Source organism: Seriola dumerili, unplaced genomic scaffold (assembly GCF_002260705.1).
Source record: "Seriola dumerili isolate Sdu_G_001 unplaced genomic scaffold, Sdu_1.0 BDQW01000149.1, whole genome shotgun sequence".
In the NCBI taxonomy this organism is placed as follows: Eukaryota; Metazoa; Chordata; class Actinopteri; order Carangiformes; family Carangidae; genus Seriola; species Seriola dumerili.
In genome coordinates, this window is record NW_019174404.1 from 18614043 (window position 1) to 18756833 (window position 142791).

General features: G+C 40.7%; 12 protein-coding genes across 15 annotated transcripts; 5 read left to right on the top strand and 7 right to left on the bottom strand.

Moving 5' to 3' along the window:
• Positions 1–560: 560 nt before the first annotated feature.
• On the bottom strand, positions 561–7551 carry LOC111225267 (calmodulin). Its single transcript, XM_022750028.1, has 6 exons — positions 7457–7551; positions 2899–2929; positions 2630–2773; positions 2409–2515; positions 2041–2176; positions 561–1765 (listed from the first exon to the last, which is right to left on the bottom strand). Exons 1-6 carry the CDS (start codon positions 7457–7459, stop codon positions 1737–1739), a joined length of 450 nt encoding a protein of 149 aa, XP_022605749.1. The 5' UTR covers positions 7460–7551; the 3' UTR covers positions 561–1736.
• Positions 7552–13638: 6087 nt separating this feature from the next.
• nrde2 (NRDE-2, necessary for RNA interference, domain containing) lies at positions 13639–22577 on the bottom strand. Its single transcript, XM_022750706.1, has 19 exons — positions 22502–22577; positions 21808–21889; positions 21314–21517; positions 21036–21176; positions 20537–20805; positions 20110–20336; positions 19210–19434; positions 18803–18992; positions 18367–18500; positions 17878–17998; positions 17578–17750; positions 17271–17442; positions 16935–17155; positions 16309–16804; positions 15301–15716; positions 14981–15120; positions 14587–14728; positions 14053–14124; positions 13639–13939 (listed from the first exon to the last, which is right to left on the bottom strand). The coding sequence occupies exons 1-19, from the start codon at positions 22575–22577 to the stop codon at positions 13814–13816; spliced, it is 3627 nt and encodes a 1208-aa protein (XP_022606427.1). The 3' UTR covers positions 13639–13813.
• Positions 22578–24345: 1768 nt separating this feature from the next.
• On the top strand, positions 24346–28018 carry LOC111225571 (tubulin beta-4B chain). The gene is made up of 7 exons (XM_022750531.1): positions 24346–24496; positions 24712–24820; positions 25582–25692; positions 25982–26226; positions 26341–26663; positions 26767–27111; positions 27250–28018. The coding sequence occupies exons 1-7, from the start codon at positions 24440–24442 to the stop codon at positions 27395–27397; spliced, it is 1338 nt and encodes a 445-aa protein (XP_022606252.1). The 5' UTR covers positions 24346–24439; the 3' UTR covers positions 27398–28018.
• Positions 28019–34031: 6013 nt separating this feature from the next.
• LOC111226058 (zinc finger MYM-type protein 4-like) lies at positions 34032–61396 on the bottom strand. Its single transcript, XM_022751143.1, is given in 29 exon segments — positions 34032–35029; positions 39159–39227; positions 39310–39427; positions 39556–39813; positions 40231–40342; positions 40447–40842; positions 41224–41300; positions 41472–41705; positions 41827–41935; positions 42048–42193; positions 46015–46497; positions 47886–48024; positions 48246–48289; positions 48608–48721; positions 49054–49231; positions 49375–49550; positions 49719–49869; positions 50277–50639; positions 50766–50881; positions 51376–51526; positions 51767–51979; positions 52123–52357; positions 53529–53653; positions 53995–54191; positions 55113–55176; positions 55997–56146; positions 56226–56278; positions 58166–58754; positions 61363–61396. Coding segments are annotated over 28 exon segments (5172 nt in total). The 5' UTR covers positions 58719–58754; positions 61363–61396; the 3' UTR covers positions 34032–34881.
• Positions 61397–62882: 1486 nt separating this feature from the next.
• Positions 62883–67041, top strand: adprhl2 (ADP-ribosylhydrolase like 2). Its single transcript, XM_022751158.1, has 6 exons — positions 62883–63207; positions 63635–63731; positions 63851–64058; positions 65770–65957; positions 66098–66198; positions 66407–67041. Exons 1-6 carry the CDS (start codon positions 63018–63020, stop codon positions 66766–66768), a joined length of 1146 nt encoding a protein of 381 aa, XP_022606879.1. The 5' UTR covers positions 62883–63017; the 3' UTR covers positions 66769–67041.
• Positions 67042–67110: 69 nt separating this feature from the next.
• On the bottom strand, positions 67111–77800 carry LOC111226069 (b(0,+)-type amino acid transporter 1-like). Its single transcript, XM_022751157.1, has 6 exons — positions 77102–77800; positions 69728–69861; positions 69360–69489; positions 69121–69245; positions 68938–69025; positions 67111–68849 (listed from the first exon to the last, which is right to left on the bottom strand). The coding sequence occupies exons 1-6, from the start codon at positions 77798–77800 to the stop codon at positions 68619–68621; spliced, it is 1407 nt and encodes a 468-aa protein (XP_022606878.1). The 3' UTR covers positions 67111–68618.
• A 150-nt stretch (positions 77801–77950) lies between these two features.
• On the bottom strand, positions 77951–86718 carry diexf (digestive organ expansion factor homolog (zebrafish)). Of its 2 annotated transcripts, none has more exons than XM_022750653.1 (12): positions 86599–86718; positions 85696–85735; positions 85300–85489; positions 84952–85221; positions 84663–84751; positions 84156–84566; positions 82907–83123; positions 82607–82809; positions 82153–82335; positions 81762–81871; positions 80687–80932; positions 77951–78985 (listed from the first exon to the last, which is right to left on the bottom strand). In XM_022750653.1, the coding sequence occupies exons 1-12, from the start codon at positions 86697–86699 to the stop codon at positions 78796–78798; spliced, it is 2250 nt and encodes a 749-aa protein (XP_022606374.1). In that variant the 5' UTR covers positions 86700–86718; the 3' UTR covers positions 77951–78795. The 2 variants fall into 2 exon arrangements, with proteins under 2 accessions (XP_022606374.1, XP_022606373.1); XM_022750652.1 differs by having other exon boundaries at positions 77951–79051.
• Positions 86719–87575: 857 nt separating this feature from the next.
• Positions 87576–89017, top strand: LOC111226015 (glutaredoxin domain-containing cysteine-rich protein 1-like). Its single transcript, XM_022751089.1, has 2 exons — positions 87576–88228; positions 88364–89017. Exons 1-2 carry the CDS (start codon positions 87587–87589, stop codon positions 88406–88408), a joined length of 687 nt encoding a protein of 228 aa, XP_022606810.1. The 5' UTR covers positions 87576–87586; the 3' UTR covers positions 88409–89017.
• A 2100-nt stretch (positions 89018–91117) lies between these two features.
• Positions 91118–93196, top strand: LOC111225850 (transmembrane protein 151B-like). Its single transcript, XM_022750888.1, has 2 exons — positions 91118–91195; positions 91787–93196. The coding sequence occupies exons 1-2, from the start codon at positions 91118–91120 to the stop codon at positions 93194–93196; spliced, it is 1488 nt and encodes a 495-aa protein (XP_022606609.1).
• Positions 93197–96637: 3441 nt separating this feature from the next.
• Positions 96638–98950, top strand: cunh6orf203 (chromosome unknown C6orf203 homolog). The gene is made up of 4 exons (XM_022751108.1): positions 96638–96707; positions 97397–97850; positions 97997–98069; positions 98187–98950. The coding sequence occupies exons 2-4, from the start codon at positions 97417–97419 to the stop codon at positions 98367–98369; spliced, it is 690 nt and encodes a 229-aa protein (XP_022606829.1). The 5' UTR covers positions 96638–96707; positions 97397–97416; the 3' UTR covers positions 98370–98950.
• A 100-nt stretch (positions 98951–99050) lies between these two features.
• On the bottom strand, positions 99051–103753 carry bend3 (BEN domain containing 3). Of its 3 annotated transcripts, none has more exons than XM_022751105.1 (4): positions 103620–103753; positions 102452–102506; positions 101935–102107; positions 99051–101808 (listed from the first exon to the last, which is right to left on the bottom strand). In XM_022751105.1, the coding sequence occupies exons 2-4, from the start codon at positions 102501–102503 to the stop codon at positions 99577–99579; spliced, it is 2457 nt and encodes an 818-aa protein (XP_022606826.1). In that variant the 5' UTR covers positions 102504–102506; positions 103620–103753; the 3' UTR covers positions 99051–99576. The 3 variants fall into 3 exon arrangements, with proteins under 3 accessions (XP_022606826.1, XP_022606825.1, XP_022606828.1); XM_022751104.1 differs by lacking the exon at positions 103620–103753 and adding an exon at positions 103424–103466; XM_022751107.1 differs by lacking the exon at positions 102452–102506.
• A 9186-nt stretch (positions 103754–112939) lies between these two features.
• Positions 112940–139636, bottom strand: pdss2 (decaprenyl diphosphate synthase subunit 2). Its single transcript, XM_022750781.1, has 8 exons — positions 139163–139636; positions 132480–132614; positions 126890–127088; positions 120273–120347; positions 118668–118841; positions 116691–116822; positions 115978–116013; positions 112940–113331 (listed from the first exon to the last, which is right to left on the bottom strand). Exons 1-8 carry the CDS (start codon positions 139408–139410, stop codon positions 113176–113178), a joined length of 1155 nt encoding a protein of 384 aa, XP_022606502.1. The 5' UTR covers positions 139411–139636; the 3' UTR covers positions 112940–113175.
• Positions 139637–142791: the final 3155 nt, after the last annotated feature.

The window sequence follows — 142791 nt, forward strand, 5'->3', positions numbered from 1 at the left end:
TGCCCTTACATTAGTGAGAACATTAATGTCTATAATCCAGTGTTTAGGACGCTGACCTGACTTGTGAACATACACCTTTGAAATAAACAACTTTTACTTGTTGCTCTGCTGGAAGCTCTTTTTTGTTAATAGCTGTATCAACAAGGGAAAAATAATTAGGGTAACCATGGTGACATGTTTGAATAGATGGAGAGGATTTGTTCAGCAATACTTTATTCCTGACCCTTAACTCAATTTCCCATCCTTCACTTGATGTCCCTCACTGTTCAGTCACTTAGTTGCTATGCAAATTATTGAAACTGTCTGATCCTCTGATCACTGCTCATCCAGGAGATCTAGGAATGTAGGAGCTGATCAATTCCCCTCCCAATTCCCCGTTTTTGAGTGGGCTTCAGTGCCTGTGCTTATACTTTCCTCTCAATAAGACATAGCAAATAAAAAGCACAGATGAATCATTTCAATCATATCAAGCACTAATTCCTCCACAGAATCAGCTTTTACTGAAAGAATCTCATTTTTATGAAATAAACACCTAACAGACACAAAGACCCGAGACAACATTTTAGTTCATGGTATTTTATTGGAAAAACAAAATGTAAAGACTAGCATGTACAACTTGGAATGCAGATCAACTGAACTGAACAGTTGGACTGGGCCGGGCCTTGCCGCACCCACACACACACACACTTACACACGCAAACTCACACACAAACACAAGATAGAAATGCCGCAAAGCACCGACCCTGCCCCCCACTAAACTGAAATTAACCCCCTCATAGACTGACACGCATGCAGTGTTTGAGGCAATATACTGTACCTGAGCAAGTTTCAGCAAGGAACACTCACAGATTTTAGTTCACTACCAACTTCATTTTCATTATTTGTAAAAATCCACTTCAGCAAAAACTGATACTCATGATATTGTAATTGCCCCAAAAATTGCTCGTGTATCATCAATTTTAAAGCCCACCCAACCCCTCCAAAAGTCTACGACACACCCACTACCCAAGGGGCTCAAATCTATGCCCCACCCAGGCTTCACCCTCAAAAAAGGTAAACACACAAAGGATAAAGCGAGTATCCTGACATGCCAGAAACACAGATCCTAAAATGAGTTCTTATTTATTCCATTTTAATATTTTTCTTAAAAATATCTCTGTCATCACTGACTCAGGTAAGTAAACTGCAAAGGTTCCGCTGGTTCACTCACTCCCATTCATCTGTCATCTAATCCCTCCCTCTTCCTCCTCTCAGTGGGTCCCAGGCCAACCTGGGGCCCAACAACAGCCTTCTGACATTGGGCTCTCAACAGTAACCCTTCTAAAGCTGCATGCATGAAGAACAGAAAAAAAAAAGAAAAGAAAACAGGAAGTTATAGAAGAAAGGCGATTGGCCAGCCCAAATAATTATCATGACATCAGGCAGATGGAACCAGAAAGCAGAAGAGCAGTGGCCAAATCAGCTGGCTGCAGAGAGGCTGCTTGGCTAACGAGTTGAGATCTGATTGGGCAGCTCAGTGCTGGGGGGCGGGGAATACAAGCCAGTACATGCAGTTTCATTTAGGTTTTTTCTTTTTGTCTTTTACCTTTTTTGAGCTTGTTTATATGGACAGATTTTCAGTTTTCCAACATTCAGTTTAAGTTGTCTATACAGAACAGTATGAATAAATGTAGATTTTTGCAGTAAGAGGTAAGTGAAACATTTGACTGATTCTTTGTCCTTAATGGGAGCCGAGTTCATTTGGCGGTCATCATCTGAACAAATTCTGTGGGAGAAAAAAACAAAACAAAGACCCATCAGGAACAGTGTTTAACATGTGTAACACAATTAAAAACTGGTAAGACTAAAATAAACAAACACACCCCCTGCTTTTGTCTATCATCAGTGTTTGTCATCTATCATCATTTACCATACACAGGAATTAATCATAATAATAGGAATTAATGATACTAATGGTGGAGCACAGGACATGTGTGTGGATTGCTATGTGTTCCTTTATGCAAAAAAACTATTTGTGTGTTCAACATTGATCTCCTGTACCTTCATAGTTGACCTGTCCGTCACCATCAATGTCGGCTTCTCTGATCATCTCATCTACTTCCTCATCTGTCAGCTTCTCTCCCAGGTTGGTCATCACATGACGCAGTTCTGCTGCACTAATGTAACCGTTGCCATCCTGAACAAGAGAAAGACAAGTGGTCAGTTAAACACACATATAAGCATTACAGTCAGTCACACAAATTCTAAAACAGTCGGCCATGTATCTAAAGATCTGGCAAGTTCAGATTAGGGAGTTTTATTCAATGGTGCTAAACTGCCAATAAGAAAACCACAGTGTAATTAAGAAACAATTATTTTATCCATTCACCTTCATAAAATGAACAAAATGCAGACACACCCAGGCCTACCTTATCAAAGACTCTGAATGCCTCCCTGATCTCCTCCTCACTGTCAGTGTCCTTCATTTTCCTTGCCATCATTGTAAGAAACTCAGGGAAGTCAATGGTCCCGTTACCTAGGAGAGAGAAGGACAGATAGGCAAGTTACACATAAAACTGATTGACTGTTGATATACCAAGTGAAGTTTAACAAATAAATCCTTCCCCATGTCAAAGGGGAACTAGCATACCATCTGCATCCACCTCATTAATCATGTCCTGGAGTTCAGCCTCAGTTGGGTTTTGACCCAGTGACCTCATGACAGTGCCCAGTTCCTTAGTGGTGATGGTGCCATCGCCATCCTTATCAAAAAGGGAGAAGGCCTCCTTGAACTCTGGAAAGTTAAAAAAAAAAAAAAAAAATACAGTGGGTGTAAAAATATTAACCAGAGCATGCATGTAAGAAAATCTGTGTTTAATGTTCAAGTTTGTAAAATTGTATTTTGTATTGCCAGCTTACCTGCAATTTGCTCCTCTGTAAGTTGGTCAGCCTAAAAAAACAAAACACAAAGACGATTCCGTTAAAACAAGCAGTTGTCAGGTGTAATGAGCATCTAAACCAAGAAGCACTTGAGATGAGATCCTGGTATGATGTACATTTTGAGCTAAACACACAATGAATGTTCATTTTTTAAACTTTGGGGCTCAAAGCAACACAATTACCACTATGAACCACAAACCATTCCAAAAACACCAACAGTAGAAGTCGTTTTTCGCCATGTTCATGCCATACATGAACACCAATATACCACCAAGTGATAATAAAAGGTTTAGTTAGCCCATTCATTCTTTGTGTAAATCTGTGTACAACCTTTATGTCATCAAAGTGGATATCTGTGAGGTCTGCTACAAGCTTCACTGCTTTTGGTTCTGCTTTTTTTGCATCTCTGCATCCACCTCCTCTTCCTCCTCCATCCAACCTTAACCCACTTCCTCCTCTGCGCTGCTTCAGATCTACAGCTCTTCCTCCTGCAGCTCCCTTAGTAACTCCTGTTTTAGTGGTAAGGCCATCCAGCGCCCCTCGCACCATCACCAAGCCTTCAGCAAGGCACTCGGCCCGCTTGCTGTTCTGGATGCCCTGTTTTTTAACCTCGGCTAGCTCGGCCTTGGCTCTCTGCAGGCAGTTCCTCAGGTCCTGCATCTCTCGGACTAGGCTGTCCATGCGGCTGGATGATGTGTCCATCAGCATCTGTAGAAAGGCTCTGTAGTTCCTCTCCTGCTGCTGGATGAGCTCCTTGTAATAGTGTTGTTGTTCATCCAAGAGGTCATAGATGGTGGACAGGCTCACCAGCTCATCCTCTGCTGGGTACAGAGCCACTTTCTTAGGCAGCATGATGAGGGAAGGATGGTAAGAAAGGTAGGAATGATGTCTTAGCATGGGAGGATTAATTGGATGAAAAAAGTGATGGCCAGACATCTATCAGTTGGTGTTGATTGGTAAAACAGATTGAAGGTGACACAGATCAACAACCGTAGATTTTTCCATCTCTCTGAATGGTTACATTACTGTATGGATGAGGAAAAAACTTCATTTGAGTAAACAGGTCCTGGACAGGTAGATAGTTGGACGAACACTTGAATGGTGATCAGATGACTGGATAATTGCAGGACTTTTCTTTCATTCCTTCCACAGTGATGAATGGCTGGATAGATGACAGACGTTTTCACAATCCTTCTGGTGTGGCAAAGGTGAGCAGATCCGCACTAACCTAGCGACGTCTCACTCTTCAGTGTAGCTGGATGACGAGCTGATGGAATAGTGCTTCTGTTGATGTTCGCCTGGTTACAAATCCATCCATCTGTCTATCTCCCAATAAATCTGTCTGCGTACCTGTCCATCTTTCTTTCTGTCCTTGTGTCTTGCAGCACTGTGAGTGTACTTGGCCAGACGCTGCCCTTCTCTGGCTCCATCTGACTCCAGCTGGGTGAAACTCTGGAGAACACCACTCCCTGTTCCTCCATGTCAGAGTTTGTGTGTGTGTGTGTGTGTGTGTGTGCCTAGCTGTGACAGTCAGAGGTTTAGCTGTCTGTCCATCCCTCCAACAGATGTAGAGGAAGATGGATGCACTGATGAAGTGTCCACCTCCTGCAGAAGTGCAACAAATGACAACTGCCTTCAACAGATTGACAGAGAAAGAACGTGTGTGTGTGCGTGTGGCCAGGAGGCCAGGCCAGAGGAGGTCATCCAAATCTGTCAGGAAAATTGATTTGAGGTGTGTGAGAGTAACAGTGTCCAAACCGGGGGGAGGTCACAGGGGTTTTGTGTGTGTCTATATGCATGTGTTAATCTGTGGCCTGTCATCTCACTGCTAAAGTTGCAGCTCCTAGGGAGGATCAGTTGGCTGGACATCTGACCTCCTAGATGGCATCACTGGTCATCTCTTTGGCAGGGCCCCTATCGACACAGTTACAACAGTTTCTGCGAGCGGCTATTTTTCCCCAGGATTTTGAAATAAAATATTTCAACTACAAGGTATTAGCATTATCAAGCAATAATTATAATGAATCTTTCAGAATTTGGCTAATGATAATGATAGTGATAATGATGTGTTTATATGTGCTCTAAGGATGGTTAACAAGCTGCTAACCCTCTAATATGCAGGCCAAATTCCTCTCAAGGCACTGCAATGCCTGGCAATACAGACCACATACCTGCTGCAAGTGTTGCATGTAAGCCCTGTGATTTATCTTAACAGCAACCATGGACAGTATTAAGGAATTTAAGGGGAAAATGGAACTCAAGTTTTATTAAAATTTACCTATTCCAACACTTCCACTAAATAAATGAAGATTAATCACTGATTAAATTAAATGGTCTTTTTTTTTTTTTTTTTAAATAAATTTTTTTTTAAATAACTCTTTAGAAATTACTATTTGAAAAAATGGGTGGTAATGCAGAGCTATTTGCAGATGTGTGAAAAATGTATGCATGTCCATTGAGTTCACACTGTGATCAAAGCTGACTGTGAGCATACAACAATGCCCATTTTGTCTCCCGTATATTGTCACTTCAAGAAGGCTGATGATAAACACATCTGATTCACACTCCAACAGCAGTAAGCTGACTCACATGACAAGTCGTTCTGCTTTAAACAAATCCCACAAATGTAAAGGAACTGTGAGAACTGCAAAAGTGATGCAACAGACTTCTTGGTACTTCCTGTATCATACTTTGCCAACCCTGTCGCTATAGCAAACACAAAACAACCATGTACCTAGGGTAACTAATCCAAGAAGTAGTTGCAGAAATTAAAACTACAGAAACCTACAAATGGCTCAGTTTTTTCAGCTAATATAGCTGACTTTATCTGAGGTAACCCAAAATTATAATCTACAATAAATCTTTGCAAAGTAATGCCTGTCATGTTACAAATACTTACATAAGAAAATTAAAATTGGATTTGCACACTACTGAGACCAACAACCATAAAACTCAGTCATTTCAGTCCACTGGTTTTTGACCCAAGCCTTCAGGAAACAGGGACCTGCTGGCTTTTAGATTATAACACATTACTGCATGTAGTGAACAGCTGGGACAGTGTTGTGTGGCACTCCAGGCCACAGAAAATATCAACTATAAACGTGAATGAAAATAACATGTTGCTGCCTGATTTGTTAAAAAAAAAAAAAAAGGTATTTGCATAGCTGATTAAGTTTACTGAAGCAGAGGGCTATGTCTGCATGATAAGTGAGCGAGGAGTCTATGATATGTTCAGCGGATCGCATCTGTCAAACAAGGTTTGTGTTCATTTAAAACTTAGATGTAGCCTGAAGAAAAGGTCCACTATACCATATAATCACATTTTTACACATGACAAATCACTGCAAGTATGTAAATGTATGCAACTGCCTTCACAAAGTCTAAACTACAGATCATAACCGGAGTATGATGATACCATGACTATTCCAGGGACAATATAAGAAGCGGACATTGTGCATTTATAGACAAACAAACCAGATTTCACATTTTTGCAGACAGTTCTCCACCCGTAATGGTAGGAAAACACCTGCTGTATAACTGTTTGAGGTTGTAGGAATAAAACACAATTGTCTTCTTGCTTGCAATGTTCAGATGTTCTTCAGTTATTCATCAATCAGTACTCAGTAAATATGACCTGAAACAAGTGAACTGTCATCTGCATGTTCAAATATCAGGTTTAACAGTATCTAACATATATCTCTACATTCCGTGTGACCACATACAGGTGTTACACCATATACTGTGACCTAATTGAAACCGTCAGTGGTAACACTGCAGTTTTCACAGTGATTATATATTACACGTCTTTGATAGCTTGTATAGATAATTATGAAGCTATGAAAAAATGTCGCCCTACATAAATACTATCAAATGGAGGACATTATTTTATAACGGTGTAACTAGTGTACATCTGCATGTTCCCCACAACACCTCACCCATCTTTTCATGTCTGGACGTCTAATGTGAATCACTCTGGTCACAAATTTCGGTGTAACACCAGCTTCAAAAATTCGGTGTTAAAATTCAACACTGACAACTGGGCTTTCAGCGTTATTCCAGAAACCGACTAACATACTCACTGGCTACAGTACTCTTGAAGAAGAAATGTATAGCTGGCTGATATTACACACGTCAGATACCGGAAAATCACTATTTGGAGGAGTAACATTAGCTGTGATGCTAACACTAGGAACCAACCGAAGCGCCATAACTACTTTCAATATGTGGACACCTGCAACAAGCAGTACAAGAAAGGCCAAAATCAACTTCCGTTATAATTTCAGCAACTGTAACGTGATTAGCTTTCGCTCGCAGCAATGAGCCGCTAGGTCTTGCCGCCAGTGTTAACAGCTAGTTACCTAGCTAACTGAAAGGTGCAAACGAGTCCATTCCACTCGCGCTCTCTGCAATGAAGGCTTCAGTTTATTAAACAAAACGACTATCCGAGAGAGACTTAAGAACCATTGCCTAGCATTCAGTCAACTCCACACAATGTCAAGTCGCACATATCACAAACTAAGGTTGATTCAATACTCACCATGTCTGTTAGAGTTAGAAACGTCGGTCTGCTATCGCTACAGGAGAGAGGAAATGGACGGTTGCCACTGAACAAGGCTGGCTGGAGGCGGGCAGGCAAGACGAAGCACCGCTGCAAGTCTCAGTGTATTCCTCCGCACAGTGGAGAAATTTGCTCAGTCAGTGAGGCGTCCTTGCGCTTTCTTCGTCCTCATACACGTGCATACGCGAATGCACACCCATGAACATGTTTTACACAGGGAAGTTACTTTGAACTTAGGTTTTCTAAGTTAAAAAGGTAGTCACTATTTAGATAGAGAGGCAAAGTACAGGTATAATTCATTGTTTTGATGTAAAAGGGTTGACATGCTGCAATACATCCTCTGTTTTAGTGCTCATACAGTCCTGCATGGATGACGAATTTTTGAGGCCATCCCGGAAGTTGGCTTCACCCTGGTTCCCTCGGCCAAAAGCCAACGGGATTTTTACATTGGTTTTTGGATTTGAGCCGAAAATACAAAGTCAGGCCTGTATTTTATGTCGTAGAATAAAACTTTACAATGTCTTGAGTTTATGTTAACTATAGACCTTATTTAAGACAATAACAAAAACCCATTCAAAAAACCCATAGACTTGGGGCAAGGGAACAGGGAGTGCTGAACTGTTAACCTATTCCATATTTTAGGACTAATTTTTGCAGCACTCTTATTAAGATGAGAGTGACAACAATACATAGTCTGTGTTCGTTTGTGATTTAATTAGATACATTTTTATTAGGAATTTGCCCAAAAATAAGTGCGCATGAAACAAGATTTTTATATGAAGTCCTGCTACAGGACATGTCCAAAAAATAACTAATACTGCAGGATCTGCCTGAGTTGATATTGTACTTCAATGTTGCACATTCCCCAACAAATTTGCATGCATGCATTAAACCTGAGGCCCAAGGGCAGTTGCCCACTATGCCCTATTGGTAATCCAGCCTTGATGTTGTGTAATCAGAGTCCTAGAAAAGTCATCTGGTGTGTAACATCAGTATCACCAAATAAAATGAAATGAAGCCTACCTCTCTGTGATTAGACATACCCAGCAATAAGTCTGAACTACCGTCAACTAAATGAAACTGTGGGCTAAATTTAGGATCTGTTTAAAATCACTAATCAAAATAACCCTGCTAATTATTATTGCTTTAAATTTAGGAAATAATAATGCTTATCTAGCTTTAAATGAGGGACAAAGAAAGATGAAACCATAGTGGAGAAACTTAAACCTCCACTCCACTGATGTTATGTTACTTTTAAATTCAATTTCACACATTGGAACTTCATGCATCAGTCAAGCAGTTGGTCTGTTAGGCTGCAAACCCATATGGCCTATGCAGGTACTACAGCAGGACATTTTCACATGGCAGTAGTGCCAGTGTCACTACAAGCCTGTTAATATTGGAGACTAGCTAAAAGAGTCCATTTTGTGGTGAACTATCAATCAATAAGTCCATCAAACAGCAGAATAAGGTAAATTTTCCCTGCATTCTCCCTAACTAAAACAGAAAGATAGGATGTGTTTTTGCTGTGTCAGAATCCACACAAATACATGTTATTTCACACCATTACGTTATATTTTATTGATGAAATTAATACATTTCTATGGTTATATTCTAGGACAGTCAAAATAGTATCATATGATCATGTGTATCTATGTCCCAGAGCCGGAAACCACAGACAGATAAAAAATTTTATTGAGTTATTAGTCAGATTTTTGTGTTTGGGAGACTTTCTCATAAATATTGATTGAAGTGTCTTGAATAACATATAGCATATGATTTCCTATGGACACTGAGTGCTGTTGCTTGTCAAACAGGCTCTAATATCTGTCTACTCTAAGACTCTTATTGTATTATCTTCTGTGTGGCCACATGTCCCATCCACTGGCACCAATCATAAAGTCTGCTGATGTCTCTTGGCCAATTGGCTGCCATTACATCTTGCATCAAAATCATATTCAGACAGTGTTTGTGTAATCTGAACCTGTTTAACTGCAACAGGCATCTAATATTACCTGTATGCAGTGACATAATATAGGCCTAAAATTGAATATGACAGCAGTATCATTTATACAAATACAACTACAAATTAATTGTATTTCAAAAACATTATCATTTTGTCTCTAGCCATACGATTCAACACTGTGATAGGCTATACACTGTATGTGTCATAAATACAGCCAAGTGAAATGTAGTGGAGGATGAACATCTTTGTGGAAAAAGACATTCATAACTTTTATTAAAATCTAGTTACATAAGTTATTGTTAAAATGTCGACAAAAGTGATTTTGAAGGGGTTACCGGGCACAGAACGCACAACTTTGTGGCAGAGCAACACTGAGAGTGGCGGACTATTTTGTGTTACACGGAGTTTTATGCAAGCGGAAGGATACGTTCTAAACATTGCGTCTGACGGCACTGTTGCGGGTTTGTTTTTGAGAGGCGGATTCTGATTGGTCAGAGCAGACCCGCAATATTCTGCACACTGTACAGAGGCCGCCGATTGGTCAGGGCGGATCTGCAATGCGTCAAACCACAGCGCGGCAACGGCGGCAGGAGGGAGCGACTCACCGATGTCACTTGCTCAGGACCCAATGAAGTGCAGTATGTGGTATGAAGTTGTCCGATGATGGTGCTCTCAAGAAAAGCTATAAACTGGTGTAACGCAAGCCAAGCGAGCAGCCCCTCCCGACCGGTACACTTCGAACGGGCACTAGTCAGTAGAACAAGCCTTTCAATCTGCAGCCATTCAAAACCATAAAAACAGTAGAAACTTGTAAAGCCTTCAATATTTTCCTTCAATATCTTTGTTTTGCTTTATGGTAACCCTATGTATATAGTTTGGTTTTGTCCTTTTGAAATACTTTAATTTTTTATTTTTGTTTCATCATCCTTCTTTATATGTTGCATTTATTCCCTTTTATTGTACTTATGTTCTTTGTATCTACATTTTCACTATAATCGTATTCCTGAAGTTTTTCATTTTCAATGTTTAATTGTTTTAAATAGATGAAATTGATAATGTTTTAAATGATAAAGCATTTTGAAAAAAAGATCTGCAGCCAATCTAAGACAATATACAATTAATAAACAAGACAATACAATTGTAATTACTTTGGTCATGGTTCGTGGTTATACATGATTTCTCAGTAATGAAGCAACCTCAAAAAAATTACTAACTATAAAGTCAACCTAAATTAAATAATATCTCATTTTTTAAACAATGTGCTTGTGGTATTGACTTAAATAAAATGTGCAGGTTCCTTCTTGAGAGTCAGATGTTTGTAGAGATGTCATTTGCACTCCATCTTTAATCAGTGGTCTGCATGTTAGAATGATTTTCTGCAGTCTGAGGCCCCAAGAGGAAGGAATGGAGTGGAAAACAAAGGGTGTTAATCCCAGGAAAGTCATGGGAACTCACATGGAATCAAAGCTGATTTCAAAGTCAAAAATAATTCTTTAACATGAATCAAAAAAGTTTTCTGACTGGAGTGGCTTTAGCATTTTTTAAAGGTCAGAGCAGAGGCCATTTACAAGTGACTTAGTTAAGTCTTTAATCAGTCATGTCACTGGGAGAAAACTATTCCCTGAAATGACACTTGTTGATGTTCTGACTGATGAGCACTCAGTATTTATTGCTACATTGTTACAGGAGTACTCAGTAGCTTACTCATGGGTTGGACCACACCCATCTTCAAACTCTTCATTTTGATCTCAACATGTGCACATAAATGTTTATGGAAATGTGACAGTGGGGTAAAACTAGGAAATAGGGCACCACTGTTCTTGCACATAAGAGCTTATGCCTAAAATATCAACATATGATTTAGGAAAATAATTGTGCATCACCACAAAGTATGTGACTTCATCTTGCCTTATACTCTGCATAGACACACACGCATATATATATACACAGGTCCCTGAATACAGTGTGTCAATGTGATCCTTAAGTTGCACTTGAGAGTGAATTATGAAATATTGAATCTTTTGAGTACCACCTGCCATTAGAAGCAGTGTCAAACATATTGAACTGTGTGTGTGTGTACGTGTGCGTGTGTCTGTGTGTTTAAACAGGCTCATCCTACACCCTCAAAGGCTTTGCAGCCTATGGAGCCCAGCTGCTTCAGGGTTTTCTTTAGCTGCAAGAAAAAAAGAAAGTGAATCTGATAATAATATTGAGTTCAGCTCTGTGAGGGTGATGAGGTTTGGGGTGAAATAAGTTAAACACAATTTTAACAATGATTTTATCACAGTGCCAGACAGGAGACAATTACAGCTGCATCCTGTGACATTTTGCACACAACCCTTTTACACCGGTCAAAACACCAGCTAACACTCGCTAACATCTCACTTTTGTCTGCATCGGTAAAGGGTACAATCAGCATTCACTCCCAGGTCAAGTGACTCTGCAGTAGTGATGGGTATATTTATTGGCTCCAGCTCCGATCAGCAGTGATGTAAACACAACACCTGCGTAGGGGGTTAGGGAGCTGTACCTCACAGGGCGTCTCCTCTGCTCCAGCTCTCAGGTGCTGCCATGGCTCAGAACAGTCAGGGCCTTGTCTCACCTAATCCCACTGAAACCATTTTCTGTTGCTACTGCCATGCCTGTCCCATTCCCTTCTCCTGCCTAACTGCCAGTCCTAAGTAGTTATGTAAATTCTTGTTACAAGTAACTACAACGAGGAATATGATTTTGTCAGGACAGTTTCTTCATCATTTCCCAAAGTAACGTTTCTCCCAATAACACATCTGAACATGCAACAGGGGAATGTGTCACAGTTGTTATGTCAGAGTCCCCGACAGACTTAACAGACATAAAAAGATGCACTCATACAGAAGCGGAGACAATGAACAACATGAAGTTACTGCCCTAACTAAACCTTTGTGCCCACAGCACAAACTGCTGAATCACCAGTGGCACACTGTCAGGATTGTGAGAGCATTTAATTTCTTCACCTAAATAGGATGTTTTGATCAACGATTCGATGGTGACCCAGCTCTTCTTCTAAAATCCCGAGCTCTGGGAAATTAGCGAGATTAGAAGAGTCATTTCTGGAGCCTCACACAAAGACAAAGATAGATCAGACAGAAAGAGCCGGGCATGGTTCAGAAACTCTGCCACAATAAGACTATAAGAAATTTACGCCATCTTATTGAACCAAATGGATTACACCACAGGTGGTGATTAAAATAAAACCTAATCAGTGGATTGATTCAATCATGCCCCATGTATAGTAAAGGATAATACAATTGCTGAAAATGTATTCCTCATTAAATGGACTCATTACACTAACACTATTTCAACCTACATTACAACTTCTGTTTAACCTGCTGGTACATTATCATAGCAATTATAACCAGATTGATATTATTTAGATTGTAGGAGAAATCAATATCAGAAAATATCGAAAGGAATCGACCTCCATTCCCTCACATTTATGAAAGCTCAGTAAAGTAGAATTTTAAGTCCTTTAAGTTGTGAATTTAATGCCAAAGCTGTTCTGTTCTATTTGCCCATATCCCATACAGAGGGAGAACATTTTATAGCCCCCAAAATCATATAAGAATATAGAGCTACTGATGTATACAGTTTGTTCTGTGATGAGAGTAATAGGATATATAAAGAAGGCAAGTGAAAATTTCCAGGTAATTCACAGGTGTGTTTTCAGATCAGGCCCGAGCCAAAGAGGGAGTGTATGGATAGAAATCTAGAAACCCCGGCTATACAGGCCAAACAACTGAGGTAGAATTACCCATGTTTAAAAAGTAATTCTTCAAAAGAACGGGATTAAAAAACATACTTCAACTCTGACAGATTTTAGTGGAAAAATTACAATTTTATAAACACTGCAAGTTCATTTTCTACTCAGCATGTCTGGGTAAAATTATCTCTCACCTATATGCATGACTACACATCTTTTCACCTCATCTTCATCAACGCCAGGAGATGATCGTCACTCTGTGGTTTTTCTGGTCTTTTTTTATGCTTCTCATTTATCTTTGTATTATTTACAGTTTTTTTTTAATCAGAATGAGAATATTGAGAATGTTGAGCTCTTTTCAATCACATAATAGAAACATGTCACAAAGTTTTATAATAAATTCAAGTATTTGCTGTAAGCTTATAGTCATAAACAAATTTACAGCACACACAACAATCAAATGAGAATCATATTTATTGACAATGTCAGGTACTAAAACACAGTTCTATTTGCTGTTAAAATAAATCATTTTTAGATATTATGTACAAACGATGGCTCTTTGTGCATCTTTAGGTAAGATTACTGCAACTTCACTGTTCAATACAGCAACTGTGTGTGTGTGTGTGTGTGTTCAGTCTTCCAGTAGTATATCCAGCTCTTCTAGAGGCAGTCTGAGACGGAGTTCTTTCTCTGTCATCAGATCTACAAACTCCTGCAGATGCTCAGGGAACAGCTGGACTGCATCCATGTACAAACCCTGACCACACACGTGCCATACACACACAAACAAAGAGAAAGAGAGAGATAATTCATTTTGTATACATACAGTTTAAAAATTAAGTAGACAGAGGTTAGAAACTGGTGACTCACCTTCACCCAGGGAATATTCTGTAAAGCCTTGTAGAAGATCCCTGTGGCTTTATCCACCTTCCCTTCTGACACCTACAAATACACACACATTACATACACACAGCACAGGCATAAGCCTTTACTGATGGTCAATATTTGTGCATCCAAATGTGCAAATTACACAAAGTAAGTCTGTATACGCTGGCCTTACTGTGTGTGTTAGTTCTCACACTTCTACCTCCAAGTCAATATTTGGAAAATGAGACAAAAACATATGTAGCACTCTGAGGTGAGAGATTAAAAAGCTAAATGACACACAGAACAAAATGGGATCTTAAAGGAACAGCAGGTGTTTTGTTTCCTTTGAAAATATTCTAAATAAATACATTAATATTAATAATTTCTTTTGTTTTATTTAGGAGGATAACTGACAGAGTGATCAGGCCTCGGCTCATTTTTGACTGGTATCAATATAAATAAGTTGAAGTCAGTGGAGCGTCCTCACAAGAACAGTCAACATGCGTAAGTGTTTGTGTGTGCTGTTTGCCATCTCACCAGGAAGTGCATGTACATCCTCCAAAGTAAAGGACAACGAGCACCCTTCTCTGTTGCTATGGCGCTTTCAAACAGTCCACGGATACGGTTGCTGAGGCCATTCTCTGGTAGGATGGGCAAGGCAGCGTCATGGGAACAAGACCTAGAGAGACAATTTTTTTTTTTTAATTGATGCAAATGGGTTTTATAATCAGTAATATGTCATGTTAATTTTGAGAGAGAATATTTGTCAAAGTTTTCTTGGATTATCACACACAAAAAGAAAGAAGAGATAAAACTATGATTATAGCATCTTGATTGCATTTCTTTTAACGCTGGTACAGTGTTTATTCTCGTGTAACATGAGAGCAGGAAAACACTACCCACAACTACCCATCATCCTTTCTCTTCTTACCTCTGAGCAGCGTCCACCAGCTGCTTCCTTTGTTGTTCAGCAACAATGGCAAAGAGGCGTGGCACCATACTGCTGTTGTCCCTGGTTACAGAGTGAAAAAAACGACGCGCCCGGCCAGCACTATGGTAACGGTTCTCCACCTGAAAACAGATCGCATGAGGGTCATGGTGTCCAAATAAACAAGTTCAGATTCTATAGAGAATAAGCTGAAAGAGCTGAAAGCACGGCTAGAGAAGGAGCACATTCTGAATGACTGAGTGGTTTGATGATTAAAATAAATGTATTTAGTTTTGGCATCTTGTGAGCAGACCACAGCTTACCTGTACATATATGCTCCAGAGAGGGGCGCTGCTGGGCCAGGTTGAAAGAGCAGAGGTCAACATTTGTCTCAGTGTGGCCAGTGGAAACACACTGATACTGTTGTGGTACCTCAGCAGGGCTGCCTGCTGCACTGCTAATATCTGACACTCAGAGGCCAGTTTACTGACATAGAGCCTGCTGGTTTGGCTGCAATCAGCTGCAGAGTTTTTAGCCTCAGTGCTCACAAGGTTAGCTTCCTCATTACTGTTGAATTGCTTGTCAAGTGTTAGTGTGCGATGCAGCTCCTCCATCTTTTCTCTGGCCTGGCTGTAGACGGCGTTGGTTGCTTGGACTCCCACTGTGAGGTACTGGAACAGAGCGTAGCAGCCCACCAGACCACTCAGCCTCAGTTTCTCACCCAGTAAGTCTTCTTGACCTAGTGGTGGAGGAATGAGATTAGAAATTAATCAAATCAATAACTGATTATGTGGGTCCTACATTTAAAGGGGGAGGACTTTTGAGACGTTTGTTTCTTAAATTTGCAGTATCTTAATGATGCCTTGTGTTTTTCCATCCATCTGATCCAGTGGTATGCAATGTAAAAGAGGCCAATCAGTTAGACAATTCTTTTTCTAATTTTCTATTCAAATAATTCTACCAATATTGTATCATTTGAGTCTAAATGACTTATCGTTGAAGGATAATACAAGTGTTGCTCCATGACCACTTACAAATAAAGTATAGGACACATTACTACTGACCATTTTCTACAGTCTGTTATAGTTGACAAAAAATAAAGGCAACTAAATACTGTACCACATGTTATGGTTAACATGGCCTACAGAGTTGATTGGAAAACATTGGTTGCATGGGAGGAGCTAAATAAGTATGGATTTCAAACAGTGGCAGGGTAGGTTTGAAAAAACACCGAATTACAGGATTTGTTGTAAATGGGCTAAAACATGCAAAGCGGCTCTACTGAACAGAAACACAGACACAGAAACACAGATGTTGTTGAGAACATGAACCTTTTCTGTTGGTCTGAGGGTTGCTGAGGACTTGGTCCAGTGCTGACAAGCTGGCTGTCAGAGCCTGTTCATAAGACCTCCTGGCCTTCAGGATAGATACTGGAGAGAGGGCCTGGGATGATGAGGAAGAGGATGAGGAGGTTCCTTCTGCTAGCCTGGTTAGCACCAACACAGCTGGGGACGCAGTTACATCAGTAAGTCCCCCTCCTCGCACGGCAGCTCCGTCCTCCACCTCTAGCTGGGACCACAGCTGGCACAGCTCACAGAGGGTGGGGCTACTCAACCCCTTGGTTCCCCCTATCGCTGCGGCTGTGGAGAAGACTTTGCGAGCTTCGTCAAGGTTGCCCAGCATCCACTCCAGGTGGGCGTACTCCCGCCACAGCACCAATGAGGAGCGGTTGTCGGGTTCTTTGAGCAGTCGCTTGGCAACCCGCTTGCTGCTCTTGCCTTGAGAACGGAGGCGCTTTTTGTTGCCGCTGCGCAGGCAGTGCAAGACCTGACACATACATAAATACAAATACAAATAAGTAAATTAATGTCAATGTCAGACACTTTTCTGACCTCAAAACAAGTTGACCTGAATTCTTTTCTTCAAGTTTGATTATAAGTTAGAATCAGATTCTCACCTTGAGTTTCTCGTACTGCATCCAGCTGAGCGACAGAACGGCTCGGTGGAGGGGAGGAAGGACAGGTTGGACCATATTGAACACATTGGTAACAAACCTCTCACCCTGCTTTCCAAGCCCCACCCATTTCCTGGTTCCCTGAAGAGTGGTCATGTGACCTACAGAGTTAACCCCGCGGTCAGGTAGATCGTGGGAGTTCAGAGGACACTGGAGCTCATTACCTAGGATGTGACATGGAACCAAATTGATCACTGCCTTCATCTCAATAATATGCTTCTAACTATTTAAAAAGAACAAACAGTTAGTTTGTATTACTCTTTCTGAGTGTGTTTTTACCCTGAGTGAGCAAAGACAGGTTCTCCAGCAGCAGGCTAGGCTGACAGGGGGCAGGAGAGAGCACAGAGTCCACAGGCAGCCCCAGGAATGACAAGAAATGGAGAAGAAGACAGAGCTGGAGCTCTGGTGAGGACAGACAAATCAGGGATGGACCGATGTCATCAAACAACACCTAGAATTGGAGAGAGAGAGAAAGAGAGCAGAAGAGAGGTGGTCTGTCTATCTAGCAACTTCAATTTAACACACAGTAAAGCCAATTCCAAAACTCCACCCATTCCTGTCTGTCTTTCCGTCCAGCAGCATGTACCTGTCTGTCTGGGTCCTCACAGTCCTCTTCTGATTGGCCCTTAGCTTTGTCAGGTCTCCAGGGCAACCAGTGAGCTGCTTCACGCAATGCCTCCACATCCAGCCACACTGTTCCTCGGGGCTGGCTCCGATCCTTCACCTCCTCCTCATCCTCTTCCTCCTCCTCTTCGTCATCTGTGGACACACACACACACAGACACAGACACAGACACACAGACAAAACATGACACTCAGTTTCAAACCTTATTATTATGCAGTAATGCAGGACCCCTGTGTGTGTGTGTGTGTGTGTGTGTTTTACCTGCACTGGGCTGTAGCCATCCCCCACGTTCTTGTTGGAGCATCCAGGCTTTCCAGCCTCTGGCCCCCAACTCCCCAACCCTCGCTTCCCCACTGTCCCAGAACGGCTCAAAGAACTCAACCTGTGCACGCACACGCACACGCACACGCACACGCACACACACACACACACACACACACACACATGCAAAGACATAGGTAAATGTCTTTTTGTATTTCTACTGTGCCTATAAAAAGTATTTACTCTTTATTTGGAATTTGTTGATACTGATTGAGAGAAATAAGACAAATCCAAGCCACACACATTTCTACCAACTGCTCTACATAAAATAATCCTCACAAGAATGCAAAGCAAAGGAAAATCTTACAAAATGAGGACACTTTGGTGGTTCTCACTTCATTAAAGGGAGAGTTCGTTTTTTTTTTTAGATGAGAATATCTCTCATATCTGTCTGTTTAAAGTTTGCTGCAAACAAACACACAAACAAACCTGCTGCTTGGTGGACAGTTCTCGTACACTGTCAGGTTTGTAGAAAGTAAAGTCGATCATGGCCTGAAACAGAGAAACCGCCTTCTCTGAGTGACCCGACTGACGCAGGAAATGACACTGTTGGGTGAAGATATCTGGACAGAAAGATACAAACAGGCAAAACGACAGTGACATTTTAACAACATTAAATAAGCATTGAGCATACAAAGAAAATGTTTAGTTTTCTCCTCAAACAAATGAGAATATGATGTATCAAAAGTTCAAATGTCCAGTGTGTACGTGTGTATATGAGGGCGGAGGTTTTTCTTGCTATGGCAGAAGGACATGATGAAACTGGGCCGACTGGTAAACTCTACTCAGGGAGACTCAGTGTGGAACTGTTATTCACTAATCAGTCCTCAGTGGAAAAGTAAAGGCTGAACAAAATCTCTGTTACCCAACATATCCTCCTCAGTCCCTGGCAGGGCTGGATGAGAGACCATGCTGCCGTCCCCCACAGAGCTCAGTGTGCTTAGACACTTCCCGTAGGCAGAGTTGACCTTTGACACAGTGAAGTTGCTGAAGTAGCTCTGGGTGAAGAGCAGATACTCTCTCCATAGGGGGGCACTGTTTGGGTGGAGAAACACCTGAGGTACAACAGATAAAACACGAGTTAACTTTGTTCAAATGACAATAAGATTTAGTCTACAGACACACTCCAACATAGGCACTCGTCATTTTTACACTCTGGTTTGGATCAAAGAAAACAAACCAGAGCCGCTCTTGCAAATTGAGTGTGCAGCACTGAACATAGTTTACATACAGTAGCACTGGGTGAATACGAAACAACAACCGCAGACTGACCAGTTTCTTCCATTCTTTGGCCAGAACTGAGGGCTCCCACAGCTCCTGGCAGATCCTGAGCCTCTCCAGCTGCAGAGTGATGCAGCTGGGGTTGGTTTCCACAGCGCGCTCTGCGATGCTCAGCTTTTTCTCCAGGACCGCTCGGTAGGAAGACTTGCGGCGCTCAGTTGAATCGTTGTCCTGTTGCTCCTCCTCACCTCCAAACTCTGCTGAACTCACCTCATCCTAGAGAGGGAGAGAGGAGATGAGAAAGATGAGCCGCAATGCTGAATATCCTGAGAAGTGACTTTGTTTTTGAAAATTAATGAACAGAGTTCAGATAAATCATTAGTTTGCTGATTATTACAGGCTGAATGACAATGAATTATATATTATATATTTATTGCTGTTTGAGAACATTTTTTGAAAATGATAGAGACCAGCTCATTTAGGAAATGACTGAGTGTTTTTTTTTTTTTAATGACTTTATACTGTATGTACATTTAGGTCTTCAGTAGAAGTTATTGGTCTGAGGGCTGGGTGTCACAAGTGTAGCAACTTTGAAACTTGCACTAACACATTTGCAGTTTTGATCTTTACCTGGAGTTTGTGATGATTAGAAAAATATAGAATAAGCCTTTCCTTTAATATCCTTATATGCAAATTCTGAAAGTTAGACTTAAGATCTTTCTTTAAACACTGAACCCTGAGGTAGTTGGCAAAGTACACGCTGAGGTGAATAGGGAAAGAAAAGGCATATTATAATGTACAAGTGTACAAATGACAAACAAGTACTGACACATATACATCCATACGAACACCAATACGCTGCTCCAGTGCATCGTGTCAGTTCATAGCTGATTGTAAGGCAAGTAAAACTGAATTAAGAAGTCGTGTTTGTAATAACAAAAGTCTTCCTACCTGGTATCGTATGAATTTTATCCATAGCTGTGTGTCTGCTGGCTGTTCTCTCAGCTGCCTGTTAAACTCCTCAGTCCTCCTGGTCATAAGCAGAGCACTCTGCCCTGTCTGTACGTCCTGTTTCTGCTGCTCTGTCTGGTCCTGCTGTCCCTTCCCCTGCAGCCAGAGGGCCGTGGAGGAGTCATACACACCGAGTGGATTTACCGATGAGGTCTGCACTCTGTCACCTGGATTGACACAGTGAAGGTTTGAAGTTAGATGTAAGGGGTAAAAGAAAAGATGAAGGTATGTTGCAGGGATGTCTGACACAGAAAAAATTTGCTCAATTGCTGATATTGTCTTAATGTGAAATTGCGGTCTGTACAGTTGAAGATAAATTCCACCCTTTAAGGCCAATCAAAGCCATTGTTGTGGCTAAATCTCTTACCTGTCTCTCCTCCTATGTTCTCGCCCTCATCATCACCCAGAGGGAGGAAGGAGGAGGAGCTGGTGACATCACTACACTCAGGATTTGTTGGTAATGTAGGAGCAGCGGACTTGGACCTCAGCAACTGGCGACTAACTCTAGAGAAATATCTGTCCTCTGCTCTCTTCTTGTCCCCGCCTTTCTGTTTCTTATTTGACTCGGACTCCTGCCAGCTGACTCCCTGTCTGCGAGGATCCAGACCCAACGACGAGCTGCCTTTCCTCCTGTACCTGGAACACACACACACACACACACACACACACACACACACACACACACACACACAGCTTCACAACTATAGTTCTAGTTCATGTAGAATTTTATGGTTTTTATTCTTAAGACCCAAAGATCCAGAGAGCCCTTCTGAACAGTAAGTGATGTTAGTAATAAACTGTAGAGGCAGGTAATAAGCATGAGCAGGGATGGTCACTAAGACAGTGTGTGTTTGTGTGTATGTTACCTTGCTACATCTCCTCTGTACAAGGACTTATATGTCCAGTTGGCTGGGTCTGGTTTGCGGTCCACACAGAACGGATGCTCTGTGGGCGACTGGAGGTCATCCAACCAGGAGAAACGACTTGCTACTGAAACAGCCTGTGACCTGGCAGACAGGCAGAGTGAATACACACACACAATCCCACACACACCAACCATAAAAACAGAGTAGACACCAGCGAATGCTATTGTGTACAAAATTAAGAGTGCAAGCTTCTGTGATGCAAACGTGTGTGTCGATACCTATTTGCCTCTTCTTCCTTTTTGAGATCACTGGGGTAGATGGTATCAGAGTCAGACCCACTGCTATCTGAACACCTCCCAGTCTTCTTCTTGTGTTTTCTCTTCTTTTTCCTCTTCTTTTCACTCTTCTTCTTCTTCTTTTTTTGGGGTGCATTGTCCTCTTTTTCCTTCTCCGCCTCCGCAGAGCTCACCTCTCTGTCTACACTTGAGGATCATAAGGTTATTTCAATGTTAAAGTGAGTGAGAACACATTTAAACTTCACAGCTGCCTCAAGCAAAAATGCATTTTACTAATTTCCAACATATTACCTTGAGTACTTTTTACTAGAAAAGTGTTAAGAGTAATGAGCTTTTTTCAGCTAATTTCTTAAGTTAGTATCCAGAGGGAAGTAAAACATGTAAATAAGAAGAATTACAAACAGAAAAACAAAACAAGAAAAACATAGAGAAAGGCATAATGACAATCAACAAAAAGAAAAAAAAATGTTTTTTACCTTGAGTCCTTCTCTAAAAACCGTCTGTGAAGGGAGAGGGCATCCCCGGTCTGAAAACTCTTATTTTTCAGCCACTCTAACTCTAAGGGGAGAGAGTGGACAACAAAAGAGTGTTACACAGTAATCAGGAAGACTGAGGGATCATGATGGTGATTATCAACCACTGAATGTGTTGATGTGCAGTGTAGTATCATGGTTGTGACTGGGTATTTTAATTCTGTGTTGAAGCAACATATCCTGGTAATGCAGGGGATACACTTATCTTCTCTTACAACAGAGAGAAACTGAATTTTCTACAGTGGTAACTACATCAACCAAACTGAGTTGACTGCATCAGAGGATCAGACACCTGGACAATATGAGAATCATGTTATTATGGAGCTGAAGAGTCTGATTTCTCTATGTTCCATGTAAAGCCCCCCAATATGATCATAACCAGGATACGACAGATGTGACACTAGCATCATATCTGAGAGGAACAAATAGTCAGACGTTTCACGTAGCGGTGTGTAAATATATTGATCAGAAAGTCAGTTAACGCTAAAGTTTGTCATTCAGCTTCAACCGTAGGCAGACGGTGGGGTAGCTAATATAAGCTAGCTCGTGGCTCAGCAGGTGTATCCTCTATGTGTAAAGACAACACAGCAAAAAAGTTATCGATATTAAAATGTGTACTACACGAAGACGCTTTCACCTTTGGACGAATCTTCAGCTTTATTAATCGCTGTTTCTGCAAACGCTGGAAACAGAGCCATGGTGGTATATCGCATATAAACAGTCGCAGGGTTGTGACGTCATTAGACAGCCGGTTTACTGACCAATTAAGTGAGATTTACACACAAAAAAAGATCTTGATAGGTACATTTTTCACTCACAAATGCCAGTGTTAACTTAAAGACTTTATATATCAGTTAAACTATACGTAACAAAACTCAAACTTATTATTATAACACATAACTAAAATTATAATTTTCCTCGAAAAACATGTGTATCTTTGTTTTTTTTCTCTCTCTTTTTGAAATTCCTATTTATACGTTATGTCCACTAACAAAGTTTTCAAGTTTTTTGGGAGAAAAATTGAGAACTCTTTTTGATCTCTCTGTTATGAATTGTGCTCTAAAATTAAAATGGCTGAATTCCTTTATTCTGCATAGGTTGGTTTTGCATCCCCAATACAATTTTTCAAAAAAAGCACAACAAACCTTTCACTATGTTATTATGATTTATACAAACCTCCTGTGAAACTCTTAAACTTTCACCAGCAAATTCTCCTTTACTCTCCGACATACCACAGAGTACACCCACGCGGAACAACAGGTAAGAGGCCTACACACCCACTAACCAAAAAATCATTGTTGGTGGGGGCCTGGTTATGAGTCAAATGGTCTGTGACAAATTAATTAATTAATGGATTTGGACCTATCCTAATCAGCTAAGAAGAAAATGCTTTGCAATAATATAAAGATGAAGAGACAGTAAAAAAAATTATATTTGTCTCATCAAGCTCCCTGAGAAGCCAAAAAAGTGAGTCTTAAAATCTTGAATGACGTCTATCAACCTAATGAATCCTTGCATAAAAGATTCAGTTGGAATAATAACTACAAATTTTCTTCCAGTATGAATTAGTTTAGGACTAATTCTGACTTCAATCAAAAAGTTTAATATTGTGTCCAATGAATGTAGGCTAATGTCAGTTAAAACCTGGAACAAGGAGAAACACTGTTGTTAAATTGTGTTAAATAATTTGATTTGGTAACCATTTTATTCATAGACTGTAATGTAATTGTAATGATAGAACACATGAACCCATTGAAGAATGAACTGAAATTACTAGTAAAATCACTTGACTGAATAAAGACACACTAGTGCGTCAGGTGAGTATTTTTATAACGCTCTCCACCGCCCTCTTGTGGCGAAGGAAGCTACAACAATTATTTATCCCATTTCCTTCGTAGAGAGTAGAGGATTAATTGGATTACTTACTTGTGACTAAATAAACATGAAATCCCACTAATTTGTGTATACATAATCGAGATTTACTGTTATAACAACACGGTGGGAAAAGTGAAGTTATAAGCTTGTGCCTCTGGCTAAATTGAGGTGTAGGGAACAAGTGTTTTGTATTATGTTCGGGATTCCGGTGCCAGCATAACAACCTATCACTTCAATGTTGGGTTAAGATTAAGAATTTTTATTATCGTTTCCATTGTTACCTTTCCTGTGCAGAGCAGCAGAGTGGCTTATAGAACAGGGATCAAGGCTAAAATTAAAATCACTGTAACATTTCCTGTTTGGATTTCCACTGTAACTTAAATGTTGCACACACACAAAAGAGAAAAGAGGGTTAAGGGTGTCTCTGCAGAAACATTGTTGTGTGTTGAATTCTATTTTTTGTTACCTAGACAACGGAGCTCCCAGAGTACTATCCAATCAGAACTCGAAACCAAGTTTTCTCGACCAATCAGATACCGGTTGTGTTTTGACTGACATTTAGTTGATCCAATTGCTTTTATCGGCCGTCTGTAGTTGGCAAAGCTCCTGCCTTCCCAGGTTAGTCCGTTGCTGGAGTGCAAGAGCGGTTACTACTCTGTCTGTTTCATTTGTTGTCTAGAAGTTTTTAACTTCGACCAAAATGAGGGAAATCGTACACCTGCAGGCGGGCCAGTGTGGAAACCAAATCGGAGCTAAGGTTCGAGAGACTTCGTTCGTTAGTTTGAAAGTGACTCACTGCAAAGGAGCGTGAATGTTAAATTTGGTTTAGGCGGGCTGCTAAATTAGCTTACTTAGCGATAGAGCTAATGATAGCCTGGATGTCCACACGACCGTTAGGGTTGACTAGGATAAGTCATGCTAGCTCACCAGCTAATGTAACCATTGCATTTAATTCTCTTTTTCCGGCTCTAGTTCTGGGAGGTGATAAGTGACGAACATGGCATCGACCCGTCCGGGACGTACCATGGGGACAGCGACCTGCAACTGGAGCGAATCAACGTGTATTACAACGAGGCAACAGGTGAACTTCACTTTGCTAAGTGTTCCGAACTACAGCGTTAGATTATCTAATTTCTAAGGGAGTCAAGGTAATTCAATACCTCCGGGTTGTTAGTACCGCATGAGTCCAGCAGGGGGTCCTTGTTCTAGAAATCAGTCTTGAATCCCATGGTACTTTCCTGACTCACCTTCCTAGTTACCGTCGCCCCGTCTCTATGGTACAAGAAATCAACAAACCACCAGCTAACGATAATATCCCAGAGAGATATGACAACCTTAGCTTTAAGATATCATGAGATTTTAAGACCCAATATAAGCGACTGATTTTAAAACGAGACACGTTGTAAGCAAATAAAAAGCAACTGAACGTTAAATATGAGGGATTATAGTAGAACATGTTTATGAACAGGTTTCTGGTCCATAAGCAAATTAGAAACAGTTCCTAAGCCACTTTTGCAATGGGTTATTAGTTTATCACTGTACTTGTGTCTTCTGTTAGCATACTGTGCTGTCTTGACTTGCCGTGCAAACTTCACAACAGAGTTTATAATTGATGTAAAACTATAAATTTAGTGTCAAACAGCTTAACCCTAACTTGGTTCAGACTTTAAGTTATCATATCACTCAGCTTGTAAAATGACCACAGTAGTTAGAAATAGAAACTGAAGCTTCTTGTGTTGGTCTAAAACATTTTTTTTTACTTTGTTCGGTGAACATTAAAAAAATTGTGTGTAAATTGTCTCCTATAAGCACTTCTTTTTGTGCCTGTGCTTCCATTGCCAGGTGGGAAGTATGTCCCTCGTGCAGTGCTGGTGGACTTGGAGCCAGGAACGATGGACTCTGTGAGGTCTGGTCCATTTGGCCAGGTCTTTAGACCTGACAACTTTGTCTTTGGTAAGAATTAAAATGTAAAAATTCATCTGAATTTTAACTGGGGCTGATTGCCATACTGCGATTAAATACTTACTTTGAAACTGGAAATGAGTAGTTTTCCACACTTCTGCAAGAGTAAAGTCATTGATGTTGAATTTATGCACTGCTCATTACCAGTTAATTGTGTTGTAATTTGCAAATATGATTAAATCATATTTTAAATAGAAAAGGATCAGGATGGTTTTGACACCACATCTGTGATACAGGTCTATATTTGCATTAATATTTATTATTTATTTGTATAACACAGGCCAGAGCGGAGCAGGTAATAACTGGGCTAAAGGCCACTACACTGAAGGAGCCGAGCTGGTGGACTCAGTCCTGGATGTGGTGAGGAAGGAGGCAGAGAGCTGCGACTGCCTTCAGGGCTTCCAGCTCACGCACTCCCTCGGGGGAGGCACCGGCTCTGGCATGGGCACACTGCTCATTAGCAAAATCCGAGAGGAGTATCCAGACCGTATCATGAACACTTTTAGTGTGGTGCCCTCACCCAAGGTACACATAATCCATTAAAATGAAATTAAATGTTTGTCCCTCCACCTGTTTCCTCTGTGCTTTAACGCTCTTCCCTCTTCCTCTCTTTGTTTCCTCTTTCCTTTCCTTCCCCAGGTGTCAGACACAGTGGTGGAGCCATACAATGCCACCCTATCTGTCCACCAGCTGGTCGAGAACACTGATGAGACCTACTGCATTGATAATGAGGCCCTGTATGACATCTGCTTCCGCACGCTGAAACTCACCACACCCACCTATGGCGACCTCAACCACCTTGTTTCTGCCACCATGAGTGGGGTGACCACCTGCCTGCGCTTCCCCGGCCAGCTCAATGCTGATCTGAGGAAACTGGCTGTCAACATGGTGCCCTTCCCGAGGCTGCACTTCTTCATGCCAGGCTTTGCTCCCCTGACCAGCCGGGGCAGCCAGCAGTACAGGTAGAGAGGCAGGAGCCTGCTGTTCAGAGTCTGTATCAGACCAGCAAGTTGTATTTTAATGCATCTGAAATAATTCCTAATTGAATTATCTCTCTTTTTCTAGGGCGTTGACAGTTCCTGAACTCACACAGCAGATGTTCGATGCAAAGAACATGATGGCTGCTTGCGATCCACGCCACGGGCGCTACCTCACAGTTGCTGCCATCTTCCGAGGCCGCATGTCCATGAAGGAGGTGGACGAGCAGATGCTGAACGTGCAGAACAAGAACAGCAGCTACTTTGTGGAGTGGATCCCCAATAATGTCAAGACAGCCGTCTGTGACATCCCTCCTCGTGGCCTCAAGATGGCCGCAACTTTCATTGGCAACAGCACAGCCATTCAGGAGCTCTTCAAACGCATCTCGGAGCAGTTCACCGCCATGTTCCGCCGCAAGGCCTTCCTCCACTGGTAAGTGAAAGAAGACTGATGACAGGACTGTGGGGAGCAGTTTGTGTACTTGTGGTTGTCTGTTCTTACCCAGAATTCATACATGAATGTATAATACTTGTAAAAAATGTAGTATTTACTTTACTTTCATTGTTTCAGGTACACGGGTGAGGGCATGGACGAGATGGAGTTCACGGAGGCTGAGAGCAACATGAACGACCTGGTGTCCGAGTACCAGCAGTATCAAGATGCCACTGCTGAGGAAGAGGGCGAGTTTGAGGAGGAGGGCGAAGAGGACATGGCCTAGACGCCTACCATGACCCTTTTCTTACTATGCAAGAGTTTGAGGCTGGGCAATATGGTTCAATTGATGCATTATTGATAATTGTTTTAAAATCAGTCATTTCTATAGCAATGCTAAAAAGAAAATGACACAATAATTCCAGAGAAAGTTGCTAAATGATGACATTGAAATATTGTCCAGCCTTAATAGGAGTGCAAATGATTTCTCCAGCCATGGTTCTTAGATGTTGTCTGTTCTGTTTTCACACTTCTTTTTTTTTCCTGTTTTCAGTTCCCTTTCAGTGCGTCTTCCTTACTGTTTTGGATATAAATGTTTTTAACCTCTCCTCTTTCCTGTCTCTTTTGAGGGTATCACCTAAATGTCACTCCCCCATGACTGGCAACATTCAGCATCAGTCATATATTCATGAAAAAACAAAAACTACATAACGACATAATGTTAAAATTGTAAGTTAACGGTTAGCGTAACCTCTCCGGTATACGTGTTAGGAAATTCCATTCCTTGTTGCATTTCAAAGTCCACACCCCATTTGCTTGTCCAGTTTGCCCTGGATCAGTTTGACTCCTACTGTTACAGCTCTGTTCATTCATAGCAGACACAGAATGAAACATTGACCAGTTCAAGGCACTTTTTTGCTGAATTTGGCACTTACTGTGTTTAATATGAAAGGTCACTTTTTAAGCAAAATTCAATCATTTCATTTACTGAAAAAAAAACTTTAAAATGCACTGAAAGCTATAAATAGTGTCAGGAACTGGTCACTGTTACGTCAGTGTCACTGTGCTTGGTCTGTAATGTTACTGACATCAAAGGTGTAGATTGATTTTAATAAAGTTTTTTGAATTGGTGCTAAACTGGAATACTGCTACTTTTGTCTTATTTAAAAATGTAATTGGATTTATCATTCCTGGTACAGATGGGTGAATTATTCATCACATAATTATAATGTTCTATGAGCTTTCATGTTTTTGTGTGTTTACAAACTTACTGTAAGATGTAGAGCTACAAGGTGTTATTCATTTTGATTGATACCAGTCAGCAGGCTGTAGAGGATACTGATGGTAAGTCTGAATTAGAAATAAAATGCAGAAACATGTCAGTGGACGTCAGTCACAGTTCTGGTATTTGACCGTCTCAGCCTGAAAAATATTAACCTTTGACTTGTGAGTAGAATGTTTTGAGTGAACGTCTTTTGCAGGACAAATGAGTACTGCTCAATGTAAGATGGTATTTGTAGAACGGCAACACTTATTTCAGAAAATGTGTTTAGAAGCTGTAAAGCTGTCTGTGTGAGGGGAGCAGGTGTTTATCTTCAACCTGTGCACCGATCTAATCAGCCAGAGAGTGAAAACAACAACAGGTGTGGCTGTGGCTCAGGAGGTAGAGTGGGTCTTCCACTAATTAGAAGGAGAAAGAAATTGCCCCTGATGACTGTTCCATCAGTGTACAACTGCGCCTATGAGTGTGATGTACGAATGTGAGTGAATGGGTGAATGTGGCAAGTACTGTAAAGCGCTTTGAGTGGTCTGTAAGACTAGAAAAGTGCTATAAAAGTGTAAGTCCATTTTCACAGAGGACGTTTTGAAAGAGGAAAGTCACCAGTACACCCTGAAAAAATTTTACTATCATGTCACACTGGGACACTTGAGTACAGCAGAGCCACTGTCAACATATGACAAGCCAAAATGTCTGCTGTGAAACAAGCCTTTTCTCTCTGCCTAATAGAGCAGTGACATGATGACTTTGTCCCAAAACAGAAATCATTTTCCCGTTAAACTAATTTTAGGTTGATGGCTGTTTGAGAATATAATTCTATGTGACAAATTTCTCCAAATGTAGGCAGCATTGGCAGCATACATCATGCATCAAGTGTCCAATTACAGTCAGTCTCAGTAAATAATTGTTTCAGGTGAACGTTGCGGCAGCAGACTCCTGTGAGACATGAAAAAACTGGTTATTTTAATGTTAACGTTAAACATATGTGCCAACCATATTCCTATCACATACTGTGTATAGATATGCATATGATGATCATATCTATTCATGCAAAATCAGTGATGGAAGCCTGTTGTATGAGGTTTTAGTCCCTCTGATCAAAGGAAGTCATCCGGCAGATCAAGCGACAGATCTGATAACGTCCAACATCCTGATCCACCAACTCTCACTTTGCTTTAACCTTTATGAAACCACACAAGCATTCAGGAGCACAACATATATAGTATGTTTTAAGGGAGCTGTATCCAACTCTTTGAAAGTAGAGTACTGAATCACAATGAGTCTTTTATTTTGTAGCTCTAATTTGTGTAGTTGTTGCATGTGTCTCTTGAAATTATGTAAAACAATTATACATTTATTTTGGCTTTTATCATAACAATAAAGATACAAGCAGAGTTGTATTTAAGTACACACATCTCACATGTAGTGATATATTCACAGCATATAGAAAAGAAAGTGTGTCATTGTGTCGCCTGTTCACTGCAGCAGCAGGAAAATGATCATGAGTATTTGAATGACAGATAACAAATGGAGCTAATCATGCTACAACGCTTTTTGTTCCTGTTTCCTTTGTTAACACGAAGACAGGAGTGAGTTCCTATCTCTTCACTGTGGTTACCTCTGAATTCTCAATTTGTTTTTTGTGTCCTGTAAGCTGCTGAATGGAGAGAATCTGACACATTAAACCTGAAGGTGAACTACATTTATGGATGGTAACTAACAGAGAAATAAGTCTGAGAAAATAGAAACTCTGTACGATCGAAATGTAATGCTTTGTGATTCTTAATCTGCATTTCAAAAGATAAATAAAATATGATAAAAGAGCCAAACATTTAAATATATTGATTAAAAATACTAAATCAGTTGCATACAAAAGCAGATGATCATCATTTAATATTTTAATAAAAACATTAAATATACATTGGTAGTGATATATAGATCAGGTCATGTGTTCAGTTCGTGCCTTTTCTTTAATGGTTCACATTTTGATATTTTTTATTTATCTATTTATTGTTTTAGTTTTGTCTGGGTCAATTTATACCATCAAATTATAGTTTTAATCAATCATTTCAGGACCGCGAATCATCCATTCATTTAACTGTTTTGTTCAATTTGTAAAACTAAAAAACAAAATAACCCTTCTTTTTTCTTTTTTTATAGGCTTTAAGAAAGAACCATCTGTCTTTTCTCACTAACATCTTGAAATACAATTAATCCATTTAACAAGAAAATCAAACCAAAAAAACAGACTTATTTCTGTTTTACCGTTATTTTCTTTGGTTCTGTCTCCCTGCAGTATGCATGCACAGCCTGGACGGCAGAGTGAAAGGAAGGGTTGATTAAGCATTTTTTAGTAATGATTCAAGTTGAAAATTAAGGCAAATTTCAAGAGACGAAAAGAACTGATTTATGGATGATAACCTGTGTCTGCTGGTGGAGCAGAGGTGTGACCTTTGTCCATAGACAGTGTGCAAGTCTGTGAATGAGGGCAGACTGGAGCTCATGAGAGCACAGCATGTTCAGTGTGTGTTTAGTGTTGGGTCCCATTGTAAGGTGAAGTAAAGTGTGTGTTCTCTTGTGTGTCCCAGCTCCAGATTTCAGGAACTTTCATGTCGTTAACACAACTCTCCACTAGGCAGAGCTGTTTCCATGGAGCGCTGGATCACAGGATCATTAGTTTTTGTCTCAGTTTCATTTTAAAATGCACCAATGCTTCAGTTTAAATCAAGATGAGAGTGACATGTTGGAGGCATTTTGTACATGATTTGTTTGGACTAAATCAGTCATGTTAGGATAGTTACTAAAAACCTTCTTGTTCTTTCAGGTGAAGAATTATATTTGTTTTTTTTAACGGCAGTCATAAGAATGATTAACATGTCATTACTATTGCCACAGACGACTTTTTTTGTGTTCATGTGTATTTCCAAACTGCTTTTAAACCTATATTTTTATTTTGCTTTTTACTCATATTTGAGTAACTGCAGCAACTTCAATGTGTAACAGATGGCAAGATGTTTGAAACCAAGATTCACCATTACTAGACCAAAACATGAATGCTTCATGTTCAGCAGGCAGTGATCGTTTAGACAGAAATCATCATGGAATATTTGCCTTAATCTTTTGCTGATTTGTGGACTCCTTTAGTTTTGTTCCTCTGAAACCACTTTTGAAGCCCCTGGCTGTATATTATATATTATAATATTTTATATATTATAATATTATATATCCAAAATAAACAGAGCAGGGGACGAAAGACGAGAATAGTACTTTAACAAGGAGAGAAATGGGGAAGCAAAGCTTAATTAATGCTGATGTTCACAGATAAACTGATATAAAACACATTTAAATACACACAAAAAAAACTTTACACATTTTATAAATCAATGTTTCAAAACTTCAGTTACACTCTCATCATCACATTTCATTTCCATCATGTTTTCAATATAAATCCTCTGACTTGAAACCAAGGAAAAGAACTTATAATACTTAATGGCAATATAACATTTTGTGCATGACAATAAAACATCCTGGTCTTGAGTTTAAGACATCAGTGATAATGTGACGGTGTGTTACAGTTTGCTGTTTAAAGAGATTCACACACATTTCCACAACTCTTTGTCAGGATAATGCTAATGGCTAATGTCTCTCAGTTGAGACTGTGAATGCTTAAATGTCATCAATGTAATTGATAGAGCACTGGAGAGATGTCGGCGTGGTGTGATTTGCAGTGCATTCAGAAAGTATCCAGACCCCTTCAGTGTTTTCATATTCTATGTTGCAGCCTGACAAAATAATTTAAATTAATCCCCCCCCCTCATCAATTTACACTCAAAACCTCATAATGACAAAGCAAAAACAGAATTTTAGAAATGTATTAAAAATGAAAAAAAAATGAAAAAGGAAAAACTGAACTATCACATTAACATTAGTATTCAGACTTTGCTATGACACTTGAAATTTAGCTCAGGTTTCCCTCATTTCTCTTAATTGAGAAATCTTTCTTTGAGACGTTTCTACACCTTGATTGGAGTCCTCCTGTGTTAATTCGGCTGATTGGACATGATTCGTAAAGGCACACACCTGTCTTAGTAAGGTCTCACAGCTGACAATGAATATCAGAGCAGAAAACAAGAGGAGGAAGGAGCTGCCTGCAGAGCTCTGACAGGCTTGTGTCAGGACACAGGATCTCTGGACATCAGCCAGAGGGACCATCGGGTTCCTGGTCACCTCTAGTATCTAACCACTTCTCCCCCGACAGCAGTTTGGCCTGGTGGCCAGCTCTAGGAAGTGTCCTGGTTGTTATAAACTTCTTCCATTTAAGAATTATGGAAGTCACAAATGCTTTTTTGTAGTCTTCCACAGATCTGTGCCTAGACATGTTTTTTATCTCTGCAGGCAGCTCCTTCCTCCTCATGATTTGGTTTCTGCTCTGATATTCATATCAGCTGTGAGACCTTATATAGACAGGTGTGTGCCTTTCTAAATCATGTCCAATCAGCTGTATTTACCACAGGTGGACTCCAATCAAGGTGTAGAAACATCTCAAAGATGATCAAAAGAAATGGGAGGAACCTGAGCTAAATTTCAAGTGTCACAGCAAAGTGTCTGCAGCACAACAACATGTGGAAAAAACTGAAGGGGTCTGAATACTTTGTGATTGCACTGTATGACTCACTGTAACTCATTTACACTGTAACATGGATTTTATATCAAATGTTAACATGAGGCAAAAGTAAAGGCACATTGGCCTCCATGACAAAATATCCAAAATGACAAATGAGAATTTATTATCACAAAAAGAGAGAAATCTCAACAGTAACATACGTCTTAGATATTTAACTTTCTGGTCAACCAGCAGAATTCTGACATGAAGATTTCTGTTTTCAAAAAATCCAAGATACAACCTCTAAACTGTAAGAGAGGGCAGTCACCAGTGTGTCATGGACATTACAGTATGTGAAGGCATGAAAGTTCAGTATGTCCAGACATTGTCTGTTGTTAGTAAAATATCTCACAATGTTTTTGGGTTTATTACACAATGTTCTGTCTATGGAGTGAGTCACCAGGACTCCCTGTGTACAAATGAAATTGGTAAATATGTTAGGCACATCGTCATAACACTTGTTTTATATTGTATATATTCCCATTGAAAAACATACTACACCATAAAACATGCAGCTATAATATAGAAAACCTTGGATTAGGGTTAGGAAAAGTACTTTGAGTTGTCTGCTGCTCTTTCAAATCTCCAGACCGGATTTCCGCAGTTTAGCGAACAAAGGCAAATGGAAGAAAAAAGCTAAACAAAAACAGGGAATAATGTCCCACAGGAGGACATAATGGCACTGAAGAATGAGACATAAAAGGGAATGAAGGAAGGCGTCCATACTCAACGGTTTAAATACATTACTGCCAGAGGGAATAAGGGGATTAGAGGAAACCATGGAGAGAAAAAACGCCGGTAAACGCCCATGAAGATGGAGAGTGAAAGACAGAGGGAGAAGGGTTGTTGTTGGGAAGGAAATAAGGCCACATAGGATGAAGAATATAAAAAGGGGAGCAACATAATAACAGACTAATAACTAACTAACTATTTAAGAATGAAACAACAAAACGTGAGGCACTGATATATACTGATTTAACAATATACTGATAAATATCTGTTTAACAACATATTAGATTATATATTGGCTTTTAATCAAATGTCAGATGTCATCCATCTTGAATGTGATGAATTTGATGCAGATTTTTCAAACTACATATTTAATCTTTAATTCATCAATACTACAGTGGCTGTGAGGACTGGTTCACCTACACTAGTTTTGTGCAGCTACGCATGAATACACCTCATGACTGAATAACAAAAGCTGCTCAGATTTCATTCTTTCAGGTTTTGGTGTTTTTTTTTTCAAATCCTTAAATACCTGTATCAGCCTTAAAAACTTTATACCAGTCAAAACTCTCCATGTGAGCAACTGCAGATGCAAAGAGGAGCAACAACTATAAAGCAGCCCTGCTCACAGCAGCTCAGACTGTTTGTTGTTCCCACTGGTCTAATATTGTGATAAACCGTACATCTGACAGGTTTGGCATTCACCATTACTGGTAGTCAATCAACCCAATACATGTGATAAATGCTGCATTAACAATGAACTCATTAACACTCCCTTTTCCATATTAAACAGTATCAGATGTTTGTAAACTCATTGTGCATTTATGTGAGGAGCAGATGGCCACTGAGGTAACTAAATACAATTATCCCACAATCCCAGTTCTGCAAAAATGTCTCTCTTTGTGTAAGAGTGTCATTTCATCATATCTCTGTTTGTTCTGTCTTTGAAAGCCTGGTGGTCCGAGTCCGAACCCGAACTCCCCGCTTCACAGACCTGTCAGCCTCAGTCTGCGATGACTGATAGGTGTATGTACAGTTGGAATTCACTGTGAGCGTTTCTGGTACAGAGAGGATCATGGGTAGGCAGACAGGCTTTATATCACTGTAAGCTGTTATTATTAGTGCTGGCTGAGGACTGACGCTGGGCTGCATCCTGTTCCTGATGAACCTCTCTGACGGCCAGGATGCGTGTGAGCATGCTCTGTAGAGTGGTTCCCTCTAGTGGCTGAGCAGTGTACCAGTGTGAACTGTTGAGGTAAACAGAATGGAAACAGAAAAAGTCAGAAAAATCTACATTTCATCCACTTTTCAGTGGCAACATTAAGACATTCTGCATGTATGCAGCTCCAAGTGACACCGAAGAAACTGTATGAATTTTCTTAATTCACCATTATGTCATGTTTCCTTCTCTGGGAAGGTTGAGATGGTGAGGAGACTAAACCACAGTATCAGCGGTAAATCCCTCTTTCTCTGTGAGGATTTTGCTGCCTTTTTCTAAAATTTGGATTCTTGTGTAACCTCACCAATACTACTTTGTTTGGGCAAATAGGGTGAATTTATGGCATCTTAGATTGTATATCTTATTTTATAATCACTTATTGCATTTTTAAATTGATCCCATTTTTGAAGACTAAAAAGTAGACCGTAGATATGCTAACAGTGCTAAATGATTATTCACTTGACATACAGCAGACAACATAACAATACACCCCTGTGCTATATTACTAAAATGATAAATGATTCAAAATTATACCATCTTACAATAAGTGTATTATTTTGAAGTTGAAATGTAAGGCATTTGATCGTATATATAATTAAAATCAAACAGGTTAGAAAGACTGCAGAGCTTCAATGCAATGAAAGTGAGTTTACCTGTGATCAATGTAACAAATTTGATGACACCTGTGATTTCCAGTCAAGACTACACAACAAGGTGATATAAATAACGTGTGGACACCACAGCTTCCACAGCTGTGGCCTCAATTGTATCTAATGCAACATGGCTCCAGGTGGTAAGAAAATACCTGAACAAGTAAGACACCAGATTGTGAGACTTGAGGTGAGGAGCTATATCACCGATAACAGAGGGCACAGTGGAGGTGTGTGAAGGTGTAAGGACTTTTGTTGGTTTTTTAAAATGGACCTTTCATTGTAGTTTAATTAGTCAAACATTTCTGTTTTTCAAAGTAAAAGCATCCAGTCTTCTTGGGATTTGGATAAAAAAAATTAAATTGTATTGCATTACATTTTTTAGGCTGTCACTATTTCCAGTGTCTTTGTTGTAAGTAATGTTAGAGTGCCAATTTTATCTATATTTTCATGTGAAGCACTCTGTGCATGAATATTCTTTTATTGTGAAGCACTCTGAGCTTCTACAATTGCTGCTATGGAAATGAATTATTTTATTATTATTATTAAAAAAACTTTTTTCCACTATCCCCCACCACTTTCTGCCTCTCTCCGAGCGTTGAGAATAGGAAGACTTGGAAGACTTTCTCTCTGTCTCTCCTCTAATTTTCTGGACAACTGCTCGTCCACTTCACTTCAAACTTGGCAGGTTTATTGCTGAGGACCTGAGGAAGTGAAGTGTGAAGTTGTTTGGATGAGCAGTTGTTGAGATCCAAACCCAAACATAATCTAACCCTCACATTAACATGTCACATGAACAGTGATGTCATCAGTGAGTCTCAGAATGTGGCTTTGAACACAGATGAACAGTGATGATGTCATCAGTGAGTCTCAGAATGTGGCTTTGAACACAGATGAAGAGTGATGTCATCAGCTTCCTTTGATTTTGGTTCTAGCAGCTACATTTAGAAGGAAACATTTCTCTTGCGTCAGTTGGTGAAGTGAAGAACGACAAAAGTTTTTTTTAAAAGTACTTCATTCTGTGTTTCCCTGGAATCCAATACCTGAGGACCATGAGAAAAGCATCCAACACCATGAGCTCAAGGAGCACACGGTACCGCTACCGTACACTGGCTCCCATCTCACAGGTGGATGACACCCTGTTTGGGAGCCTTAAACCAAGTCCACCGGAGAAACCTGAAATCTCCCTGGCCATGCCTCAAGAGGGAGAGACGGCTCGAGACAGACAGAGCCAAATGGAGAGACATCAGCTCCGAGAGAACCAGGAGAGAGTCGACCTGGAAGACCTCGACCAGAGGAGAAAGAACCAGCAGCGTCAGCAGATGAAACTCAATGCTGAGACTGTACGGGCCGAGGAGCAGAGGAGAGAGGAGCGGGAGGAAGAGCTGCTGAGATCCAGACTGAGGGCCCAGAGAGAGAAAGAGCTGGCTGTGATTAAAGAACGAGAGGAAGCTCTGCTGAGGACAATACTCAGACAGAAGGAGGAGGAAGACAAGCTACGTCAGAGAGTGCTGCGCAAGACTGTCCACCAACAGCTGTGGGAACGTGAGCAGTCAGCAATGTCCAGGCGAAGACAGAGCATCAGCGCAGCCGATCAGCTGATCATGGAGGAACAGCAACGACGTATGCGCCTCCATGAGATTGCAGAGGAGACGCTGATGGAGCTGAGGTTCATCGGGATCCCTGAAAAATACTGCCGGAGAGTGGCAGTGTTTCCAAGGCCCCGCACACAGGATTCAACCAGGATCAACACCACTGAGTCTGAGCTGAGGCCAACCTGCCTCCCACCCATCAGCAGATCAGCTAAAGCCCCCGTCTGCAAACTCCAGCCGGCCTCTGCTACGTCATCGTACACCCGCCTCCCGCCCATCAGGTCCAAACACCAGTGATCTGGACCAGCCTGATCCTCCATGTTCTGCCAGCCCCTCTCCCTTCCTTACCCTCCCCCATTTCCCTTCCTTACCCTAACCCTTACCCTCCTTCCCCCTCCTTAACCTCCCCATTTTCCCTTCCTTACCCTAACCTTTACCCTTCCACCCCTCCATTTCTCTCCTCTTTTCCTTTCATTTCTTCTAAGTTTATATATGTGGGTTTTTCTCCCACAATCCCAAAAACTTGAAAAGTGATTTGTTTCTTTGTTTTTTTTTGTTGTTGCAATTTTCAAGTTTAACTACATTCTTTCATAAATAAACTATGAAAAAAATATAGTACAATGTCTGGACTTACATATTGTTTCCATTTCTGTTGCTACAGTTCTTTGACGATATGCACTCTAAAACCCAGAATATTTACAGTGAAGATAATTTCAAATTAGGATAAACACAAGAAACATCTATATATAACTTGTTTATGTCAACATGTCAACCAAAGAAAACCTTGGGTCTGAAATCTCAGCTACTCTTCAACCAATCGATAAAGATAAAAATAGAATTTGCAACACGACATATTGAAACATGTCAACTCTCATATGTTCACACTCAAAGCCTCATGTGTTTAACATGAAAGTGGACGGATCATTCTGACACAGACGAGTTATAGTAGTTGATACAACTACCTTTTCCTTGGGGGAGAAGCATGCCTGTTGTTTACATGCTATTCAGATGTGCTAGTTACCAATGACTTCTCACTCTTCCTCCTCTATCTCTTGCCCAGTGTGTCTTATATTTAGTTATTCCTCTGCCTCCTTTAGTGATAATGGTTCATGTAATAAATGCAGTTTATTTGACCTAGTGGAGGTGAGGCTCAGTGAACTGGAAGGGCCACTCTGCTTTCCTGCAGCTTCAGGTTTATACCCGGTCTTGTTTCTAGATATTTGAGCTAACACCAGTTATATTGCTCAGAGTCCCACTGTAGTTCATTTATGCTATTTAAAGAAATTGTTTGACCTTTTGAGAATTAAGCTTATTCACTTTCTTGCCGAGAGTTACATGAAAAGACCAATATCACTCTCATATCTGTCCAAGAAATATGACACTACAGCCAGTAGCTGGTAAGCTTAGTTTAGACTAGAAATAAGGGGAAACAGTTGGCTTCACAATGGTAAGGTAACAAAATCCTCCTAGCAGCACCTCCAAAGCTCACAGGTCGACACATTATATATTATTTGTGAGGTTTTACGGAGGGTTATGACGGATTTTTTTCTTTGCAGTATGTTTTCTTAGCACAGAGCCAGGCTAGCTGTTTCCCCCTGTTTCCAGTATTTGTGCTAAGCTAAACTAACTGGCTGCTTGCTGTAGCATCATATTTAGTGTAAAAACATGAGAGCAATATCAATCATGTAAATCTCCACAACAAAGTGAATAACTTTATTTCCCAAATGTTCAAATCATCAGCTGTAACCCTTCTTATATAGAGCCAAGTCGATAATCAGCAGGTACAGACAGGCTACCTCTAACTTGTTTTGTCTCTTAGAGCTTCCAAAGCAAAGCCCTGGTAATAAGTGACACATTCAAGAAGGAAAAATCAGACATCATTGAGTCTCTTTAACGTTAGAGGACCGACTCTGACCTGTGTGTGTGCACATTCTGTTCAGGCTGGAGGTAAAACACGTCAGTTCTCTTCTTCACAGACTCCGGGCTGTTGGAGAGGACAGAGAAGATGTTTGTCACGTCTTAGCTGGAGTTAATAGTGTTAGGTTTGCAGGTAACCTGTGTCTCACCATCTAGAGAGGTAGAACTCGTAGAGTCTGACAGGACAGTGCAGAGGGTTGGTGACATTTTCTAGCATCTCCATGTCTCCCTCATTCTCTGCTCTGCTCTCTCTTTTTCTGAGTCGCTCTTGAAACAACAGTAAATAGCAAAACTTATTTAGTGAGTATTTCCAAACACATTACGTTTTTAAGGCAGGGAGTCAATTTGTAAATCTGTTTTGAGGTTCAGTAGTGTGAAGCAATTTTATTGCCCACCTGTGTCCTCCCGGCTGGGCGTGGCAGAGCTGCTTCTCTGGTGCTGGAGGTAGTGGACTTTGCCAGTTCGGTTGCAGGCTTTAGAGCGTCGAGTGAAGTTGATAAAGGAGAGACTTTGGTGCTGCGCCAGCGTAGTGAAGTGGAAGGTTTTGGTGCAGAAGAAGAGCAGTGTGTTGAGCAACACTATGGGGGAGTAGGCGCCCAACTGCTTACACTCCCACAGGTAAGACTCTTCAACACGGGAGGAAACAACACCAACTGTAGGAGGAAATAGGAAACAGGGAAAGAGTTGAGAGAAATATGTGGCTCTTCAGCTGCAAAATGCCCCACTGTGTTCATCAGCTAGTCGCTAACTTTACCTAACAGTGGATATATCAGCTTCCTGTTTCTGCTGGACATCACTAACAAGAGTGATGAGAGTGAAACAAACCAGTAAAAATGCACTATGACAACCTCTATTCTATTATAGGTCAACTCATTGTTAATACAAAAATATTGGTTAGTACACCTTTAAAGTTGCACATAATCTGAAACAAGTGCAGGAAAAGGGTCTCTGACACAACCAATTAAAACTTAAAACTATTTCATATTAAAACATTGAATGGCAATTGTAGAAAAAAGCCTACCATAAATAGCATCAAGAATGTGGTGTGACTGTGTCAATGATCATACCGCTTGGTAGTAATTTAGGCCTCCAGAGTTGCAGCATCCCAGTGATCTCAGTGGCAAATTGACTGTAGAGCTCGTCAGTGAAGATGTTCTGTATGCGGCCCTGCATGAACAGATACTGTCCAAAGAGCAGGAGACATAAAAGAATGAGTCAATAAACAGAACGCGTCAGAAAAAGTGCCGCATGTGTGTGTGTGTGTGTGTGTGTGTGTGTGTGTGGACCTGTTGTATCCCCAGACAGAGGTAGAAGATGCTGTCTGGGCTGTAGGTCTCTCCATTGGGCCGTCTCACTTCTCGGACGAAGCGAGACAGAGCAAAGCTCAGCTCAGCAGAGTCACACTGAAGGATGTCTTCTTTAATATCCACTAGATTGGCTACAGGTGGAGAGAATGTAAAATATGACTGCTATAGAATAAAAAACAATCAACAGATCCGAGTAAAAGACAAGAGGAAGTAAATCTAAAATAGTAAAGAGAACTGAGGCTCACACTCTTGTGGCTGTTTGTTGCGCTGTTGGACCCAGCTCTTCCAGGCTTTAACCCCATACAGGTGGTTCAGTTTGGAGGCGGCGGGGGTCACCACTGCAGTGCGCTCCGATGAAACAGTCCGCCTTCGACCCTGGATAAACAGAGACGCAATGACTACTGGGTGGAGAATGAAAAGTTGACTGAGAAGAAAATTGCACTTTCTGGGTAATAATTGGTGTACTTGTAAGTAGTAAGTTTTTCTGGTCCCATAAATACATGTCGAATTTAAGACTGTCATAACATAATAGGACAAGGTGGTTCTCTGTGTTAAAAAGAGAACCCAGTGCTGAAGTTCCTATAGCACTTGAACGCACCATGTCACAACATCAGGTGTCAGCCAGAGAATCACAGAGCAGCCTGCAAGAAAACTTGTCTCCATACAAATCAGAAGGTTTTTAAAGGTTAAAATCTAATGCTGATAAAATGAATCTGAGATTATCCAACGACCGCTGACCTATCAGGAGATTCATACCCGTTTCCGGCCGTAGAAACCCTCTCTGGGTCTCTTTACTCCTCTCTGTGGAGCAGGCAACTTCTGACCCAGTGATTCTGCAGAAAAACACACACAAAACACTTTTGAGTGAGTTTTGTCCTTAGTAAACTTACTTAAATGTGTTTGGGCGCTGGCATCCTAAACAATCACAAGTCAGCAACTACATGTCATCCATTTTTTCAACAGATTTGGTGTTAACTATCACTTTACATTTCATGATATCTCACCAGACGGTAAGTCAGTCTCCAAGTCCATCATGGGAGAGGAGGGCGGTTGATGCTCAGCACTGGTGGTAGGCTGGGCATTAAGCTGGGGATCAGTTGAGTCTGTGCCCCTCTCTGAACTTACAGTGAAAGGCGGGTCGGCTTGTACTTGTACTGCTTTTTGAGTGTCTTCATCTTCATGGATTATGGGAGTGACCACTTGTGACCTTGTGTCTCCACTATGAGAACCGCTCTGGTCTGTAGCAGACATACAAAAATAAAACACAGATGAGCTTCTTGCTTTGTTACTGTGGCAAAAATATCTAAGACTTAACAGAACTTAAATATGTACAAAGATCCACTTCTCTCAAACACTCGCCTGCACTGGAATCTTTCTGTTTTTCTTCTTTAACAGCAATTGGCTGTGATTGGACAGCTGCATCTTTCATGTCCTTCTTCTGTGGTGGTACCAGCACAGGTACTGGAACCTGGAGAAAAAATGTAAGAAAAGACTTCACATTTCATTTTCTGCTGCAAAGATTTAACACGCAGTCTTTTAATCATTAAACTTTTACAGAATGAGAATGTAATGGGACGTACAGGCATGGGCATAGCCATCGGAACAGGTGTGTGCTGGGAGTACATGTTCATAGGCACTGGGATGAAGACCGGCACTGGGACTGGTACCATGACCACCTTCACATTCTCCTCTCCTGCTGAGGAGAGAACTGAGGGCAGAGCCAGAGCTGGAGGAGGGAGAGAGGGAGGGAGAAATGACAGACAGGGAAAAATAGGTATCAATAGGAAAGAGATACAGTAAGACGGGAAGATAATCAAGATTGACTCCGGTATTGAATTGAAACCATAATTTTGAAAAGGACAAATAAAAAAAGTTGTATTTACCCTTAAAACTTTTAAGGACAAGGTTACTATTTTTTATTTTTTATTAAATAAATATCTCCACCCACAAAGGAGGTCATCTTTTCACCCGTGTTTGGTTGTTTGTTTGTCAGCACGATTATGCAAAAAGTACAGAACCATTTCGGACTTTACTTAGTGAGCCAGGGAAGAATCTATTAAATTATATGAGGCAGATTCTGATAATTTATTATGAATTTGAATTGTTTTCTCTGTAGTCTGGTGTATGTTGTTTGACATCAGCCTTGGCGGAGGACCCTTCTTGTTTAAAAATACATTCATAAATTCATTCATATTTAGCATGGGCAAAATATTTCGTGATTAAAGTATTTTTTATGTATATTTTTATTGTTTATGTATGCCTTATTTTTATGTATCTACATATCATATTCATCATCATCAAGCTGTAAGAGTATATCAAAAATGACTATAAAATGAGAACATAGCTCATAATCTCTACCTGGTGAGAGGTAACGTTTTACCATACACCCCTCAGCTCTTTACTAATATCTCATAATGAATGAACAGTCTTGATTTATTGAAAATAAATTTACACTACACATTTAAGGAAACAAACAGAAACATCATCTACTGATACCTGACTGCCGATGTTTATTTGAAGGAAATCAACTAGCTGTAGTTTCCTGTTTATACTAATAAGTCTACATTAAGGGATCGACCTATGCACCAGCAGTCATCACCAGTACTCAACATATTTATTTTTCTTTTACAACATTGAGATTTCCTCAGTTTCAAGTGATTCGAGTGACCAGTGTCAAACTGATATCATCATCTGCTGCTGGCTCTCCTTACAGACACTGATATGGCTATTTACATGTACAGTACAGATCAGGAGTTAGTGTTAATAAATCTGCTGAGGCTGTTTCCCTGTTGCCGTTTCCCCTTACCTTAATCTGAACCAGTCATTTATAATAATTCCTAACCTGACCGCAAACGTAACCCAACGCTATCCATCCAAACAAATGTATTACCAGGATATGGCCAGCAGATGTTGCCAGTTTTGAAACAGTGAATCATTTTCAAGACAATTGCTATATATACCGTTTATAGTGCTTCAGAAAGCGCTGCCTCCCACATCACTGGTCGCACCTGTCTGCACTTATTTCATTTAACAATGACAGATGCTTCTGTGATGTGGAGAAATCAAAAGTTAATATTTTCTAAGATCCTTGATAATTTAGTAGAGACTGATCTAAGATTGACATGTGGGTGCAGATTAGTAGTTTGTTTGTAACTTTTAAACAACACTGATATATGAACCTTATAGTCATTACTATCTATTCATTCTATGCTCGTTTTACAAGGCATTACACTTATTACTATGTCCATCCATCATCAGACTGATGGAGGTTGTCTGTATGTGAAATCTGGCAGGTAAAATCTGAGAAATAAATCGCCCCAAACACATTTTCCCTCAAATTAAATTTATTGACATATTTTTTTGCATTTAACAAACAAGAACAACCTATTCAAAGTGTTGACAATGTTCTTTGGAAAAAAAAACAAAACAAAACAATCTGATCCATGTCAGTTTAACCGAAAACAATGTAAAAAACAAAACATGCACATACAGTACAGAGGTTAAAAAAACACAAGAGACAGTAGGTTGTAAAATAAGTAAAAAGTAAACATCAAAGATGTAATACAGGGCTGCAATCAACTCATGTTCAACTCAAACTTCAACCAAGCCGGAGCGGACTTGCTTTGACAGCAGACGGATGAACTGAGGTCAGCCTTGGTTCACATGACTGCATCAGTAGTGAGGTACCTCAAAGAATTTAAGCTTAAACTTTCATACATCACACATTCATATTAAATCATATCAGCCTCTGGTAAATAAGGCAGTAATGCTGCATCCAAACTACGATTTCCATCTAAGAACGACTTTTTACAAACCCTGCAGTGGGTCCAGATGCCTCTCTCTGGGAAAATGGTCGGATTTTTTAACAACTAAGTGTTTTCTATTTTGTCATGTCAATCAGATGCGATCAAATTCAACTGCACAACATTAAATAATTAAAATTGCCACAAACATAAATTTTGAGCTTTTGATGATTATTTTTTTTATATTATTTTTTGTCATGCAAACTGCCACTGTACTGGCTATGCAAGATCAACCTAACTTACTCTAATAATAATGCTTTCTTTTGCCATGTTTGAGCTGCTATTACTGTGACCATTTACTCATCTAGCCACTTTTACCTCATCATTCACCATTTATTAAAAGTACACTTCTTTTAGTGAATCTGGAATTAGAAAAGGAACTCTAGCATGGTGCCTATGTAGACACAGAGTCTACAGATAAAATTTGCCCTGGTCTTACAATGACTTTGAATGGAACAAACAAATCATTTAATACTTATTCAGCACTCAAGTATAACACACAAAGTAAAAGGACATTATTGGCACAGTTGCTTGGATCCAGCCACATGAACCTGCATTTCCTTGTGAAACAAATCAGCTTGCTGGCATTTGCTATTGGTTTAGGAGCCATTTCCCAAACACATTAGAATTAGGTGTGGACCATAAAAACTGTTTATATATTACGTTTGGGGAAAACGAATCCTGTGGTCTGTATCTGGGGAAGCAGCTAGGCACAAGTGACCTTAATAAATATAAGAGCCAGGTTACAGACTGTATGACAGGTGTTCTTCTGCAGTGAAATAGACAATTAGTGAATAACTTTTCAGCCTGTAACCTGAAGTGACATCACATCATTGGACATGGGTGATTGCAAAACATACCTGTGTGTGCCATACAGGCAATTTCCTGAGGCAATTTACACAACATAAACAAATCACTGGGACATTAGATTTGTGAGTTTTAGGACACTTGACAAATGCACCAGGGTCGGAATCAGATTTTATGGCATTTCACGTATTTTGACATGATTTAAGAGGAATTATTTTTTCCTTACATATTACAGTACTGTCTGTTGGTCAAGGTATTTGTCTAGACAGTCTGTCGATCACTCATGGACCACTAAGGTACAACACATAAAATAAACACCTTTAATGGGAAGGTGATACAGACAGCCATGAGAATATGGTCTTCAAAACCATCATAAATACTGATATCACTTGTTCATTATAAAAACACAGAAACACCCCTTCAAGTGCATAATTTCACAGCACTACCAGTTCGCAAATACACATTCACGTAACGACTGAAAACGAACGGTCATTCTGCCTCTGCTGTCAATCAAGTTTTGGGTTAAACTTAAACAGACAATGACAACAATAATGAAAAGATAAAGTTAAGGTCACTGAAATAGTGTAGGTGTAAACATAAGCAGTTAACCCTGTAGCTTGTTAATCTTTGTCCAGGGTGAGGGTAGGAGATGAATTCTCGTGTCAGCAGATCAGGAGGCTGTGGAGAGAAAAACTTGGGTGACACACTCGACCCTCTTAAGAAGTCAGTGTAATTTACTTGAAAAACGCACATCACTTTCAACAGATCATGTCAGTAGATAACTGCTGTTACTCTGACTGTAATATCATTAACATAGTTGTAGGTATCACACTTTACACACACTATACAAACATGAAATAGGAAACCTTTAATACTCTGGTGCAAACAACAGCTTTTTTAATATCTGATGCTGAAATTTTAGAGAATAACTGAGCTTATTCAGAAGGCTCACCTTGTGCTTCCAGTTCAGGAGCTGTTTTGTAGATCAGTCTGGTGTGGTAGAGTTCAAAACAGGGCACAGGACAGAGGCTGGGCTCTCCTGAACACGTCTTACAGTAATATGAAGTTTGCCTTCTCGCTGTTGCACTACTCTTCTCACAGTCTTTTGTGTCAGAGTGCTCCTCATCTTTTCTCTTCCCATCTTTCTCATTTTGTACCTCCTCTTCCGTTTTCTTCTCTGGCTCCTCCTCCTCCATCTTCTGCTTCTTTCTCTGCTCTTCTTCCTCTTCCTCCACCTTCTTCCTTTTGTATTTTGAGCACACCTTGCAGTCAGAGTCAGTCTCCCTCTTGCCCAAGAAATGCCGTCCGGTCAGGCGTGCCGGCACACCATTACATGGCTGTGTATCTCCCTGAGGTTTGGGTGACGGTGGTGGCGATGTGGATGCTTCAGCGGATGGTTGTGAGGGGCTATCTAGCAGAGCTGGTGCAATTATTGAAACAGCTAGTTGTGAACAACAAATAAGTGAATGAACCAAAAAATGAATGAATGAATGAAATAGATGCTGCATTGGATTGTGACAAGCTACATGTAAATTGCATTTATTTATTTTTTGTCTTCATGTTCTTAACTGTCTTTTGTAAAGCACTTTGTTTTACCTTGTTGTTGAAAGGTAATATGCTAATAAAACTTGCCTGGTGACAAAAGGACACAGCAACCACGGCCTGGAGGAGCATGGCTACTTTCATGAGAGATACTTAAACTAGGTTTTATATATTATATATAGGGCTGGGTATCAAACTTTCATACTTTCGTGGACCAACTGAATTGGTTTGACCCTATCGATGTTCAAAAATGCCTCATCATTCTAATAATGCTGGTGATTGGCTGTTTATTTACACAAACACATTTCAGTGTGTAAAGAGCTTAAAAATAAAACTACAGTAAAACTAAAATTTGAACCATAATGTGATATGTAATTTTCTTTTTGTTAAAATGGATTTGATGAAATTGGTACACAAAAATGAAATTGTTAAGAATCGTCAGGTAAGTCAAGGTATCGGTGTCAGTACCAATATTGAAAATTTCTGACTGATACCCAGGCCTTATAATATACTAGTATATAATATAATAGCATAATAATATATACTAGTATATGCACTATATTGATTGATGCATGACTGATGCCAAATATTCTGCATTAAAATAGCAATTTACATTTCTAACCATTTTTCAGGATTAAAATGTTTTTCCGTCAGAGTTGTATCATTGTCTTGACAGAAAAGTCTGAGATTTTATACTAAATAGAAGATCAATATTAGACCAGTGTATCAAATAATATTAAAGTTCAACCAAGCGCAATATTATATTCTGCGATGCATTTAGGTAAACATAGCAAATGCTTCAAAGTGCAAACAGTGTGTAAACAGGAGGAGATTTCTTTTGGAGAGATTTTTCCACACTTCAAGCAGAACTGGTGATTCAGCACCATCAGAGATTGACAATATCACATTAACAGAAATGGTGGAAATAGTAGAAAATTGTATAAAACTGTTTCAATCTCTATGGAGACAGATTTAAAATACTTAATACTTCAAACATGTTTCAAATGTCTGAATGAACAATGTAGAGTGTGTTCACCTGTTATGCAGTGGCTTCAGAAAGTATTCAGATCCTTTCACTTTTTGGACACTGAAGGAAACTGAAGGAGTCTGATACTTTTTGAAGCCACTGTGTTTAAATCCTTTCGTGCAGTTTCTTTGTCAGGATGCTGCTGGTCAGTGTGTAGCTCAGCTTCTGCTCTGTTCTGTGTAAACAAGGTGTAATGAGTCTAAACTATCAGAACCTGTTCAAGTGTTTTTTTAAGTTACCTGCTGATGCAGTGGAAGGTGTGGGCAGCTGGCACATGCTTTCTTGGTCCATAGTGAAGGGTCGACACAGAACCGACTTGTTCTTCATTTGACGTCGGCGAGACACAGGCACACGCATGGCGTCGGTCTGAGTACTGGCCTGGACACAGACATCAGAAATAAACAGCAAGAATAAGCAAAGAAGATCTGATCTGGTTCTTCATCATACATACTATAAGTCGCAAGACAGTTTCTTATTTCTGATCAAATATGTAGAAAAATAACTTTTGGGTGCTGCAGCAGTTAAACATAACTGAGTCAAGATCTAGAGTTATGTGTTAGATCTACCCTGAGTCAAACAGACACACACAAAGTACATACGTGGTCGAGGTTCTTGCCGTCAACGTTGGAGGTTGGAAGTGCTCCTGCAAAAGAGGAAGAAAGATATAACAGATCTGCATGCATATCCTAAATACATAAACAATTACCTAACAATCCTATATTACATTAGATTACATTCCAATGTAAAAAAATTCTACCTCTTACTATAGGGACAGAGCTTGGTTTAGTAATCCTATCATGCTGGAAAGTTGTAAGGAACTGAAAGAAACAACTGGAGAAGGGAGCTCTGCTCTGTTTTCTCTGCTGGCATCATGACCTTGACCAGGACGAGCAGCCCAAAAACAAGAGAATCAGAGATGTACTTTGAAAACACCCACCCAGGGCTATATGTATGAACTCACCAGTCAGAGCAGTATCTGCTGACACACTGGGCTGGGTGGCAGAGCCACTTGCTAATGAGACGACATCAGCAATGACAGGATTCATCTTGGAGGAGTGGTGGGGCTGAGTTGGAGCTGAAGGGAGAGAGAAAGAAGAGGGGATCATACCTGAGATAAGATGATAAATTTAATGATTTAATTTAACATCCAAGTCCAGTTAAAAAAAAGAATGTTTAACATTTTTTAACCTGGACCTTATTTTCTTAAAATTTCAGACAAAGCCATTTCTTTTCTTTTTCATTATTATTTCAAACAGTCAAAACCAAAAAAGCTACTTAAACATGTACTTGCCGCAGAGTAGTTCCCACACTGCGATGGGAACCATGCCACATCACATTTCCACTGATTCAATGTTTTAACTAGCATGAGATTGTTACATCATGTAACACTAATGTGACACAATTTACCATACGGTGTCTGTGGGGCCGTTCCAGTACCATTACTGCTGGCGTGCTGGCTTGTCTCAAAATGCAGGCAGCAGTACTGTAGAAGGCAGGGCAAGTTGCAGAAGTTGCGGACTGAACCCAAACACTGCAGCTTCTCCGTCATGTAGCCCTGTTTCCTGCAACTGTCACATCTCCCCATCTGGACCAGAAGAAGAAGGAGGTGGACAGAGAGAAGATGGAGAAAGAAATTAAAGATAAACTACAAAAAAAACAAAAAAACATATCGAACACACACTAAGAGGCTTCTTTTGGATCAGTGTACTGGGACATCCAACTCCTCACCCCGTAGTAGAGTACAGTGTACTGAGACATGCAGTGGGGTCTACAGAACTCCTCCATCCTGCCTCCGTAATGGCTGTGCAGCATCTTCTGGCCGATGCCAGAGCAGTAGGTGCAGGGACGCCAGGGATGATCCTTGTTACGAGAGGTCAGGTCATGTTTGAAGAGGAGCTTACAGCCTGGAACACACAATGGGTGGGGTATTACATTATTTAAATTAGGGTGCTATAAAGATACATTTCTGTCCACAAGACTAATGACAGATCTTGTCCAATGAGTCACTGAAATACATGAAAATAATATAGAGGGGAGGGAAAGGGGTAACAGCCATATCTGTGTTTACTCACTTTCACTGCAGAAGACCAGGTCCTGTTGGTTGTAGCTGATGGTGTCAAAGTGGACCTTGTCCTGTTTACAGCACTCACACAGCGCCAGGATATTCTTCTGGGTTTTATACTGTTCACAGCACGTCTTACTGCAGAACATAGAAATACGACCCTGCAAGAAAATTTATCATTAATATCATCATCTTGTGTAACACGTGTGTGTGTGTGTGTGTGTGTGTGTGTGTCTGTGTGTGTGCGTGTGTGTGTGTGTGTGTGTGTGTGGACACTCTATATGTATGTGTATATATATATATATATATATATACACATACATATAGAGTGTCCACACACACACACACACACACACACGCACACACACAGACACACACACACACACACACACACACGCACACACACAGACACACACACACACACACACACACACGCACACACACAGACACACACACACACACACACACACACGCACACACACAGACACACACACACACACACACACACACGCACACACACAGACACACACACACACACACACACACACACACGACCTGTGCTCCTTACTTGGTGACTGAATAGCAGTGGCTTGGTGTTAAACTGTTTGCTGCACTGATGGCAGGTCAGTTTGGAGGTGTCACTGTGCCCACCCTCTGTTGGTTTCTGGGGCTGACCAGGGGGGGCTCTGGCCTGGGCTTGCCCTGGGACAGAGGGGGAGGACATGGCTGGGTAGGGAGGCACCAGTGGGGGCACTGAGGTATGACTGGGATGATGGCCTTGGTAGGGGACTGAAGAGGGGTAGTCCTGAGGGATGGGGGGAACTGAGCTGGCGCCGACAGAGGGCCCTGGTTTGGGGGCATCTCTGATGGAGGGGTCCCTGAGAGAGAAGGTTCCATTGGTCAGGTCTGGCTGAGGTGGGTGCCCGGACTTCTAAAAAGACATGGAGGAAAAGAGTGATGTTAAATCTACGAGAAGACAAGGTTCAAACCAACACATGCTCCATCAACAAGTTTTGCTAGATGAAAATAAAACTTCCTTTGCTACTGATGCCCTTACTCTGTATATAGAAACACAGTCATAGGAGCAGAAGTTACGAATGGTGCCGTCCACCATGGCCAGATGATACTGAGGAACAGCTGACACCTTGCACAGGCAGCACGGGAATGCAGTACCTTAGAGAGGAGAGTAACAAGACAAACAAATATATCAAAAGCAATATTCAATTAACAGAAATAAATATTGCAAATAGTATGTAAACATGCATTTATGTACACTGAAAAATAATCAAATGAGCCTTCTCTGTCTTTGGTTGTGATACAGGATGCAGTAAAAAAAACTTTTTCTAAGTCAAGTCAAGTCAAAGTCTATTTCTATAGCACATTTACAAACAACCTCAGTTGACCAAAGTGCTGTACAAGCTCTACAAATATAAGTATAGTCAACAATCCCTAGTAACATGAATCAGCAATAAATATGAGCTAAAATACACAATGATCAAAGGTCTGGGCAGCTCTTACGTGGAAAGGTAGGCTGTTCCACAGATAAGGGGCCGCCACCAAAAAGTCTCTATCGCCTCTGTATTTGAGCCTGGATCTAGGAATTTCCAGGAGCAACAACCCAGCTAACCTGGCATGTGAGTGTGTGTCTCTGCAGTGTGTCCACCTACCAGTGAGAACATGTCGGGGAGGTCGACTCAGCTCCACACAAGCAGGTGAACAGTAAAGTTGAATTTTGCCCCTTTGGTCTCGTTCCATGATGGTTGAGGACACTACTGCCATCTTGTGACAGTAGGGACACTCGGCCATCTTTCTGCAGGTCTGTATGAAAACAGAGTGTTTTAGGGGTTTTACAGTTGTTTTTTTTCTGATATTACATCATTTCTGGACACTGAGGCTGAAGTTCTGAGTTACCTCTTATTGCCATATGAAGCCACTAATATGCAAAAATGGTTAGTTGTTAGTGTTAAATTTACACATCCCCGTCATAAATCCCGAAACATCTTCATTTCAAAAGGAACCAAAGGAGATTCTAAAAAATGAGTTTTTATACACCCATACCTGTTTGTAGGTGCCAATGCAGGTTGGACCACAGAAGTTGAGCTGAGATCTTTCGATCGTGAGCGTCTGACAGGAGCCTGAGTTGCTATTACAGTAAAGTCCACAGCCCTCGCAGCAGTTCATGGCTAACTGACGCATCTTGCGCCATGTTACAAAACAAGCATCACTACAGAGTCTGTGCAGGCGACCTTGATGGGTGACCTCATGTTCAATCTGCTGTAGAAATGATCCCAGTCAAACACAAGGACAAGAAAGAGAGTAAGATGAAGAGGGGTAAAGATTCAGATGCTGACTTGGCTTATCAGGCACATTGACCAAATCTGTTTTTACTGTAGCTACCTCCTTATGTCTCTTACCCTATTGGTGACTCTACAGACACTGCAAAATGGTTTTTCAGGTAGTCGCTCCACTGGTTTCTCAGGCAGCTTCTCAGGCTTCCTCTCCACTCGCTTGTCAGCCCATTTGTCAGGAATCTTGTCAGAATGTTTCTTTTTGTGTCTAAAGACAGACAAACAGAACTGGCCACAAAAGTGCATGTAGGTGCTGTCGTCTGCTGGAATCGTGATCATGTCCCTGGGCTGAACGATCTCCCTGCAAAGCAAAAGGCACAAGGAATAAATACAGTGGTCTGGAGCCAACAAAGTGGCAAACAGGAAAAAAGTTAAATATCTAATTCCAGTTGACAGACATTATTCTTAATATGCATTCAAGCTTAAATGTTTCAAGGAAACGGTACCTCCAAGTTCATTATCTGGACAAAGAGTACGGAATTAGTGAGAAAAGATTTATTTATTCTTACGACATTATTAACAAGAGCTTTCACAAACACATGGACAACGGACCGATCTGTCATAGTTGGACCGGCCATTGGGAACACCAGGTCAAATCCTGCTGCATCGGTGGACTGTCAATAAATCCATAAAGTTTTTACTGTTCCCGTCTGTCTCTTTACCGGACCTCTGTGTGTGAGACTGTCATTGAGGGTGTGCATGAGAACATGATGCATGCATGTGCTGAGACCGCGCTCACTGCCAATCACAATATGTAATCAACCGACTCAGGTTGAGTCAGTGAAAGTCGGTGTCTTTTTTTTTTTTGACACACAGTGAAGCAACAAATATTGTTCAGTTATTTATTTGTCACAAAGTACTTGGCAATTAAAATATATGTAGTGGAGCTCCTTTTGTATGGTATTTTATAATAATTCATTTAAAAACAAATAAATAATAAAACCAAAACCAACAACCCACAGAAAACATTATTTTGAGGAAAATAGCTTTTCAAAAGTATGTTAATGTTTAAGTTAAGACTCTGATTTGATATGCCAAACAGAATATTTTTTTGTATAGGCTACAATAGAATGATCTAAAACCCAAATGTAGGTACACACATTTTGTTTTTGCTATCAATGTGATGAAAATACCTCACTGCCTTGTGACAATCTTTACAGTTCCATATTTCATGGTTGAAAAACAAACTACTGATGTATTCATCTACTTAACTTTATGGTCAGCAACAGCAAGACAGCCTTTAAACAAACATAACAAACATTTTGCTTTTAACTCAGAGCTACATGGTTACCTGTCAAGACAAGGGCAACCCTGTAGCACAAGGGAAAAGCACAACATGATTATTTTCATGTGGTAAATGAATACACCTCTTATAAGCAAAGTACGAGAATATGGTAGATACATCAAACCCATAGCTAAAGGAAACCCTGATATGAAGCTCATGCTGATTTCAAGTGAAGACAAAGATGTACCTGTTGCACTGGAAACAGGATCTGTTCTTGGTGGCTGGAGGCAGATGTCCGGTCAGACAGACTGTGGAGCAGAAGAGCTGCGTCGAACCTTTTCTTTGGAAAGCGGTTTGGCCTTTCAGCAGAACCTAGAATCATTCACAGAACCATGAAACACAAAAATGACAAGAAATACAAAAGCTGCATCATTGCCCGAAGTCCTGACACGTTTAATTTCATCATTTCTAATAACCATGTCATTAATATAGCTGGCCAGTAGATTACTTATGATGCTTCCCTGTCAACATTCTACGTTAATAACATGCATCAAACAGTGGTGGTGTTAATTATTATTATTATTATTATTATTATTATTATTATTATTATTATTATTATTATTATTATTATTAATAAATTTCAACTTTTGACATTAATGGCAGTTTTTCATCAACAATGTGCACATCTGTGTAGCAGGATTTTACAACAGTACCTTAGAGCAGCCACTGCAGCGAACACTACCAGGAACAGGGGGCTGAGGTGGGCGTGGGGGTACTGGTGCCAGAGCTGGTAGTGAACTTGGGATTGGAGCTGGTGGTCTGACCGGAACAGGACCCATAGCTTGTAAGACAGTACCTCTACCTGGAATAAAAATGGCCGCTGGAGGGGGGGCTGGGATTGCTGCTGGCACTTGAGTGGATAAGAGGAGAAAGGTTGGTAAAGACGAGAAGTCATTTTGTGTAATTCTGATGACATTTAACAATAAGAAACAGGCATAGAAAATTTGCAGTTTTGAACAACTGACGGCTGATGTTCCTGAGGCACTTTGACTCATTACAGCTGGACAAGCACAGGTATATCTGATAACATTAACAAAGGCTCTACTCTATTTAAAAGTGCACAGTGGAGTTTTCTTGAAAACAAACATAACACACACCAGCATTCTAATGTGCGAGACAAACTTTTATGGTACATTTTTTGTGTCTTGTGCTGTTTTTTGGTGTTTTCTTTCTGGGTTTCGTGCAGCTCTGTATGTATTCTATTGTTGAGTTTGATGCATTGTCTAGGGATGGGTGTTGCAAGCAATAGCTTAGGCTATAATGCTGTGGTATACAGCACTGGTTAATGTTATCCCTATACAAATAAACATTAAAATACAAATACATTATAAAAAATGGAGACCCACTCATAAAAAACAATGTCTATAGTATTGCTAAACATCAAAACTCCCCAGGTTACAATCAAGTTCCTCAAATAAACTACAAGACTGAATCAACATGCACATTACCAGTGTCCTGGAACTGGAAAATCATAATGCAGTTATTACTAAGTTAAATTCCTATTTTTCCTGCTATATGTTGGAAAAGTTCTACTCGTTAAGCTTGGCCAAACTAAGCCAATTGATGTTGTAGGCAGTAACAAACTGCCAATGCCATTTCCTGTACCCCTGCTTTTGGCCACCTTGTGGTCTTATTATGAATATTAACAGTGCCCGTAAAATCAAAGGGGCATTTCATCCCAGTGATACAATATGACCACTACAAAACAACAATTGTAGTATTAAAAGGGAGAAAAACATTACACAGTGAAAGCAGAAACTTATCAACTCACCAGCAGGGGACACAAAGGTGTTTGCTCCTCCTACAGAGTAGACAGAGCTGATCCTCAGTTCTTCCTGGAATAATCAAACATAAGAAATCAGATTTTGTTTGGTGGTTCATTGTGACTTCCTCACCTCTGCAGAGTGAAGTGTCCCAAATCATGTTTAAAAGTAAAAATTACTGATGTAATGTGCCTTAATTTTGGTTGGTGCAACAGCGGTGCCCTATATACACACAATGTCTACATGTACAGAGGTTGGGCTTTCACTCCTTAGACATGCCTCCCTATGGTGACAGCACAGCAGCTGACGTGAATGAGCTTCTACCTTTCTCTCTGAGTGGTTTATTTTACAGGTAAATACAGCCAAAATCAGAGCACATTCTTTGTCTTTGACTTAGGGTGATTTTGTCAGATTATGTTGTAGTTATAAAAATCTGGATTTTAGCAGCTGGACATGTTTTGGGAGTTAACATGTAGGCTTAATAGGCTGTGTCTCAGTCACTATTTCAACCACTGTCTGACAACAGAAACAGGAAAACATGTAAATGAGAACAACTTTACTGGGAATTTGGTTGTGTTAAAATACTATATATACATCATATATATATACACACACATACATATAGATAGGAGAGAAGCAAACAGATAAAGAGCTGAAACCGGCTGACACTAGGCAGAATACCTAGACCTACAGTCTAGCCTTACACTAGGTTCTGGCCTCGTCTTGTTTCATTGACAATCAGCACACAGTATGGGCTGTCAGCAGCTTTAGTCTAATTATATTGTTATTCACCGCATGGATCTTATCTAAAATTCAATCTAAAAAAAAAAAAAAAAAATGAAAAAAAGTAAACAAGAGATGCATACTGATGACATCCTCTCCCCACACCTACCTCCTGATGCTCCAGCTCCTCTTTGATCTGCCTGATGGAACTCTGAGGCAGTAAAGCAGCGTCGTAGCCCTCATCAATGGGCTCATCTTTAATATTGATAGTAGGAGACATTGGGGGATTACTGTCCTCCACTGGAGCTGCTTCTGACCTCTGAAATAATAAGAATATTCATGATGAATCACTGAGGATTAAAAAAGGATTTTAAAAGCAGTTATTTGACTATCCCCACCTCTCCCTGCTGGCTGTCTTCTGTCTCCTCTGCCTGGGTCAGGACGCCTCCATCTGACAGAAAAGGAGAAATCGTTCTTTTACAAACAATACACACTTAAACCAAGAGTTTACAACTACACATGCTCTGCACAGGCTACCATAAATGCCAGGAAATGATGCATACAATTTCAGGGCACACTTAAAACAGTTTTTCAAAGCATTTTACATGGCTTTTATTTGATTCCTTTGGAAAAATAGTCCTAGTACATTCAGCTGTATTCCCACCTGACCTCAAAGAAGTTAAATCTCCTGTTATATGTTGTACTTGAACAACTAAAAAAAAACGCTAATTAAATAAAGACAAAATATAAGAAAATAGAGAGAAAAACTAAACTAACAGGGCTACCACTTTTGGACAGTCTAATTATGTGCTGAGAAAACCAATTCAAAATGTGTCTAATAAAAAGTTGGTTCTGTAAAGTTTTACTTTGCATTGGTAAATTCTGTGGTCATTACCTCATGAAAAAGCAAAAAGTCAAGGTAAAAAATTCCATAAATGGGTAAAATCACCAATTATTATGCAGAGCAGCTCTTACTGAACAATTCTCTCACCTGCTGGTTCAACAAACGCTTATCATTTGGGTGCTGATAAACCCCAGCCAGAGGCAATGGTAGCACACACTGCACAAACAGATTTAACAAGACTAGACCAGAGCCTAGTATGTGACTGGACCGTGCACGGTCACTGGGCAAGATTGAGGACATAGTTGAAAACTGTTGTGGAACCGCTGCAAACAATTACTGTGCTTTTGATGGTAAGTGGTTAAAGCCTGCTGGAAAAGTCACTTAATGTTGCCAGATGACATAATACGTGTATTAGCATATTCGTGACATCATCACGTCATCATCACTGCCTAGTGCCATCTGGTTTCAGCCCTTTGTGTTTGCTTCTCTCCACCTCTCTGTGCTCACATATACAGTATTTTAATACAGAATTCCCAGTAAAGTTGTTCTCATTTACATGTTTTCCTGTTTCTGTTGTCAGACAGTCGTTGAAAATAGTGACTGAAACACGGCCCATTAAGACTGGACTTTAACCAGCAGTCACTTCCAAGCCATTTCCAACCTGCTGCTCTGCTGCTAAAATCCTGAAAATATAACCATGATGTTGACAATACACATAGTTTAAAGACAACAGCTGTGCAGTGATTTAGGCTATATTTACTAGTAAAATTATCACACTGAACAGAACAGTCACACAGGTTTGTCTCTTGCTTGCTGGGCCTTACTGTGGACGCTGCTATGGAAAGTAGCTAAAGTTTGTCCAAAACGTTGCAAGATTTGTTGCTAGGTGCTTTTTTGAAGAAAAAACAAAAACAAAAAAAGTCGCTTAAGTGGTCTGAAAATGAAAGCTGTTACAGTTACACTATAAATGCCCCCTGATGACATAACAGAAAATGTTTGTGCCAAATCATTTTGAAAGAGCAACAGCCAATGGGAAAAGCCCAACAGTTGGTTGGTGTAACTCACTCTGTGGCTCATCCTGCCAAAGAAAATGGTCAAAATTGAAGTAGCTGACTTTAAATCACAAGTATGGGTCCACTTGCTAGTTACACAGGCTTTCTGGTAAAATGTGCAGTCTCCAAACCCAAATAACGCTGATGACATCATCTGGGTTATTTTCTCAGGCTTCAACAATTTCCCCCCACAGCCACAGAGGACATTATACAACTGTTTTCATAGGCTGAATAAAACTTTCAGTGATGAAGTAACTGAACTTGATGTGTAAAATGGGTGGAGTGCCCTTTTAATAACAGCTCAAAAACCAATTGTTTTGGTAGCTCAAGGCCCTGTGAAGATACTGAGATACAATACTGTGGATAGACAATTGCTATCATGCATTGGTGATCAATCTTGTCCTCTAAAACTGTCTAAATTCTGCTGTGTATGCAGCCTTACCTCTGCTGTTGTCAGGTGTGTGGTCCTGGGAGGAGTGGGAGGTGTTGGCAGAACCAACGCTATCTTCCCTCTCTCGCTCCTCCTCCACCCCTCTGGGCTCATGAGCAAAGCGATCGGCTCGACTTGCGTTGTTCCCCTCTTCTGGTTGGCTTCTTTTTCTGTTTGCCTTACTCACATCGACATCCTCCAGGGTGCCCATTGGCAGGGCAAAGTGCCAGTCTTCATCTTCTTCTTCTGGCCCATACATTGGAAGGCCATCCAGGGCGTCATCAAATGCTGCCCCTCCGCTTCCTCCTCCGCCTCCTTCGTTGGTCCTCATGTTAAAGGAGGAGGGTCGGTCAGAGGAAGGCGAAGAAATGCGGGGGAAGGATGACTCTCCCACCCCCTCATCCATCTTTTCTTCTTGTCTGCTGCCATTGCTGTCCTCTTCTTCTACCTGTTGGTGTTCCTCTTGCCCTGAAGTTTCATCTACTCCTTTTGTCTCCTCCTGACCTCCACTCCTGGAGGAGGTGGCAGAACCCCTGGAGGACTCAGCAAAGTCTCCCAATCCCATCACTTCGTCAAACACTCTGGAGAGGCGCTCTTCGTGCTGTCAGGAAGAGAGGAGTAAGTTAAACATTTTAAGGGGCAAACTCATGTCAGCTTTCTTGGGATGATGCACTTTACACCTCAAAATGCACACCACCTGGGTATATTAACAGCCCCCAAAGTATATTTGCTGACCCATTTTTAGCATTTTCTATTATTATTTTTAATCCATCTGAGATAATGACATCCGCGATCGATTAAATGATGGACAATCTCCCCTTGTCTACTCCTCCTGTACCTGTTCGTTCTGCTATCGTGAGAAGGGTCTACTAACAATTACATATGTTCTGCACAGGGTAAGTGAATATTATCATTCTTTAAGCACTAATATGTTTTACATCTAATTTCTGTATGGTTAAATTAATGCCAAGTGTCTGTTTTTCAGACTGAAAGTGGAGCACCTGGCTGCATGTCTGTGAATGTTGATGAATGGACCTGTCTTACTCTTCCCATGTGGGTAGATGGACGGGAGGGTTGAAGGGGTTAGATCTGTGAAACATGATATTTATTGTTTGTCACATGTAGTAAAGCATTTTGGTGCTGGCCCTTTCTGCCAGCTACCACAAGTACCTGGGCAAAACACTGTTTTACCCTGAGTAAATACACATATAAACTAAACCACAATATATATTTTTTTACAAAACCTAAAGTCTTTCCTCATATTTAAAATGATCTAAAGTGATTTGCTATTGATATTCTTAGATGTATGAGGTAATACCTGACCATCATGGATTAACATTTATCCCAGTTAGGATCTGGAAGATACAGATACAGATATATCCATCTGCCCCAAGATTGTGGCACAAAAGGCATTTTTTCAGTTCTCAATATATAAACAAAGTAAATGTCACTACTATATTTATGTATGTTTAAGTTTATAATATCAATTAATGCTACTACTCCTTCATTATAAAACAGGCTTGACATTAAAACTATATTCCACATTTTATCAAATTAATTAACTATCACATTTCAATAGTCTTAAACAGTTTGTCACTAACCTGACCTGAGCTGCACACAGGGAAGGCTGTATGTTCACATTAGGCACTGAAAGACTCACACTAATGTATCAATGGTTATGGTGTTATATTTAGACCTTTGTCCAGTCATAGCAGAAAAAGCACAGGTGGAACTGATAACATTAATGATGCCTCTCTTCCATTTAAGTGTCACCTAACGTTATTATTTACACCTGTACTTTTCTTGCTATGACATGTCAAAATGCCTGTTGTGGAAACTACTGGTGTAAGTACTGCACACACTGCAGCTCTTTCTTCACCCCCAAAACGGACTTGACAGTTTTAAATTCATCTGACCAGCAGGTGCCCCTGCTGTACACAGTCTGCCTCCAGCAACAAACCTATTTTCCACACGACTGGGTAGAAAGCCAACTGTTCCCCATCACCTCGATACAGTAACATATGACAGAACAGAATAGTAACACAGTAATGACAGTACCAAGCACAACTATCAACTAAGTCTGCTGTCAGTAGTGAGATGGCAAAACCTAATTTTGGCTCTTTAAGTGTTAATAAATTCTAGGTTATCTCTTAATGCTTGGGATAGGAACATTAAGGAACAACTCCTAGCTTTACTGACTATAACCTCTACGTGTCAACGTTTTGTGGAACTAGGTATACTAGCCTTGCTGTTATTATATCTTGTAATTACATATAGTAATGACTAAAGGCCTCATTGTGGACAATCGATTGGTGGGGGGCATCCCACCAAACTCCAGTTAAATTTGGGAATATATCGCGTTCTATCATATTTGTAATTATATACAAACACGCAAAAACCAAACAATCAACTAGGACATTGTAATAGTTGCTGGAGACTGCATGTACAATAGCATTTAAGAGACTTGGATTGCAACATTCAACTTAATTAAAATCTCCACTTTTTATTGTTCGCAGCAGCCCTCTGAGATGCAAAGGGCTATGTGGGAGCAGCAATCGGCTGCAAGACCTAAGTAGCATTGCTGGATAGATACAGGCTGTTTGGATTCAAAAGACCAGCGTCACGCTGTGCTGAATGTATTAATTTGTTCATTATCAAATTGTCAGGCTGTTAAATGGAGCTTGGCGTAGTGGCATGCATCAGCGCTGGAAGCTACAGGGTTGTATGCTAGCGAGCTAACGTTAGCTTAAATATGCACATCTCGCCCGGAAGCTAGCCCACATTAACTAAATGTCATATTATGTAGCTAGATCAGCTAATCAGTTAGCTTGCCGTCTGGTTGTTGCTGTAATTACATACTGTGTGTGTATTTCTTACCTTCAAACGTTTAAGTCTAAATTCCTCAGAGTCCGCCATGTTTTAATTATGCTGCAGACACCGCGCTTCTCTACACCCACCCACCTCTGAGGGTTATGGGTTATGTATGCAAGTAGCAGGCAACAAAAAGGATGCTGCTGTAACATCAATGAAGAAACAAGCTAGACGGCTAACGCTAGTAAGTTAACTGTATCAAATTGTAAGCACAAGCTCCCCCTAATGTTTTAAGATATACCTTTTAAGATATCACACAGTTTTACATATAAACCCTCCAGTAAGTACAAAACCGACAACGACGAAGAAACATTTTGATGAGAAAGATTTAACGTTACCGTATGTTAGGAACTGCGGTCGAGTGAGCCGCAGTTTGGGTTTTCTTGCGCGTCTCCTCCTCCACTTACGGCACGGGTGCTGGTAGCGGCCAAAATAGTTTCTGCAATTTATGGAAACTTATTGAAAACAGTTTTAGGAGCTATTTACTAGTTTGTTTGTTGTTTTTTTCTGATATATTTATTTGTTCTAATTTTTGATAGTTTTTTCCTTTGTTAGTAATTTGTTTATTTATATTATTTGCTTGCTAGCACCGTTATTTTTTTTTTAACTAGTATTTTATTTATTTGGGTAACATTATGGGTTCCTGAGGTTATTTATGGAGGTAGACAGATTTACGACCAGTATGCACATGGGTGGGTCTACGGTTTTTCTTTACCAGATCAGGAGAGGTAGCAGGAAACACAAACACCATTGACAGTACAGTCTCTGACCAGCTATGGCCAAGGAAATATGGTCATGGGTGAGCCATCTACTGTACTCACTTGGTTTAAGTACCCCACTACTTAATGAAAACAATATATCATCTTTATGTCTTTGACATGTCATTTACTTAACAAAGTCTTTCATATATGGCCTGGTGGTCTCCTGTCTCTTTGAGATCACAACAAATCTTTTGTCGGCCAATCATCAGGTGCACTGCTCCCTTTAAGTTTCACAGTAGCCGCAACCTTGCCATCCACTTGTGTAGTAGGCTACTTGTGTCCTGTGGCCCTTCACTGATGGAGGTACCACAAACTCTGACACCTTTACCATTTCCCAGTGATCCATCAGTCCTGGTATCCATTTAGGCCCACATCCATAGTTTTGTATATGGACAGTTTTTCTGACTGTACACTAATGAATATCTAAACTCTTTGAGATGACTTTATAACCCTTTCCAACTTCATGCAAACGAACAATTCTTGATCGTAGATCTTCTGAGAGCTCTTTGTTGCGGGGCATGGTTCACATCAGCAGATGCTTTTAGATTAGTTCTGTGCAATTTAGACAAACAGCATTAGGACAATTAAGAGGACCACAAGGAGAGAAGACAGCGTCCTGTCATCCTCAGTCTCACTATTCTACATTAGTTATTTTTTAAGTTAGATCACAGTTAATTCAAAATCATTAGCAAGGTGTTTTCATCTTTTCAGGACTCCAGTCCAGCAGAAGGCGATCTTAACAAATCTACGACTGTACCGTAAAAACGAGGGTATCGAACAAACTACAAAAAACAACCCCAAAAAACTAAAACAAAAGCAAGCAAAAATGTGGACATACAACATACATGTATATAATGAGGTCCCATCAAAACTCTAACAACTACGCGGTGATAATGAGCGTTTTTCAGAAAGTTGGGTCGCATTTATAGTATCCACTACGGTATCCAACAGATTTCAGTGCATAGAAATACACAAACTAGAACAGAATGCACCCTGTCTGTTAGTGAAAACCCAATCTATGGATGTGTACTTTTATGTAGGACGACCCGAATCTTTCATCCGGGTTAAGCAGTCATCTAGACGTTTTCAGGAAGCAGTAGAAAGGGGCAGTTGAGTCAACATTTGTTGTTGTTGTAACTTACGCTGCGCCCACTCCCTGTCTCACAGTCTGGTCCGCGGACCAGCGGCGTGTTTGTCTCGGTGTAGGCTGAAGTCTCTTCACCGGCGGATGAATGGCAATGACTGCAGTGAGAGCGGTGGCAGCAGCGGGGGGCCCGGCGTCTTTGTCCCGGTTTAGGGGAGCGCTGGTCGCGGCTGTGCTCGGTGACTGTGTCGGCGGAGAGTTTGAAGGAGCGGAGGAGGTTCCCATGGAGAGTGTGCTGCAGCACCTGAACAGCCTGGACGATGAGACTAAAGGAAACGGTTAGTGAGAGCATGGGATTTCATAACAGTCCGGCCCCACACTGTAAGGTGCTGTTGATAACCGTGGAACAGATGCACGGTAACAGAAACACTGACCCCGGCCTCCTGCTCTCTTCACCCATGTCAAGATGTAGAGCTTGGGAAGCCTTACACAGTAGGAAAATGAATGCTATAGGCCTACAGTCCGGCCATTACTCAGATACCAGATATTAAACTAATGCATGCGTTGTAGATTATCAAAATTAGAAATGACATTCATTTTTATTTTATTGGAGAAGTAATTTAAGCACTAATTCTGGACTACAAAATTTGCAGCTGCAGTCTATATTATAGAACAGCGCTGGAATACTTGTAAAGATGATATGTATAATGCACCTTATATATATATATATATACATATACATGTATGTGTGTGTGTGTGTCATAGGCATTCTTGAATATAGTGATGACACGGCAATGGCTCGTTGTGTGGTCCAGTCCCTACTCACCCGTACCGGTTTTGATGAGCAGGACATGGCCCGCAGGTATACAAGAGCCACTGCTGACGTGTGTATGTATTGTAGTGCATCAAAGGTTTGTGAAGTAAATTGAGGACAGCATTCACAAACACGCAGACTGAAGCTCAGGTATCTCGTCCCTCTAGGTTTGCTAAGGAGTACAGTGCATCTCCTGGTCGTGGTTATGGTTCTGGGGTGATCCAGGTGCTGAAGAAGCTGTCCTCCCCCCAACTCAGTGATGTGTACCAGCCAGCCAGGGACCAGTTTAATGGTCGGGGCTCCTTTGGGAATGGGGGGGCCATGAGGGCGGCTCCCTTCGCACTGGCTTTCCCTGACCTGGATGATGTTAAAAGGGTGAGCAGAGGGTGTCTTTGTGGACTCAAAGCACGTTATAAATGACATACATGACACAAGATGTCTTAAGAATATTTTATCATTTCATTAATACTATAAGTCATGCACTCCATTGTGCTGGTTCCTAGGGAGTCATTGTCGATATATATTAATACTTTTTCTTTGCTGGTTCATGCTTTTTCTTATCTGTATTTTTATAAACAGTTAACATTATTACTGGAGTTGTTTTTTCATTATCTACAAATAGGAGGAATATATCACTGACTCCTCTTCTTCTGTAGTGTCAGTTCAGTTCAGTTCAGCTTCAGCCGCCCCACATGATACCCCTGTACATGACTCTCATGTTTTACCCTAAAAACTCTAGTTTTAATGTCTTTGTCAATTATCTGGGATGCGAATACATCAGATTTCAACACAATCAGAGGAAGTAAAAGTTGGTGTTTTTACAGCCTGGTGCTGACAGCAGTGAAACTGAGAGTGTTGGAGCAGCCAACAGAAATGAGTCGCACTGCCCTGCCTTGTGCTGTCTAGCGTTGTACTGCCCTCTGTTTCCACCATTCGTCTCTTCTCCCATCACAGTTAGTTTTATGGTTTGGTAATTCGAGTCGACTCAGGGTCTTATTGACTGATGCATCGACTTTTAGTGGACAGCTCTACAAACCTCCTGACAGCCAATCTCCAGGTGCATAAATAATGACTACTACTTAACAACCACGCTACACAAAGAGGTATCAGGAGACACCTAGTGTTGTTACAGGGGTTGGTAAGTATGTTAAATTGTTTGAGAACGTGTATTTGTTTGTTGTTACATGTCGGCTGCTGTGACACAGTAAACCAGAGGTGTGACCAAGTTTACTTTTACTGTCCTAATTGGACACTTGACTCACAAGTCTCAAGTAAATTATTAAATCTACACATAAGGTCATGTCAGAAAGCATTTATCAGCTCCAGCACCAATTCACTTCATGAAATTTAAAAAATAATGCATGAGTTTCATGTTGCTTTAATGATAGCTTTAAAGGTAAGTATACATTTCATCTCAGATCCTACCTATAATTACATAATCATATATCAAATCCTACTCAAGTCAATTTGAAAGAGGATCCAAATCAAGTAAATAGTCTGATAGTTCTTTTCATAAATCAGTTCTCAAATAAATAAAGTACAAAGCAGATCATGTTTTCTCGCTCCCAGTCAGCTCATGTACATAACAGTGTTAATATATAACGTGCAACTCTTAGAGAAAGATGAAGACTCAGACCTGTCTTTGTGGTTTGTGGTTTGTGGCTCAGCACTTATACAGAGATCAATGGTCCCCACAAAGTGAGCGCCTCGAAATGAGAACCACCCAGTCTCTTATACTATAGCAAACAAGAATGTGGGGATTACATTTCCCCATTACAGTAAGAAGACAGGATACAAATACAATTACACTAAAATCTTCCACTGCATAACACAGAGACTGTGACATGTGACACTGTGGTTACCTTACCACAGGAACAAGGGTTTTATTTTGGTTCTGCTGTGATTGACAACCTAAGCTTCACTTCTGCATAAAACAGGACAAAATAACAGTGTTTATTAAAGTATTTATCCGTAAACCACATGTTTACCTTCAGATTTCCTCTAAATTATGACTCGCAATGAAACACACCAAGTTGCCTGGAAGATGAGTTGGTCTGATTTCTCTCTCGTTTTCTTTCCTGTCCAGTTTGCTCGCCTGGGCGCCATGCTGACCCACTCCTGCTCTCTGGGTTATAACGGAGCAGTGCTGCAGGCGTTGGCTGTGCACCTCTCCCTGCAGGGGGCGCTAGACTTACCTCAGCAGTTCATTAGCAGGCTAATCACAGAGATGGAGGAAGTGGAGGACGATGAGGCGACACGCAGTGATGCCAGAATGTGAGTACTACGTGATGAAAGCCTCCGTGTGTCTGTGCTGAGGCAGACGTAGAGGCTTTAAGATGTCTGTTGGATCTGAAGTTTGGTGTTGTTTTTCAGCATCAGTCAGTGTAAGTGTTAAACATGATGTGTCTATACAGCTTGAAGGAAGCAGACAAGCCATTCTGTGAGCGCCTCCACAGAGTTAGAGACCTGATGGACAGGAGCAAGGTCAGCATAGAGGAGGTCATCTCTGAACTGGGTTAGTATCTGTTTCAGTATATTTCTGTTGAACTTCTCATCCAGCTTTTCACCTGTTGTCCATCCCTCCTTAATCATCTTTCTTATATTCTGTCACTTTGTGTGATTTAGGCTGAGAACAGAGCAGAATTTTAACATATTGTAAAAATGTTGCCTATAGCCACGTGCATTTCAATCTTTCCAGTCTGTGAACCTGTCTTCCCTTCCAGGTAATGGCATCGCTGCACTCCACTCAGTCCCCACGGCCATCTTCTGTGTCCTCCACTGCCTGCAGCCCCGGGAATGCCTTCCGGAGAACTACGGCGGCCTGGAGAGGACAATAGCGTACAGCCTGGCCCTAGGAGGGGACACGGACACCATCGCCTGCATGGCCGGGGCCATCGCCGGGGCTCACTACGGCATCGAGGCCATTCCACAGTCCTGGATGAAGTGCTGTGAGGGGGCAGAGGACGCGCACATGAACGCGGAGCGGCTTCACATGCTGTACCACCAGTCGTCACAGGGGGGCGGGAGTGGGACAGGGGAGAAGAGCTGTGCAAACGGTACAGAGAAGAAAACTGAAGCAGAGTAATGCTTCAAATGGATTTTGACAAAAGGACCCTCATACACAGAAACAGATTAAACATACACAAGAGACACTTTGTCATTTTCCATTTCAGACTTTTTTTGTCTGCAGATGCAAACACTTTACATTATACCCAATCCCCCTGTCCTTCCCTTTCCTGTTTTGTGTTGAACAATCTTTTGTCATGTGAAATTGCACTATGAATTGGCCATGTGTTGTTATCCTTTATCCTTTTGGTGGATAACAATTATTTAATAAACTTTTTTTTTTTTAAATTCACACAATTTGTATGAGTGTCTTTGTATTTAAGACTCACAGGGAGCATTTGTTTCAGGAAGGTCATCTCCATCAAGATATTATTATTATTTATCTTGTAGCCCAGTGTCCACTCACAGTGGATTAAGACAATAGCAAAATATACTGCACATAAAGTGAGTGATGCACAAGGCTGAATATGGAGAAAAATGGAGGACAGCCAGTTTTGGAAAACAAGACTAAGAATCTGCAGCCGTGCTCGGGGCTGTGAGGCTGTACTAACGAACAGCAGTACTGTGAGCTAATTGCTAACATCAGCATAGTAACATGCTCACCTGCTGATGTTTAGCAGCTGTAATGTTAATTTGTTTACCATCTTAGCTTAACGTATTAACAATAACCACAAAGTACAGCAATGGCTGATGAGAACGTTGTTAACTTTGCAGGTTTTAAGACATAAAATCACATGATAAAACATTGGACAGAAACAGTTTGACTTGATGAAGCAATGAAATGTTAAAGGATCACCAATGTTTTTACAGTTCATCCTCAGGGGGACAGGAATGTGTGTACCAAACTTTATTGCAAACCATCCAATAAAAAAATGTCAGTCTGCTGGTGGTGCAGGGGGAAAAGTCAGTGGATCACCTCCATTCATCCTCTGGGAAGCAGGGATGTCTGTACAACTTGCATGGCAATCCATCCTTGAAATATCTCAGACTGGACCAAAGTGGTGACTCAACATACCAACACTGTGGAGTCATTCCACCAGCATGTCTAAAAAATACAAACCTTGTTTTCTTTTCATGCACTGTCTCTGAAGCACAGCTGATAATGTATAACTTTATTGAAATCACAAGTCACATCTTGTTCTTTAAAACTGTAACACATGATATTTAAAACAGTAACTGTTTAACTGTTTCTTTTTTATTTGATGCTCTGTGATGAACGTTTTTCTGCTGCTTTTTCTGCTTAAAAATGCAGCAATTACCTTGTGGTGCTTTTTCTCACTTTGGCTCATTATAAGTGTTTGGAGAACAGTAGAAACTCTGTTCAGAGTTTGCATCTTGTACAAGAACACAGGAAGTCGTGATTACCGCTTCTCGCTCACTTCCAAATTAATGTATTATCATTCAAGAAAAAAAAACTTGATACTTAATTGGACATTTTCTGTACAGACCTGGGTGTTTTCTTGTAAATAAAATCTGTTCAAGATTCATTTTCATGGATCTGGAGTGTTTAACAAATGAACATTTATAATGAACTGAAATAGAAATCTGTTGCACAGGCAAACTTAAGAAACATTTTCCCACATTCTCTCTGATTTGAGTCAGAAGTCAGCAAAATAAATACTGAGTGCACTTGTGCAAAAAGGCAACACATACCAGGAAATTCAAAGAAAATTATTGATGCTTTTTGGAGATTTTTACAAGCATCTTGCGTTTACCAGCACTAGCTTATAAAAGGTTAAAGCAGAAGAGAGAAATGGGAGGTAATACTGTTATTATGTTATTGTATGAAGAATGTAACCTGCAATGTTTGAGTGTCATAACAAAAACAGGTGTAGTTAAAAAAAAAAACGCATGCATAAGAAGTGGAAATCACAGGTTTTTCTCTGCCGGGGCGACCTCTAGGAAGAGCTGCAGGAACACTGTTAACTTGGTCAACAGGCTGGGGCAGAGCTTGTAATGGATAAAGGGTATGTAGATTATGATTCCACTGAAGATAAATAAAGTCACATAGAGGTATTCAATCTGAGGATTGTCTATGATCGGTGCCAGCACGAGGAATATTGCTGCAATGAGGACCAGGATGGGGAGTATAATGGGAACCTGTGGAGAGAGGTAGAGACAAGCATGACAGCAGGCTGTGAGTCTCATGCAGTGTTAAAAAAAAGAGAGAAATGTGTGTGACACTGACCCTGTATGGCCTGGGGAGTTCTGGCTTCTTGATCTTCAGATAGAGGAGTCCAGACAGGGTGATGGCGTAGAAAAACCAGGCGGTGAAACTGACAACAGCAGTAAAGATAAATGTCAGACAAACACAAACAGACTGTTTCTTTTCCTAAAGTAACGAAGAAAAAAACCCAGACCCGGCCTTCACCTGAAGAAGTTGACGATACTCTGGAAGTCTCCAGGGATCAGCACCACCAGAGACACGATGGTGGTGAAGATCAGCGCTGGCGATGGAGTCAGTCTGCGGACGTGAGCCATGGACAGAATATCTGGCTACGGAACAAACAAACAAACAAACAAACAAACAAACACACAAACAAAACCCTGTCACAACAATCTTATACTCAACAGTCAAACATATTTTTTATAGCATGAAGAAATTCTCACCATGTGCCCTTCCCTGGCAGCAACAAAGCACACACGGCCTCCGCTGAAGAAGGTCCCGTTCAGGGAACCAAAAGCTGACAATGCTGCAGCCACAGACATGATCCACCCCCAGCTCCCTAACACCTTATTCCTGAGGGAAAACGTGGAAGTTGTAGACATCTGCTTCAAATAGAAAGTATATCATGGGGCTTGGGTACATTACTCTGATTTTATTTTCACTGTTTAAAAGGTCATTAGGGATTTCTAAACTACACTAAATCAAAAGTCTTATCAGATTAAAGCCTGTTTGATAAAAACAACAAGTCAATCTAGATGAATCTAGACCCATCTACCACAGTCTGTGACATCATCATCAGGGGCTGCCTTACCCCCAGGTAACTGCCACTGCGCTGGAAGACATGAGCTCTTTGGGGGTCATCACTGTCAGGTAGCTCACGTTCACCAGCAAGTACAAGCCGGTCACCAGAGAAATGGCGATCACCACTGCCCGAGGGAGATTGACCTGAGAATAAAAAAGACAAAATGTTTAGGTTTTGATCAGTATGCTGGAATCAGGTTAAATAAGGATTTAGGCAGAAGTTAGACTCCAATGTTGAATGAAATTATTAAAAAGTCTGAGTGCAACCAAGAGCAATAAGTGCTGTGAACATTTAGAGTTGAACCATGATTACAGAGAGGTCTGAAAACATATGGAAAAATAATCAAAACGCATCACCTGTGTATCAACCCTTCACACAGTATCTTGTATAGAAGAAATTGTGCATGAGGATGTGCAAATGATTAAAGTAGTGTGACTGAATAATGCAGCATTTACTTGAATATGACAGTGATGAATGCAAAGAATTAATCAACAACCAAGCTTAAATTATTCAGGGTCTGTCAGCTAAGAAGTAAATGTTTTAACCATAAGCATTTACCATCAGTCCTTGAGTCACCTCCTACCTTCCTATTTAAAAAAACACACTGCCCTACAAACCCTCATTGGTTGTTGTTTTTATTAGGTAAGATTAATCTAAAAGCTCTGCTAAGCAAACTGTCTCAGACACTGAGCATCAACAATTATCTTGCAACAGTTACATTAATAATAAATGTATAAGACATTTACTTTGGAAAGCAACCACAAATCATTCAAAGCTCTATAAAGCTCTTTCAGTAAGAGTCAGCAAAACCAAAAATTTTATGCATTCAGCTCAAGCTGCCATGAACAAGAAACCCTATCAAACACAAAGATTAACCACTGTCATTAACTTGAAAATGATTTACATCACATTTTTTATGAAGGCTAAAATTCCCACAATCAGGGTCACATTGATATCACATCTCATCACTGCAGAATAAAATCAGTTAATAAAACAGTTTGGCTCTTGAACCTCTACAGTCATTGTTTGTTTTTACATAATCAATTTTAATTTTCGGTCACATAAAAGTACAGCCAAGATCCATAGAAATTATGTGAATAAAGAAAAACATTAACTATAACGTCATCTGACATGGGAAACCTTCTGTGTGACCTGCTATTCTTGCCAAATAATATTATGTTATATTTCAACTGCCGCTTGTTGCTTTATTCTTGTATTTTATATAAAAGATACACTGCACACATGCACATGATAAAAACACTGGCGAATGCTCACCTTCGTCACACTTAGATAAGACTTCAACCTCATTGTGCTTTACGATCACACTCTTCGATTGCCTTTACACACACACATGCACAATCCATCTTCTCACACTCTCACCTCTGGTCTTTCCAGCTCCTCAGTGACATAGTTCAGGTTGTACCAGCCAGCATAAGACCAGAGTCCTTGATAGAAAGCCATTCCTAAAGTGCTCAAAGAGTACTGAGTCCCTTTAAATGCATTCTCAACTTTCAAATTCTCCACAATGACAGAGCTGCTCTGTATGAGCTCCACTAACCCTCCGATTACTATGAATGTCAGTGTCAGCACTTTGGCCACCAAGAAGACCACCTGGATTCTCAGAGCGATGCGGACATTCAAAATATTGGCTATGGCCACAACCAGTATAGTCACGGCAGCAGCACACTTCACTACCAGCTGTGGAGGAGGGCAGCCTGTGTAAAAAGGTGCTACAGCATACTCTGCTATGCTAATTGCCATTGCTGCAATGCTGAACGGCTTCACAACCAAGATAAAAGTGAAAGCTGCAAAAAAAGCAGGACCTGAACCATAGATCCTCAGTATGTAGATGAAGTCCCCACCAGATTCAGATATGATTGTTCCAAGCTCAGTGTAGGACAGCGCTCCAAACAAAGCTACAACTCCTGAAAGAGCCCAGATCACAAGACTCGCTCCAGGGCTTCCAACGTAGCCCAGAACAAACTGTGGGGACATGAATATACCGGAGCCGATCATTGTTCCTGAAACCAGTGCTACACCACCAATCAACCCAATTTCCCGTTTCATTTTCAGGCCGTCAGGTTCTTTGTCCGCCATGGCCACACAGATCACAGAGCACAAGGTTAAGACACCGTAGTTGTAATTCAGCCTTACAGAGCAGACACCCAGACAAAAAAGTATTCACACACACAGAGACTAAAAGCTTGACATATCATAAAATGTAGATGATCACAGGGCAGTAAAAACTCTTTATTGTAGTCTTCTTGAATTTAACATTAACTCGACTGTAGCTGTAAATCTGTCTACATCCAGGTCTTGACTCAAAGTTCCCATCTGAACTTATCATGCAATCTCTTATCTGGATATAATCATTCCTGTGTCATTCAACGGTTCTATTATTCAAGCAGCACTTTCACTCATTGTGTTATTTACTGTCAGGCCTTAAAAAAAGATCTATGTGAGAGGTGAGGTTCCTGGGCAATGTGAATTTTTTCTTGCTTTGTTGAATGAGTCAACAAGACCAATAAACAATGATGAACAATATATAAACAATAAACCAAGGTAAATCAAAATTTTTACTAGTGAGAGAAATAAAACAAAGAAATGGTTTTGAGGTAAATTAATATTAATATTTCAACAGTACAAAATAAGCATCTGTCTGTTTTTATGAACATATACATATACAAACTTTTATTTACCGTTAATAGGCTATCAGTCTCATGTGAAAGGTGATCCATTAGTTTGAAAAACAAACAAACAAAAACATTTTTTTTTGTAATATGTGAAAGTGTGAGAGTTGGATGCTGATCTAAGCATCGTTGAATTGAAGAGTCTAGCCTTGCTAATTTTAGATTTTGAGAAAAAATGTACAGCTGAGTTTATGAAAATAATATTATAGCTAACAATATTAGCTCGCTGTAACACTAGCTTGCTAGCTTTAATTCTTTGTGAGTGTGGGCTAAGCATCTGTGGTGATGTTACATCATTTTAATTATTCACTTGCTTTTGTATGTAACAGGATTTTTATGTCAGTAATTTAAACATCAATGATAATAAAGCTGAAATAATGTTTTTAACTGTCTGTGTCGTAGGCCCATCAATTTGAAATCAGTTGGCAATAATCAAACATTTCTAAAAAGAATGTGTCATATAACATTTATGTTGCAGTTAAAGTAAGACCAACATCAAAATTTGAAAATAAAGTTAATCTAATGCATGAACGCCAAGTTTGTATAGATTAAAATGAGTCATGAAGCAAGATGCCCCCCAGGGGCTTCTTTATCTTCCCCCGGTCCTGGGGGAGGATGCCCCTTCACAAGATTTTACATTTAGCTTTATAACAACACAGTGTAGTCTGTTATGATTTAATTACCTTCTACATGTGTTGACTTAAGGATTCTTGTGTACGTATTATATTGATATTCAAGATATATATAATTTAAAAGAAAATAGACATTGTTCTTATGGGGGTGTCTTACCCCAGTTTACTCTAATCTTGATCGTAGATCTGAAGTCTTAGTAGTTTGCATAGACATTTTCATAAGTATATAATCTAACAATTTGATATTTGCCAACAGTATAATTGTGTTATTTCATGAAATAGATGAAAAGTAAACTTTCTTACCTCTGGATGTTTCAGCTCTTCAGTTAAATAATTCAAAGTATTCCAACCATCATAGGACCACAAGCCCTGATAGAAAGCAATACCAATGGAGCTGACACCAACATTCGTCCCATCAAAGGAATTATCAAAGTTCTGCGTGTTGCCCTGGAAAAGCATCACAACACCTCCGAGTGCGATCACTGCCATTGCCAGCACTTTGACTACCATGGACATCACCTGGATGGAGGTGGCCAAGCGGACACTCAGACAGTTAACTATGGCCAGCATCATGATTCCTCCTGCAGCCACACACTTCACCACCAGCTGTGGAGGGATGCAGCCCTCGTAAAACGGGGCCACAACATATTCAGCAAAACTAAGGGCAATTCCTGTGGCACTGGCAGGCCTCATGACAATGATGAAGCTGAAGACAAACATGAAAGCCACCACTTTCCCTGCCGTCCGCAGCATGTAGATATACTCTCCTCCAGACTCCGGTATGACTGTGCCCAGTTCAGCATAGCAGAGCCCCCCCAGCATGGCTATGAACCCACAGCAAGCCCAGACAATAAGGCTGGCTCCAGGGCTGCCAATGGTGGACAGCACATACTGGGGGGATATGAAGATCCCAGATCCCATCATGGTTCCAGCAATGAATGACACAGCTCCTATGATCCCCACTTCTCTCTTCAGATTGAGCTTCTGGTTGTCACTCTCCATTGTTTGATAGCTGGTGTCTCCTTAGAGGCATTCACAGTGGACACTGCACATGTGTAGACCTAGCTACAGATTAACTGCTCTCTGTTGGGTAATGTCAGGGCTGTGTCCACAGTAGGAGGTGAAACATCAGCCACTAAACCAAGGTGTGGCGAGGTTGTTTGTCAGTAACAATTCTCTGGATAGACAATCACCTGAAAACTAATTTAAAATATACTGTTGCTTCGTCGTATTAGAGGTTATTGTTCTGGCTGATGGGAATATTGAGGAATATTTTTCTGCTTGTCTGTAAAGTATTATAGGGCAAAGACATACTGAAAATGTGTTTTATCCGATTTCACTTCTCATACTCCTATTAATTGGTCTGTCTATTGACCTGACATGTTCTCCAATGTTTCCTTTAAAGAAATATAATGCTCCTCCTGCCATGGGCAGTAGGGGAATAAATACATACATGTGCACTACAAATTAATAATTATGTTTTTCTAAATTGACAAAATGAAAATACATTTACTGCATATTTATTTTAAATCTATTTTTGCATGCTTCTCCTTGTGCTATTGTGGGTTAGCTCTGGGTGCTCCTGTGTTCGACCCTCAGTCCAAACACATAGAGGTAAACAATATCCAGTGGTGTGAATGTGTCCTGTAAATGTGTTTGTTTGTCTGTATGTGTTAGTCCTGGGACAGACTGGCGACCTGTCCAGGATGTCTCCTACCTCTAACTCAGCCTGAGATGAGATCGGATGTTTGTGCAAGATAAGTGTGTATAGAAAATGGATGAGATCTTATTTACTCTTATATTAATTCATTTCTGAAATTCAGCCATGTAATGCAGATGTGTTAGCTGGGAGGAAATGTGTGTTATAGCTCGAGTGAAACACCAGATTTATAATGAATTACCACATTATATCACCATGTTAAATTCTCTCCTGAGAAGTTTGTGACATCGAGAGATCCACTGATAGTCAATGCACGTATGAGTTTACTCCACAGAATGACAGCCTCACTGTTGCAGTCCCCTGGATTTACTTAAAAACCATCATCAGAGGCAGTTTGGTGTCAGGAAACCACAGCAAATATCTCATGTGTCAGCTGACTGCATCCATCAGGCTGATGATGTCACCGGCCTTGTTCTGTCTTAGCCTGTGACATCAGTCTAATTGACCCAATCAGCTGACAGACCCGGTATTTATTTGCTCCTGATGATAGCTTAAGTAAGCAAAACTTAAATCTTGAGAATGAAGCATTGCCTCTGTCATTTTTGGAGTAACCTTACTCTTATCGGTTTGGGACACTTGCTATTCAAACCCTCTCAACATGGCTCCCTCAGTGAGAAGCAGCAGTGGTTCAGCTGCAAGCTCCTTCTAGATGCCAAATTCCTCATGCTCAACAAGCAAAACTTATTTTGGCCTCTTGTGTCTTGTGTGATTCTTTAGGTCACAACTCAAAGCCCAGCTCCAAAGGTGACAATTAGGATTTAAATTGAGGGTTTCACCTTGTGGTTCAACTCCCTCATCACCACAACAGTTCACACCAGCGTCACTTCTGATGATCTCCCAGTTTTCCTGTTTATCTCTATCTTATTCTCACTCAGGTGCAAGAAAACCTATACATATCTAAACTCCATTCAGGCAGCAATTCACTCCCAACCTGCACTTTTCCAGCACAACAGCATGGCCTCCTACTCTGACTGCAAACTATCCTACTAAACTATCCTAGCGTGCACTGGAGATCATGACCCGGTGAAGCCAGGAGAACTACATCACCTGCAAAAAGGAGAGATGCAGTCCTGAGATCACTATTCCTGAGATGCCCCATGGCTGTGCCAAGAGATTCTGTCCATGTCAAAAACAAACAGAACCAGTGATAAGATGCAACTTTGCCACAGCCCAACATCCATAGGGAATATGCTTGAGCCACACACCAAGTAGCAATGACCCTGGTACTACTCCTACAGTGCACACACACGACAGCCTTGAGAACACAGCTGTAAGACAAGTCCACAAAGCACATGCGCATTGTTCTCTCCAGGTTATTTACAAGAATAAAGACTCGTCCACTGGTTTGTGACCAGGACACAATTAGCACTGGATGACAGTTTACTGTGCAGAATGTGCAGTTATGTCTCAACAACTGGAGCGTGTCCTTCAGTAACATGACTGTCATGACATATTTCCACGACTTGGTTGGTCAAACAAACACACTGGGGAAATTTAAAAAAAAAACTTTACCAGGAACACACAGTTCTTTTGTGGAACAAAGCAACAATGTGTAGGCTACTTTTGAATAAAACAGCACTTTAACTCAAGTAAAAATCTGACTGAACAACTTTCACTAGTACTGGAGAAATATTTGATCAGGTTGATCTATACTTTTACTCAATTAATGGAGCTATGAATTTTGTCAGCACCGGGTATCAGTGTGTCTACAGCAGCTGAATTGATGACACCTTTGTTGGTGTCAAGGTGGGTCACCAGCACGCTGGTTGCCTGCGTCATCTTGCTCTCTCTAAACTTCACTACCACAGTGAGTTATTGCCAAGCCAGGAACGGAGGATGATGTTGGCATGTGAATAGTTATTCTCTTTGATTTTTTCAGCTAAGCTTTCTATTGTGGAATGCAGTTTTATTTTTTTTTCTATCATCAATAAGCATTTTTATTGTATTGTATTGTGCAGTCAGACTATTTTAATCAGATATTAAACCTTTTTCAAATCCCTGAACTTAAATTTCTTACTTTATAATCATGATCAGACTGCAACATATATTTGCAATCACCTTTAGTCTTTCACTGCCACCCTACATCATGTATTCTTTATCAAGTCATGTGAGTAGACAGTACACAAGTTTAAACATTAACTGAAGTCCACAGCAATAATAATCTATAGCTCCTCTCTCGTGAAGAAAACATCTGTAACTTTGTTTTTAGTGTGATGTGTGGAGGACAGCTGGTGCTGGAGTGTCAAGGTCGGCTCGACATTGACTGCTTATGGGTCCTACTCAATATTTCCTCCAGTGCAATAACACTTTGCACTGAAACCTTGTATCCCCACTGACTTACCTCTGGACGTTTCAACTCTTCAGTCACATAATTGAGATTGTTCCAGCCGTCATAGGACCACAGGCCCTGGTAGAAAGCAATGCCAATTGGGTTGATGCCCAGATTTGTGTTGTCAAAAGAGTCTTCAAAGTTTTCAGTGTGACCTTTGATAAGCATCACCACCCCTCCTATTATAATGACAGCCAGGGCCAGAACCTTGGCCACCATAAAAAACACTTGGACTGACATTGAAAACCGCACATTAAGGCAGTTCACAACGGCCAGCGTTATAATCGCAGCTGCGGCCACGCACTTCACCAGCAGCACTGGAGGGGGGCAGTCGATGTAGAAAGGAGCCACAACATACTGAGCGAAACTCAACGCTATGCCAGCAACACCAGCGGGTCGCACAAACAACACAGAGCTAAAGATTAACATGAAGGCGACGACTGGACCCGAAGTCCTGAGGATGTAGATGTACTCTCCTCCCGATTCTCTTATGACAGTGCCCAGCTCAGCGTAGCAGAAAGAGGCCAGTATCACCAGTAAACCGCAGCAGGCCCACACCACCAGGCTGGCTCCGGGGCTGCCGATGGTAGAGAGGACCGTCTGCGGGGACATGAAGATCCCAGACCCAATCATGGTCCCTCCGATGAGGGACACGGCTCCTACCAGACCTAGTTCCCGCTTCAGGCTGAGCTTCTGTGTCTTTTCGTCCATAATCACAGCTGTTGTTTGACACCTTTACCAGAGGAGAAAACGCTATAATTCTGTGACCAAAGTCACTCTTACAGCAACTCAGGGAGTTAATAATTATATGGGTGGGCCATACAACTGAATATTTACAGGAAGCTGTTTTGCTTTTTATCTTATCTGTGATGGCCCCATATCTTTATTTGGCTTTTCTGGTTGGTTCACACTCACAAAGACATTACACAAATCACTCTCCTGCTCACAGATATACCTTGTTGGTATACTTGTATTTCATCTATTCAAATAAAACATTTTGCATAGTTAGAGTGTGACAACACAGAGAGTCTGATTATTTTTCAGAGCATTAGTGTAAGAAGTATTCCTTATATTCTTTAGCTAAAAATTTCTAACATGATTTACCAGCAAAAACAGGCAACACAGCCTGGAGTCATTTCAAACTATTCTAAATTGGGTATAAAAAGCCAATATTACATTAGTTTATCATTTGAGGATAATTTTAGCACTTTCAGGACAGGCATTGCTACAAATATGAACTATTATCAAATAATGGTAATGAAATAGATCAATATAAGAAAATATTTATACTGTGCTGAATCTGGAAACACATCCAAACAAGGAAGGGATGTTTTTACAACATCTTATCAGTGATCAGCTACAACAGAATTTACCAACCAGAACAATGCTTTATGATCTCTTGTGGCTTGATGTTTCTGGACGGTGTCCAGCTGTGAGACATCAAACAAAGACAATAAACATGTTTTGTTCCTCCGGCATGTTCTAGTTAATGTCCAAATATAATAGAGTGAATTCTTATCTTTTCCTGATTAGCACTTTTTTGAGGTGAAACCAGGTAACGTGTCAAAACAGTCCACCATCACAGACCTGCAGTCAGCAGGGTCCAGGGTCCAGGGTCATCCTCGTGTAATCACATAGATCCTGATGGGATCTTATATGTACAGTAATTATCTACCTGCGGTCCCTCTTCTATCCCTCCAGCTCCATCAGGAGGCCTTATCCTCCCCTCCTGTGATAAAGAGGTGAACAGTCTTGTTGGAGTGCAGCATCTGTCCGGCTCGCTGGGCTCCGCCGATGGCAGCCAATTTGTGGGCATCGTAGCGGGAGTAGAGGGCAGTGCAGGTCCAGCTGGCCTCTTCCCCCTGACCCCCCGCTGCCAGCATGTTACACACCTCGCTGTAGAAGTGGGGGAAGGAGGGCAATCCGTAAAATATCAGGTTCCTGATCCCTTTGATGTTGTACCTGAATAACAGAGGGCAGAGGTCAGGGTTCCTGCAGGGCTCACCAAGTTTACTTTAAGACTTAAATCCATGACAATTTAATCCCTGTTTCACAGTAGAAACGATATGGTCTAAAATTGTTTATTAATTTCATCACATTTTTTCAGTTTTCAGCTATAGCTATACACTGCTGGCTGATATACAAACATTTTACAACTATGATTTTTTTTTTTTTTTTTTACCTTCTACGGCTTTTTTTGAGGAAACTGAATTCAATGTTCAAGACTTTTAAGGACCTGCAGACACACTGAAAATCAGCAGGAGTGTTGCAGTAGCTTGTGTAATGACTCTATTAGCATATGTTCAGAGAGAAGAATTATATTCATGTTTGAGGTCACTTTCCAGATATATTCAAAGGCAAGACAGTAACAGAGTAACTAGGAGCGTGGTGAATGGCAACAGCAAGATACCACATCAAAGACCAAAATTTTGACACTCAGCTTTCTCCATAAAGGGCTGTCAACTTGTTACCAGCTGAAATCAAATTAACTCCAGACATACATTATTTTACAGCAACAGTTAAGTGTTGGTTAAAAGCAAACCAGAGCCGTACTCATTTTGAGCCGATAGTATCATATTGTTAATTGTTTTGTTTCACTATTTGTCTGCTTGTTGTGCTGCTGTTGTCTCTTTTTAGACTATGCATCTGTACAGTAACTGTATGATACTATCAATTGCTTTATTTGTCTGTTTGCTTTGTTTGCTGTTGTCTCTTTTTTTGGACTGTATATCACAATCAATGCATTTCAGTACAGTATTTTAGTCTACTTCCTTATCTGTAGTGTATTGTGGTTTTTAGCTATAAACTCTCACACATCGGTTTCATGTTCTGGCCTGGAGCTATGTTAAATTGCTTTGTCCCTATGAAATAAATAGATGAACTAAAACTAAGGTACAATTTTAATCTAATTACAAAAAATGTTTTTTGTTTTTTTTTTTAAGTATATTTTTTTGGCCTTTTTATGCCTTTATTTGATAGCACAGTAGAGAGAGACAGGAAACGGGGAGGCAGAGAGGGGGAATTACATGCAGTAAAGGGCCGTCCGATGCAGGATTCGAACCGGGGCCGACTGCAGTGAGGACTGTAGGCTCTACATATGGGGCGCCTGCTCAACCCACTGCGCCACTCGACGCCCCTGTGTTTTTGTTTTTAACAGAATACAATGAAGAAACCAGAGTATGACTTCCTGTCACATTGACATGAATAAACTAGAGAGAGGGGCTTGAATTGCTTTGGCTCTTCACAAATACACATAGACATCTAAATTTTCAACTGTGTACAAGAGATGACATCTGTTTCCTTCAGGTGTTACTGCAGTTGGTGAAAAATTTTAAAAGATTACTGTCTTTAAACCCTCTACTACTGATTATTCCAGGAATCAATATCCCCTGAATGCTCATCATATCCATGGGTCGCCTCATGGTTAGCGAGGTCTAGTGTGATCCACTGAATAGCCAGTGTTTTTTCAGCAGGACAACACTCCTGCTACGTGCTACGGGGGAGATTTACTAGCTGACTGGCCCTCACTCTCCCTCAAATCAGACAGAGAACCTAACACATGAGTGGCTGCCTGATGGAGCGTTAAAAAGAACTGACCTCTTGTAGAAGTGGAAGCGTTCAGTGAAGAGCAGGAACTGTTTCTCCCCTTTCTGGAAGAAATGCCTGGCTCGGGACACCTCTGATTTGCTGGAATACTCGCAGACGCTGGCAAAGTTTATCTCCTCTTTCTTCATGTAGTTGCGCAGTCGGACATAGTCGAAGTAAGAGGGGATGTAGATCAGAGTGTGGGACATAACTGAGTCCCTGTACTGAGGTAGCACTTTGTCTACAAAGAACTGAAACCTAAGGGCAGGATGGGAGGATATAAAACACATTTAAGTATCATTAGGAAACAACCAATCATTTGTCAAGCTCTCCTCGACTAATTTGCTCTAAATCAGACATAGGTAAAGATAATTAAAAATGTTGATCAGACAAGCACAAGGGTCATACACCAAACACCTCAAAAGAAAGAAATCAATCTAGATGACGGGCACAACTGATTAGTTTGACAGCTAAAAATGAAATAATAAACCTAAAGGAAAGAAATGAGAGATAAATGCTGCTGTAAAGAAAGAGGGAGAGGGCAGAGGTGTGTTTGTTTTCATGGAAAAGAAAAGAAACAGTGAACATTAATCTTTGACAATTAAAGTTTCTTTGTGGAGTTTTTGACCTCTGGTAGCACTAGAGTTTTTATTTTTATTTTTTTTTACAAGTGGGTCTTTGTTTTGTTTCCTGTGCAGGTGCACACATGTGGACGTGCGTGATGCGATTCACATGCCGCTAATGGTTTCACACTCTTCTACTGATCTACAGGAGGTGGTAATGCACAAAGCTATGCTGCGATGCATCATCAAAGGCCAAGAAGAAGAAGAGTTCTGACCGGCAAACATGGATGTAGACAACAATGTTTGATTTAAAATAGGTGATGAAGGAAGTGCACTCAACAAGTTTTTGGGCCTCAAGGTCACATAGTGCGTTTTGGTGAATAACACTGAATGTAAATTTAACTTTTGCAATATATAACATTTACAACAAAACTCTACAGAGCGTCTTTAATAAGAATCTCAGTCAACAACAGCCGATAGTTAAATAGTCAGGCTGTGATGGTTCACCTGCTGGATGATCTTACCTAGCATCGTGGTCCATGAAGCTGTCAGAGGAGAACATCTGAAACACATGAGGCAGCTGAACCAGCACCTGGCAGATGGAACCTGTTTTTGGCATGTTCTTAGTGGCAATCTGAGACAAAAAAACATCAATTATTTACTAACTTTAACATCAAATGACAAAGTAAATGACAAAAAACTGTATTTATTAAAATACCACGGCTGTCTTGGGATATCTCGCAGACCACAGAAAAGAAATTAAGTGTTGCTGCTCCAACCACTGGGGATACTCTCAACTCATGAGGTCATTTCTGCCTCTTAATGATGTGTTGATCTAAAACTGCAGCCTGCTCTCAATGTTAAGTCTTAGGGAGCTGGTGCAATATTGGGTGTAAAGTGTATAAAGTGGAGTACCTGTCCGCGGTAGTTGGCGCAGTGTTTGGTGAGGATGTTGTTAATCTGTGGCTCCTGGATGGAGCTGAACACCAGCGTCTGCCTGTAGTGTCTGGCCCAGTTGTTCAGGTTCCACATCCTCACCCTGGAGAAGTCCACTCCATGGGAGTCCAGCGGCTGCAGGTTCATGTGCTTCATCACATGCTGGTGGGGGTGGACAATGTGATGTTTCATAAGAAATCAAACATACAGAAAAGAGTTCACAATAGTAATTTCTCAAAAACATTTAGTTATTGATTGTTTTTCTCAAGCGAGTTCTAAGAGGTGAAAATGTAAAATGTTTTGATTTATCTCATGGTTGTTGGACAGCAGATGGCGCTACATGTTTCCAGCAGTATAAAACTAAAGTTGATGCTCTTATAGAGAGATGGCATCATGCACAAATGTGCCATTTTGAACCTGTTGGTATTCTTACCAGGACGTGTTCCCAGTTCTGCATGAGGAAGACATCTGCCTGGTCCACCACCAGCAGCTCGATGGAGGACAGGAAGTCAAAGTCTCTCTTACTGTCTCCTTCAGCTCCCAGCACTGTGCGCAGGCCGAGGGGAGATGCGATGATGATGTCTGAGGAGTAGAAGGGGGCGTACAGACGCATACTGCCTTTCACAATGGAGACACCTGGTGAGGAGAGAGAAGACAACAACAGGGCCTCAGACCGGAAAGCTTAAGAGTTTTTCCAAAAGTGGGTTGACTTCTTTTTTTTGTCCGACTGTACCTATCCTGAAGTGATCATCAACGTTGCCTGAGAAAATAGCGTGGTAATCATCTGGTCTCTGTAGATTGGATGGCTGGTCATCTGCATCTTCTCCAAACTCCTCCTTGAACCTCTTCTTGTTGCTGACCACCATCTTCTTGCCTTTGGTCTCCAGCAGGCTGATGAAGGTCTGGATGACTCTCAGAGCTCCACCGCGGAACGGCACGAGAATCAGGACCTGACACATTCATAACTGTTATTATGACAAAGCAGCTGACAGGAAGGAGGTAAGATATCGTGTTTTGAACATCTGTGGCTAAGTGGAAGCATTTTGATCAGTGATAATGGGGGATAGCATTTATTTACTGGACAACATAAATAATCCTGAGGGGATACAGTGACCCATTCTGCTGCTGCGACCCTCAGTTCAAATCAAACTCAACAATGCAATAAGTGAGGTACTCTCAGATAATTCATGCTGTTCAGGGTGAAATGTGATTTTTTTTTCCTACATACAAACAGGCAGGGGGGATTGCTTACAGCAGGTAAAACTTTCAAGTTTCAGTGAAATCTTAAGATGTACAATGTGTAACTACTTCACTTTTTGTACACTTTATTGTGTTGTCTACACTCAATAAAACCACAATGATGAAGAGAAAATGTGTTTTTATAACTTTTTGCTAATTTATTAAAATTAAAAAACTGAAATCTCTCATTTGCAAAAGTATTCAAACCCTTTACTGTGGCACTTCAATCTGTGGTCAGCTCATAGCAAGGGTAAAAAACCAGCTCTGAAGCTTTGAGTGGGGCTCTTCCTATAGTTGGTTGTTCAGTCAAACTGATTAACCAGGAAAGAAGTACCTTGGTCAGGGAGGTGACCAAGAATTCAACGGTCACTCTAACAGAGGTTAAAAAGGTGAAGGTGAATGACAACCATCTCAACGGCACTCCATCAATCAGGCTTTTATGGTGGTGCAACTACAGGGAAGCCACTTTGAGTAAAAGGCATGTGATAGCTCACAGCAGTTAAAGACTCTCACAATCAAATGTGCAAAAAATGAAGAGGTCTGAATACTTTCTGAAGCTACTGTAAGATTTACCCTCACAGTCTGTATGAAATCAGCAACTCATTTACTACTTGACCCTGCTCTTGGTATTTGTGACTGAAAGAGAACTCAAAAAAGAGCATTGGAGGAAGACTAATTATAAATTAATTAATCATTTCCTGATGTAAAATGAAGCGCTGTTAAGGAACCAAACAATAGTTTACCTTGGGCCGCGTCAGACCCTGATCTCTGGGTTCGTCTTGTGGCTCAGCTCCGGGTTTAGTCTGAGTTTTCTGCTCTCTTAGCTGGGCGTTATGAGCCAGGACCTGGGAGTTGGCCTTCAGCACGTGGTTGAGCACATGGATGCAGTATGCACTGCGCACCTGAGGGCCCTCATTCAGAGGACACATCTCTGAGTGGTATAGGTCCTTGTAGGAGCCCATGAGGGCCAGCAGCTCCTGCTGGAGAGGGCTGATCTCTTCAGCCACCCCCTTAGCATTAGAGGTCTGGTTTCGATCCTTACAGCAGGACTCCAGCAGTTTGTGGAAAACTGGGAGGTTTGTGTCTTTCTGAGGGCCAATGGGTCCAAACTTGTCCAGAGGATTGGTACAGAGTAGGGAGCCCAATTTTGGCCACTAATTAATAGAATGACAAATATAGAATCTATAGTTAAAATTTAATTTAATGAAAAAAGCTCATTGGTAGATATAATGAAATTATGTAGTTAATACCGTGATCTGAGTCTTGGCTTTGCTGCCAGATGTTATCTTCTGCACATCCTCTTCACCAAGCTCCATGTCCAAATGCTGTAAAAACATGTCTGCACAGAGAGGATAAAAACAGTACAACACACTGTAGTCACATCATATTCCTTAAGTTTTTCTAATTCAGCAAGATATTTACTTAATTGAAAAATACAACCACACAAAATCTTTAAAAACAACTAATTCAGTGTGTTGTATTTGACAAAACCAACAGAAAACTTTTATTTTGAAGAGGAATTATTCACTCCTTTTTTACCCTTCCTGTCTTCATGCTCTGCGGTGCTTTCAGTGTCCTCTTGTTCGCCTTGACCCGTGAAGTTGGTCTCCAGACAGAATTGGGACTCATGTTCTTTATCTACGAACTCTTCATCTCCTTTCTCCTTTTCCTCTTCCTCCTCCTCCTCCTCTACTTCTACCACTTCGGTCTGAGCTTCATCTTTGTCTGCAAGTTCCTCCTCTCCACCTTCATCTTCATCTTCATCTTCATCACCATCGTCACTTTCATCTCCAACTCCGTCACTGTTCTCTACAAGAAAAAGCGGATTGGTATTCAGTCAAATGCAAATATAGTCCCAACAAGATATTCTGGAAATAAACAACTCACCTTCACCAAGAAGCTCCTCTTCTTCTTCCTCCTCTTCATCATCGCTGCTTTCCTCCTCTTCACTCTGGTTGTTGCCGTCAGGTCGGCTGAGAGTTGACAGAAGTTTCTGGTAGGCTGATTTCTGCTCTGGTTCCTCCTCTTCCTCCTCCAGCTCCTCAGGTTCAGCATCAGATTGTTCAGGGCTTGCTAACTGTAACACACGTGATGACACAACACTTTTCAATTATCAATAAACTAAAACTGGAGTCTATCAATGAGTGGATGGTCCAAGATTTCTTTTAGAAACATTTACTAACACTGAAAACACGTCTTCATCTGTGTTACAGTTACAGTTAGAACAATCATAAATTTTATGTTGCTTAAGTTGGGGTTTATGACGTGCACAGTTTTACTCACCAGCTCCACTATTTCAGTTCTTTCAGGTTTTTCATTGACACTGAAAAAAACACAAAGAGAGAAAAAGCTATTTAGACAACAAATATTTGAAGACAAACGTATAATGACATGTTACAAAGCTCTTGGTTTGGGCTGCTTGAAGACACTCAAGGAGTATGTAGGGAAAAAGTAAAGTACTGTTCTAGTCACACATGAGTGAATTAATTAGGATGTATTTAGGATTGCAATTTTGCGATTTAAGAGAGGAAGAGAGGTGTTGGAGGAGGCCAAATCTAGAGCAACATCTTGCCAGTCATCAGTATTTCCTAAAATCAAGCATCATGTTCATCACCATGTTTCTTTACAGTAACACTGATTATTCAGGTCTATGTTATTAAGAGACAAGTTTCCAGGGAAGAGACGTGAATAAAAATAAGTATCTCTGCATTCACTTTGGCTTGCTATTGTAAATATATATATTGCAGATATAGGATAGGCAGAGGTTATTGCACAAGTTTATGGAGTGATGATAATGTTGGAGTAATGCTAAAGTTAACTTTAATCTTATGCTACTGATATTTTTATTCGCTTTCAGCTGCTAGCCAACTTGCTAATTAGAAACAATAAAGAACCACATTAGGTTTACATTAACATTACACTATTCTGTGGTTCTTTTCATGTATGGTAGCCTAAAAATCTTTTTTTTTTTCATTTTTAATTTAACTGAACAATATTAGGGAGGAACATATCGGTTAATAAGGTTAGGCTTTCGTTAGCGGGCTCCTTCGAACAATATTAGCGTTATGCTTTTAATAATAACACATAACTATAGCTAACATTATCCAGTGTAGGCTAAGTGTAATTTAGCTTGCTGGCTAACAAAAAAGCTTAACTATTAAGGCCGGAGTTCGCTGTGCTACTTACACATCATGAAACGGATGCTCCTCTCCAAACTCCTTCAAGTGTTTCTTCTGTTTTTTGGATAAATTAGTGAAAAGTTGTTTATTCTGCCTCCTCTTCCCCATGTTGACACTGTGCTGCACGTGTGTGTCTCCGGCTTCTGTGGTGGCTGTTGGTGCATCAGTAACACTGTGTTACTGACACCTACAGGAGGGGAGGGGAATTACAGCTTTGAGTTTTCGATTCTTCTTCTTCTTTTTGATTCTGGTTGGTAACGTGGTGCAAATGATCCTCGCATTTTGCAAGAAATCAATCAATTAAAAAATTTTAAAAATAATAGAATAAAAAGAATACAAACACACAAACAAACAAACAAACAAACAAACAAACAAACAAATACACAAATATTATTAGAGGACTTCAGATAATACTATAATGCTGATAATTAGTTTCATTGTAAATAAAGCCAGAATTATCAATCTATGTAAAACCACTTGATATTGTACAATATAATGTATCTCATGTGCCACCAAGACACAGACAATTATAGAGCTCAAATAACCGTCTGATGACAGAGAGATAATCATTGCCTAGCGCAATAGATTATTATTATTTCTTTATTATATATATATATACTCCTTCTTGACTAATATTTGAAGATTATTCAAAATTAGCACTCTCTCTAAAGCTATATATATGATTGATCTTTGTATTCCATTATGATAAAAAAAAAATAAGATACAAGAATACATTTGAAAAGGTTACTGAGAAAACACTTGACCTTTGAGCTGAAATACAAGAAATATGTAAAAGAAAGTGGGTAAATATTTGCTAAATTTGTGCTCTCTAGATCACTGCAGGGTCAGATGAGGGTACTGGAAGGTGCTTTGAGGGTAAATGTGTAGTCAGAGAGCTTAGCAGACCATATCCTGGGTGTATATCTCCTAAAGACTGGCCACTAGGTCTGTAGTCTATCTGCTGTTTGAAAACTAACCTTGATCAATTATTGAACATGGTAATATCAATTTACTGTTTGGCTGTTTTAGCTGTTACCATGGCAGAAGCTCATCTATTGTTAAGCATTTGGGTGTCTAGTTTTTGTACTCGGGTATTTTCAGCTCCTTTTGACAAGTCAATGAGGATATTGTTGTTTGATAATTGCACACCACTATGTCTCAGGCTGTCTGGCTTTTCTGAATGGGATGTGAAGCATGTGAGACATTCTTGTATTTTAATGGAGGGGCCAAAGGTGAAACAGGAGAAAGAGAAGGCTGTGAAAACAGTCAGGTTTAGAGTAGCATCTGCCAACAGCGGCCGAGTCTTGGCGGAGGTGTTCAAGGATGAAACGGCCTGGTGCGGCTCAGTGGCGGACTCAGTGGACTCTGACTGCACCAGCACCCCGGAGGCAGAACAGGGGAGCTCACTCCCCAACAGTGAGGCCAACAGCCACCTGAGCGGTCTGGTGGTGGAGACTGCGATGGACGAGAATGGCTGCGAACCTGATGACCTGCTTTTGTACGCCAGTGCCAAGAGAGAGATGCTCTTCAGCAACAAACGCATCAATATCTGCAGCAAGAATGGGACCATACGAGGAGTGAGGAACAAAGTGAGCGCAGGCCAAGTGCTTTTCAACAACCTCTCCAACATGTACTCTGTAAGTAGCTCTGGCACAAAGCAATTCAAGGCTTCACTTTCCTGCATGTGGCTGTCTCACAGATGAAGATTATCGTCCTATGGAGAGTCCTGACGCTGCTGTTCAGCCATAACCTTTATTCTCTTTCCCTTTAAGAGCTCCCTTCGTCATCAGAAAAGGAGACCCTGGGAGAAGGAGTAAACAGACTGGAAATAGCACAGTGTGGACAACAGGAAGAAACAGCCCTCCAGCTGAAGATTGTCTTGCAGTTTGGTCTACACCAGGACTCCTCACTTACAGTAAATGTAATTTACAAGTGTCTGGTTAAAAACAAACTTTTCCGTGTCTTCTTCTATAACCCCCTATTACTTTTAAAGCACTACAGCTTTACAGAGTAACAATGGTCCAGTTCTTTGATTCAGACTCATGGATAAACAAATTGAAGTAGTAAATAACTTGCTATAAGCACACATATGTATGTATGTACATTTAAAAACATTTGAAACCTCTCATATGAACCATTTCTAAATGTGCAAAACATTAGCAAACTGTTATATATGTCTAATATGTTTTTTTAAATGTGCTACTAAACTTTTGCCCATGCATACATATCACTAACAGCGAGTGACTTGTAACTTAAACAGCTAAACAAACTATAACTAAACTTCTCTTGACCCTGTGATTTTGATATTCGGTGGAGTCTCTTTCATGGCTTAAGGCTTAATTATGTGAACATACATGTTTTTGTAAGCATTTTTAAATGATGTTCACACTAGATGGGGTATGCTTCATATTATGTCTGATCCATAATGCCACATATAAATAAATGGTAACTTTATAATGCTACCTTTGTTTTAAGAGGTAGATATGTGCTTCTACTGCATTACAGTAGATTTTATCTGTAGTACACTGGTATCAAGAAACAGCTGCTGCTTGTTCATTACATTATACTAAGAAATATTTTACATGCTAACATAATGTAACATTACTAATGCAACTGCTGGTATTCGTGTTCAATTTTCAGCTGTATATCAGTAATGGAACTGGTGTAGATTTTATCTTCTCTCTCCAAGAAGTGCTTGTTTTCGGTTTACAACACAGCATGCACCAAGTAACGCAGCTCACTGATCTAATGTGGTTTACTCCACTTTTTATCCATCACTGAACATGAAACGTGACATTTTTGATTTAAAGTACAACGGGGGAGATAAAAGGGAGTTTTGAACACTTCCTGGCACTGATTCACTTTTTTGGGGATTTCATGAGTTTTCACACCAAAACACTTGAGATACTCGTTTTTATTTTAACTTAAGTATTTGCATTTTATGCTACTTTCACATTTCAGTATATTTAGTTGTAGGTCTACTCCACTACCTGAAATATATAGTTGCTACTTTACAGAGGCTGATTTTACATGAATATAATATATATAAAAATATGATTCTTTATCAATAGATTACCGTAACAAATGGAATGTAAATAAATTGAAATTAGCACTACTACACAACTATAATAATATAGGGGGAATTTTCTGCATTATAACCTGCCGATTATTTTCTCAATTAAGCCATTAATTGTTTGGTCTATAAAATGACAGAACAGTAAAGAAAAATGGCCATCGCAAAATCTCAAAACCCAAGTTGTTGTTTCCAAATGTCCCAAACCCATTACATTACATTCAGTTTATTCACAGATCAGACAAAGAAAATCAGCAAATCTTCACAATTACGAAGCTGTAACTAGCTAAATAACTTCAATGACTTATCAATTATCTAAAGAGTTATGTGCCAATCAGCTCATTTAATACTTTCAGTAGATTTTACTGATAATATTTCTGTACTTTTGTTGAAGTAAAACTTTAAATGCAGAACTTTTACTAGAGAATTTTAACATGGTGGTAATAATACTTTTACTCAGAGAAGTCAAAACCATATGAGGCCACAGTGGAGGAATAACTAATGAATGACTTGGATTTGATGGATTTAAGTATTAATACAATTCTTCGGACAAATTGTTAACATTTTGTGATTTTTCTATTACAGTTTATTCATACCAATTGTGGTTATCTTATTTTGTAAGGCTTAAAAGGAAAAAAATCCACCCCAAAATCGAAGCAAGATTTAATTTGTGTAGTATTGGTGCAACTCTGAGGACACTACTGATTTGATTAAGGTTATTTACTAATTCACAACCATAATCTCAGACGTTCCTTTGCATGTGATAGTATTTATAAAAAGTCAGTGAACAACCAGATCCAGTCATCAGGATGAATCACTGTCAATGGATTTCCACCAAAAGTGTCACCTGACCACCCTGATCTCCAGATTAGCACAAACCGTTGTCCATTTTTTTGTTTGTTTGTGTGTTGACTTCACTACCCCTAACTCAACTGAAGACTCATCTTTAGGGTGGACTTTCCCTTTAAGGGACAGATTTATGCAACAACATCTCACCGTACACCTGCCTCAGTCAGCACCATGGACAGCGACCCTGCCAGCTCTGTGGACCACTAACGGCGTCCCCCCTCCTCACACCGATAAACACACAGTGGTCCCTAAGGGGCAGGGCATGTTCATTTTGTAATGACGACCAGCTAATACAGCATAATCTACGATCATGTTACTGCGGCACTGACAGCTAAACCGTAAAGGGTAGGATACAGGCTCTCCTATAGACACACCCCCGCTTTTTTCATTCTCCTGCCGCCGGAAAGATCCCCTTATTTTGGGTCTTCACCGATCAACATGCCTCTGTCGCCCTGCCTCGGGCTTTTCCTCGGGTGGAGTGCCTCTGTGTGATCGCAGATGTAGTGGCTCGTCTTGGTTGAGGGACGCTGCAGAGCAAGGTAGTGAAATCTCTTCCTCTTCCTACTCCACGCCCTGTCATTATTATCAATAGCTGCCCAGCACCATGTCCCCTCCAGCATCGGCTGCGACAGCGAGTGAAAGCAGCACGACCACCGTTTTCGAGGAGGACACCAGAGAGGAGGTATTATTTTCCAACATCACTTGTTACGAGCAAATGGCTTTTGTTATAACCTGTTTGTCAGATCCTGTCGCAGAGCTTTAATGAATCCATGTGCACGGTGTGCAGGCTGCAACACACTGCAGGTGAATTGTTTGTCTTACTGGAAATCATCTCATTAGTTAGCCAACAATTTGCAATGGGCCGATTTATATTATCTTGTAGCCTGCAGTAATAATTTTACAGTAAAATGCAAGCACGTGATTGGTGATTAACCAAACAGCCTCTTCACCTGTCTTTCATTCCTCATGGGCTGTAGTGGGCCTGTAGCTCAGTACCTGTCAAACAGCTGTTCATCATAGCTATAAAATGGCATGTCTTTCTTGTCATCCACTCTGCAAGCAGTCTGACTGATTGTCTTTGCAAGGAATTTTCTAATCTGTGAGTGTTACTACTGGGAGCATGACCCATTCATTCATTTTAATCCATTAAATCCATTAAAAATCCTGACTGTGCCACAGATGTTGCAGTGTGCAACAGGACATTGAAGTGGGTGATAATTAACATGACAACAGTCTTTATCACTTCCTCTTTTGTTTTGTTTTGATTCAATAGCAAAGACCCCTGAAGCAATCTCTGAGCAAGTCTCTGTGTCGGGAGAGTTTCTGGAAATGCCTGCTCCTGTCCATCCTCATGTATGGCTGCATGGGAGCGATGGTTTGGTGTCATGTCACCAAGGTGACCCGCCTCACCTTTGACAGTGCCTTCAAAGGGAAATCCATGATGTACCATGACACCCCATGCTCTGATGGCTACATCTACATCCCTCTGGCCCTGCTGGGCATGCTCTATTTGGTCTATCTTGTGGAGTGCTGGCACTGTCACGTGAAGAATGAGCTGCAGCACAAAGTGGATGTTGAGGGCATCTATGAGCGAATCCAGAGGATGCAACAAGCTAAACCCTGCATCTGGTGGAAGGCCATAAGCTACCACTACGTTCGCCGAACTCGGCAAGTCACACGCTACCGTAATGGAGACGCTTACACCAGTACCCAGGTTTACCACGAACGTGTCAACACCCATGTGGCAGAAGCTGAATTTGACTACAGTCACTGTGGTGTTAAAGATGTTTCCAAACAGCTGCTGGGCTTGGAGAAATCTGCTCTTACAAAGATGCGCTTCACCAAGTGCTTTAGCTTTGCCAACGTAGAGTCAGAGAATTCCTACCTTACACAACGAGCAAGGTTTTTCACTGATAATGAGGGCCTTGATGACTACATGGAGGCAAGGGAGGGCATGCACCTGAAAAACATTGACCTGAAGGAGTATGTCCTGGTGCTGTCTGACCCAGAGCACCACCCCTGGTATCTGTCCCACTATGTCTTCTGGTTTGCCTCCTTCCTCACTTTCTCCTGGCCTCTCAGAGTCTTTACAGAGTATCGTACGGCATATGTCCACTATCGTGTAGAGAAGCTCTTTGGCCACGATTACCTCCCTGTGACCCCATGTGACGATCGACCGTATTGGCGTCGTATCCCTCGTGTTAACACCATAGACAGTACTGAACTGGAATGGCACATTCGTTCCAACCAGCAGCTGGTGCCCAGCTACTCAGAAGCCGGCCTCATGGACCTGGCCCAGTGCCCATCCAGCTTCAATGGGGTTCGTCAGAATTGTGAGCGCTGCCACAGAGCCATCAGCTGCTCCTCAGTGTTCTCCAGGAGCGCCCTCAGCATCTGCACTGGTGCCAGCTCCCGCATCCCCTTCAGCGGCAGTCGGTTCTCCCTGGCCCGGCGCTACGGCTCCCAACGCAGCTGCTTCTGGAGGAGCGGCAGTTTGGACGACCAAGAAAGCCCCAGTGAAAATACCCGCTGCCTATCAGAGCGTCTCACCACAGATGATGAGGAACCCCCAGACTATGAGGACGCACTTTGCTACCCAGTGCTCATCGTCCACTGCAGCGAGAACTGCCGCAACCACAGGTCGTTCCACAGACATGGCTCCTGCGTGGAGACTTCTCTATGACTATGCAGTCACTGATGAAACACAGTGGCATTTCTGTAGCATACAAATACTTTGGACATCAGACACATAGTGTGCAAACAAGTCTTAATGCGAGATACACAGATTCATGCTGTATTGCCATACTGTCTGAAACAAATGCCTGAATCCTGAATGTGTGAATCACCAAAGCAATAACAGTGATTAGTGAGTGGAGAGCAAAGCGACAATGGTATGTGAACCTACTAGGATACACACACATGGAAAAAATATATCTGCCTAGCTTCCTATGAAAACCAAGCAAGGACTGTTACACTGTACACCATTGCCATAGCTTTTAAAATCTCATATGTGCAGTACATATGAAACTGAAACTGAAGCTGCAGTTACCTCATAAGACCTTTTCAGAGGCCACGGAACAGATGGACAGGTTTAAACATCTCATTCAGTCAGTGAAATCTCAGTAACACCGACCCATCAGAAATGATAGAGAAAGATAAGGTCAGATAAAGTTGGAGCTGATTTTAATGAAAAGAATGGTGAGGAAGTTTAACCTACTTCTAATTACAGCAATAACTGTGAAAATAAATGCAATCTCCTCAAGTGGAAAAGTCAAAGGAGGACTATTGGTCAAACATAGTGTGTTGCGCTTATGCACATCACAAGGAGATGTTAGTCATTGGAAACCTCCGACTCCAAAAGAGACAAACGAACTCTTGGTAACCCTCAGTCACTGTTATACCAATCTGTGATTTTTCAACAAAAAAAAATTTCTTATGTTGTGGTGAAGTGTTGTAATTGGTGTACCTACTTTTTTTTTTTTTATATCAACATGTATCATCTATTTCTTCTTCAGTTAGTGACTTTCTACATTTCCCAGAATGCCTTTTGACAACTGCAGATAACAGGTATAGGTTTATTTTTAGCTGTGGGTGGAAAGTGACACAAAGATAGTAAAAAGAGAGTGACAGTTGTTCTGACTGACAGAAAAACTCAGAACAAAGCTGTCCTGTGGCTGCATTGCATTCTGGTCTATTGAGGCTACTGTGGGATGGAGAGTCAGATATAATCGATATACTTCTTCTCCAGTTGATATCTCCCTGTTTGACTGTTGACTGTTGGTGCTATATGGCAGCTCCAGAGAGAAACATCCCTGTCTTTTGGGTGTTGATGGTCTAACACCTAAACATGATGTTTACAGTTGATGCTTTTGAAACACTTTCAACCACAAACCTCCATATGTTGTATATGTTGGCATTTTCTCAATGTAATGACACATTGTCACAGTTTGGCTATCTGCAAGGAAATAACAAACAACAAAACAGCATCAGAGAAGCTGTTAATGTTGTTAAGGTGTTTCCGGGTGGATTTTCTGCTTTAACGTTTGATTAACTTGTCTTGACTGACCCAGAAACTGGAAATTGTTGGAGTACTAAAGCTGTCTGGTCATATGAGCTTTCATCTTGACAAGCTAAAACATAGTATGAAACTACATCATCCATGATAAGTTAAGCAAGTACATTAATGGCTCACTAGTGGAACATTTTGGCCTAAATTTGACTTTTTTGCTGCCTACTGCCACGACAAAAACCTGCCGGCTACTGTGGTACAAACATATAAACATGTCATTACATTAACCTCACAATCAGATGAGACAAGGACAGGTTTACACTGAATCTACAATACATTTGAACGGGTAGATATATCAGTCCCCACCATTTATCATCAGTCAAACATTCACAAGGTCATTAAATCCATGCTCAAATTTGCATGATTTCCTTCTGCTAAGACAATATGTTAAAAAGCATAAAACATACCTGAATGTAAACCACCAGCATATATGATATACTGTAGTACATGTCCATTAGGTGTCTGTAGTAACTGAATAATGCCCCATTTTTAATATGTAAAATGAAGTTCACTGTCCCGTGTATGTTGAATGTGCTCAGAAAGTCAAAAGAGCACAGCGCACTCCGACATGTCACCATGTTTCCTAAAGAGACGTTAGGTGTCAACATTTGAATTACCTGGAGTATCCCTGACTCTTTTTGACCAGAGTTTACAGGCAGTTTATGCAAGGATGTAAATGCACTTACGTTTACGCAAGGACATCATACAAACTTTATAATACTGACATTTTTCTAACATCTAACAGGAACATATTGTATACATCCTCGCAAATGACATCCTGTTCTTATATTGTTTTCAATAATGTAGTGACATCAGTATTATGCACTTGAAGTGACACTATAGACATTATGAATTGTAGTGAAGCTGAATGTTGATGTAAATTCCCTAAAAGTATTTATTACTTTTTCAAGCTTATTCAAGCTGATATATTGACAAGTACATAACTGCACAGACATAAACCAATACACGACTACTTAAAGCTTCTTGTAAAATGTTAAAAATGTTCTTGTTGTCATTATAATCAAATGGGCTGTATAAATAACTTGATTAACTTTTAAAATATGTATTCAAATTTATCTTATGCTGGAAAAATAAAAGTTGCAATAAATGTCTGGGGTGAACCCATGTATATTTAAAAAATGTTGCTGACTTGGATCCTCAAACTCACTAGGAAAATCTGGATGGGGAGAGTGTCTACTGGAGGAGCTGCTTCATGGATATCAAAAGGCTTTTTTCACTTACATTTTACCATGTCACAGTAGTGAAAGCAGGGAATGATAAAGTTAATGATGGCTGAATTCCATTTTGCTGCTTCAGTTTCAGGTTCCTAGTATTGTGCATGCTGGACTGAAATAGAACAGAGCCATTGTTAATGTAAATAATAATACCTGTGATTTTCCTACTATGAAAACTCAAAAGTCTGCTGTGGAAAAGGCCTATAAAAAACCAAGTGTGGTTAAATACAGTGTGTAAAAGTGAGGCAGAGACTGTTTACTCTTCCTGTTATAATAAGAGCTTACATATACAACACATATACATTACACTTTATATTCATTTTAATTTCACTTTCAGATGATCTTTTAAAAAAAAAAACACATGGCTGATTGATAACTGTTAAAAATACTGGTTAATAAATCTGAAATATTTGAAAATGACATGATGATCATTGTGTAAATCTTTTACACAGTGGCTAGCTATTTTTTTTTTATAAATTAAAATAACAATAAAAATAACAGTTTAAAAAAAATTCTAGTGTTTGGTCTATGGTATGAAAACTATTTATTACTCTGTATGAAAATAACTGCAGAGAAAGTGTTGACAGTCACATTGTGTGTCTTTGCATCCTCTTGTTAGCTGACTTGGCTCACTTATCAAAGCATATCAAGTGAGAATTGTGTAAGATATGCCACTGAATCACTTCAACTCATCACATTTTGACTGCTTTGCATCAAAACATGGGAAATCCCACAGTAGTTTAGTGTTCCCTCATCTGCTCGGCGTGTATGTGTATGTAGTTCTCCTCCAGTACGGCAGGTGGCAGCACGTTTGCATTAGCTGGTACACAGGTAACCAGGCAGGATAGGCGACCAAGTACAGTAACAAGCTACAAAAGGTTACTCCATAGGTGAGTGGACTACCCAATAACGATTTCATGTGAAGAGCTGCATATTTAGCATTTAGGAGCTAATTAAAACTGTCCGGTTGTCCTGTGTTTGTTGGTTAGCAAGCTCGTGGTGGGTGGCACAAGTCCACGATCTTACTGAAGAAAAGTAAGGCTAGCTAGCTGTGTCTGCCTCGGCTTCAACTTCAGCCTAAAAATGTCAAGCTCAGTCAATCAGAAGACAGTCATTGTCTAAAAGTATGATGAAAAACTTCACAACCTGCAGCTAATATCAGAAGACAAAAACAAACATGCCACAGCAGGGGCAGCGCTACCATCCATAATTGTTTGTTTTAGGTTGGTGTCAAGCACAGGCATCACTCCCGAAATAATTTAGGAATAGTTGATGGATAGTATGAATAGTTAAGGTTCATTTTGTGCCTCTTGTGTTATCATTAGTTTTGATTCTAATTTGTGATAAAGTCTTAAATGTAAACGTTTTGAGCGACACAACCTAGACATAAAGTGAGGCTTTTATTTTGAAGGTAAGCTTTGTTGACAAATAATTTCAAGAGGCGATTTAAAACATGGACGTAGCGCAGTCAGTTACCCTTAAGCCTTGATTGAATGCATACTAATTTATTACCTTTAAATTGGTCACATGGAGGTCAGTAATGTAGGCAATGCTTCCTAACCGGTCATGTTTTTTTTAGTGTCTGGGTCGAGCACCAAAATGCAGAACTTGGTGGTGCAGGCACTTGCCATGAGGCAGCTAGGGAGGCTGAACTCCCGCCACCTGTTGGCTGCTGGATATGGATTGAGGCAGATTGAATGGTGTCCCAGGTCTATTCATACACGCCAGCTGTGGGGCTGCTCGGCATTCCCCGCACCTGGCTGTCACAGGCTTGCTCTGCATGGCAGAGACCCAGTTAGGGGTTGGTCTGTTCATCATCTGAGGTTCAAAAGCAGCAAGAAGAAAGGTGCTGTTAGGATGGCACGGGAGGCGGAGGAGGAAGATGAGGATGAGAAAGACCCAGAGGACAGTGATTATGAAGATGAGGTGGTGGAGGACCCAAATCAACCAAAGGACTATAAAGATGTGGAAAAATGGGTGCAGTCTTTCCGGTATGATATCATCATGAAAGCTGGCCTGGACATACCACGCAAGTGAGTCAGTGCATCTTCACTACTGTAAAGATCTATTATTTATAGCTGTTGGGCATTTTTATTAGCCCATTATCAATCATATCTTGAAAACAGCAAAGCACTTCTATCCCATAACTGAGTCGAACGTTTCCTTTATCTTTTAACAGGAAAATTGAGGATGCCTTTTATGACAACAAGCTCAGGCTAAATGGGCAGAAACTCATCAAGAAAAGTAAAACGGTAAGTGATGTATAATTACATATTATGTATTCCTGCACTTATTTCTCACTTTTACATAATCTTTCCTGTAAGGCCTTTAATTCATTTGACGTAACTCGTATTTCGTTCTGTATTCAGGTGAAAGTTGGGGACACCTTGGATGTGGTACTGTTGGAGAACCAAGAAGACAACACTGTTACTCTGATGAGAGTCATCATCAGAGGGGTTATTGGTGAATCCAGTAGTACAGACAAGTACAAAGTTGCCATAAGACGATGGAAATATATACAGCTTTCCAAGGATGAAGCCTTTAAGCCATGAACTTGAGTAGGAAGGGACTGACTGTAATACGATTGGCCAGTGAAGGCAACAGCAGAGAAATGCTATTGGATGACTGGCAATTTGAATGGACTTCAACAGAATGGATCTGGATTCAATTACAAAGGTATAATGTAGAGTTCTCAGTGGTTGTTCACATGAGGCAGTTGGTTGGGAGAAAGATGAATGATGATGAATGTCTACCTTTCCCCACTACACTGTGTGACTCCCCCATTAAACGTGCACTTTTTTGTTTTGAATTTTGAAAATTATGTCATGATGACTTGGTCGATGAAGAGCACATCACATTTTCTTGCAAGTTCATGAGTTTTCATCTGACTCTAAATTGGATATTGCCCCCCCCCCATTTTCCCCGTAAATCCTCATTGAATCATTTTTATTGAAACCAAAATAGAAAATAGTGAGTAGAACCAATATTCATGTTACATAGTACAAAGGTTATTGGTGCAGTTGGAAATTTAGGATTCAGGAAAATGGACACCTCTTAACTCCCTGGGTGTGTGGTGAAGAAATGTATGAATAAACTGACTAAATGTTTACATTTCTCTGTCAATATTCTTTGAAATGCAACCATATTAAACCACATTTTATTTTCCAATAAATCCCAATTAGATACCTAAACAGGAACAGTTTAGTGCCATTATGTAAAACAGTCCAATCATGTCATATTTTAACTATAATTTTATTAGAAAGAGGTTATCATGATCCATTGTCATGTTAAATTGTATAATATAAACTTCTATAAGAAGGCTTAACATAAGCACATTATTATTAAAACAGTGGTGGCACAATGCTACATCAGTAACTGCAATGGAAATATATCACATCATTGTGAATCCTTTCTATCCATAGAGCAAATGTGTGATCTATGCTATTAGCTACTATCATTGTTATTGTTTTTAAGGCTACAACATTTATCAACAAAGTATGTTAGATAAGCTATGACAGTTTTGGCTTATAAATAGAAGCAGTTTTAACTCTTTATCCAACAATAAGACTACATTAACTACAACATCTACTGCTGTAGTCCAAAGGTAAAATATGACTAAGAATAGTACTGAAGAAACTCAACAGCTTGGCTTCATCCTACATAGGACAGTCTGTAAAAGTTCAACAATGCCTTTTCAGCTTATATACTGTGCAATTATTTTTATGACAAAAAGTGTTGCCTAACTGCAAAGTATTGTAACTACGACACAATGCTTGACCTCTTGGCCTTCTTAAGAATGTCACACTTCTTGCGATTAGGGCGCCGGCAGCGTTCGTCAATGCTTGGCACACATTCGTAGTGCCACACCTCCTCCATCTTATCCACAGGATACACCGCTTCCACATAGTGACGGATCAATCTGAGGCGCACAGGGTCAAGCTGCTTCTTGTTGCAGGCTCCTGAATGGTTGTACTGCAGCCGCAGGTTCTCCTGGGTGAAGAGCTCAGGGAAGAGGCGCACCAGCAGGCGGGCAGCAAAGTTCCCAACAGAGAGACTCTGCTGGACGATTTCCCGCACCTCAGTGTCTGAGAGCAGGTAGACAGAAGGTATGGGGAAGTCAGGTTTGGAAACAGTCAGTTCGTCCAGGGGAATTTTGCAAAAGTCTTTGCTGCTTTTCTCAGGAGGTAAAGAGGGAATATCTGGATCCTCTCTAATATTATCTGGATTGAGCTGGTTCAGCTGGCAAAGAAAGTCCTGCTCTGACTCTTGACCATACACTTTGCGTTGCTGAAGGTAGGATCTCCTCTGCTCTGTGTCACGTCTCCTACACCTCTCATCAAGTTTTCCCACAAATTCTAACATCCACACTCTATCGTTCTTGGCCCGAGGGTAGACTAACTGCACATAATGACGGATCAGGTTTACACGAACAGGGTCAAGCTGCTTTTTCCCAAGAGAACCACTACAGTTGTACTGCTTTCTTGTGTTCTCGTGGGTGAAGAGCTCAGGGAACATTAGCACCAGCAGCCGAGAGGCAAAATTCCCAATGGACAAGCTACATTCATAGTTGTTCTTCAGCTGCTCCCTGGACAAGAGGTACTCCTGGGGGACAGTGAAGTCTGGTAGAGGAATCTCCAGATTGTCAAAATCCACGGGTGTAAGCAGTGACTTTTTGGATTTGCGACTGGGCCTTTCGTAATCACCTGCCTCTGGAACCTTAATAATAGAAACATCTTCTGGAAGGCTGGCCAGGTCATAGCCCTCATCATTTATATTCTCAGGTTCACTCCCATTGCCATTACTATGAGGACCCTCAAGTGCATCTTCCATATGCTGAATGCAGACCTGGAGCCAGCTGTCCTCAGGCACATCAGGAAAATTTGCTTCCATATACTTTCTTATTATTTCCATCTTGTCAGAGTCCAGAATTAGCTGCCCCACGCTACCAAAACTGCTGGAGCCTTCAGGCATTTTTCCCTCTTCAAACACCTCAGGGAAAAGACGGTGCATAAGAAAAATAATCAAGTCCTCAGGGGAGGAGAAGTCATCCAGCTCCTCTGTGGCTTGTGCACTGAAAGCAAGGTCTGATGCAGCCAGGCTACTTTGCTGGTTATCTAGAGCAATATGCTCCTCCTGACCCTGCTCATTAATGAAACGATAGGTTTGAGGATGCTCGGCTTTTATCCCAGCACTTGTGATTGTCTGCTTCCTGAGCAGCCTTGCGCTTTCCATGTCCCTCTGTGCCCAGAAGCGATTAAAGAAGTCATTTATCTGAAGGAGACATTCTTCCTGCCAGATGCTGTTGTTCTTGACCGAAGGGTAGCATACCTCAACGTAATTACGGATCAGCTGCAGATGCAAAGACTCCAGTGTTCTCTTGCTTGCCATGCATTCATGAGAGCACTCCCTGACTTTGAACAGCTCTGGAAAGAGATGCACCAGCAGCCGACACCCAAGCTCCCCAGCACCAGACGTCTGCTCCATCAGCTGATTCAGTTCGTCACTTGTTAGCAGATATTCAGGAGGAGGCTGGAACTCTGTCACCATGTCAGCCGGTTTGATCTGCTTTTTTATCCGCATGACTTCAAGGGTTAACAAATCCACTTTGCTATGCAGTTGAGTCATGCTTGAATTAAGGGTATTGAGAATGAAAAACATTTTTTCTATCAGTGGATAAAGGCTAGAGTTTGTTGTCGAAGTCTGGCCTAAACTATCTGTGGTGGGGAGCGTTTCAAATTGGCCGTTTTCCTCTGGACTTTGGAGCTTGGATGAGAGGATGCTGCTGTAGCTGAGCTGATTCCCGGCACTATGACTGCCCTGCAGCTCCAGACTCGGTGTGTTCCTCTTCTCCGAGATCCTGTGGGAGATGCTGAAGAGAGGCTTTCTATAGGAAACTCTGGATTTCTCCTGGACGCAATCCCTCTTCTCTCCAGTTGTGGTGAGGCAAAGAGGCTCATGTCTGCTGCTCTCATCTATCAAGTGCCTCCTCATCTAGACAGAGGAAATAACATTCAAAACACATATATACTGAAACACATTAACCTACACAACAATTGGATGTGCAGACTGTCCATGATGTACTTGTAAGTTAGATGAAATGGTTTGAGTTTAGCTTACCTCGCCAGAGACTCTGGATCTCTTGCTGCTGGTGGACTGGTCTGTATCAGGGCCCATCTCTTCAGATGTCCGTTTACCAGCCTCAGTAGCCCCATGAGATCCCCCTCCAAGTCCTTCAGGTTGCTTGCAAATAGCATAGTCGTCTGTCTCCTCCTTAACGTCCTGGACTTGTTCTGCAAATAATGAGATATTCACGTTTTCTTGGTTAAACCATTTCAGTTCTTCATGTGATCAGAGTTTTTGTTTCTTTTCCACCTTAATATTGAGTCTTTTAAAGATGCAGTTGACCTACATGTATTATTTGAAAAATGTCTGAATATAAATCTGTGTTTATGGTTTTTAAACTTTAACACAAATATCTAATGTCAGACTTCTAAAAATGCTATATTGGAGGGAAGAGGTTGTGCTACTGTATGCCATACTCAACAGTTAATTTATATTTTTAATTATCACATTAGTTATTGGAAATTTTTATATTTGCTGTTGGAGATGCATAGATAAAGGTTGCAGAACTTGCCTTTCTCAAGCATTGCTTCATCTGAAACTTCCCCATGCTCAGAGAAATTCATAGCCTAGAAAAATAAATCAAAAACATAAAGTTACTGAAAAATGTATGAATAAGTCAACATATGTAACATACATTGGTAGACCTGAAACAACTGTCGACTGATTAGTCAACTGACAGAAAAGTAACAATATTGATAATCGACTAATCATTTAAAAAATTTTAAAGCAAAAATTAACCAGTTCCTGCTTCTCGAATGTGTGTTCTTTGTCTTGTTTGATAGTTATCTCAATATCTTTGGGGTTTGGACTGTTGGTCTAACAAAACAAGGCATTTACATCACATGGGAGCTTGTAGTGTGTTTTTTTCACTATTTGCTGTCATTTTATAGACCAAACACATGATCAGATCATTGAGAAAATAATTGGTACATGAATTAATAATGCAAATAATGTTTAGTTGCAACACTAGGTGACAGACATTTCAAGAACCTGATACAATACAAGAAAACAGTGAAGTGATACATTAAAAATATGCTTAATGGATCACATGAACAACTATCACATACATAATGTAAGTTTAAAATTGAGTGTATTAAGATATGTATAAACTTCAAACAAACAACTGCACTTCAAACATTTTAGTTAACGTATTACATGTAGTGGCTGCGTGCTGCAGCTATGACAATCAGCACGTGATCAGCGGCAGCCAAACACATAAACTGTTGTGCGGCTCGAGCAGGTTAAACTGACACAAAATTTGTTATAATGTCCACTCATTTTCTCTTACAAAGTAAAAGTAGGTACATTTTGGCGGTGAGGACTCTGCTGTGCATGCCACCGTACAGAGTTGCCTCCTAGCTCTCCTCCAGCCTTCACTAACCAGCTACTTCCTCATTCTTCCGCCCATGAACCCTTGAACCAAAACACAAGACAAACCAGCTGTGCGCATGTAACTCTTGACAAAGCCCCGTCACAAACTTACCATTTTAACAACAGTGCGGGTCATTATGAGTCTCAAAACCCGGCGTTTCTCTAATAGTGCAACATTTTGTTTGTGAATTTTAATGACGCGGCAATGTTTGCGTGGACGAGCTCCCCCCCCTTCCCCTCCTCATCCCTCCTTCTCTGACTCTTGGTAAATTAACGGTAAACGCGCGTGACGGGTGGTTTGAGCTCACCTTCACGAGTCCACGCGATCCCTTAGGACTGTTAACGATGGGTTGGTCATATCCGCAGCCTGTCGCTGTGCTTTATTTGCAGGGAACTGTTGTTCTTCTTGTTGATGTTTTTTTTCTCGCTCGGCTTCTGTGCTTTCTCGCGTGACGTGACACGGCGCGCGCCTGCTGTGTCACTTCCGCACAGCTGTGGAGAGAGGGGAGGAAAAATAAAGTACACTGCAAGTACAGTTACACTGCCGCCTAAACGAAGCGACATTACTATTTAAACTTTTATCGTTGTATCCAAACAACAGCACCACCCTTATAAAAAGCGTTTAATACCAGCTGCCGTTATGCTGAGCCTCACGTGGGTGGCTGGGCTGGGGCAGCTAGGCCCTTTTATCCACAGTGTGGAGACTTTGTTGCTTAGCTGGATCACTTTAAAAAATGAGTAAACAAAAGAAACAACCTGTTTTTTTTTTTATATATATTTTCTCAGTGCTCGTTAGGCCATGACAAGAAATATAAAATTTTATTGTGTATACGCTATAGTGACAAGAAAAAGTAAATAAACCCTTTGAAATTTCCTTCATTTATGTATAAATGTGTCTGAAAATATGGTCAGATCTTCATGTAAGTTACAATAATGAACAAACACAATCTATTTGAATTATTAACACATAAATCATTGTATTATTCTTGTCCATATCAAAAACATAATTAAAACACTCAGTGTAGGTTTGAAAAAGTATGTGAACCCCTATCCTATTGACATAAACAAAAGCTAACTGGGGTCAGGAGTTATCAAACCTGAAGTCCAGTCAATGAAACTGCAACTGCTGCTACTTTTACTTTTACTTTTGCTACGTTTGCTGTTAAAAAGAAGCATCTGGTGAAATGAACCATTCTTTGCAGAAGAGAGAATCTCAGGAGACTTATGATCAAGAGTAGTTGATTTGGATAAAGCTGAAAGAGTTACAAAGTCTTTTCAAAGAGATTAGATATTTATCAGTCGACAGTCAGACAATCTGTAGGGCCTATATAAATGCAGATGATTTAATTCTGTGGATACTCCACCTAAGTGGCCGTCCAGCTAAGATGTATTCATATCTACCACATGCAAATCATGGTGCACAGTGCATGGCTTCCATGGAGCATGGAGTCTATGGCATGACATAATGGAGGAAACCGTGTCTGCAAAAAAAAAGAAAAGAAACATCTCTGCACCCCTGATGTTTGCCAAAGAGCGGCTTGACACTCAACAGTGCTACTGGGAAAACATTTTATGGACTGATGAAACAAAGGTGGAATTGTTTGGTAAGAATCTGCAGCTCTATGTATGGTGTAAAAAGGGCACTGCATACCAACTTAAAAATATCATCCCAAAGATGAAGTAGGATGGAGGATTTGGGGCTTTGCTGCCTCTGGGCCTGAACAGTTCAATATCATCAAGAGTTTATCAAGGTCTTTTACAGGTGATGTCAGGGTGTCTGTCCATCCAGTGAAGCTCAGGAGAAGCTGAGTGATGCAGCAAGACAATGACTCTAAACATCAAAGTAAATCTACAACTGAATGACTTTAAACAGAAAAAATCCGATCCACCTTCTGCACTGTCCCAGTCAGAGCCCAGACTGTAATCCAGTAGAGATGCTGTGGACTGACCTGAAGAGAGCCGCTCACACCAGACAGTCTCAGAATATGTTGCTGAAGCAGCTCTATAGGAACAGTGAGCAGCTAGTGGAAGAGCTTGTTTCAGGTTATTGTGCCAAAGGAGGTTCAACCAGTTATTAAATCCGAGGGCTCACTTACTTTTTCCACCACAACTGTGAATGTTTAATAGCTGCCATAAAGACCTGGAAGATTACGCTTATACAATTGTTTGTTTGTTAACAGTTTAAGCATATTGTTTTTATCTACACTCGTGACTTAGATGAAGATCAGATCACATTTTATGACCAATTAATGCAGAAAACCAGGTCGTTTCAAAGGGTTCACACACTTTTTCTTGCCTCTGTATATAAAAAGTAATCAGAACAAAGACCTGCTGTATGTACATACAATTCTGTGGAATTTATATTTGATTGTTATCTACACTGTATAGAATAAGCAGAAAATCTGAGAAATTTTCCCGCCACTATCAATAATATACAACAATATAACGCTGACAGAGGTCACCTTACCTAAATAATTTGTTTCTCTCTTTATACTTATTGTAAAATTTGTTAATAGTTCTAATGTACTTTTGCTTAAAAACTGTTTTGAATGACTACTTACACATGTGCAAAACAGAAATATTGTTTAAAAAAATCATATCTTAAAAAAAAGAACCTTTTCAAAAATGAATATTTATATTTTATGTATATATATTTCTATAAATTTGGATGTTACAGCCCCATAAGTAGCTGCCTTACTTTTTCCACTCTCCCAGATGGTAAAACTTGTTTAGTTAAGTAAAAGCAGAAGCAGAAGCAGGTAGGAATGGTACCTCTCTCTTTAGGGATAATCTCCATCCACCATGGACTATAGAGCAACCATTATGTAAGCAACATCGCCCTCAAGTGGAAAGAGACTGCAACAATATGAGAATAACTGTACAGCTCAGTCTGTCAACCTTGAGCTTCCAGGTGTGTGTAAACCAGGAGGATATGAACACTATAAATGGCACAGACCCGTCAACACACATATGAGATCATTGTTACGACCCCAAACTAGTCTAGGGGAAATGGAAGTGACATAAAACTAGATGAGGAACTTGAGGAGTCATTTTTAAGAAAGTGAAACATGGATTTAATTTCAGGGAGAGCACAGGCCAAAATCACTAACATAACAACCCTAACTAGAAACAAAAAACACAAAACTGAAAATAACACAAAACGTTACAATACTAATCTTCCTATCACACTCAGAAACAGGAGAAAAGGCAGTTCATTGAACCAAAATGGCAGCTCTCCCCTACAGAGCTTCTTGGCAAGATTAACAACATACAGGTTAAATCCTACAAGCAATAACTCAAAGTAGAACCAGTGACTGAGATTTAACAAACCAAAAGTCTCTGAAACAATCTTTCACAAGGTTACCATAATTAGCATTTTGACAAATATAGCTCTTAACATACATACAGGCAAGCAGCAGCATCCCCTTTATTCTCCAGGTGAACTAATAGGCTGAACTAATTGGCTGCAGGTCCTCAGATCCAACCAATAACACGAGGAGGGAGGATCCAGAGCTGAGGCCCACAGAGCCCGAAGAGCAGGACAGCAAATAAATATTTTACATGCAAAAATTACATTTATTCCCTATGGGGGGATGTAACACCATGGGGAACAAATTAATTAGATTCTTTTTTATTGAGAATGACTTGGCAAAGACTATGATCGGTGTTAAACACACTACGGCAATTCTCAAACCACATGATTTTCTTGTAGATTATAATTAAGCAGTTTTTGTGCATGAATGTTGTGATTAACGTTTTTCTGTGAAAATTCTTGCCTTAAATATTTTGTATTGTGTTGTTGACATGGCATCCGGTGTTGACCGTCTCCTCCAAATATACAGCACCTGGGGACTGATTTTACTGCTGCCCCCATCATCCTCCATGAAAGTATTTATTAATCCAGGTAGTGATCTTTAAATACACTGACGACAATTATTATTCCATTTTGCTGGGCTGCAGATCGTGATATGATTTGTCGCAGTGCTATAAATCAAAAACAGTAAGACTTTACTACTCTTTCTACAACAAAGCTCTGTGTGTATTCCTTAATGCAAAAAGTTGAGAAAAGCACATGGACACTCTTTTTGTAGATGTGTATTGGAAACATGTTCATCTTGTGAAGAAGAGACAACCAACAGAGCTAAACTTGACAACTTGCTGTCTTAAATTGAAGTCAGTGTGTGCACCATAGACTGTGGTCAGTGCATCAAAGGGTCTGATGTTTTTTCAAATATCATTCAAATATCCTCAAAGTACAGCTGGCAGCCCGTACAGCAACAATCACAGTATGACATGACACCCCAATTTCAAAGATGATGAAGTCAAAACTTCAAAAAAAAAAAAAATGATGTGAAATGTTTTTAACATGGAGCTGAAAGCAAACCAGTGAAGTGATTAAAGTTTGCAATCAAGGGAATTTTGATTTGTGAGAGGCGCCATTAACCACAGCTGGTTACATGAGCAGGTAAACTGGTTTTGACTGATGAAGAGATTTTAGTTAGTCAGAGATGAACCTCACAATCCCTTAATTCTGTCTTAATCACCAGCTATTTCACGCACACAGAAGCACCCACTGTTCTGTCCCCTGCCACAAATATGTCGATACATAGATGATATAACAAGACAACGCGTGGCTGGTGTGGTTCTCATTATTCGACTAATGAGCTGTCTCCATGGCAGTCTGATCTGTCAGCCAATGGAGCGAGCAGGCCCTGTGCAGGGGGAAGCATGGCCCAGGGTCAGCCAGGCGATGGCTTGCGACGAGGGGCCGGCATGCAGCACTTAACACCGGGAAGAGCTCGTTAAAGTGTCATTTTTGTCCAATATGCTCGTCTGTGTCAAGGAGGCCAATCAGCCATACTGTTCCCATCTCAGGAGAATGACTTTCATCCATCACCGTCAGCTATATGATGATATTAGCAGGTGTTTACTGATAGGCCATTGAGAAGAAGACAAATGGGGATTCTAATTTCACTCCACACTCATATTCGCTCGGTCATTTTACACACAGGATTATTCCTAATGGGGTCACGAGGGCCGCGGGGGAATCTATCCCAGCATGCTCAAGGAAGGGAGGCAGGGAAGCATCATGGCTGAGGCATCAGTGCACAGGGTTTAAACACTGATAGAAAATCCCAGTCATTCACATACATGAGACTCTGACATGACTGCGTGTCTTTGTACTGCAGCAATTTCCATAAAGACAAGCGTGGTGTCCAAACCATATCACACTGTACCGCATTAAAAAAAACAAAAAAAACAAAACAATTTAAGCAGTTTTGGTGTGGTAGTAGGTGCATACTTCGTAGAGCACGACTTTGACACATTTTACAATTGGTTTGGAGCTGCTCTTTACTTTGGCAAACACCCACTACATCCAGCAGAGAGTGAGAAGTAATGAGCTGAAGGAAATGAAAGAAGAAAAATGGCTCAATCGCTTCAAAACCAACCACTTTCTAATAGAAGTAATAGGATAAATAGAAGTGTAAAGTGTTAACAACTACTACTTGCTTCATGAAGTATTAATGAACGAATGAATGAATGTCCTAATGCCTTATAGATATGTGAGAAACTATTAATTACAAGACATTTTAGGTTGATCATCCCTTTGGTAACAGTGCAGTTATAAATGTTGTCATTAACAAAAGGTTTATGTCTTTAATAAAGGGTTTATACAATTATCCTTCCAATATTAAGAAGCTGTTAATAATTGGATTATGGCTGAGATGCTCTACAAACCTCTCCCACAGGATAAATCAAGATAAGGTATCTGTCCATTTTGTGTGTGTGTATTTATGATGAAATTCTTAAAGGGAGACTCCACCAATCTCCCACATGAATTTCAGTTTACTGCTCGGTGAAAACATGATGCCTTTTGCGGATCTGGAGGGAGTATGACGAAATAACCCTGAAGATGTGCTCAGGGTTATCAAAGCTTTGGCTCGGGACTCAATGTTGACCAGTGAACCGAAGAAGCCTCTTGGATGAAAGGTGAAACATCTTCAAGCATCTATAACCAAGTCATGTTGCCATTTATTCAACTGTTGTTGGATAATTTCGACCAGTCTTTTAAAATCACTGTCGAACCTGTTAAACTTATTAATTAAATCTGAATGCTGAATGATGCTATGACTGTTGAGTAGGAGCCTTTATTTACTCTAAAAGAAAAAAACTGTTGAGTACAAAGACAGAATACTTTTATTTTTTGGTCATCTTCTCAGGATATCGCCACAAAACCTGAATCTAAACAAAAAAAAATTATTTGAACCTGAATTGCCGTTTTTTTGCAAGTTCCAAGAAGACTGTTTCTTTTCTGTCAGACTAACAAGCTGACAGTTGCTCTATCCCCAGCAAGTACGAGTGTGTATGTGTATATGAGTGTGAGTGTGTGTGTGTGTATGTGAGTGTGTGTGAGTGTGTGTGTATGTGTGTGTGTTTGTGGATGTGTAATGGAATCTGTCGGACTGTGCTGACCGACTCTCTCCACTGGACCCTGCTGTAATTACACCACTCGTCGTCTGGCCTGGGCACACTAGGGCCGCTGTTACCCACTTCATGTTTAGCATGTAAACTTATAGTCTGGCTCGCTCTTGCTTTCATGATACCAAAGACTCTCAAACTTGAGAATGTAAGCAAACAGAGAGTCAGGTTTCTGCTGCGCAGGATATAAAGCTGTCGAACTTCACTCCTTCCTCGTACTGTTCTTTATTTGGGCTGCGCTCGAGATATCAAAGAGATTAATGGTGGCAGTAGCGATGTTGTGAAGGAAGAAAAGGGCCTACGATTACTGTTCAACATTAAACATTTAGCTTTACTACCGAAAGAACTATGTTTTCCTCTTGAAGTTGAAAACAACAGAGAAAAAAAAACTCATCCTATCAAATCCTCTTCTGCAGAGCACGGATGATTTCTACTGGGAGCATCTATGCAACAGTTTCATTGCTGAGGCCAGACCTCCTTTTTTTTTTTTTTTTTTTTTTAAAAGAAGTTTTGTTTAGTAACTATATTTGTCATTCTGGCAGTGCCCAAGCGTCCTTCTTTGTTTGGTCCTTTCAACTTTCCATGTAACTTTCCTCATGTCTCCTCACAGCACAGATAAATATTTCATGAAGAGCCTGAGGCTTTCCCTGGCACATGCTGTACTTGACTGTACCCAGGAAGCCCAAGCAGCGGAAACCAAACAGTAGAGGAAGTGGCCGTACAACCCAGCAACAGACAGGAGCTTGTTTTTGAAATAGTTCACTTCGCATCACATCCTCTACCACTTCAACCCCTCTTGCTTCTTTTATGTCCCATCATCGGCCCGTCCCTCTCATCCACCTTCATCCTCAGAGTCCCCTTCTCCACCACTACTGCTCTGCACTGTGCTTTCAGAAAACCTTACTAACTATTGTATCTGATCAGATGATTATCAGTGATTTGTAAACAAGAGACAGACCGAAAATTTGCTTCACATGGTGCAACTTAAACTGTAAAGTTGTGCTGGAGTTCTTCTTTGGGGAACCATCAAATAAACAAGAGTCGACAGCCTAGAGGCTCTGCGTGACTGCAGGTGTCGACAATATCAGCATGCTGATGCTTGGCAGGTGAAATGTTTTAGCATGTAACATTTGCTAATTAGCACTAAACACAAAGCACAGCTGAAGCTGATGGGAATGCTGATAGTTTTGCAGCTATTTCTAAACCAACACACATATGGACATATTAAAAGCCATTAAAGCCATAACAAATGTTACTATAGTCCGTCATGAGGGGGGCGTGAATACCACATTTCATGCCAATCCATTCAGAAAAGTAGAAGGATTTCACTCAAAACCACAAACGTTCACTTCATCCCCTGGGGACCATGAACATCTAAACCAATATTCATGACAATCCATCAGACAGACAGACAGACAGACAGACAGACAGACAGACAGACAGACAGACAGACAGACAGACAGACAGACAGACAGACAGACAGACAGACAGACAGACAGACAGACAGTTCCATTTCTCTAAAATCATTGTCATTCAGGATGTTAAAGACCGGTTTAGTGTCATTAAGAGTACAAATTTCATCTGGGACCTGCTGCTTGCTCAAAAGATGTACCTTAAAGAAAACCTCTTCACATCATCCTTATTAATGTTATAACATTATTCAGAATTCTCTGTTTTATAACAGGACAGGACAAACTCCTGAACCGGCTCTCTGTTTGAGACATCTCTCAAATACTCAACCATTACTTGCATGTGGGCAATTCTCTCTCTACTCTAGTGCCACTTTTCCTCTTCCACATTCAAAGCCTTAAAGAGAGTTTGGATGTGGCACCGACATGTGATGTTNAGTTCCATTTCTCTAAAATCATTGTCATTCAGGATGTTAAAGACCGGTTTAGTGTCATTAAGAGTACAAATTTCATCTGGGACCTGCTGCTTGCTCAAAAGATGTACCTTGTATGATGTAAAGAAAACCTCTTCACATCATCCTTATTAATGTTATAACATTATTCAGAATTCTCTGTTTTATAACAGGACAGGACAAACTCCTGAACCGGTTCTCTGTTTGAGACATCTCTCAAATACTCAACCATTACTTGCATGTGGGCAATTCTCTCTCTACTCTAGTGCCACTTTTCCTCTTCCACATTCAAAGCCTTAAAGAGAGTTTGGATGTGGCACCGACATGTGATGTTGTTCTCTGGAGCTACAAACAATCCTCTTTGTTCACAGTGTCCCCTCAGCCCTCTTTTTTTCCCCCATCCTGTCTCCTGTGCTCTGTCCTTCAGGTATGGCCGTGATGTGACAGACAGCTGCCAGCGGTGGCCTGGTTTCACACCTTGGCTGTCCCCCCCTCCGCAGACAGCAGCCTGGGAAACCACAGGCCACCAGGCTGGCGCCAGCCTGTACGGCTTAGAGCAGGGCAGCCGGCCCAATCAATACCTCTGCATTTCCTGTCCATTTGCTCAGGTCTCTTCATTAATAATTACTGCTTGGCGGAGCTTCAATGCGCTCGCTGGCCGGGCCAAGGGGAGAGGCTGTGTGACCTTTCCCCGCCCCTGGGTTGACTTGGATCACATACACAAGCATGGGGACAGACATAATAAGGAAACATAGATGACATTACTCCTGATTCATGCCACTTCACCCTCTGTACATAGAGCACCATGCCAAACTCAATTAAAAAAATAATTTTTTTTGCAGCCGTGCTTATCAGCAGAGGTACATACTTGTTGGAACATGACTTTGAGACATTTTTACATCTGGTTTTGGGCTGTTCTTTGATTTGGCAAACACAAGCACATCCAGCAGCTATGATTTCAGCATCATCTGAAGTGTGCAGTAACGTGCAGCATGAACCTGATTCTAAAGAAAAAAAAAAAAATGAAATTTTGTCAGAATAAGTGCCGCTTGGTGCATCATTTGCCGTTCATGGTACGTTTTCCAGATGACAATAACAATTCTTCAAAACATCTTAAATTACGTTCTGCCTGGTATGTGCCTTTGCTGATAAGCAAGGTAACAATAAAGTGCCAGGATTTAAAATGCAGCTTGGCGTGATGTTTTCTCCACGCAGGAGAGGAAGGGTATGTATCAGAGGCAACATAACGCAAGACATGATGCTGTGGTAATATGTTTTTATTTCTTCTTTTAATGATGACCATTTATGCATATAGCCAATGCATTTCTGATGCACACTGTCATCCACAACAGAGCACAACAGTTTCTCCAGACGTGAGCCAGCACCTGGCTCAAACGTTCATTTGTCTCTTAAGTGTCGTCTTGTTGCCTCTGCAGACAAAGACACTCCAGGCTGCACATTTAGAAACAGCAGTGTGTGTGTGTGTGAGAGTACGTGTGAGTGTGTGCGCGTGTGTGTCCAGGTCAAAATTTGGTGATGGCGGAGGCGATGTTCTCCAAGGCGGATCGAGCCTCGGAGGAGGGGAAAGCCTGGATGGCCTCCAGAGCCTTGTTGCCATGGTAACAGCATAAGTCCACCGCTGAGCTCATGCCTTTCTCTGACTTAACTGCTGCCAAAAGCTGTTGAGGGATGAAAACACACATTAGTTTGTCATGTTTGTGTCACTCCTGTTACTATCCAGCTGTCAATACAACAAACTGTTAAGAGCCGGAGAAAGTTAGCTCACTCTTAAAGTGGCACAGCATTTTCTTTTTTAATGACAGGAAACCCATTGTATAACACAATCATGTCTGTATTTGTACACTGCCCCTGGTGCCACTGGAGGCAGCTTATCACATTTTACTAGAGGGGAAAAATTCATTATGTTAAAAAAAGATGGCACTATTTTTTTTTTACAATGAGAAGGAAATGCCCCAAATTTTATTTCTCTGCAGGTTCTACTCATGTATTTAATTCGTGAAGGGTTTTAAATTTGTATGTGTCTGTGTATATGCAGCCTGGGATTTACACACACGTCATATACAAGTCATGCAAGAGGAGGAAATGGAAAAAAACATCAAGTCAAATAAGCCCCAACCAACCGATTAAGTTTTACAGACAGCGTGAATTGGAGCGACCCCATGTGCCTCAATGCTGGTGTGTTGGGACATCTTTTCGCTGAGGGCATTTTACATCAGAAATTCTGGAGGTGGAAATCCCCGTAGGCCTTCCCTCTTAAAAAAAAAATAAAAAAGCTGCAAGTGTCGAACTCGGCATCACCCAGGTTACTTACTTATTTTAGAAATAATCCTTGTTCACACACATTTCACAGAGTCTTGCTTTGTTCTGTATTAATTAAATGTTCCCTTATCTCTTAGTATCTCACACTCTCCACCATTTACAGGTTAGGTAACCTTAAAGTTTGTCTCCTTGTTCTTCTGCCTGCTCCTTCTTTCCCTCCAGCCTCACTGTCTTCCTCATTCTGATCTCATCAATACATTAAAATAAATATAAATGAATCATTTGTAGATTAAAGAAATTAATAATTACAATGATGTAACTCAGCCTTGCTGCATGCAATAAATAAAGACTACATTTTTTTTACTGACATAAATATACATTATGTGTTTTACCACAATGAATTAATCTGATATTTTTGTTTCTATGTATGTAAAATATATGAATGACCAATTGTTAAATACTCCAACAAATAATAGAAACTTATTGATTGTTATAAAATGATTATTTCATTACAGAAATTATTTGAAATGCCCTTTTCCAAAAGTTCCAAAGTTTTCATTTCATGTCATCTTTCCCAATGACATTAACTTTTCATGGCGTTGTCATCAGTCGCTGCCACCTCACCTTTCAGCCAATCACATGGACCAACACTTCACAGACTCCTGTGTCTTTCTCTATAAAATCACATGTGAATTTGCCAGCTCACTGCTGCTGTTAACACTCGTCACTCTGATGCTCAGTAAAAATCCAAGTTTACAAGCCGACTGAAACCTGTTAGCTAACAAAAGCAGAGGTGAGCTACTGTGTTTATCTGTAGCAGCAGCTGCTTGTTTCACAGGTACCTTGCCATTGTTGCTTGTTAAAGTTTTTTGAAGTGTAGGATTTTTGCCTTTGGACAATAGAGAGACCGACAGGAAACAGAGGCAGAGACAGATGAACAACATTTCATGATAATAAATTAAGTTTAAATAGTTTAGTAAATTATATAGCAATTAATATATTAATGACTTTATATATTCCACTCTATATATTATTGAGATCACTTTCATAACATTCTTCTTATCTATTTATTATCAAACACTTAGAGGTTCCACATTTACTAAAATTTAGTCTTGAACTTGTGATTGGTCATTCTGTCTCACAGCAGGAAGACAACAGCTGACCTCCTCACTTCTTTCACGTTGCCAGATTTTCTTACATTGTTTGTGCCAAAATATTAACAGCTTCAAAACATATCCAGTTCTATCCCAGCCGGACTCCCTTCCCTCTCCCAGAATAATACATTTCACAACAGGCAAAGTGTTTAAAAAGTGTTGTTGTAGTTGATCTTTGCTGTAAACGTTTATGGTTATTTATCAGACTTAATGAGATTTGTAGATTTGATTTGTAGATGTCAGACATGTACACAGAGTTCCTCGAATTATTATGCATTCCTGTCTTTGTGCTGAATCAAAGCAAAGTTTTACGCTTGAGGACACAAGGTCTTTCTTCACCCCCCAAATTTCATCCCTCCCCCTGTCCTGCTCTCAGCTTTCCTGCTTGTGTCCCCTCTTCTCTCCTTCCCTTCGAACTTCTCCCCATGTCCCCTTTCCAGCAGCAGGTCTGCTGAAGGAGATTCTCTCACAATGCCACTGTCTCAGAGCCTCAGTGTCTCCTCCACAAATAGGCCTCGGTAACTAATCCTTCCTGCTCTGGTTTCAGATGGGACCAGATAACCCCCCTAACACCATCAGACCCCTCCTCTGTAGCTTCAGTCTCTTCTTGCACCCCTATCGCTCCCCGTCTTCCCTCACACATTGACTTTGGAAAGCTCATTTCCCAACTTTGATATAGGTTACAGTGAAAAGACATCCTGTTTCTGTGTGATGGCTCTGTGAGACGCAGCGCCTCTGAGCAAACAGGTGAAACCACTGAAATACAACAAAGAAAAATGGAACTATCTTTTAAAAATATGCCTGAATTACAACACAAAGGCAACAGAGGCTGCTGCAAAGAATAAGAGCAGAGACATTTTGTGTAGATTTTGTACAAATCAGTGGTCTTACCTTTGAGTAATCTGGCTGGTTTCTCAGTGTTTGTGCCTTGTTGAGAAGAGAGACGAGAGAGTGATTATCACCTAAATCGTGTTCTTTGACATCGTGCTCAACAACTTTTTTACTGACTTTTAAAAAGCGTGGTTTGATGAAATTGAACAACTTAACTTACCACCTGAACCATGACCCCCCCCCCCAAAAAAAACCTTTGTGCTTAATCTTCAATGAGAAAAGGCAAATTATCTAAACCCCCTACCTAAACCCCTGTTCTCATACCAAATGGTTGAAAGATGTCATCCCATGTTTCATTTAAGAAAAAAAAAAAATCTAATTTACCATAAATCTGCTAATTTCAGGAAATATGGACGTCTTTTATATCCTGTTTTTCTCCTATGGTTACTGGGGTAGAATTCCAGTAGTTCATGATTTTATGTGTTAAATGTGCAGTTGTTGCCTCTTGAGCAGGAACAAATGGGTGTGTGTTTCACAGGACTGAAAATTCTGTGCACTATATTTCTTTTTTCCTGCATACTGGGATACTTGTTTGTATACAACTTGCAAACTTAAAGATATTTATTTAAAAACTTTCTATTACTTCACCTATGAGCAGTCTCTTATGTGTGTTGTGTATGTAACAGAGCCTGGGTGACTGTCGACTGACTGACACTCCAAAAAGTAAATAAATGTATCCGCTGCAGTGGCGTCATGGCCCATCCTTCCTGTACCTGCTGCAGCTGCTGATGCCATCTCTCCTGGCCGACGATCTGACGGTGGAAAACTACCGGGGCGGCGCTCAAGCTGAACGACACCGGCTCTCCCACACTGCTCTTCATAAACGGCTGCAGGTCAGAGTTCAGCTACAGAAGGGAGAGCACCTTTGTCAGTGAGATTCTTCTTTCTAACTTTCAGGCACCAATTAAACAAACCCAGCGGTGAAAACGGTGGAGCTTACATTGTGCCTACGTACACTCTGAGTGACCCTGTTAATGACCAGCATGATGAGCAGTCTGCTGAAAGACACAGTCTAGCCTGATGAGGATGGTTCTCCTTCAAAGACCTCCTTTCTGCCTCCTCCCATGCTGAGATTCCCTGTAGCCGCTGAGGCCTGCAGACAGGCAGCTGCAGGGAGCCGCGGCAGGAGGGGACGTACTGATATAGCGCTGTGAGTGGGATCATTATGAATGATTTTTACACTAGCCCAGTGAGATACTGCTGAAAACCTCTGAACCTTGAAAATGTTTAAGCATCTGCATTAACATTAAATACTAATGGCATTTTAGCTTTGCAGCAAATCAACCTGATCCCACACTTTTACTGTTCATGTTTGTCCCTAATGTGAAAATAAAAACACACTTAAATCTAATGCACTGCAGGATAGTATCAAAAACCTGCTTCATCTGCGAAGGAATGATTGCATCTCAAAAATCGGTCATTCATCTGTGGAAAGCATTCATTCAAAAGACTTACTTACACTGCTGAACCAAAATAAGGCCAATTAACCACATTTAAACACTGCTGCGTCCTGTAGACCAGTGGAACATGCAGCCAATCAACAGCCTGTTAGATTTATAAGCTTTGATTTAACTTGGAAATAAAAGAAAGAGCAGGGTGGAGATTCAGTACAAAGCATTATTATTATTAAAGCCTCTGAAAAGTTTCAAAACTGAATCTATTTCTCTGTAGGGTTACAGATTCATGATTTAATCGGCAAACTAAAGATTAAGTGACTAAAAGTGGATATTTTTATAATAAGAAGAATCAAATGACAATGTAGAAAAGACTGTGGCAGTGTGTTATGGGTCGTTCATAGTGTTGGACCTACAGAATATTATCACCTGAATCTGCAGCTGCCCTCAGCCTTACAGAGCTTCACAGAGCTTTAGTTTCTTTAGTCGTCCAGCTGCAACTTTACTGTTTTGTGTCACTGTCACTGCTTTCATAGCGTTTTTTTTATGGCCGCAGCTTTTCAGAGGAAAAGCTCTGTTCATTACCTGCTCAGCAGCAGACACAGTTAACATGCCGTTATGCTTCTTCCCCCACACCTTTCCAACGACGAGTTAGGAGGGGCCGCTACAGAAATGGTCTGACGGTAACTTTCCGAAAACCAGAGGATCCAACATTCACACTGCGATTGGCCAGCTGTGCGGAGCTGAGGAGACTGGCTTTGAATTGCTCCCTCTAGCCCTCTTTGTTCATTGATTACATAACTATCTGTGGCACTTTTCTTGTGTGCACCTGAATGCAAAAGTATCAATGTCTTCCTGGAGATACTGTCTGAAAATGTGCTGTTTATTAATTTAACTATGAATATTGTGCCATCACAACTGTGTGGGCGTGGTTTAGTCAAACATCCTTACAACTGCCATGAACTATTGATGGAAATGTTACTGCACTTACAGAAATATGTGATTCACAACTCACTTTAAACCAGTGAGAACAACAAGGCCAGAAACAGAAAAACAGAAATCTCTCATGTGAATTAACGAAAACTTTGACAGAAAACAGTACAGGACCCCATCGCTCATACTAAGAAACTATTTGAGAAAATAGATTTTCATGGCCTTTAGACCAAGACATACGAGAGTGATTATCTCAGGGAGTAGTCCACCTTAGTGGCACTTGACCGTTCTTGATTGATCTCCCAAAGACTAACTTCACTGGTATTTGGTGCTTGGTGGGTGGGACACTCAGATGAGACTTACCTTGTGGCCTAGTGATAGGTGCTTGCCGTACTTGTAGGCCAGTCTTTGGGACTCCTTGTCATGTTTGGCGAGCTCCATCGCAGCTTGACAGCTCTTGGCTAGCAGCGCCCCGTGGGACAGGAACGTCTGCTCCTCCCAAGTCGCCACGTCGACGCCACCGGTGAGACTATTCTCCTGCAGAGCAAATAGTGGCAGAGACACCGCAGGGCCTGAGCTCTCACTGCTCCTACTGTACAACTTCAAAGTTCCCACAGAGCACCTCACAACCTCTAAATCAAAACAACCCCTCCTTCTCTGTGATTTCATTTTTCAGCATGTAATTGGATGTGCACCAGAGAGTAACAGCAATTTAACACAGTATTTCCCACAAGTTCTGCAGTTATTTGGAACAGAGGGAAGCTGGGAGAGGGACGCACACCTAGAAGGGGAAAAACACACTAGTAGCTACACAAACACGTTCAATATGTTATTTTATGTCCAACATAAAACATTATTAACACCACACGTTCACTATAACAAGGTTAAATACTGTAGACCATCTCTGGACAAATTTGGTGAGACACAATGTAAAAGTCTTGATAGCAGAGAGAACACCACACTGTAAGAACTTCATCTAGAATCTCCATTAATTAATCCTCTAAAACTTCCAGAATAAAAGGTCAACAGAGGAGAGTCAACAATGTGTCTGTGGCTTTTAGCTCTGACTCCAGTTGTTCCTACTGCAGATGTAAATCTTTTAAAACTGGTCACAAATTAACCTTTTCATTCTTGAAAAAAAGCTCAAAACACTTCCAGAAAGGACAGGGCCCGGGAGGTTGAAGCAACTGTCACTCTAACAGGGGGAAATAGTGTATTTGTTGGGGACTATTTCCAGAAGAGGATTAATCCACATTAGTTGCATTAGTGAGTGTTAGCACAAGGGAAGTGGGGCTGAGTCAAAATAAACTGCAGTGTGTGTGATAATTGTAATGAAGGAACATGTCAGCCACTGCAACAGTGTGGCTCTTTGATGTGACATCTTAAAATACTCTGTCAAATCTGAGGTACGCTTTGGCTCTTATAGTCATTCTGACTTTTTGGTTGTATAATTTAAAAAGTTACCTTTCAGAGGAGACCAGGGTAATGGGTTTAATAAAACAGGTTGAACAGTAACCTTTCATTATTTTCGGGCTGGTGCACAAAAATGCGGGTGTCTGGTGACAGGTTAATAGTTTTTGGGTAACAATGAAGCTCTATCACACAGAGGAATAAGCTACATTAGACTTTGGATACACAGACAGTTTTTGTTGGAAGGATCAACTCATTGTTGGTTTTGAATACTGAATATCACCAGTCATTTTCTTTAAATTACCCCTATTAAAAATACCTACATTTCTATATTTTGAATTTATCTTTTAAGTATATCTATCAGCATATAAATCACTCAGAACTGCCTTTACGTATTAAATGTCCAGACATTCATATACAAATTCACTCCAACAAATGTTAAAGGTCATTTTTTTTTGTTATTTTGTTAGAAAATTATGTAATCTGACATACTTATTCTTTTCATGAAATCACTTTTCACTGCACCGTAGATCTATAAAAGTAGAACAGATACGTTACCTCTGTGTTATTGGAGTTTTCATAGTAGATTCCTTGAACTAAATCACCAATGGCGCTGGAGATCAGTTCAACAACCTGTTAAACACAGAAAAAGGGGGAAAAAAAGCATCAGACATTTGGCCTAAGATTGAAATCTTGATGCGTTAACAGGACGTCAGAGTCGCATGTTTACACACCGTCCTCTGTTAACTGTTGAACTGAGAGCAGGGACAAAGCTGAAAAATAATACATATAGGCCTATATGTTCAAATATAATAATACGACAAAGGTGGAGCCACATTCCTCATTTCTATGAAGTAACACACAAACAGGTAGAAGTTCAGCCAAGTGAGCATGGATCATATTTTGAACCAAAAACAGTCAACATGTCCGTCATGTTGAAGTGTCCTTGGGCTCGGGTAGAGAACTGTTAACCTGCTGCCTCATTACAGATCACTCTGGCTAACAGCATTGATTAGACTCCTGACATGTGAATGTAAATGAGCTCGATCAAAAAACCGCCACGCTGCTCAGTTCACCCGTGACATTTGTAATTAAAAAAAACCCCTGAATTTCCCCTGATTGAAGCACGAGCAACCAGCGCTGGTGTCTGAGCAGCTGGTTTGGTGAATAAATCTGAGGTGAGACGAGGACTGGAAACCAGGTGAACTGATGCAAACTCAGCTGCTCATTATCAGGCCGGAGGGGGACCTCCTGTTGGTTTCATGATGCAGATCCAGGCTCGCTTTCATTCATTATACTTTGTATTCATAGAGAAGATCCAGTGGAGGGGGCCAGATGAGGAGCCTGTCCGGTCTGAGGGGCTGAAATGGAGCTGACAGGCAGATGGTGAGACCAGAGAGCAGAGGGGTTAACAAGGTTTCGGAGTGATTATCTGACTTCAGGGTCTTCTTTGCTCTCCTTTTCTTCTAATTGATAAATTATTTGAAGCTTTATTTCACTTTGGACTTTTGCATATGGAAATGAGTTTATTAATCTGTTGATATTTACAGCCTTTACAGAAGGGAGGATTTCTGCAGGAGCAGCACAGGAAGCAGAGTAATGGCAAAAAGGAAAATGGGCTTCAAAGATGAGGAATAATCACTACTGTGATGTGTAAATGAATATATATACTGTACAAGGAAAACATGCTGCTTTCAGGTTTAGAGAATATTTACCTGCCTACCTTAAAAAGCTTTTACAAGACAAAAACAACTTTAAAAAAAAAAAAAAACCTGTACATTGTTCCATTGTGAGATGTGGAGGTCTGAGTTTTGTTCAAGACTGCAGTTGCCCATTTCCTCTTACAGGGGGCATGCATGACTACATTTTTGCTTACAGAAACACGACCGGCCCCTCATCAACCACCAGATGAGAGGCTGCATCTTTTCAAATCATTACTTAAAGGCTGGTTTTAATGAATGAGTCAAAATCTGATGTCGATCCCTCCGTCCTTCATTCACACCCAGACCAGCGTTGCACCAGGGAGCCGAGGCCACGCCTGTACAGTTCAGATGAATGAGGTTAAATTTAGAGCTCCTTCAGCTCAACCTAGACATCCTTGGTGCATCAGGAAAGTCTGGTGACGGTGGCTGCCCAGTCAGCCTCGCAGTGCCCTTTAGGTAACTGAATCCACCAGGGGAAAATATTGAGGAAACCCGAGCTTCGCCCACAGACCTGGAAGGACAATGTGCCTACAGTATTACCAGATGTGGTGTCTCTGCCCGGCCTGCCTTGGGAAGTGGGGGCCAGTGGGGGTCTTTTTTTGGAAAGTATCAGATAAGCTCTCCCCATGCCCCCCCCATACTCCATTCCCAAATCCAGCCAGATCGTGTTTTGCCGACAGGTCTGCGAGGGGGGAGAAACCGGAGCTCCATGGTGAGATTACTTTACAGTTTATACAAGTAGCAGCATAGGTTTCCTCTCAAGGCCACGACACATAATCTCCATCGCTGTCTCTGCCTTAAAGGAAAAAAAAAAAAGGCTGGTTTATGAGAAAAACTTCGAAAGCTGCAAGAACTCCTCATCCGTCACCCCGTGTATTAAAAAGAGGTGGCACAGTGACCACACAGGCTGGGGGACCAGCCACCGTTTTAACAGACTGTCGGTTTGCAACTCAAGTTTAACACAGTCTGAAGCTGTTATAGGATTATAAATATCAGAATCAGCAGATTTTAATGAGTGAAAATGAAATCTTATACAGCCTTTACTGCGTTTGGCTAGAGGTCATTCTAAGGTAATACCTGTAACAATATGTTTGTATGCCTTTTTTTTTTTTTTACAGAAAGAAGCAGAACCAGGTTGGATGCAGTTTTTAAAACGGGACCATTGATTTTACACGAGGTTCAGTGAACACATCACACGGAGTACTGATCAGCCTGAGAAACAGTACTATAATGTCAGGGTCCAATGAAAGATGCTATCCAGTTGCATCATGGGAAATGGAGGATGCAGTGTTGTCTCTTCTCTTCTTCGGAGTCCTCTAACTTAATGGAAGTGAAACATTAAATGGCTGTTTTATCTCTTTAACTCACAACTAACTAAGTGCAGTCCTGGTTTCTATGATAGTTACAGTATTTATCATCTCTCCAGTGCTTCAGCTTAACTAAAGGTGTAAGCGATAGTTTGTCTCTTCAGTTTCTGCCGACAGACACAAAGGCTGATGTCATGTTAATCTGTGCAGAAACAGTTTGACTTTATGTGATGAAACCTGTGCCGACGCCCTTTCTTTCACTTGCCTCCTTGTCCTATGTCCAACCTTTCCTGCAAACAGACTGCCGTAAAAACGGTCCCCACTTGAAATTCACTGGAAGAAGTTATCCGAAAAAAAGAAAGTCATAAACTCAAATTCCACTTATTTGTTCGCTCTGGAGCTTTTGACCAAGCCACACTGTCTTTATCAACAGATGAAGTTTGTGTAGATGTCACGGAGCTGCAGGTGTTCTGAGCTCCTCTGTGTTGAGCTATTGGAGCTCTCTCCGTATTGACGATAACAGTGATGCTTAAAAGGTGAAATATTGATATTGTGCTAATAATACATATATGATAATATCATGATGGCACATGTCAGGCCTTATGGATCTGTTGTTTATCAGTTCATCCTCTTGCTTTTTCACTATCCATTAACTGTAACTTCATATGCTTTTGTACAGTTATGTTAGTGACTCTCTCCACTTCCCTACACTCGTGTCTGAGTCCAATTTATGTGCTAAAAAAAAGACACAAAGCACAATAAACAAAGTTAAAGATGAATTTGACTGATAGTATTATTGGTTTTTTTATTATTTTCCAAATTTTCTATAGATATTGTTACACATTGTTATTGTTGAATTCTTTTCCCCACAATAACTGGACTAGGACATGTTCATGTTGACTTAAAAGTTGACTTTAGTTGACAAAAGTTGTTTATTCTGTCTGCTGATAAAGACCATGTTATGTAGTTGAAAGTTCCAGGAAAAGCAAGTAAGTGGACCTTAAGTTGAGATTGTTCTGTCAACCGCTGTTTCCAAGGTTAAGTAAAAAATAAAGGTTCATATTATATCATATTAAGCAAAATTTATAATATTAAAATGTTATAAAATGATATTTCAAAGATATCTAATGCTTCTGGATGTAAGATCCCATCCACATCCACGCAACAGGAAAATCAACTGTATTATACGGTATTTTTTGTTTAGGTTCAATTACAAACTGGGGCCAAAAGTCAACATGACCTGTGAGATCAGGTTAAGTGAACAGGACTTTGGGAACCTCCCACCAGTTTAGAAACTCTTGTTAAAACAGGTCTCATCCCTGTGACTTCAGCCGAGCGACTTGTCAGTGCTGTTAACAATAATCTAATAATTGATAATAATATAATAATAAAAAATCTAATTTACCTCCTTGCTTGAAGAAACATGGCTGAATATGAGCATCTGTGCCGGCTGTGGTTTGCCCTAGGTTCGTTTTGTTTTGCTAACCTTTTCAAACATGAGTAACTGCTGAATATCAGATGTCTATCTCCTCGTTACCCTTAAAAACTTCCACTCTGGAGACGTTTCCTGTGGCTGCTTCAGATTACGTTCACACTCCTAATAAACACCGTCACAGAGTTGTTTGGGCATTACTGTGTTTGAATGACATTGTTTTCACCTTGAAAATGAACCAAACTAAAGTAACAGACGATGCTCCAAACCTTGATGCAACTGGTGCCAACTTGAATGCCTTACATGTGAATGTGATTAAATCAGAATTAAGCTCGAGTCATCAGCAGATCCGCCGTCATTTCATTCTCAGTGTGGTTTTTCTCCATCTTCCAGGGAAACAACAGCATCATTTCCATTACTGTAATTTGTAGCTGAACCACAGAGTGACAATTATCTCTCATGGTACTGCTGCACTGACAAATCCTAATGAAAGCCAATTACCACTGTAAAGGAAAGGCCACACCTTTAGAATTATCTTTAATTTATAAAGGAAATGTTGGATCCTTAGAACTCCTGCTATGTTTCCTAAACAAGATGCACCATGATACCACTCACATCATATATTTTTGGGGTGGGGGGTGGGGGTGGGGGGTGTCTGCCATAGAGCAGACACAAACCCAGACTTGTGTGTGCTGAATGAGAAGCAGCAGGCAAGGCGATAAGGGCTGGACCGGCTGATGGGGACATCGTGGGGGGAGAGACGGTTATTTTGATCCACTTAGGGCGACCGCATTCTGACAGAGCAACGTGGTGACAGCATCTGTCAGCAAGAGGTTACCGGGCGATGTAGTAGATATGATCTGTGGTGCACTTACAAGACCACCGCCACACACACGTCCAAAACTGAAAACTCAATAAGAAGGATTCCCGTGGTGTACATGTCAATGGTGTCTCCCGACCACGTTATCGCACACACAAAGCAGACTGTACGCCATCAAGTGTGTAACTGACTGAGGGACGGTGACCTGATGTGAGGTTCTGTCTTTTAATCTAACATATGCTCCTGTAATCACCTGCTGTCTGACAGGTTCTTGGTAAAAATGCTGTGACACAGGAAGAATGGTGTGTTTTTTATCACCAGTTTGAATCAAACTAGAGAAGACCTGTGTAGTTGGTATTAACAGTAATTTTCACCATGGCTGAACAGATAAAGCAAAGAGTGCCACCTACAGAAACTCCAGCTAACACGACATGAGATCGACAGCAGCAGTTACACCACCTTCCCATCCTTTCTGGCATGAGACACCAGCCACGAAACGCCTACGCTTGACACCTCGTCACAGGTTAGAGACATTGACGAGTTGTGACGAGACTGATGTTTCCTCCTCAGACTGTTTCGTTTTAACTGACTTTAGAAACCTAAAGAGGTTCCCAAGTTGTGATGTCCCTCGGGTTCATACTCAGCTTGGAAGAACTGCTTTTAGCTTCTTTGCACCATCCACCTGGAACTCACTACAAAGCACTTTATAAATCTATTTGGTCATTTTAGATTCTTAATCTATAACCTTTCATTTCTGTTTGTACCTACTTTAATTGATTCTTGGCATTACATTATTTATTAATTGTGTTTATATGTTTGTTTTAATTGATGTTCTTCTTTTAACACTACTCCACATCATTAAAAATGAGGGCCTTGCGCTCAATGATTTTCGAGTTTAAAGGAGCTATTTGTAAGTTTTACTATTGTTTTGAGTTCAGCATCAAACTTGCTGTCTCCAGCAGTGGAAAGCAACCCTCTTGTTTTGCTTCTATTTCTATCACGTCTTTTCTTCAACTGAAGTTAGCACGCTAACCAGATAGCCCCAGCCCGTCTCGTCACTTTCCAGTAGCAACTCACTGTAGCCTCCAATCTACCCTGAAGACGTAGCGTCGCTCAGAGTGCGTATCATAATCTATTGTCTTGTTAACACGACAATGGCCAAAGCTCTTGTCAAGTGACAATCATCACCACCTGCTCCCGCCAAAAAAACACGTTTGGTGGCAGAGAAAACTTACAAATAGCAACTTATACCTAATAATAATGATGAGGTAAGTGATGTAAGTAAGTGTGGAAGACAGTGGGATGGCTAACCTGGATGACTCTCCACAGGAAGATGACTTCCCCATTCTTAATCCCAACAACTAAACTCTGATTGAATTGTTTCTTTGACCAGTGAAAACTGCCATCAACGGACATAAGAACAGGCCTGTTTGAATTGCTGAACAAAGCTGAGATGTTTGATGGTGGTTCAGGTCTGGAACCAGGATAATCTTGTTAATCATCTTGCGACCCCCTCAGATTTATCCTGCAGCCCCGTTTTGGGTCCTGACCCCCAGGTGGGGAATCAGTCTATACTGTTTAAGTGAAAGAGGATTTCTGGGATGTGGAATGCACATCACAATAATGCATCAGTAATTCAGACAAAATAAAAACATGAGGATATCATATAATAATATCCCATAAACTCCAGGATCAGTTGGACTCTATATCATAGCAGTGGTGAGATGTGGAGTTTGGATGTGGTGTGAGAGAGAGAGAGAAGATGTAGTGACGCAAACTGACACTGATATATGTCAGGCTGTGTGGACACATTAAGACAGCAGTGTTTCTAATTAATATCTCTGATGTCAGGTAAGATATTTCTCACGAGTACAGTTAATTAATGTTACAGTTAACTGTTAATGGCGGTGTACCTTAGTGTTATTCAGCTGGGCCAGTCCCGTACAAGCGTTGGCTAGCAGGAAGTCGCCGCTCAGGATGGCCATCTTATTCCCAAACTGCATGTCCTTCAGCGGGCCGTCCGACACCGTCCACTCCTTCAGATTGACTATCCCACGATGCACCAGGAAGGCCGTGTGGATCAACTCTGTGATTTCTGCCAGGTTCCTCTGGCTATGAAACAGAGGGGGAAAAAAAAGGGTAAATTTTAAAATCACAGCTTTTTTGTCCACAGCTTTTAAGAGAGGCGTTCCCAAGGCTTGACAGTTAGAGAGCTTTTTGACAGAAACCTTTTCATTGTCTTTATGCTGTTGAAATCTGCAGGTTTGGCAAGGTTGAAAATTCATTCACAGCATCATATACAGGTGTGCTGACCACAAAGTATTCAATCAGAACAAAGCACTTACGGGTTTTCATTTCATCCGTCAAGCAAAAGGGAAAAGCATCTATTTACAACAGAATATACAACATTCACATGCTCGGCTCTTGTCTTTCGTTTGACTGAAATATACAACGCTGCTCCGAACACAGACCGGTGGGATCCTCACAGTTCAATCAAACTCTATCTGAAATATTTACTGACAAGTCAACTTAAAGAGAAAATTACTGCGCATTTAAAAAAATAAGAGATTTCTCCAATTTTGCTTCAAAACCGTCAAAGTCACAATGATCGTACGTGAGGGCACAATGTCAGACATCTTGCCACACAGCGTGTCAGGGGTTGTGTTTTTAAAAAAAAAGAAATTAAACTTATCATTAGCAAATAACAGCTATTCTTGATTATGAGAGAAAAGACATAAAAGTGGTCTTTGAATAGAGCCTTTCAGAGCAGCCTTAGGGAGGATATAATCAAATGTTGATTCAGTCATTGGTGGGGGATAATTAGGCCCTCTCCATATGGAGGGAGCTCACCACGCTGCGACAGGAGGGATCCATCTAGACAGGGTTGGGTGCGCTGATAGCCACTTACGACCTTCTTTCAGCCGCTATGAGAACCTGATGAGCCGGTTGTCTGCCTTGCGCTCCAACCCCTTGCTACACACACACACACACACTCACACATACGTATCTTGTAGCCAGGTAATTGCTGTGTTCAACATCAGCATGGAAAAGATGTGATTAAAATTCAATAATGTCATCTATGTCGCCTCTCAATCACTTCCATTGTCTGGTTGGTTTCTCTGCTTGGTGACGCAGAGCAACTACACATGAGAGTTAATAAGTTCGGGGTTTAAATAAGAGGAAAGTAACAGGTTGACAGCTGTGTGCGTTTTCAAGGTGCGTCGGAGTGATGGCTTCACTTGACAGGTTTCAACAGGTCGACTCGTTACAACAGAGGAAAGTGAGAAAAAGCTGTGGCTGATTTCACGTCATAAAACAGCATTTTAAAATTTACTCCAAGTCCAAGGTCAAGGAAACAAAAAAACAACAGCATGAACAGCGTGACTGAGACAAACATACATCTACTTACAGTGTGGTTCATATCAAGACTCCACTGTGACCATCTATCAATTACTCAAACAACATTGATAAATAATCATTTAAGTTATTTTTCTAACAAATACAGTGGGAAAAAATCCATTGGTTCCAGCCTCTCACATGTGAGGATTTGCTCTTCTCATTATAATTGAATCTGTTCTGGACAAAACAAACAATCTGATGACGTCTTATTGGACTGTGGGAACTTGTGGTGAACATTTTCACTACTTTGTGACATTTCATAGACAAAACAATTTATTGATTCAATAAAAAAGATAATCAACATAAAAATAATTGTAAGATGCTGCTGTACATAAATTCATGTTCAGGTGCGCAGATGGAGTCTAATCTAAGTTGAGCAGAGATTCATATATAATTGCAGATAATGGCCTTAAGTCTGAGACATTTAGCTTCACTGACCACAGCTTATTATGTCGATGTATTATTTTTATTTCAGAGTAGGAGAGGGCAATATGGATACAAGGCTTTATCTATCCTCTGTCCCTCTGCACAATCCACCAACTTAAATAATAAATAGACAAATCAAGAGCCTCTAACACACGGGCACAAAAATGGTACAAATATCAAACGCAGTCCTGGTTATTGATTTGAAACATTCCCCACAAAGGCCTTACACAACTAAAGATAGTAAAATGGATAAATGGTTAGGATTATATCGTGGCTGCTTTTACCGTCCCATGATGGTCAACATATGTAGGAGACCTGCCTTGACAGGAATGAACCAATATGAGGAAACACACACCCTCTGATCTACTTTTAAATTATGAATTTAAAGTATTGAAAAACTGCACAAAACCTCCAAAATCTCAAATCAGTCAAACCCTGATGCATGTACTTCCCAAAGCTGCGCCTCCAGTCTGGTAGTCCTGATCAGTAGCAGCGGAGCTTGGGGAGGAAAAAGGGGGACAAGGGGGCCAGTGTATAAATAGCTTTGGTGCCCAGTTGCATAGCAACCGATGCCATCTTGCTGAGGTGTAACGCCCCTCACCACGCCCCTTGTCCTGACTGTTCTGTTCCATTTTCCTCCCTCTGCAGTGTGCCTCGCCATCAAATACAGCCTTGCAGATGTGAGTGCGTCCCTGTGTGTGCTTTAAAGAGGTGGCCTGTCAATCAGACGGCCTGCGTGATGTGTTCAGTGGCATGGCTTTCATCTGTCACAAGAAATTAAGAGGTGTGGTGGCTACAAGTTGGACTACCTGTGAGCATGTCTGTGTTTCTATCTATCTATCTATCTATCTATCTATCTATCTATCTATCTATCTATCTATCTATCTATCTATCTATCTATCTATCCATCTATCTATCTATCTATCATGGCGGTGCTTTGGTGAATCATCAGTGTCAGGCAGCAGAGTGGGAAATGCTTTACAAATGCTGCCTGTCAGTAGGGAGGAGACTATCCCCCGGAGGTTTCAATCACCCCCCCAAACCCGCCCCACCCCGTCTCCCTCCATCCTTCCATCTCGCCATCAGCAGAGGTGCTAATGAGCCCAGGAGAGGTGGGGGGAGTGCCGGGGGGAGAGAGAGAGAGCAAGATAGTGCAAATGAGGTGATCAAGTCATGCTGTGTGTGTGTGTGTGTGTGTGTGTGTGTGTGTGTGTGTGTGTGTGTGTGTGTGTGTGTGTGTGTGGGTGTGGGTGTGAGGGAATGCTGCATGTTGGATTCAGTGATCCAGTGTCACAGTGATGTGAGCGGCAGGTTGTGACATGAGGTGAGTGTGTAGGAACTCGTCCAGTTGTGAGACACGACCTGCCGACGCGGCTCGGCCTCTCAGCCTGAACAGGACAAGACTTCAGCGCTACCATGACGCCTGGTTTATTCCAATTAGCTCTAATATTAGGATGTTTCTGCACAGACACGGCTCCTCTACACACATGTGCCTTGTGGCAGCCAGCGGAAAGAAAGGAGCCTTTCAGGCACCCAGCACACAGCCACGCCAAACACAGCAGTCACTTCTGGAAACCACTTGGCACACACCCACATCCCTGTTGTGAGCCGCATGCTGGTAGACGCTGTGTGTGAGAAAGCCACAGAGGACCTGAGGGTGCTACCTGCAGCATTTTAACAGCAGAACATTAATACCACATTTAACACTTTATATCTTAATATGTATTAAAAAAAATCAATTAACGTTGGAGTTTGTAATGTTTATTCGAGCCTGATCTGAATACACTCCACTCACGTAACATACCTGCTGCTGAGAGAGAGCGGGGAGGATAATTACGCTCTGTAAAAGTCCCAAAACACGAGCAGAGCAGGAACGTGAGGGCAAAATAACGAGATATGACATTGAACGCGAATGTGCACAACAAGCGCTCGTACACTCACACACAGTGAACTTGTGATGGGGAAGCAGGCAGAGACGGTCGTTACCAGTCATCAGATATTGTGGAAGTCCAAACACCTCGTACAAGTTAGAAGAGCCTGAGCATATGACAGCGTTTAGTTACATTTTTTTTTTTTTAAATGTTGTCATGTATGAAAAGACCTAAAATGAACACTGTAAGCGGACTACTACTAATATGAGTGAATTATTTAAACAACTTTTGTCTAGGAATGATTCTGTCGCGAGCTTTCTGATCGGTGGTTTCCACTGCACTACAACACGACTCAAGAGTCTCCAGCCACGCTCAGCGCTCTGTGAGGCTGTAATGCTCGTTGTAAAGAACTCTTAACCGAGATCCAAAATGTGATCTTTGAATTCAATCATCAGCGAGTCATGGAGGTTGGTGTCGGACTATAAAAGCAATCAATTATTGTTCAGGTCCTGTGCTTCTGCTGTTGATTCAAACATCTCACGTTCTTTAAATCTCAAAATACAGTCTTTGGTTTTTAATAGTGAATCCTTCAGGTTTTTATATGAGAAATGAAAAGGGATTTTATTGTTTATTTATTATTCACCACTATAGTCTATACATCAGTAAGCGTGTTAACATATTCTAACACTTTTTAATTAGCACTTATTTTAATTAGCTCTGAACACTAAGTACAGCTGAGTCCAAAGGGAATGAATTTAGTTTTACAGGTTCCGAAAAATAAAAATTTTGACAGGATAATTGCCGTAAATAAAAACTCACCAAAATGATTAAGGTTCATCCTCTGAGGACCACAAACGTCAAATTTCATGGCAATTCATCCAGTAGTTATTGAAATATTTCAGGCTGGAACAAGGCAGTGGACAAAACGACCGACCAAGATTGCCATCCATAAAGTCACACCACTGGCTAAAAACAAAAAATTAAAACTTAAATCCTGCCTTGTAACTGTGGCTGTTTTGCCCCCATGTTTCATCGTACATCACAAGATGATGTAGTGCCTCATTTACAGGAATTGATATGGACAATAACCACAGAGGACAGGATAGAATTACCCTCACTATTTATCCTTCAGCAGGCATGTAACACGGACAAAAGTGGCATCGCCTTTCCTGGTCTGCTTGCCACGCACATTTATGGCTCTACCGTGCAATGCTACACGTGTTTTTACTGCCCACTCTTTTCTCCAAAAGCAGCACATACATGAGAACTGAACTCTGTGGAAGGCAGGGAGTTTGCCTGCTAATGTGTGGTTACAGGTATGAACTATTATCTGTGGATTTGAATTACCGGCTTGGGTTTAATTAAACCAAAGAAGTTGCTTGGTGTAAACCAGCTGCGGTATGATAAAGTTATAATTCCTAAGACGACGCTCTATGACTGTGATTAAAGTTGGAAGACACCATTTAACACTTAACAAAATCCTCAAGGGCATAATGACTTTTATACAATGTTTTGCCAATTAGCTCCTGTGTTACCACAAAAGCAATAGCAACCAATTACATTTTTCACAGTTAGGCAAGCTTTGGGGAATTTTCTGCATAGGAGGAAGATTCATCAGTGCAACCTGCTGTTTTAGCTGATGATGCTTTGATGGATCTTTAATGATGATCTTACTAGTAATAAGCAAAAATTTAGTACAATTATAGTTATAAAGTCCTTCACTTGTCCCCCGACTCAGCCTAATAAAAACAGTGCATACAGTCTGCCTGAACCACCAACCCAGTGTCAGTTATGTCAGGTGATTTACCTGGGGTAGATGCCGCTGACCATATCCTGAGCCAGGAGATCGGACGCCGCGTGGTTCGGCCCCGCCGCTTTCGACATCAGCAGGACAATCACACCCCTCATCTGAAGATTGTTCCTGTTGTCGTAGACAAAGCCTCTGCAAAGACACACCACGAGCAGACAAAAATACAATGAGCCATATATCAAAAGCTTATGATTTTATATTAATCCCATTTTTCTTTCTAGTTAAATGGTTAATAAATGGTAAATGGACTGCACTTATATAGAGCTTTTCTAGTCTTATCGACCCCTCAGAGCACTTTTACACTGCAGGCCACATTCACCCGTTCACATACACATTCCTTCCACGCGTACAGCACTTCTACCACACACACTCTCATACACTGATGGAACAGCCATCAGAGGCAATTTGGGGTTCAGTATCTTGCCCAAGGACACTTTGACACGTAGACTGAAGGAGCCGGGGATCGAACCATAATATATAGTTGCTGAAAATAAACATCTTTCCCAACACCCCAGGGCTGAACAATTAATCGAAATATTATCGAAATCGCAATCTGACCAAGTGCAATACCAAAATCACAAGAGCGGCAATTTTTTTTTTTTTGGATAAAGGTCAAATGTGTCACAACAGACCACAAATGAAGCATTGTGATTCTACAGAGACACAAGCAGCTGTGCAAATCCTGTTCTCATGATGTATATCGCCCTCTTTTAATCAGCAATGCTTAAGAACCAGTAACAGATTGATAACAGTCATATGCAGAGTAGAAACTCTGCAGTTTGAATAGTGGATGTGACACTTTACTGAGCCTACACACTGTTTGCTATACAATATTAATAGCTTAGTCTTGCACATCAGTTTAATGCTACTTGATCTTCGTGAGACAGAGTTGAGATCATAGCAGTTTATTAGAGATCATTTCCATTCTGTTGAATGAAGATCTGGAGCAATAATGGAACAAAACAATATTAAACTGTACAGCAGGTTGTGGTGCAAAATCAGAATGGAAACTGGGAAATTGTGCAAATTAAAATAAAATAATAGGAATATACTGTATATATGATCAGTTTTGCTGCAGAACTGTTTTTTTTTTTTTTTTCTTTTGGGCTGTAGGTCTCCCGCCCCCCAGCCAACAAGCTCCTGACAAATTCACAGAAACACATTCCCACACGCACACACACACACACAAAGACACACACAGTGCGCAGTGGTAGCTGCTTGCGTGGTGGGCAGATTAAATATCTTTTTACTCTCTCAGGGGAGCAGTTAGACAGAGCACCTCTAATCCTGTCCCTATGGGAGCCCCTTGTGCCATGAATCACGTTCTCGTTAGGGGCTCCGAGGCAGACAAGCGGCCACGCCCCCCTCTGCTCGATGCCCAGACACAGGCCTCACCACCCCACCACCGACTCCGAACCCCCACCTCCACCCCCACCTTCTCTGACCCACCCCTGCACCACAGGGGGAGGTAGAGGAACTCGAGACAGACTGGATGTGAGAGATAGAGCATGAAGAGAGGGAGGGGACGGAGAGAGATGTGAAAATAGAGGCCAGACAGAAATGTGAGAAAAGATGACAGAAGAAATATGTAAGTGTTTCACAGTGTTCTGGTGCTGAGAGGAATGCACATTCCCTGAAGCCATGTTCCTTCCCCAAAAAACCCAAAGCTTTCACATAAAACACCTCACGCTACGTCCCCAAAAATTTACGACACAGCTGACATTATGTAGCCTGTGAAATTTATTTATGGTCACTCTAAATTTTTACTCAGTTGGAAAATCGTGGCTATCCTGGCGCGCTGATGAACGCAGCAGCATGGCCTGCTGAACAGAAAACGGCTAGAGAGCAAAAAAAAAAAAAAATTATGAAGCTGCTCTCCTCCTGGGGAGTCCGGGTAAGCCAGTGGCCTGAGGGTGGCAGATGATTAATATTTATGTCACTATCCACACCAGCATACATCAATCAATCACATCCGCCCTCCTGCAAAGGGGTGGTGCAAGGATGATGTGGAAAAAGAGAGATAGTGAGGGCTACAGGGAGGGAGAGAGGGAGCAGGAAGAGAGGAATGGGCTGCTGTCATTTTAAAGGGTTGTGAACAGGTCACCACGCCTTCTGCTCTGCAATTGCAGCGCAGGAATTCAGGAACTTTAGCCGTTGTACGCAGGGGCTGGAATTAATGCATGCAAATGTATGACCTCACATGTGTGGTGTCATATTGATCCTCTGTCTTTTTTTCCTTAGTAATGAATGAATGAATGAATGTGTGGCTGCACTTTTCTTACGGACAGAATTTATGCATCACATTCACCTCTGTGTGCAGGGCAGATACCTTCATAGATTAAGATCATGATACGTTTAAGAATATTGACCAACAGTTTGTTCCGTTCTCCAGGATCTGATTCTCACATTTCCAAAAAGAAATCAATCGTTTTTTACTCACCAACAAAAAAACATGCTAAATATTTGCTGGTCCCAGCTTCTTAAGTGTGAGACATTACTGCTTTCTCCTGTCGTACCTTGGACTCTGCAATGTGATTAACTTATTAATGAAGATTTCAATGGGCTGATGAATGAATAATGAAAATAATAGTTGGTTGCAGCCTTATTGCCAAATGATAAATGATACAATATCTATTTTAATATTTAAGGGCATTCATTTTATAGATCTAGAACCTCTTTCACTGTCGGTTTTCAAAAACTGGCCCGGGACATTTTGACTTGGACTGGCCCACCAAAACCCATCTTGAGTCACACCCTCACATACAGCCTGTGTCACACATCATGTAGTAAAAAGAAAAAATTAATCTTGATGATTTGTAAAATACATGAAATACACCAACTGGTAGATTAAACTGTAGTTCTGTTTTTCACTTTCCTCTGTAGTAACTGCTACAGAGAGCGTGAGACTAGAGTTCAGACAGGACAGTACAGCGGTAAATACAACAGTAATTGTGGTAGTTTTTCTCCCTTCATTGGATCTTTATGTAATAAAACTGTAAAATATTCTTCTGATCTGAGCTGATCTCACAGACCTTGAGTATATTAACGAAGTTGTATAACACTGTCCTCCTGAATAAACTCAGCCTAGATTCCTGTTGTCTTGTACATGAGGGAGATGACGGCCACACAGAGCCATGTGCAGCCAGCTACACAGGGCTGATCACCAAACATTGCTATCAGTCTGCGTCTCTCGCCCTTGCAGCCCAACATCCAGTGCTGACCACCGGTCGCACGTTACTTAAATCAGTGCTGTCCACGTACATGTACATTTAAGACTGAGATGATGACAAAAAAGACCAAAGTGATATATTGAATATATGCTATTGATAATATACTCACAAGTTAGCTAGCAAGAAACTAATACAAAGTACATCTAATGTCATCCTTGAGTTACCTCAGCCTTGGGCCTCGGGTTCGATGAGGCCGACACAGTGCCCTTGTGATGGTGATCAGTGTTTTGTTTTACCAGCACAACAGATTTGCGAGATCCTGCCTGCAAGTCGTGGCTGAGGGAATTGATTTACAAGGATTTATGCTGAGTTTTGCACCACAATGAGTAATAGTAAGTAGTAATAGGTAAACTGAGTAATAGGTTATAACAGCATGAGAAGACACACTGTAGTCACAGTCAGCGCTCAGTTCAGTTTGTCTTATGCTAAGCAACAGTTTAAATGCATAAAATATTCTACATAAAATCTTCCATTGCTGGTGTTGCCAATGAAATTCAGGTTTAATCGAACCACACCAACAGAGTTTTGATCTGAAGGCAAATTAGCTGTATGTGAGCGGTAAACTGTTAATATAAAGATATTTCCCAAACTTTAACTTTGATTGTTGCTTTTTTAATCATAAAGATTTAATGTTAAAGAAAACAACTTCAGCTTCGAAATCAAGGTTCCATGAGCTTTAAATCAAAAAGTCAGCACTGTAGAAAAGAAGACACAATGTTTTGTGAAGATGTCAAGGCTGCACATTGGAAAGTGTTTGGCCTCAGTGTTGCAAGTGTTGTCGTTGTTGCAAATAGCTCTGGACGTGGTCAATCAAAGGACTAATTTAGTCTCATCAACTCTTTCTTTTACACTACAAAGCTGTACACGCGCTGCTGTAAACTGTAGTTTCATTTCAGCAATTTCAAGCAGGAAGACTTATGGAGCATCAGTTAGGGTTAGTCGTCATAATGGTCACCATATGGATCAAGGTACTAAAGGTCAAAGGTGAGATTGCAAAAAAGCAGCAGTAGAACTGAATTCTAGTCTGAGTCCACCTCTCAAGGACTGTCCTTAAAGCAAGTAAAGTTTCTTCTCCTGGGCTGCAGTCCCCTCGCTGTAACTCCACACTTTGGGGCAAAGTTAGCTGAGCTGCAGTTTTTGAGAATGAAAGGAAAGGAAAAACCGAAACCCAACTCCACGAGGGTCTGCCTGTCTGCTGTTGTGGATATTTTTATCTGCCGCGTGTCTAAGGCAGAGACACAGAGGGAAATACGAACCAGCCAACCCAAGCTGACAGTGAGGAGTCAGACTGTCAAGAGGTCTGCTTCCCCCCTCGCCACCCCCGCCCCCTGCTACAACACCCAAATGGATTGTCATATCAGATTTAGGTGTATAGGTTATTACACCCTTGGGCTCCTGTTTCCAACACGACCGTCTGCATGGCGGGATTGAGTTTGAGGACTCTCTCTTCTCGTTGCTTCGTTCTCAAAGTTCCTGATTTTCTCTTGATAAAACACAAGAACTCAAGGCAACTCCTACAATAAAGTGGTAGAAGAAGTGTAGCTCCTCCTTCATCAACACACAATTGTGGGTTTGCAGTTGCTTAACAGCTCCATTAGCTTTGTGGAAACATAGTTAAATATAAAAATATATGCTTGGTATGGCACAGTTTAGAACTGAGTCATCTAATCAAGCTGATTTACATCTACACAGAGGTGACAGTGACACAATCTTTTGCCCTGGCCTGCAACAGGGATGAATATACATTAAATATTATTATATAAGTATTAATCAAATCACAATATTTAACAAACAAACTGAGAAATGCTGTACAAGTATTAAGAGCTGCATTTGCATAATGTAAGCAGAAGCACGGGTTTGAACAACCTGTCATTCTCTGTGTTTAAAACATATTTGGAATCTTTTTCTGAAAGTGAAGAGTAATACAAAAAAACTCAATTCATCACTTTTCGTGCTCCTTTTATCCACATAGACCAAATTCAGAGCAAAAATACACTTGAAAGTTCCCAAAAGTGGCCTCACTCTCCTTGTTAGTATGTGTGCAGTCTGATTAATTTATCTGTTGAAATCTTATCGGTTTTATTTTGTTTCTGTCTAGAGGGAGTTTTCCATTGCTTCTATCCATGCTTGTTGCTCAGGCTCACATACTTTTCTTGGTACTTGTTGTTCACTGAAGTGACTACAGTTGACATGACATGGTGAGTCGCTACTTCTCATCACAGCAGGTCACACGGTGTGGCTGTAAGTATTTACATGATATTCTGAGGTGTTTTTGTTTATAGTTTATACGGGATTGTAACTTATTTTTTCTTCACATCTAACAGCCAAATGCCAACATTGTTACACACATAGTCCTGGATTGACACATCAGTCTATGAAATAACATGAAAATAAAGAACCAGGAAGCAGCAGGCTGTACACATCCAATGCATGTAATTAAGAATCAAATCTACTTTTCTCTGGCATTCTTGCATTTTACGTGTCTCCTGTGAAAGAAAAACACAAAATGCTTTCAAATCCCACGACTCAGCACCGAGGTAATGACATCAAATCAATGAAGTCTTTCACTACTGCCTCAACACCATGATACCGTCTGTGCTGTCTAAGATTTGTGTTATGTAATAATGAAGCTTGAGATGAGAAAGTCCTAAAACATAGTACGAGCTGTAAAATATATAAAATTTGTGTTCGACATATACAACAGCGGCTGGATGTGAGGAAACAAACATGTCCCCTCTGTCTGATAAAGACCACAAGTTGTGTGGGTTTTAATGTGTGCTAACATGACAAAAATTACACACTATCTGTGCAAAACTCAACATTCTCCTCAGCATAGTATACACATGGAAATAAACTTAGAGTATGATGCACATAGACTAGTTTTGAGATGGTTAGTAAAAATAATACACACAATATCACATTTTGACAGCAAGCAAAAGAAACATCAATGACTGACAAAAATCTCATATTGATCACTGACAACTGTTGTGTACCCACATGTAAGGGGATACTATGAATGCTGCAGGCGGGGTCAAGTGTGTTTGTGTGTGGGTAAATATTGTAAATATCAACAAACAATGAAATGAGTGCTGCTGGGTTACATAAGTATTAGTAGTATGAATGTAATCATCAGTACAAATTCTCATTAGTAAAAATGAGAAGTATATGAAAGGCACAAACTAGAGTCAGCATCTCCCTCCAGAATTATAAAAGGGGAAAGGTTGTAATTTTATTTAAAGAGAGTGTCAGTTACTGGATTGTATTAATGCCAACATAGAGTGATTAGATAATAACATGAATCTTCTTTAAAAGTTAATTGCCTATAGTTGAAGGTCTGCTGAGAGAGAGTGGTGTTTTTTTGGCAGTTTTTTTTACATGAAGTTTGGTTTGGAGTTGACTCCTTGGAGGAAGTAAGTAAAGTATAAAGCAGTGTCTCTTCGGCAGTGTTACCTCGCAGTGCTGAGTAACGGGTGCTGCGTCCCGACCAGCTTCCGGACGTGCATGGCAACATTACTGAGTTCATCACTGAGCAGGCAGCGGAGGCTCATGAAGGAGGTTGGATATCCGACGATCTTCTCTGCATCGGAGACCACTTTACTCCAGTTTGAAGGTCCCGAGCTGGAGAACAGACTCAGCGTCCTCTGTCCTCGGCTGGACAAAGCTCTGCAGGAAAGACGTGACCATGTAGTTGGAAGCATTTTCTCTCTGTTATGTTTCTTCTACTTGGAGACAGTTGCCATTCAGGTACTCGCTACCATGTTAAAAATGTATCACCAGATTCAGTCGCTTACGTTGTGACGTGTTATCTACAATGCCACATCTGTACTGTTTATAAAACGTATAATTTACTATCCTAACACAGCTAACATAATGTCATTGTGAGACTAACTAGCTGTGTTTCACAACACACGACCTGACACTGCGAGCCGCCATCTTTACACACGTAATACGTTACGTCGTAAAACGTAATGACGGCTGTTGCCAAATTCCGATACGCCCCGTCTCTGGAGATCACTTCCGGCCAAACTCCGTTCAAAAATCAAAGAGTTTCACGTTGTCTTGTGTTTTTGTCAAAGGTCCGCAGAGCTAGAACATGACATGAAACCATTATGGTTCTTTTTAGTTTCGTGTGCTTTATTCAGCACATATAAGATTTACAAAGCAGAACTCCAACCTTTATAATCGGTTCACACTTTTAGTCATCACTGGAAACACTGTGATTGTGGGAATACTAAGTGCGTCAGTTATTTTTCTCTTACAAGTCTCTCAAGTTGTGAAGCCATATAAACATTTACTCACCAACAACAACCCGGTGCTGCCACAGTCCAGTACCTGGTAGCTACCTAAATCTTATCTACTGAGTTCACATAGAGGGATATTATAAACATATTTCAATGTTTAAATCAAACTTAACCACCACACACTGAGATGACTTTTACTGAGAGCTTTTAGACTTAAGTTGTTCCTGTGACCAACCGGCATCTGACAGCTCATATTTGCTGTGCATGGGGTGTTTTGTTCAATATTTGTAGTTATTGACATTTTCTAGGTAAGGAAAGAAAACTGTAAGTCAATTAATATAACATTGCACTGATGTGTACATAAAGTTAAGGATAAACTTAGCAAAATGCATGGAAAAAATATCAATTAACCATCAACATAGGTATTTTATACCAAACAGAAACACTGGCATCAGCCTTACACAGCATCTGTGGTTAGGTAGGCTAATATAACATATGTTGTGTGTTTGTATTTCCAAAGCCAGTGAATCAGGGCAGCATTGATCTGGGATTTGATGTTGATGTGTTAGTAGTGTTTGATCGTTATAAAACATCCCTTATCATTAGGGAACATCACCAACATATTGTCACTGCTTTTGTTAAATAATTGGAAATTATAGGTTCAGCTGCATGTTTCATATTTAGTCAGATTACTGTAAATCAAGAACATGCTTACTGAGATTTTACCTCAATGTGGAAACACTTTTGGATCTAATCTGTCTTTAGTTCTGCCCTAACTCATTATGTGTTTGCTTTATGGAAAGTGTCAGATAACGAAACCATAGCCTACTTTTAAATGTCATGTATTTCCAATTCTATGCTAAGATTTAAAAAAAAGAAAGACAGAAATGAATACAAGGTAAAAAAAAAAAAATCCTGAAAAAAATACATTTAAAACAAACAGTTGAAATTATGAAAAACAAGCTTCCTCATGTTTCTGTTCATGTAATACAATCCTTGTGATAATGTAACAGTTTACAGAGAGGGAGATATCCCAGCAGTGTTAGCTTTAACAATGCTTTCATTGAATCCTACTCCAGCTGCTTATTACTGGACTGGAGAGAAAGTCTATCAAGGACAGTTTATACAACCCTGAGCTGCAGTCTCCTCTGCAAAGACTTGCAAAACAAACACACATACACTACTGTAAATCCATATATTAGCCTATATTCTACAGGAAAACTATAATTTGGTTCTAATCCATCCAGCATCATATTGTCCAGATTAAAATAGCAAGAGGCAACAATATGTAGTTATAGCAAAAATCACCCCAAATACCACTGATTCATTTTGATTATGCATGCTTTATTGCAATTTCAATCAATTAAAAATCATTTCTTCACAGTTCTTATGCATATACCTACTGTTTTTAGATTAGCCTCCACCCGTATTACTGCAGTGTATATCGCCACAAGCATCACAGTTACATTACACTAAAGCAAAGTGCTGTAGCTGGAAGAACACCCTAAAGGGGGAATCTTGTGATGCATGTGTGCTGCTGGTTTCCAAGGCAAGAGCAGCACTGTAACACTCAAATCATCTCGCCCTGACCCTGCATCACGGTTCACAGCTCCTGTTCCTGCTGATTTTCTGGCTCAAATGGGTGTCACTATGCCATGAGCAGCATCACCCGGCCCTCTCAGCAGCTTTCCACCTGTCGACTCATTGTAATTCCAGTTAAAGTCAGAGGGCAGCATGTAGCACACAGTTGAAACACACAGATTCATGCCCAAAGCAAAAATCATTTATTAAAGGGCTCTGAATCTATTTCATATGCCAGTAACAGCACTGTTTTGCATTAAGTGAGAGGCCCTACCTGAGGAAATCCAGTGTTATACAACATGCTGTCACACTGTCACAGCATCAACATGTAATTTTAACAGTTTAATAAACAAGACCAACAGCAACTCAAGACAGCTGTATATTATAGCCCAATGCATGTCTACATGTGCATGTTAATACATCTAGATATATAGGGCATACACAGTATACATGCACATGTGATCATGTGAATATTGTGTTTTGCATGCAGATGTTTTCCATCAGAGACATGCATGTGTGCAGGCTGTAAGACAAATTTCCCCCAGCACTATAAAGACTATTTATTTCGAAATCACCAGCTATGATTTATTGGAATGAATGTTTTTAAGGAGTGGATCCTTATGCTACAACTCCAGTTTTTGTCTTTTAACCTTGGATTGAAAGTGAGATGTTCATTATTATTTATCAGTCCACTAATGTGGAAAAAACATTATTTAAATGGGTTTTAAATAATTTTTTGATTTACACCGTTGATGATGTGTTGGGTTGCATGTGGCCTGTATGAGACCTTCACCTAGTCTCTTACAAGTGTCTGATGATGAACCTGATTATGATAAACAGCCTGAGGGAGAAGAAGGAACTAAACTAAAGGTCCAATGGAAACTTTCATTTTCACCACGATGGTTCGGTCATTACAAAATCAACACACCTAAGTCTCCCTTGGCCTTGATAGCGTGTTGCACCGTCTCCCTCATTACGATGAAGGGTTTGCTTTAGGCAGCACTAACACACACACTTTCATTTTCTCATCGAGAATCATTATACACCTGCTCCACTGACTTTTCCCTATGACGTGAAAAGTTTGCAAAAATAATTAAAGCCATGATTTTAATCCCAGCAACAGCCATCGACCTACCGTAGTGTCCTTGTGCAAGGCACTACACTCACTACACCTGCAGAGTTTCCCTGGTAAAGACTGCCAGCTGCGTGTCTCTCCACATGCAGCTAAACAGACTTGATTCTTGACTTTGTGCTGTT

Coding starts and splice junctions, on each gene's coding strand:
- adprhl2 (XM_022751158.1), top strand. CDS start 63,018: ATGGCAATGACTGCAGTGAGAGCGGTGGCAGCAGCGGGGGGCCCGGCG. Junction 63,208..63,634: donor CGATGAGACTAAAGGAAACG/GTTAGTGAGAGC, acceptor TGTGTGTCATAG/GCATTCTTGAATATAGTGAT. Junction 64,059..65,769: donor ACCTGGATGATGTTAAAAGG/GTGAGCAGAGGG, acceptor TTTCCTGTCCAG/TTTGCTCGCCTGGGCGCCAT.
- LOC111225267 (XM_022750028.1), bottom strand. Junction 2,177..2,408: donor CATTCAGAGTCTTTGATAAG/GTAGGCCTGGGT, acceptor TCTCTTGTTCAG/GATGGCAACGGTTACATTAG. Junction 1,766..2,040: donor CGGACAGGTCAACTATGAAG/GTACAGGAGATC, acceptor TTTCTCCCACAG/AATTTGTTCAGATGATGACC.
- pdss2 (XM_022750781.1), bottom strand. CDS start 139,410: ATGCTTCCAACTACATGGTCACGTCTTTCCTGCAGAGCTTTGTCCAGC. Junction 132,615..139,162: donor CCGTTACTCAGCACTGCGAG/GTAACACTGCCG, acceptor GTGTCTTTGCAG/AGGCTTTGTCTACGACAACA. Junction 116,014..116,690: donor GGCATCAGCAGCTGCAGCAG/GTACAGGAAGGA, acceptor CTTCTCAACAAG/GCACAAACACTGAGAAACCA.
- nrde2 (XM_022750706.1), bottom strand. CDS start 22,577: ATGCGATATACCACCATGGCTCTGTTTCCAGCGTTTGCAGAAACAGCG. Junction 20,337..20,536: donor GAACATAGGAGGAGAGACAG/GTAAGAGATTTA, acceptor GTGTCAATCCAG/GTGACAGAGTGCAGACCTCA. Junction 16,805..16,934: donor TGCAGTACGAGAAACTCAAG/GTGAGAATCTGA, acceptor TGTATGTGTCAG/GTCTTGCACTGCCTGCGCAG.
- LOC111225571 (XM_022750531.1), top strand. CDS start 24,440: ATGAGGGAAATCGTACACCTGCAGGCGGGCCAGTGTGGAAACCAAATC. Junction 25,693..25,981: donor ACCTGACAACTTTGTCTTTG/GTAAGAATTAAA, acceptor TGTATAACACAG/GCCAGAGCGGAGCAGGTAAT. Junction 27,112..27,249: donor CGCAAGGCCTTCCTCCACTG/GTAAGTGAAAGA, acceptor TCATTGTTTCAG/GTACACGGGTGAGGGCATGG.
- LOC111226015 (XM_022751089.1), top strand. CDS start 87,587: ATGGTAATATCAATTTACTGTTTGGCTGTTTTAGCTGTTACCATGGCA. Junction 88,229..88,363: donor ACCTCTCCAACATGTACTCT/GTAAGTAGCTCT, acceptor TTTCCCTTTAAG/AGCTCCCTTCGTCATCAGAA.
- LOC111225850 (XM_022750888.1), top strand. CDS start 91,118: ATGTCCCCTCCAGCATCGGCTGCGACAGCGAGTGAAAGCAGCACGACC. Junction 91,196..91,786: donor AGGAGGACACCAGAGAGGAG/GTATTATTTTCC, acceptor TTGATTCAATAG/CAAAGACCCCTGAAGCAATC.
- LOC111226069 (XM_022751157.1), bottom strand. CDS start 77,800: ATGGACGAAAAGACACAGAAGCTCAGCCTGAAGCGGGAACTAGGTCTG. Junction 69,862..77,101: donor AAGAGTTGAAACGTCCAGAG/GTAAGTCAGTGG, acceptor TTTTATTCTCAG/GTCAATCTCCCTCGGGCAGT. Junction 69,026..69,120: donor AGTATCGTCAACTTCTTCAG/GTGAAGGCCGGG, acceptor TGCTGTTGTCAG/TTTCACCGCCTGGTTTTTCT.
- diexf (XM_022750652.1), bottom strand. CDS start 86,699: ATGGGGAAGAGGAGGCAGAATAAACAACTTTTCACTAATTTATCCAAA. Junction 85,222..85,299: donor AGAGGAGCTTCTTGGTGAAG/GTGAGTTGTTTA, acceptor TTTTTCTTGTAG/AGAACAGTGACGGAGTTGGA. Junction 82,810..82,906: donor TGATGATCACTTCAGGATAG/GTACAGTCGGAC, acceptor TCTCCTCACCAG/GTGTCTCCATTGTGAAAGGC.
- bend3 (XM_022751104.1), bottom strand. CDS start 103,447: ATGACCCGCACTGTTGTTAAAATG. Junction 102,507..103,423: donor CCCGCACTGTTGTTAAAATG/GTAAGTTTGTGA, acceptor TTATTTTTCTAG/GCTATGAATTTCTCTGAGCA. Junction 102,108..102,451: donor TGAAGCAATGCTTGAGAAAG/GCAAGTTCTGCA, acceptor CATTATTTGCAG/AACAAGTCCAGGACGTTAAG.
- cunh6orf203 (XM_022751108.1), top strand. CDS start 97,417: ATGCAGAACTTGGTGGTGCAGGCACTTGCCATGAGGCAGCTAGGGAGG. Junction 97,851..97,996: donor GGCCTGGACATACCACGCAA/GTGAGTCAGTGC, acceptor ATCTTTTAACAG/GAAAATTGAGGATGCCTTTT. Junction 98,070..98,186: donor TCATCAAGAAAAGTAAAACG/GTAAGTGATGTA, acceptor TTCTGTATTCAG/GTGAAAGTTGGGGACACCTT.